The following is a 137,383-nucleotide window of genomic DNA, read 5'->3' on the forward strand; positions in this document are numbered from 1 at the left end:
CGCGCTCGGGCGCTGAAGGTAAATGGCCCAGGAAAGATGAAGCTTCCTCTCCAGCCGCTTGGATTGCTACTGAAGAAATAATCACGTCCCTGTGCCCGTGTTCCCCCCGCCCTCCCGGCTTTTTTTTTTTTTGTTTGGTTGTTTGTTTTTTTTTTTTTTTCCTGATCACTGTTGCAAAAGGAAAGTCATTGTGGAAATGAGCGCCCAGCCTGCAGAAATGATCGGCTGCAAAGAGCCTGCGGGGACCTGCACTTGGAGTGGGATTAATTTTCCCCTCCCCAAATTAATCCCCCCCCCCTCCCCAGCCCTTGTTCCTTGGACAGGGGCTGCCTGCTGCTGCAGCCCGGTGTGCAGCAGCCCGCTCACTGCTTTTGCCGTGGCTGGCAGCACGGGGGCAAGGAGCCTCTGAATTCTCCTCCGCCAATTCTCCTGGCACCAGCAGAGGCACCTCCAGCCTCGGCTCCTCATGGGGCGCAGCGATGCTTTGCATCCCTTCGCCTTACACCTGCTTGAGGCCGACAGCCTGGGCTGGTCAGGGGGTGGAAATCAGTCTGAATCCAGCCCCAAGGGGCACAGAGGGGCTCTCGGAGGACAGGGGGCTGCCCCGCTGCTTTGGGTGGGACTGCCCGAGGGTCTCCCAGCGGGTTGGCATCGACCACTGATACCGGGGAGGATGTGGAGGGGTGGGCGGCTGTGCCCTGCTGCTGCTCCTCCCAAGGAGAATAAATCCTGGGTGGCCCTGGGAAAGCAGTGGGTGGCGGACAGGGGGGCACCGAGCCCCCTGCCGTGTCTGCATCCCCACCAAGGGGACCTCGAGTTTGCCCCCCCTCCACGCTGACCTTTGCGCAGGACCCGTCTCATGGGGAGGGGGGTGCGGAGCAGCGGGGGGAAGGGGCTGGAAATGCAATTTATGATCCCGCCTGATAAGATCTTATAAAATTTCCCGGGCACACTCGAAATTACATTTCCATAGCTCAGGAGAAGTGATCTCCTCGCACGCCGATACCTGCCACTTTTATGGCTACATTTATTGCAATAATAAAGTGAAATGGTGAGGCAAGGGGGGGGGGGAACAGGCCAGGGGGGAGGCAGCTGGGCAGAATCGGGGGGCTGAGTCCCTGTGGGCCTGGGAGCCCTCTGCTTTGGGGGACATGGGGGATGCCGCCCCCTTTTTGCAGCCCCTTGAAGGGCCTCTCCCGCTGAAGAACCAGGGCAGCTCCGGGGGGGTCAGGCAGGGCAGGAGCCAGGGAAAATGAGGGAGAGCCACGAGGGGGCACTTGGGCATCCTGGCTGGGCCTCGCTGGCTCACCGGGGATGCTCAGATGACTGCCTCAGTTTCCCTGTGTGCCATCCGGACTGGCTGACCGCGCCCTTGTAACATGCCCCGGCGCCTTGTTTCCCCCCTCCTGATCCCTGGAAGCTTGTCCTGAGCCCCCGATGTTGTGTGGCCCCCCCTCTCCTTGTGCCCCCCAGTGCTGCCGTCCCCCCCCAGCACTGAACCCCTGCTGGGTGCCATCTCCATCGCCTCTGAGCCCCTCGGCACTGCAGCTCCGTCCCTCCCCGCCACCCTCTCGCCAGCTCCTTGGTGCGCGGCCGCCTGCGCCCCCCTCTCCCCCTTCCTGCTCCGTTTATCTCCTCATTTTCTCATTCATTCTCTTTTCTTCCTTGAGTCCAATGAGTCACACAAGCCCTGAATCCTTTGCCTTGTGCTGTCTCCTCCCTTCTATTATATATTTTCCTTTGCTCTTAACAGCACTTTTCTTTTCCACCCAGGGGGGGGAGGATGGGGGTGTACATTTTTCCCTTCTTCCCCCCCCCAGCCACATACCAGCTCCTGTCTCACCAAGAAGCCCTTAAAAATAATAAATAAATAAAACAGCAGCTGAGAAAAGAAAAGGCAGGAAACGAATGACAGGGAAAAGGAACCAAAACGAAAGAAAGAAGAAGAAGAGGAAAAAAAAAAAAAAAAGTCCTACTCGGGCTATGAAATATTTATTAGCCAGCGCGTGCCGAGCGCGTTAATAAAGCCGCAGCATTTGCATATGTGCTCCGTCTGTGAGCGGAGAGGTGTCTGCTTGGGGGCGAGCGGAGAGGTGGCGGTGGGAGGCAGCCCTCTCCCGGCCCTGCGAGGCATCGGGCACGCTGCCGGCCCCGCGGGGCGTCGGGCACCTTCGTCACCGGCTGCGGGGGTGAGGCCACCGCGGGCCACGTAGCAGGAGCTGGGCGCTGCCTCGCGGGTACCTGCAGCTGCAGCCAGGGCGGGTGGTGTCAGCAGTGGCTTTGGCTCTGGGAGCTGCTCTGGGCTCTTTCCCCAGCGGTGAGCCCACTGGCAAGCCCACCGGCCTTCCTGCTGCCTGTGGGTCCTGTGCCCTGTGCCTTCCCAGCCAGAAATGAGGCAGAGGCCGGGGTCTGGTGCGGCCATCAGCTGCATGCACTGAGCTCATGTCCAGGACAGCTTGTCTACCATTGCTTTTCTTTGCAGGCGTGTGCTGAGATGTCCCCCCCCAGCCTGCCCAGTGCCCTGCAGCCCTCACCGATGTCCCCTCCCCATGCACATCCTGCTCGGCTGCGCACCCCTGCAGCCCCCTGGCTCCCCTCACGCTGTCCCTGTGCCCTTGAGCTCTCACTGCTGGTGGAGCAGCAGCCTCCAGCAGAGGCTCCTTCTTCCTCAGCAGCAGGGACACAGAGCTGGGCTGGGTTTCAGCTTGCGGGTGCCCACACCACTGGCCCTAGCCCGGGGGTGCCAGCAGCAGGCTGACTCCTTGCGCTCACACCGAGGAGCTGCTGCTGCTGCACGTGGGTGCTCGTTGGCTGCCTTCTGCGCACCCACGAGGCTTGGGTGAGCCACGGCCGTGCTCTGGGGCACTCAGCGTGCAGCAACATGACCGCTCTCACCCTGGGGGGCACACAAACACACGCACCGAGGGGCGGTGGCTCACCAGCAAAGCACAGCCGCAGAGCCTTACTTCGTGTGTGCGTGTGTAACTGTGCACGTGTGCGCACAGAGATGCACCTAAGGGTGTGCAGGGCACGTGAAGCCATTCGTGCACACTCAGCAGGATGTGTGCACGCCAGCAGCCGCAGGCATTTGTTGCGCTCGTCTACACCCTCGGTGCAGGTGCGCGCTGGGATGTGCTGGCGCTGGGAGACATCTTGACGCACACCTGTTGGCACCCGCAGACGTGCGCAGCGCGCACAGACACGGGCACCCGCACGCCTCCTCTGCTCCCTCCCCACCCGCAGCTGCTGGGTGTGCGTTGCACGCCCCTGCACGCACAGGTGCATGCTCGGGTGCCTCTCTGCAGCCCGGCAGAGCCTGCCGTGGCACCGCGGCACCCTGCCACCGCATTAGCACCCGCGCAGCGCCCGCGAGATAAATGGGAGCTGTCAGAAGCACCTTGTTTGCTGCTAACCTTTGGAAATGCCACACCGCCCCAGGCTGCGCCGCGCGGGGGGGAGCGGGCCCGCAGGGATTGTCGCTCACCACCTCCAATTAATCTCTTTGCACTAACGAAGGCAGTAGGGTGACAGGGGGGAGACTGGCTTGACCCCGGGCCCACAGGGAGAGCTGGGGAGCCCGACCCACGGAGCAGTGCCTGCTCAGCTGACGCCCCTCCAAGACTGGGGTCAGGATGGCCGCAGGGCTGTCAGAGGGGTCCAGGACCACTGGGGTGGGAGCCTGTGCCTCAAGGTTGTACCGCATTTGACAGGGCCCCAATCTTGGGGTGCTGCTGCAGGGGCACTGGAGCTCATCCCCCCCCTGTCCCCAGCAGTCCCCCCTGCATTGATCTGCTCCCCTCCGCCAAGGTGACCGTGTGTCTCAGGGGAGCTGCTGACGGTGCTTGGCTTTGCCAGCAAATGGGATGTGAGCGGCCATCACGGCCGGCCCTGACAAGCCAAATTGATGCCGGCACCGAGAGCCTTCCCAGTCCCTCCGCAGCCGCCCCCAGCCCTTCCCGCATCCTTGCCCGGTTGCTTTTGCACATGTAAAACCTAACACGGGGGCCTGCAGACACGTGGCGAATGCACAGAAAAGTGCACAGGGAGCTCGGGAGCAGCAGCAGTGTGTAACGCTGTCGGAGGGTAACGAGCAGATGCAGTAGCACACGCGTGAATAACAGCGAAACCAAAGCGACCCCGGGCCACGTGCATGCGTGGCGTGCCGCAGCTGGGGCCGCCGCGGCGGGACGAGGCCCTTTCCCCTTCCCCCCCCCCGCCTACATCCATCCCAAAGGCTCATGTGCACGTGTGCGCATGCTGCACCCCACCACTAACAAGCAGAAACATTAATATTTAAAGCGAGGTGTGCGTGGGACCTGCCCTGAATGCTGACAGCACCGGCAGGGTGCAGAGGGGTGACCTTGGCTCCCCTCGGCCGCTGCTGTGGAAGATGCTCGCTATGGCCTGGCTCTACCACAACAGGCTCTGAGCCCCCCCCCCAGCCCACTTTGCCCCCCCGGCCAGGGGAGCTGCACCAGAGGGACTGCGGGCAGAAGGGGTCTGCGCTGCGCTTGTGCCGCAATCGATAGCCCTGGCTGCGTCGGCAGTGGCAGCCCTGCTCTGCTATTCCCTTTCATCCCTGGCTCCCCCAACATCCCAGGTTCCTGAGGAGGGAATGAGGGCTTGGGGGGGGATGGCAGCCTGGTCCCCACCTGGAGCAGCTGTGGGATGAGCTGGGGGGCCCAGAATTTCCCCACTGCATCCCATCACTTCCCTGTACCCAGCGCATCGCCATCACAACCCCTCTCATTGAGGAGGTGAATTGGAAAGGGAAACTGAGGCAGGGGGAGGAGGCCTTGGTGGAGAGAACCCAGGCATCCTGGCTCTCAGCTCTAAATGGAAGGGGAGTGCAGAGCTGAGAAACCTCCAGAAAGACTTGCGGGGCTTGGACGATGCGTGGCTACGTGCAGGCCCCCACGGGTGCAGCCCCCACACTGCCCCTGGCCCCCCTCTGAAGGTTCAGGTGGGTTTGGGGCCATACGTAAGGTGCTGCCCCCCACCCCTCCCTTCCAGTGCTCATTCCATGGTGACTGATTTTCTGCACAGCACAGGGAGGAGGCCACTGTCCCCACGGGGTGACACGGGGGCACCCAGGGCTGATGGATATGTGCTAGCAGGGAATTAACGGTGGGAGGGCAGCTGGGGTGGAGGGGAAGCGGGCCCCTGCTGGGGAGGCCATGCCCATCCCGAAATGGCTCTCTGCCAGCTGGAGGGGGCTGGGGGCTGCCCTTCTCCCCCCTCCCCCAGTTCCCTCTCCATCTCACGGTCCTGCCGTGCTCCCTCCCTCTCTCCCTGGCTGGTAACGGCACCCGGCTTTGAAGCTGCGTTGAAATATAGATAAGGGCGAACGCGGCAGCCGTGCTCAAAGAGAGATTGGAGAGGGAGCCAGGGGGATGGCCGGGCCAAGCGGGGGCCTGCGGGGATGCTCGGCGCAGCCTCACACCACAGTGCAACCCCTGTCCACCCGGGCTCAGACCTCGCAGACTCATCTCCTGCCCTGCCCACAGACCCAGGGCTCAGCGCCCCCCGCCCGGGGCTCCCCTCACCCAGCTCCCCACGCAGGGGCTCATCCGTCGGCCAGTCCTGTGCACTCCTGGCAGCGTGGCGCAGGCGAGACCCGGCACATCAGGGCAGATTTATGGGCTCAGCCCAGCATAAGCAGCAGGAAGGGGATCAGGCAGCGGAGCCAAGAGGTGGCAGTGCCCAGCCTGTGCCATCCTTCACGGTGGCCAGCTGAGACATGACCGCATGCACAGCCCCAGGTGGCTGCAGGGAGTGTGGGGACACCGGGGTTTGTCCCTCCCTGGTGGGGGCCCATGGGAGGTGCACACAAGGCATGCAGCAGTGCTGAGCCGTGCTGGTGGTGTTGCAGGACTGCGGTGCCAGGATGAGACCCCAGCAGCCTCCCCCTCACACACCTTAGCCCTTCCAGCTGGCGCTTCCACTCACTGTCCTCCTCCTCCTCCTCCCCACATCCCCTTCGGGAAACAGGTCACTGTCCAGATCAAAACCTGCCAGCACAGCCCAGCACCTGCCAGCTCGCAGCGACAGTGATTGACGAGGCCGGGGCGGCAGGAGCAGCGTTGTGTGCACCGGGAGCAGCTGGCAGGGCGCGAGGGGCACGCCAGGTGCCAAGCCAGGAGCAGCCAGCGTGAGGGACAGGAGGGAGGCAGGACGGGCTCAGATGAGAGGGATGTTCAGACACGGGAGATGCTCGGACATGGGAAATGCTCAGACATGGCACATTGGAGATGGGGGCCCAGGGTAAGGAGACGCCAGGTCGCTGCCTTGCTTTGCCATGGCAGGCGAGGTGCTGACCCTCCTCACCCTGCTGGGAGCCTGTGCCTGGGGCCCTGGTCCCATGGTGGTGCTGGTGCAGGGATGTTTTAGCTCTAGCTTTTGCTCCCCCCCTCCACTGCCCATCTTTTCTGCTTTAGATGCAGGTTCCCCCCCTGGCAGAATACAGAAAGTGCCCTCCCAGCAGGGCGAGGGGGACCTGCTTGTTCTTTACGTGTGCCCCTCTGCAAACAATGCACCCCACTCTTCATCTGTGTCAGCCCCGGTGCAATTATCCTGGAGGGCGGAGCAGCCACTGAGCAGCCTGGCGGGAGTCTCTGTAATTTCAGCTGCAGATCAGAGGCTCTGGGTAATGCAATTAGGCTTCCCTGGCAGGCGGTGCGGGGCTCCGCTGCCTCCCCCTCTCTGTGCATGCTGCTGCCCCTCATCCCCCTGTTTTAATAGGCTCAGATAAAGCGGGGCAGGCAATAACAAATTGCCCAGCGTCCTGCTTCTTCCCATCACAGGGAAATGGGTGATGCTGGGGAATCAGCCCTGGCTGCTTCTATGTGTCTGGTGAAGGCTGGTGCAGGGGGATGTGGGCAGTGTGAAGCCCTGTTTGGACCTGGACTTAGCTGGGGCATGGTGGACAGGAGGGGCCCTGGGAGCAGGATGGGTGCAGGAGGGATGCACGGTGCAGGAGGAGAGCACATTGTAGGAAGGATGCACGGTGCAGGAGGGATGCATGGTTCAGGAGGGCATCGTGCAGGAGGGATGCAGGGTGCAGGAGCGATGCATGGTGCACGAGGAGGGCACAGTGCAGGAGGGATGCACGTGTGGGGCCAGGTAGGAGGATGATGGAGGGGTGGCAGCACACAGTTGTGCAGCCTCTGCCCTCTTTCCCCAGACTGTGTGCGCTGAGGGCCACATCACCAAGACCCTCGGGTACCTGGAGCTGGGCACCTCTGGCCTCCTCAAGGATGTCCCCTATGGCACCCTAAAGCCCCCGATGCTCGACCCCGGGCGGCTGATGCCGGCTGAGCTCCCCCGGGGTGCCGGGCAGCCCCTCGGTGCAGCGCAGAGCCCCTGGGACTGGCAGAAGAATGGGACGGCCGGGGAGCTGCTGAGCCCCCGTGCCCGGCGCAAGCCCTCACTCAAGTCCAGCCGCACCAAGAAGATCTTCGGCTGGGGCGACTTCTACTTCAACATCAAGACGCTCAAGTTCAGCCTGCTGGTGACGGGGAAGATCGTGGACCACATCAACGGGACCTTCAGCGTCTATTTCCGCCACAACTCCTCCAGCCTGGGCAACGTCTCGGTCAGCATCGTGCCCCCCTCCAAGGCGGTGGGCTTCGAGGTACTGGTGCCGGCGCCCCCGCCGCCCCCTCGCCTGCCCCCCCAGCAGAGCACCCTGCCCGAGGGGCGCCCGGCCAAGGCCCTCAACTGCCACGTGGAGTACGAGAAGACCAACCGGGCGCGGAAGAACAAGCCCTGCCTCTACGACCCCTCCAAGGTGTGCTTCACCGAGCACACGCAGAGCCACGCCGCCTGGCTCTGCGCCAAGCCCTTCAAGGTCATCTGCATCTTCATCTCCTTCCTCAGCATCGACTACAAGCTGGTGCAGAAGGTCTGCCCCGACTCCAACTTCCAGCACGAGAAGCCCTACTTCGGCTGACGGCCGGGGAGCACCGAGGCGGGTGGGGAGGGGGCTCCTGCACCCCTCCTCCACCCCCCCCCCCACGGGAATCTGGGGGCTGCCTCCCCGCTGCCACCCCATTGTGGCCGGGCTCAGCCCCGCACGTGGGCTCTGTCCCGGCAGGTCCCGGGCTCGGTGCCCACGTCTGGGGGCAGCCGGGCTGTGTGTATGCGGTGACACCCCCCCGGGGGGGTCCCCGATTTGGGGGGGTGGGGGGGCAGCACCCCGAGACAGCCCCCGGAGCCCCGCCCGTCGGGAGCACCCTGCCAGCACCCGCAGTCCCCCGGGGGCCGTGGAGAGGGGGTTCGAGGGGGCGGGGGTCCCGGCCCGGCTCCGGAGGGGGCTTCTTGGGAATATTTTTTTTTTTTTAAAGAAAAATGAAAACGGAGAAAAAAAAATAAGAAAAAAAAATATATAAAAGTAAAATGACAAAAATAAAAAGGAAAAAAAAAAATGGAAAAGGCTCCGTGCGGCGTGCCGAGCGGCCGATGGGGGGGGGAAAGCCGGAGGGGTGGGGGGGGGGCTCCGGTCCCGGGACCACCCCCTCCCCCCCCCCCACGGTGGGAGGGGGCCCAGACCCCGGGTCCCGGCGTGCCCCGCGGTACCGGCAGCCCCGCGCCCCGCCCCCCCGGGAGGCGGGGCAGGGACCGGGGACGGCACCGGGACCCGGCCGGGACCCGCCTGCAGCCGGCCGCGATGTGGCCTCTGCGCCTGGGCACGGTGAGACGGGGGGGGGGGGGCACGGTCCCCTCGGGGTCTCGGTGCCCGCAGGGAGGTCCCGGTGCTCGGGGGGGGGGGCGGGGGGTCCTGATGGCCGGGCCCGGTGCTCGGGGGGGGCCCAGTACAGGTGGGGGGGGGCAGGTGTCGGTGTGTGGGGGGTCCCGGTGTCTGGGGGGGATGGGGGGCGATGTCGGGGGTGGGGCGGTGCCGGGGGGTGGGGGGGGGTTGTTCACGGTGCTCCCGGTTTCCGCAGGGCTCCCGGTGCCTGCGGGGGCTCCCGGTGCTCGGGGGGGGGTCCCGGTGCACGTGGAGGTCCCGATGCTCGGGGGGGTCCCGCTGCCCGCAGGGGAGTTGCGGTGCCCACGGAGGGGGGGGGGGCTCCCGGTGCTTGTGGGGGTCCCGCTGCCTGCAGGGGGTCCCGGTACGCCCCGCCCCCCCCCTCCGCCCCCCATTTTCCTCTCGTCCCTCTCAGCCGTGCCCTTTACCCCCCCACACTCCCCCTACTCCACCCCCCTGCCCCGTCCCCCCCCCCTCGCGACCTTCGCGTCCATCCCAAAGTCCCCGGTCGCGGTGCCGACCCCGGGGGCAGCCGCCGCCGCCGCCGGCCTTGGCCCCTGCCCGACGGGGCGGGACGGGGGCGGCTCCACGCTGTGCCCCGCGCCGGGGGGGGGGCCGCGGCCCGGCGGGTGATGCAATGGGGCGGCGGTGGTTACATCACCCGGCACCAGGACGGGGCCGCACACGTGCGTGGGGACCCCCCTGGGCATGAAGCCGTCGGTGGGGAACGGGGCTGGGGGTGCTCGGGGTCCCCCCCCCCCCCGAGCACACGTGCTGGGCTCCCCCAGGATCCGTGGGGCCCCCCCCGGCTGACCCTGTGGCTCTGCCGGTTGCTGTTGTGCACTGAGGGGTCCTGGGGTCCCGGTCCCCGGGGGCTGGGGGTCCATCTGTCCTAGCATCCATCTGTCCTGGTGGCCCCCCCCCATCCCACCAGGTGCCCACGTGTACGCACGTGCAGCTCCCCTGCATGCGCCCTCGTATACTCGCAGCAGGTTTTGCTGCTGTTGCTGCTGCTCCTTCACCAGAGCTGCTCAAGCTCTGGCTATGGGCTGGGGTAGCTCCGGGAGGGGGGGGTCCCACTTGCCCACACCCACCTTGCGGGGTGCCAGCGGGAGCCAGAGCACCGGGGTCCTGCTCCTCGTGCTGCTGCTCACAGCTCCGGGGGTGCTTTGGGGTATCGGGGCCTGGCAGCTGCCCATGAGGGGTGGCAACCTCTGAGCCCCCCCCCGTCCCACACAGGCTCTGCAGCGATGCGCCCAGCTGGGTGCTGGCAGCTGGCGAGCGCAGCATGGCACGGCCGCGGCAGCAGCCGTCGGGCACCTGCCTGGCTGGACGGGGCAGGAGAGCCTTGCCGAGAGCGACCCCGAGATGTGGTCCCTGGTCCAGAAGGAGAAGGATCGGCAGTGCCGAGGGCTGGAGCTCATCGCCTCTGAGGTGGAGTAGGGGGTCTGAGGCGGGATAGGGGGCGCTGGGAGCGGGGACGGCAGTGGTCCGTCTCCCATGAGCTGTGGCACCCCAACTCTGAGCCTCTTCGTCCCCAGAATTTCTGCAGCCGGGCAGCTCTCGAGGCCCTGGGCTCCTGCCTCAACAACAAGTACTCAGAGGGGTACCCAGGCAAGAGGTAAAGGGGAGTCACGGGCTCTGGGCTTGGCCAGGGGGTGCTGGCAGCTTCAGGGGTCCTCCTGCAGTCGGTATTCAGCTGCAGGAAGGGTCGCAGGGACCCCAGGGCCAGCAGGGGTGTACAGAAGGGAAGCTCTCCTCTCCCCCAAGGTCCCCAGTGGGGTTCGCAGATGGGGATACCCTATAACCACTTCCCTGTCCCCAGGTACTACGGGGGAGCTGAGGTGGTGGACCAAATCGAGCTGCTGTGCGAGCAGCGGGCTCTGGAGGCGTTTGACCTGGACCCTGCCCGCTGGGGCGTGAATGTTCAGCCCTACTCAGGGTCTCCGGCCAACTTTGCAGCCTACACAGCCCTGCTGCAGCCCCACGACCGCCTGATGGGGCTGGACCTGCCTGATGGGGGCCAGTAGGTGTCGGGGTGAGGCAGCTGGGAGTCTGCACCCCTTGGGGGGGTCCCAGCCTCAACCTGCACCTCTGCCTTCCCCCACAGCCTCACGCACGGGTACATGTCAGATGTCAAGAGGATCTCAGCCACGTCCATCTTCTTTGAGTCCATGCCCTACAAGCTCGATGTGAGTCAGGGGGTGGCTGGCTGAGCCCCAGCAGTGCCCCTGGGGTGCCCTAGCACCCCGCCATCCCCTGTCCCACTGCCCCCATGTGCTATGTCCTCATGTTGTGTGATGCTCTGCGGGCTCTCAGCCACGCCATGCTCAGAGCTGCAAGGGGAGGTGTGTGTCTGTCATCTCTCTGTCTGTCCATCCCTTGCAGCCAGCCACAGGGCTGATCGACTACGACCAGCTGGAGGTGACGGCGCGGCTCTTCCGTCCTCGCCTTGTCATCGCTGGCACCAGTGCGTACGCCCGCCTCATCGACTATGCTCGCATGAAGAAGGTGCGGGGAGGCGGTGCGGTGCCACGGGGACAGGAGCCCTCGCTGCCTGGGTGCAGGCGCACCGCGGGGATGGGGCCAGTCCCTGACTGCCACATCCCCAGGTGTGCGAGGAGGTGAAGGCGTACCTGCTGGCGGACATGGCACACATCAGCGGGTTGGTGGCTGCCAAGGCCATCCCGTCGCCCTTTGAGCACGCGGACCTGGTGACCAGCACCACGCACAAGACCCTGCGTGGCGCCAGGTGAGGCCGCATCCCACTGCCATTCCTTGGGAAGGCTCCAGCGCCCAGTGGGGGTGCAAAGCAGTTTGATTTTCATGCTCTGTCTGGGGGCAGCCCCCAGACCTGGGGCAGGAGGGAGGACACCCGGCAGGCCCAGAGCAGCGTGGTGATGGTGCTGGTGCTGCACTGGTGTAGAGGGGCCAGGCTGTGCTGGGAGGAGCAGTGCCATGCTTTCTTGCCCACAGGTCAGGCCTCATCTTCTATCGCAAGGGTGTGCGCTCGGTGGATAAGAAGACTGGCAAGGAGACACTCTATGATCTGGAGGACAGGATCAACTTCGCCGTCTTCCCCTCCCTGCAAGGGGGGCCTCACAACCACGCCATCGCTGCCGTAGCTGTGGCCCTCAAGCAGGTCTGCGGGGGGAGGATCCAGGGCTGGGCTGGGCTGTGCCAGGCCCCATGCTGATGGATGCGGTCTGTCCCCCCCCCAGGCCAGCTCTCCTGCGTTCCGCCAGTACTGCCAGCAGGTGCTGAAGAATGCCAAAGCCATGGCACAGGCGCTGCTGCAGCGCGGGTACACCCTGGTGTCAGGTAGTGCCTCCGTCCTGGCCGCGGGGAACAAGGGGAAGGGGGCTGAGGGTGCAGGGCAGGGCTCTGGAGGTAGCACAGAGGGAGCGGGGCTGCAGGGGAGAGGGGCTGTCACCACTCACCTTGTGTCCCTTGCTCCCCAGGTGGCACCGACAACCACCTGGTGCTGGTGGACCTGCGGCCCAAGGGCATCGATGGCGCCCGGGCTGAGCGGGTCCTGGAGCTCGTTTCCATCACGGCCAACAAGAACACGTGCCCGGGGGACAAGAGCGCGCTCACGCCGGGAGGGCTGCGCCTGGGTGAGGGACAGGCCTTGTTCTGGGAAGGAGATTCCTGCCCCCACCCAGCTCCTTCCCTGGGGAGGGGTCCCCAGGTTGTCGTCTCTCCAGGATGTCTCCCTTCCCCTTCACCCCTCTTTGAGGACCCCTTATGGGAAGGGGTCTGGGAGTACTTCAGGGACCTTAGGAACAGCTTGGTGGGTTTGGCTCCTGTTGGGTGTACCCCCTGGTGCAGCTCACAGCCCTGACGTGTCCGTGTCCCTAGGGGCCCCTGCGCTGACCTCCCGCCACTTCCGCGAGGAGGATTTCCAGAAAGTGGTGGGATTCATCGATGAAGGCATAGCGCTGGCCCTGGATGTCAAGAGCAAAACCAGTGAGTTAGCAGGGCCCTGGGCTGTGGCTGCGAGTGGGCACCTCTGTTTGGGGCAGGATGGGGCTGCTGTGCCCCCCCATGCCCCTCTCACCTGCTCCTCCCTCTCCCTTCTGCACCCAGGCAAGCTCCAGGAGTTCAAGACCTTTTTGCTGCAGGATGTGGAGACGCAGCAGCGCTTGGCAGAGCTGCGCCAGCGCGTGGAGACCTTTGCTCGTGCCTTCCCCATGCCTGGCTTCAGTGACCGCTGAGGGGGGGGGTTCTTGCCTCTCCTGCCAGGCCTGGACTCTGGGGCGAGGGGGAGCCAAACCCATCCCATGCATTCCCTGCTCTCCTTCGTCCCCACCAGCACCTCTGGGGCTGGGCACCTCCTCTCCCTGGGTGCCCCCCCATCTTGCTCAGTATTAGGGTATAGAGACCAACCAACCCCCGTGGGGTGGGACGGGACCAATCCTGGCTCCAGCCTCCTCCCTTCTGCCCGAGGAAGTCTTGCAATTTTCCATGGGGGGTATGCTAATAAAAGTGGGGGCAGAGCCTGCCTGCCTGGAGGTGTGTGGGCTGCGCTGAGCTGGGGCTGGAGACGGGGGGAGGACGCGGCCGATGGCATCCCCAGGCCCCCATCAGAACCAGACACGGTCCCAGTGCCCCCCAGTACCCCTCCCTGTGCCCCTCGTGCCACAGGGTGTGAGGACAGTGGCAGCACCCGCGGTCCTGGCATGGCTGGAGGTGGTGGAGCCTCGACAGCTCCCCTGCTGCCAGCCCTAGGCACGTCCCGCTCGTCGCTTCCTAAAATCCTGGCCTTTAATTCTCCTTCTTGGCCAAACCAAACAGCACCAGACAGGCCCCCCCTGCCCGTGGCAAAGGCCAGGCCGTGCCGTGTGGCACGTAGGCCCCGGGGCGGGGAACAGGCGCCTGCATGCAGTGCATCTGGTTGTGTTCGACTCCCCCCTCCAGCCCTCCTCTTTTTTCCTCCCCAGATCTGGCTTCCTGTGGCCTCCCCTGGGCCAGGACCCTCGCGGGGGAGCTCCGGGGGCACCCCTGGAGCGTGGGAGAGAGGAAGCGCGGCGCTGCGGGGTCAGGGCTGGGAACCGCGGCTTCCAGCGGGACGCAAGCCCCCGGCCCATGCAGGGCACGGGGTGTTGGGCTGCTCCTGTGTTGGTGGGCCTGGGAAGCCACGAGCCATCCTCCTCGCTCCCCTCAGCGATTTGTTTTATTACCGGTCTACGTGTTTGATGCAGATGGGGCTGGCGGGAGAGGTGGTGCAAGCAGCAGCTGCTGCAGGGCAGGCCGGGGGGGGGCCTGGAGTGAGGGGGCTTGGTGCAGGGGTCCAGCCTGGTGCTGGGGCTGTTGTGGAGCAGGGCAGCGGTGCTGGGGGGGGGGGCTGCAGAAGGTGCTGGGGGGGCTGGCACAAGGCAGCAGCTCAGAAGCTGGGCCGGTCCTTCTTGAGGCTCTTGTAGTCGGTGGAAACTGCCATGAACTGGAAAGGGGAGGGGTATGAGCAGGGGTGGGGGCATTCAAGGGCTTGTGCCCCCCTGCCTCCGTCCCAGGGTTGATTCTGTTCCCCCCTCTTCCCCAAGCACAGCGTGGTGCTGGTCCCTGAAAGGTGCCCATGCCCCCTCCCCAGAGAGCCAGGCCCCCCAGTTCACCCCAGTGCTCACTTTATACTGGTCCGTGGGGCCCAGCTTATTCCAGGGTTCAGGATTATTTTTTCGGTCCCAGCTGCAAGAAGCAATGGGGCTGTCAGCACCTGTAAGGGGAGGGGTAGGGCCCCACAGACACCCCCTCCCCATTTCACCCCCATAGGTGCCTCCAGCCCTATCTCCGTGCAGGGCTAATCCTGGACACCATCGTTGCATCTGCTGTGCCGGCGGGTCGGGGGCTCCGGCTGGCTTCTGACCAAGGAGGAAACGTTCTGTCCTGTCCCGGGGGGGTTGCAGAAGGCCAGCAGAGCCGTGGGATGGGACCCTGGAGAAAGCAGCTCCTGTCCTCTCCCTCCCTCCCTCCCCCTGCAATCCGCTGGTGTTGGCCAAGAGCAGAATTTTCCATCTCGGAAGATGCGTGTGCTGGGGCAGGGAGGGGGGAGCTGTGCTGTGATTGCAGACCCCTGGAGCTGTTTAGTGGCATTAATGTGCTAGGCGGGCTGCTGTTGTTTTATCCCCCCCCCTTGACAAACAGGCGCACACCCCTGCGCTTCCACCATCAAAGACAAGGTGCCTGGATCTGCTAATTGCTGAGCTAAGTACCCTGGGCAGCTGGCATCAAATTAAATCAATGAGCGTTTTACCCGGAGCAAACAAATATTAGATAGGCATTAGACAGCGTGGGGCTGCAGGGACCATGGGCCACTCAGTTATAAGGGGAAAAAAAAAAAAAAACGCCTTGCACGCTGCAGCGTGCCTGCCTTTCCCTATGCCAATCCATCCAGCCTCTGTTCCTCATCAATCTATCCTTACACCTCGTCTTCCTCCCCTTCGCCATTCGTCCTTGCACGGTTTTTTATCTGCCTAGCCACCCCTCCAACCTTGCGCCCCAGCCCTTCAGCAGCCAGCTGTCCCGCTGTTTTCACAGCCCTCTCTGGCCCTCTGTCAATCCATCCAGCCCCACGCCGGCTGTCTGGCTGTCCGTCTGTCCATCCATCAGTCGCACGCTGCTGTTATCTGCCTCGTCACTCCTGCGCCCACCCTGCTCTCTGCCCTTCCTCGGAGCGTGCCCGTCTCCCGCTCCCCTCCCTGCGTCCCCCAGATGCCGGTGCCATTCCTGGAGCTGCAGGGCTGGAGGGGGCCTTGAGGCACCCCCAAGCAGGGGCAGGGCAGGCAGTGCCTCGGCTTCCCTTGTCCCTTGGTGCTGCTGGTCTGTGCCCACCCCTCAGAGCCCCCCACAGAGGTTTTTGAGCAGGGGGGAGCACCTTGCAGACCCCAGCGCTGCGCTGGGTGCATGGTGCATGTGGGCTGCGTGCCAGCACCCCCATACCTGACGTCCGGGCTGTACAGGGCCAGCCTGAGCAAGTACAGCACAGCGCTGCCCAGTCCAACGCTGATGAAGCCAATGAGGGGAACGAGCTGCAGAGAGAGAGAGAAAAATGAAAAATACCCCAATAAAATGAATATTTATCAGGCCGACTGGAGAGTGAAAGGGAGAGCTGACACACTGGGAGATTTACAGGGGAAATATGGCAGAGCAATCCTGTAGCTGGGCTGCAGTACACAGTGTAGCTGTCAGCTTGAGTGACTGAATTAAAAGAGGGAGAGAAAAATCGGCTCATGTTGGAGAGGAATTGGGTTTAGAATGAGAAATCACTTCCCCACTGCCGGCCCGGCCCCATGCTCACTGGCATAGCTGAGGGTACCTGCACCTAGCTGGTGGTGCCCCCCAGGACATGGGGTCCATTTGGTCTGCAGGCAGAGTGTGGACCCCCACCCCAGCAAGCTACCCCCTCTCCGCAGGTCCAGCACCCAGTGTCCTCCTGTCCCATGTCCCTGCCAAGCACAGGACAGCTGGGGCTGCATCCCCTGCTGCTGCTGAGGTGCTGCATTCACTGCACTGTGCTGCTGGGTGCAAGGCAGGGCTCTGAGAAGCGGTAACAGCACGGGGGGGGGGGCACTCAGCTACCCCCTTGGTACTGCCTTGGCCACCATGGTGGGGGTCCCTGCGAGCAGTCCCCCCCCCAAGGCAGGGCTTTCATCTCACCACTGCAGGGTGAGCAGCTCCATCTCCTTGTCTCCACTCCCCCCTCCTCGCGCTGCCAATCCCCGGTGCCCAGGGGGACGCGGCCTCAATCGGAGCTGAGACGCAGCAGCTCTGACCTCCCCCAAATTGCTGTGGCCCCCGCGCCAGGGAAGACGGTCGGAGTGTAATGAACCTCCCGCCAACCTGTGCCCCTGGGAAGGCAAACACGGCCGGCGCCTCGCCGTGCCCATTAGTGGCAGCGCGGGAGCGGGGGCCGGTGGTGCACAGCGAGCGCCTCGCACTCAGCGCAGTTTGCATTGCCAGCACCTGAGCTCTTGGGTTATATCCGCAGTGCTGTTTGGCAGCTCGAGCTCTCAGCAAGTGTCTCCGAACCCCCACCCACCCACCCACTGTGTGGTGACTCAGTTTCCCCACCTGGATGAGGCTGGGGGGTTGGTGGGGGGGGGCTCCAAAACACAAAAAGCAGGATCCAGCTGAACCTCCCTGGGCTGTTCTCCACCAAGCACCCCCACAGGGAAGGTGTCTTGTGGGGAAGACACCTTGACATAAAATGTCTCCCACTCCCCACAGGCTCCTTCCCTGCCCCTCAGTCCTAGCTGGCCACCCCGCATCCTTCCCGATGCCCCTGCATGGCCCACACCCTGCTCTGCAGCGCCAAAGCCCAAGCCAAGCAGCACGCCGTGCTCTCGCCCGGCAGATGCCGGTGCCGATTCGGGAGGTTAGAGGCATCAGCAGATAATGATCTTTTGCGCTGTGTGCGGCCAGGTGCCAAGAGGATCTGGCAGTAGCCACTACCCAGCCGCGCCGGCTAATCAAGAAGAACTCCACAGCGCCGGGAATTGCAGTGTCTGTTGGAGGAGATTCGGGGCGATGGATCCGTCTCACCATCTGCTGCTGACACCTTCTGGGTAATTAATGCCTGGGAAGAATTAAAGGTAGGGGGAGCAGCGGGACCAGGCATGCGGCAGGCAAGGGGGCTACAGAGTTCTGGGAACAGCCTCCTCCATGCACACGGAAATAAATAAGACGTTACAAGTCTGACCTTAAGCATACAGAGCATTAAAATGCTGCTTGTGGGCATTTATCTGTGGGGCTGAGCTGCCCAGGAATGTTTGCCCCTTAACCCTAATGGTGGGAGCTGCAGATGGCCATGTCCAGGGTAAGGCACATGTGCCCCAGGACCTCAGGCACCCCCCAGCCCTGTCACAGCCACCACCCGCACCTCACCGTGAGCCTGTGGAGAGCCAGAGCCAGCACTGACAGAGCAGGGACCTGGCCCTCATCCCACCGCACTGGCTGCAAAAGCAGCGGGAAGGAGAAAGCAAATGTGTGCAGGTGCCAGGTGAGGCGAGGGCACTGGGCTGAGCAGCTCGTGCCAGGGGTTCATCACACCAGCCCCAGTGCCTGCGGCAAGTTCGCGTGCAAAGGCGAGCAGCCGGAGTGATGCCCGGTGGTGTGGGCAGTGTGCCCGTGGTACTTGTCCTGCCAGGGCTCCTGTACCTCACCAGCACCAGGCTCCTTGGGCTCGGCAAGGCCGTGGGTCACCGCCAGGCGGGTGGGCAGTGGGGGGCTCTGCTGCAAGGTGGGAGCCCTGATATACCTGCCCAGGTGGTCGCGTGTGAAGAACGACGTCTCAGAAACTGCCACAGCAACTTCTGCTGGCACCAGCCCTGCGGGACGGCTGCAGGTGCTTCAGGCACGGGCATCCAGGCCCACCGCCCCTCACACACGCTGCTCGGGGACCCTGCTGCGCCCCCTCAAGCCATGCACAAATCTCTGCTTGACAGCTGCAGGCACCGCAGTGGGGCATGAGCAGAAAAGCCCCAAATCCCTGTCCTGCAGCTGTGCTGCAAAGTTGGCACAAGAGCCCTGGCCCTTGCTGCACACCCGTGCTCTCGCAGCAGTTGCAGAATCACCCGGGCATCCTCCAGCATGGGAGAGGCCCCAGCCTCCCGCGCCTCCTGCCTGGCCGCCAGCCTCTTAGCACCGGAGCCGGCCTGGTGCTCAGCCACGGCTCATCATCCTTTCCAGCCTGGCAGCTCTGCCTCCCCACAAACCCAGCTGCCAAGCGCTTACGTGACTTTCAGCCCGGCACCAGCAGCTCATCAACCCTGCGCGGGTCACCAGCCCCTGGCAGGATGCAGGGAGGACACCGGGGACCCTCTGGCAGGGGCAAGAGCCCTGCCATGGGGGGGACCTTCCTGGCAGGGTGGGGACACACAACTGTGGTCCTCTTGGAGGATCTGGAAGGTTTTGGTGGCAGGGAATGGGGAAGGCTGGAAGGACAGGAGCTGGCACATCAAACCAGGATCAAAGTGGCTGTGTGGGGGCTGGCCAGCAGCATGCTGAGCTTCCATTCCCACCCCCTTCCAAAGACCCCCCCCCAGAGCAGGGAGCAGCTCCCTCTGTCCACCCATGCAACTGCCAGTGAGTGAGGCTGGATACAAATGCCTCCATGCGCACAAAGCCCAGCCCTGCTGCACCCCAACGGTGCTGGATGTGGGTGGCTCACGTGGGGGGCACGGGCAGGACCCCCCAGCACCTGCGGGGTGCTGCAGGAGCCAGGCGGGCCAAGTGCAAGGCGGCAGCAAGCGAGCGGGGGGGACAGCCCTGGGATGGCATGGGGAGGGCAGAGGGGGCTGAGAAGAGGCTTGGGGTGGAAGCGGAGCTGGAGGAGAGAGCAGTGGGTGGAGGAGGAATAAGGGATAAGGGGAGAAGGGTGAGGGTAGGTGCAGGGCACACATCCCAGGGGAGGGAAGGGAGAGATGGAGGGGTAATGGCGAAGGGGTCTGGGAGTGGGCGAGGGGCAGAAGGATGCAGGGAATCCGGCCAGAGGGGTGATGGGGGACTCACTCCGGGGTGCCTCTTGACGTGCCGGGAGAACATGGCTCCGAGCAGGGGGCCCTTCATGGCAAGGGAGCGGGGCCGGAGGTCTGGCTGTGGTGCGAGGCTCTGAGTGCTGGCCGAGGCTGGAGGAGGGCAGGACACACGGGGAGGCGTCTGCAGCAGGGCTGGGAGGGACGGGGCGGGACGGGGATCCCGGCCCAGGGGCAGCAAGCTGGAAGCGAGCAGCTGAGCATCCACTGAGGAGCCCCAGCCATGCTCTGCCCCTTCCAGCAACTCCTGTACTGAGCTGCCACCACTGGGTTAGCGACCAGCTGTGGGTCTGGGTTCTCCACAACACCCCCTAGATGCCCCCCCCCCAGCACTTGTGCCTCAGTTTCCCTGTCTGGATGAGGGGCCGGCCCCTCTCCTCCACACACAAAGCCCTCCCAGGTTGCTCGGCACCTTTCTGCTAGGGCGAAAGATGAGTTGTGTGATTTGTTATGACAACTTCTCCGATGTTTGCGGCCTCCCCTCAGCACCCCCCGCCACCGTCCCCTTTATGATAAATGACATAACACCCAATTTACATTTAGCAATGCAAATCTCCCTGGCAGTAACAGATGCTGCTGTGCATATGGAAACCAGCTATTTGTACCCATTGGCTCTTAACAAAAGACTGGGGAGATTGGCGGAGCAGGCAGCCCAGCGCAGCAGGCAGGGACGTCGCATCCATCCCCACAGCCGCTGGCCGCATCCTGCCCTGCAGCAGCCGAGCCCCATGGCTCCTCGGGGCACAGAGCACGTGGCAGTGTCCCTTCTGCATTTGATGGGCACGGGCTGATCCCTGATATGCACCCCCTTCTGCGGGGGGCCAGCACCCCCATATCGCCCCAGCCCAGTCTTGGCTGGTGCACGCACAGAGCTCTGCTGCCACCCCTCCACACAGCCCAGCTCCGCCACGTCCACTTCATCCTCACCTCCTTTCTCTCAGCAAAGTCTAAGAGGACAAAGGGGAGAAACTTCTCCGGAGCGTGTGGAAATAAATAAACAAGACCTGAATCGCAGCCAGCAGCGCCGTGTTGAGGCCTTTGTTGATATAATTAGAGTTTTGAAATGGGATTGATTAAGTGCCACTCCCCAAGACAGAGTGCATCCTGCCCTCGGCAGAGGAGCGCTTGCGTCCTTCGCTGCCTTCCTCTGCCAGCGACTGCTGCGGTGCAGGGACGGTGGCGTGGGGTGCGTGCGTGTGCAGGGTTGGGGCAGAGCTTTGCGGGAGCGTTTGTGATGGGGCACGTGCCCACATGTTGCAAGGGTGATCCCACAGGCACCGCCAGGATCCCCTTTGCAGGGGGGAGGCACTCAGCGGGGTGTCAAGCAGGCAGGTAGCAGCGTTAGGATGCCGGTGGGTCCTGGCCCCATCAGAGCCAGGCCTGCTCTGGAGCACCCCGCAAGCTCCGAGCTCCCTGCAGACAAGCCCAGGACTTCCCCTGGAGAAGCAGTGGGATTCCCTGCCTGCAAAGCCCAGCTGCCTCCATGCTCATTAATGATTATAATTAAGAGACCATTTAATTCTGTGCCGCACTTCCCTCTTCTGTGGTGATTAGAGCTCGTGCCCTGCTGCTCAGGCACTCTCCTGGGCACCGCAAACCCACCCCTGTGACAGCGGCCATCTCAAGGGGCTCAGCCCTGCCGAGTGCTGGGAGGATGCCAGCACGCCTCCCCCCCTTACCCCCCCCAGGAGGGAGACACCATCAATCCAAGCAGATAGAAACCTTTTGAGCTCTTCATGGCTACTTCTGCCTGGCACCACGCGGAGCGGAAGGGTCGGAGCTTTGAGGGGGGGGGGGGACCAAGCCCTCAAATACTTCCTCGAGAGACAAGAATTACAGCCCCCGACCTCAGCAAGCAGGCACACGCAGGGACACACACCTGCAGATGCAGAGCTGCACGGACGTGCTCTCACACCTACATGTGCACAGACCCCCCTCCCCAGCCTGTGCTGCTGCACGCACCCATCTGTGTGCACACGTTTGTGCACAGACACATGCACAACCCCTGCCCTGATCCCAACAGATGTGCATGGCCACAGGGACACTTACACACCTTTATGGGCAGGACGTAGGCTTGCACACGCACCAACACACAATCCCACGTGTGCCAGTGCAGTCCCAGACCCTATATAAGGGCCCTCCAGTATGGCCCAGTCAGGGTAAGCAGCTGACAGACAAACATGGTGGGGGGAGCGGGGGGAGCCGCCAGGCCTTGGTGCTGCTGCTCGCAGCTGCTGCGGCGGGTATTTTACAGCCACTCCAAAAATATTATTCAAGATGAAGGAGAATCACGGCTGCTGCGAGCGAGCGCAGGGCCGTCGCGGGGAATTTATCATCCCGAATTGGGTGCCCCCCCTGCAACGCCGCGGTGATGAAGTGCTTCATTAATGGGAGATGCTGCAGCTCGGGGCTGAACGTGCCTGCACCTGAGCGTGCTGTTTCCTCCAGCTCCCAGCCTTGGCACTCAGCCCCCGCTGTCCCCGCATGCCTCCCCCAGCACCCAGCCAGCTCCACACCCCCTCCCCACCCCACAGCCTCCTCACTGCCCCCTGGCCCCACACCTGGCCCCCATTTGTTGCTCCCCAGGCAGACACCCAGACCCTGCAAGGAGCAGACCCCAGACGTCCTGTGGGGGTGACACAGAGTTGCACCCCCTCCAAGAATAGAGTCATACCCCTCTGATAATTAGGCCTGTCCCCTTTTTAGGGGGCTGGATGGAGCCACATGGTGCTGCTCGTGCCAAAGCTGTAAATCTCCCTGGCTTTTGGCCGGGGCGCAATGGAAACCATCATAAAAAATTCATATCATCTAAAGCAAACAAACAATAAACAAACAGCCAATAATTAAATGGTGAATTAACGGGATATATTTCATAGCCCCACAGAGGCGTGCTGTAGGACAAGCCTCAGCACAGGCAGAAGGGGCTGGGTGCTGGGGGTCCCAGACCCTTGCAGGGAGAGGAGGTGGCCAGGGGGACAGGGACAGGAACAGGTTGAGGGGACTGGCAAGGGGGTGTTTTGGGGAGGGGGGGGGAAGGGGCTGAAGGAGCAGCTCCACAAAGGGCATCACCACCAGCACTGCTGAGACATGTCGCGATGGATTGCACAGACAGATAATGGTGGGGCAACCTCACCCCTTCCTCCCTGCCATGCTGGGATTGTCCCACATCTCCTCCTGTTGTGTGTGATGTCATGCCCATGCCGTGATGTCACTGATCGCTATGACATCATGCCCCCCCCCCTTTCTTGCTCCCCTACGTGCTTGCCCTGGCTGCAGCGTGCCTCTGAGCACGCCTGTCTGCCAGCACCCAGGGCTGGCACCGGTGCCATCCATCACCCAACACAGGCACACATCATTTATAGCTGGCACCTTCATTTACAGGGCTATTATCATCCTAATTCCCCCCATTAATCACAGGGCACTGCGTGATGAGCACCAGGAAAGCCGATTCCTGACCCACAACTGCTGCAGGATTGGGGGCACCACCCTCATAACTTGGGACCCCAAATCCCCCGAGATACTGCAAGTGACAACTGAGACAAACCCTCTCCTTGTCCCCAGAGATCCAGCCATGGGCCTGCAGGGTGCAGCTGGGGTGCTGAGGGGCATCCAGCACTGCAGGCAGGGGCTCCAGGATGGCAGCGGGCAGGTTGCCGCTTCCGTGGCTGCTGGAGGCGTTTCCTAGAACTGACCCTGCAATTAACCACCGCCTTGGCCTTGTCCTGCAACATCGATTTTTATTTTCTTTTCATTTATTTTTTTTTTTTTTTTTCCGTAATTCTCTGAAGAAAAGCCCTAGCCCAGAGCTGTGATTTCCAAAGCCTGTTTTATAAATAACTGGGGTCGCCAGCTGCCAATTGCTGTAACGCCGCCTTGATACAATTTAATAAGCATAATAGCCTCTTCCTTCATCGTGACAAAGACACTGGTGGGGACAGAGCTGTGCCCATCAGCGGTGCACGCGGCCGAAGTGTGCACGACCGTGCTGAGCGTGCCCGGCCGATGCACGGGGACACGCGTGTGCCCAACCCGAGATGCGGGACCGTGGCACGGGCACGACCCCAACCCCTGCACCCCTCAGGCGTGCGCCCCGGGGCCGCGTGCTCTTGCACGAGCAGCCCACGCGTGTCCGCGCCCCCGCTGCCCGCCGTGGGGCGTCCCGGGCCCGTCGGGAGTCCTGCGGCGCCCTCTCGTGGTGCACAGCTCCAAGGACCCGACCCTCCCCCCCCGGTCCCCCCTTTGGTCCCCCCCCAGCCCCACTGAGTGATGCCAGCGACGCCCAAATCAATTCCCATCCCCGCCAGGACACGGCACGAAGGCGACAAATCACGGCTGCTGCTCCGCAGCCCCAGCACCTCATTTTTCTTGTTGAACTCCATAATAAGAAATCAATGGCAGACGCTGTGCTCCTGATGCGTCTCTGCCGGGACGGGTGGCGTTGGGTTGTTGAAAACCCCCTTCCCCCCTCCCCCCCTAGTTCTCCGGTCCCCCTGCCAACCCCAAGATCTGGCGGGGCACAGAGTAGGCGCCCCGTTCTTTCCAGGACCCCCCCACCCTTGCCCTGGCTGCCTCAGGGCTCCTTGCACCCATGCGCCCTGGGTGCATTTGGTGCTGCGTGCAATGCACGGGGCTGAGCCAGCTCCTGCCAGCAGAGCAGAGCCCTGGGCAGTGCTTCGGGCAGGTGCACCCCATCCTGCTGCAGCCTTTAGGGCGCCTCTGGGTCCCTGAAATATCTTGGAGTGTGGGGGGGGCAAACCCCCACCTTCAGGGTCTGCCTGGCACACAGACACCCACCTGGATCCTCACCCATCCCCACATCTCCAGCCAGGCAGGTGGGAAGCACCCAGGCATCCTGTGGGTGTAAATCGGGGTGGTGGTGGTGCAGAACTGGGGGGGGCGGGAGACTCAGGGTGGGGGGGTGCAGAGCTGCTGTCACATGGCAGCTCCAGCAGCTGCAGAAGGGCCTGGGCTGGGGAGAGCCGCTCCAATTAGCTGTAATCGCGCTTCCCCGCGGTGCCTGACACCGAAAAACCTACATAATTACCAGCAGCGACAGGGAAGGCAGGACCAGGCGCTCGTGCTTAATTGAGTGTTTACAGCCCTGTGGATGGGCGGGGGGGTGGTGGTGGCAATAACAGCTCTATAGAAAAGCTGCACCCCCTCCCCAAACCAGCCATAGATGTCCGGGGAGGAGGGGGGGGCAGCTCTGTTCCTGCTCCCCTCCCCAGGGTGCCTCCGTCCCTGTCCCCCAGTAGCCCCCACCACTGCTGCAGAGCTCATGGTTGACTTGCAAATGTGGCTGCAGGAGATGGAGGTCTCGCTCCTGTCAGCCAGACTGAAATCCCGTGGGCCAGCAATGGGGTCACCACGACCAGACGTGCCCCAGCAGACAGGGACGGGGCAGGGGACGCAGCTGCCACGGGTCTGGGACAATCCCAGATTGACGGCCCTGCTTTGGGGGCTGGAAGGCGTGCGGCAGGCGGGGATGACCTGTGGAGCAGAGGCAGACACCAGCTCCCATCCTGCAGCTGCCTGGACGACGCCAGCCTGCCCACGCCGTGCCGCCCCCAGCCCCAGCAGACAAAGCTCCTGCCCAGCTGTTTTTGCCTGGTTAATTTTTCATGAGCGTGCTGATAATTCTGCTCATTGCGCTGCCACGGACCCCATACCAATGAGCCGCAGTGCTCCCCCAGGCCCGGCAGCGCCAGAATTGGGTACGGCTGGGACTGGAATTTGCTGACGGGGGCATGGCCTGGGCTCCCCCCGCTGTGCCCACTCCCTGCCAGACCGGGGGCTCCACGAGAACACTCTCCTGCACGGCAAGCACAGGGGCCACACGCATGCAGATGTGTAAGGAACCATGCACAGAAGTAGGTGTGCGAGGACTCACACGGAGCCATGCATGGCCATGTGTGCACGGGAGCATGCTGATATGAGTATGTGTGCGTGTACATCACACACCTGTCTGTCGTCCCCCCTGGGGTCTTGCAGCATCTCCCACCCTGGAGATGCAGGAACCGGCCCCTTCGTGCCCTTCGCACTCCTGCCGTTGCCTGAAACCAGGCGTGGGATGGGGCAGTGGGGTCAGACGAGCGCTGCTCTCCCTGTTCTGCAGCCAGGAACAGCCATGGGATGGGGGGGCGGGGGGGGGAATGCACCAACCCCCCCTGCACCCAGGAAGGGCGCGGGGTTGACCCCAGGCATCTGAGCCCTGTGCTGGGGTCTTGTGGGGCCAGGACAGGGGCGTGGGGCAGAGCCCCAGGGAGGGCACGGGGGCACGTGGGGGGCAGACAGCTTTCTACCATACCAAGCCCTGCCCTGCCTGTCCGTCTGCCACTTTCTGATGTGCCCAACTAGAATCACTAATTCCGATGAACCCAGGCTAGATTAATTTTAATTTCCCCATGCAAATCAGTGCTAATTAGGATGGATTTAGTTCACATCACAGGGGCTGTGGGGACGGAAGCTGCATACGGTCGTCGCTCCCCAGCTGGGCTTTGGGGTGTTTCAGCCTCATCTGAGGACTGGGGAGGACAGACCCCACGGTCTGGAGGTCAGGGCTGGGGGCAGCCGGGGGGGGCAGGTGCTGCTCTGAAATGCCAGGTCCCACTGATGGTGCTCAGCACCCCTACACCAGCCAGAATCCTTCTGCCAGCCCTCGTCAGGGACTTCCCCCAGCTGGAGGCAAATCTGTGCCCCCCTGCAACTCATCGCTGCCCTTGGTTAATGCCCAGGTGGATTTTACTGCGCCACTGAGGTCATGAGCAAAACTGATGGGGCAAACACGAGTTTGGGACCTCTGGATTGGGCCCACCAGGGGCTGTGAACAAGGAGCCGCCAGCTTGCATGACTCTGAGTTAGGCAGCAAAGTGGGGTGGCTGGGGGTCTCTGGGGACCCCCTCCTCACCAGCGTCCTATTCCATGCAGACCCAGAGCTCCTTGGCGGGCTGCGGGGCCTGCAGCAGGCATGAGCTGCTCCCAGCAGGACCAGATCTTCCCTGGACGCCTGGGGTCTGCTCTGCTGCAGGCAGTGGGGCAGGGGGCAGCGCATTGTCCCCTCCAGCTTGTTCAGATTCTTCCTGTGCCTTCTGCCTTGCCAAATATTTAACTAATTAACACTGTCTGCAGGCTCCTGTTTACGCAGCTTGTTGTTGAGCCGAGGAGGACTCCCGGATGCCTCAGAGCACAGAGGGTGCAAATTGCAGCCAGGACCATGGGCGTGAGGCTCAGCCTCCAGTCCTCTCACCTGGTCTCTCCCCACCTTGGAGAGCCCCCACACTGCCTGGAGCAGCCTGTGCCGGCACCCTGCGCACCCGGAGCAGGGATGGGGGAAGGCACCTCCCGGCTGTGTCCCACAGCCCTGGCTTTACTCCATCTCCCCCTCAGCAGGGCGTTCTCAGTCCTAGCAGCCTTTTTGCCAGACCCCAGGTGAGGAAAAGCAGTGCAAGTGGCCCCTCCATGGTTCCCTGTCTCCAGGGGGTGCAGCCTCACCCCCTGGGCTGGGGGAAAACAGCATCAGGATGCCCCAGTCCTATCAGCTCCAGCATGGTGGACATGGGTGGCAGAGTAGGAACTGGTGCTCCCAGTGGTGGGTGACTGGGGGCTTAGCTGGGGGGCACAGCATGGGGCAGAGGTGGGGGCTGAGGGGGGCAGCAGAATGAGCCCTGCCAGGGACCACCGTGCAAACACCCAAGCCGTCTAGGCAGGCTGAGGCCAGAGCGGCTGCGACAAACAGCCAGAGGCAGCGCCTGCCTCCTGCCCTCATTAAATCCCCCCTAACGAGCTCAGCACCAAGCCCTGGGGCCTGGCTGGACTCAGAGCCGGTCATTACTGCTGACAAGGAGCTGTCAGAGTGGAGCTGCGGCCCCCAACCTCCCCCCTGCACAGGAGCACAGCCAGGGGACACCCCAGGGCAGGGAGCACCCCAGAGCTGGAGACACCCCTCCCTTTAGAGACCAGCAGGGTCCCCACAGCCCTCAATGACACAGGTCCTGCGCGGGTCGGGGCACTCAGGTAGCAGAGGGCCTGGGGGGGGGAGGGGGGATGGTTCTGCCCCAACAGCACAGTTGGGCTTGGGGGACACCAGGAAAGGAGGGACAGGAGAAAACCCCAAGGAGAGGTGTTGGGCTGGGTGAGAGGCAGCAGGGTCTGGGCTCTGTCCCCAAGCAGAAGGGGGTTTTGGGCAGGAGAGCAAGGCTGTGGGGCAGGGCTGCTGCTCACCACTGGATTTTCCTCTCCATCCTCCTCTCCCTGGACTCGCTGGGAGTGGGGGAGATGCAGGCGGCTGCCTAGCGCAGCGCGCCCTGCTCGAATCTCACAGCGGAGCTGCTCCTTCCTGGGAGCACCCTGGCACAGATAAGGAGCCCGGGGTGATCCCTGGGGCACGTTTAATCTGGGACAGGACAGTTACTGGATAAATACCATAAATATGTAAATTGCATTTATGCTGATTTATGGCAGGGTGCGTGTGTGGCAGGTGGGGGGGGGGAGGGCAGGTGGGGAGGGGAGATGAGACAGTTTGGTTTAGTTTAATGCTTTTTTTTTTTCTGCTTTAGGATTGAGAACAATCCTCTGATCATCGCATCAGCCCAGCTGGAGGAGAAGGTTCAGGCAGAGCCACACAGGCGGGGGCCGCTGGGGGCCAGGCCTCCTGCATGGGGACAAGCAGTGGACAGGCTGTGGGGTGCCCACGCAGCCCTGGGACCCCCGCTTCCAGCTGTGCTGCCTGGGGCTTGCTGCCTGCAGGACTGTGCACTGGGGCCCCAACCCCTCCCTGCTGGTGCTGCTCTCCTGGGATGATGTATGGATCCAGCACGAGAGCAGCGGTACCTCAATTAATTTTGAGCCTTGCAAGGACTCCTGACCTTTTGTGAGACGTACAGAGAAATTGAGGTGATTAATCTAGCAGGTCAGGGTGGCTCCTCCACTCTGACATTCCCCACGTGACACATGAGGTGGGGTGGGGAGCAGACCCCCTTCGTATAACCCAGCTGCAGAGGGTTTAGCAGTGGGACACTGGCTGTCCCCCCACCAGCAGAGTCACTGCCCCTGTGTGTCACAGCTGGGTCACAACCAGGCTGCAAGCTAATGGGGAGCACGAGCACACCCTGACCTTGTGCCTTGCAGCCACAGTGTGTTACGAGCACGCAGACCGGTGTGTGCAGCCAGTGGGTGAGCATGGCATGCATGGTCACCTGGCAGCGTCCATCCCTCCCACGCAGGATGGCCGTGGCACTCAGCCCCTTTCCCCATTAGGTGCCAACAGCCCCCCAGCCCTCCCCTCCTCTGCCTGCATCGCTCTTGCCAGGGACCTGCACCCCTGGGCCCGGAGCGGCTGCAGGGAGCACCTGGACAGCCAGGATGCACATGTGGTGCTGGGGGGGGAATCACCTTTTAATTTCATATTAACTGCTGATCAATCCAATTAGATCCTGCATGTAATGAAGGCCATCTGCTTGGGAGGTGGGGCCCCAGCTCTGCCTCCCCACCCCAAAACGTGTGCAGCCTCCCGGGAAGTCCATGGCTGCTGGCAGGGAAGGGGCCTGGGGGTAGGTTGGGGGGGCAATGAAAAGGGTTTTACCCAATTTTCCAGATGACTCTAATTAAGTTGTTCTCTTCAGCTGTTAAATTAGCTGGAGCCCTACCCCTTCCCTGGGTGGCTCCCCCCTTCTCCTCCCTACTTCCCAGATGCAGCAAATCAGCTTCCAGCCCTCCTCAGCACCCCCCTGCGGGGCCCTGCAAATAAATAAATAGACAGTCCCAGTAAAATTAACCATATGAGAAGCTGCAAATGAGGTGGAAAATTTTAATGGTTCCGCATTTAAAAGCTGCCTGGCAGAGAGGAGATGAGCAGGGAGGAAACAGTCCTGGAGGCTATGTGCTGCCCCCAGGCATGCTGTGGTGTGTGGCACCCCGCACCCCCCCTCCCTTTTCATCGTTCCCTTCTGCCTATGGGCCTCCAGTATACCCAGTACACCTCCCAGCTGGCTCCTGAGACACTCGTACTGGGGGACAGGGTGTCTGTGCCCGATACCAACCTGGTCCCAGCCTGCTGGGTAACAAGGAACAAATGCCCCTGGGGCTGGGGGCTGTCACCCCCTCCTGGGGGTCCAACGCTGAGCTCTGGGGTGCAGGAACTGAGGGACGGCGGTGCCTTGCTTTGGGGCTGCTTCCAGCAGTGGTGGTGAAGCTGCAGGCAGTGAGGGCCCTGCTGCGTGACCTGGGACCCCTGCAGACATAGGAGTGGGGGGCAGCGGTGGGGTCTTGGGGAGCCCCTTGGGGGGCAGCAAGGAGGCTGCTTTGCCCTTGGACCCTTGCATGAACGCTCCCCGCAGCACTGGGCTGGGGCTACTTCGCGAGACACCACGAGGGGGCACCACTGCAGCTGAGCTTTTTTGCATAGATTTGCATACATTTGCATCATATGCATGGAGGAACATCGTGCAGCAGCAGCGCCCCCCCTCAGCCCAGAGGCAAGGCCGGGGCAGCTGCATGGGGCCCGCTGAGGCTGGTGCTGGGAGCCCTGCCAAGGGGCCCCAGTGGCCCTGTCCCCATCCCCGTCCCCATGGGTACTGTGACCTCGGTGGGCCCTGCCCCAGTCCTCGCAGTGGACCCCCGAGTGCTGCCTCCGCAAGGGGCCGAGGCTGCGGGGGCCTGGATGGAGCCCCCCTGTCCGCTGTCCTGGGCGGGCACCTGTTCCTGGCTCGGTGCTCGCCCCATGGTTCCAAGGACTTGACCCGTCCCTGGCACTGTCACCTGTCACCCACGGCCCCTATTCGGGCCCCGCTGGGCCCACTGCCAGCACTCGGCCCCAGCCCTGTGCAGGCCGGGGGAACATGGGGCCCCTGCCGAGGCTGGGCCAGCTCAGTGCACACGTGGAGCACCCTTGGGTGCCAGGGTTCCACCAGAGGAGCTGGGGGCAGAGGGGGCCTGTGTGGGCGAGGCCTGGGGGAGGCTGGGCCGAAGCTCCAGGCACACATGCGAGGCAGGAACGTGCCGCACAGAGTGTCACGCATGGGCCACGCAGGAAAGCATCACTGCAGCCCCTTCCGCAGCAGCACTGTGGTGACCCCCCCCTCTCAAGGACGTTCAAAGCGGGGAGGGCTCAGGAGCAGACATGTATTGCCAAAACACAGAATTACACAGTCCAGAGCACTGGGACAGAACCCCACTGACACCCCCAAGTCATCCACCACCCAAGGCACAGGAGCTGGGTGGCATCCAAGCAGCCCCCTCCTCACACCCAGGGTCTCTGCAGGCACCAAAAGCCCCAGAGGGGAACAGCCCCAGAGTGGCACCTCCCGTGCCCCTGGCCTGCCCGGTCCTGGTGGAGACGGTCCCCACCGAAGGCCCCATCACCACAGGCATCAGGGACAGGGTGCCAGCCATCCCTGCCTGGCTCCGCAGCTCCCTGCAGCCAGGGTCCATCCGTCCCCCCAGCTGGGGGGCCCCGGGATGCTGCCCTGCTCAGATCTCCTGCAGGAAGTCCACGGGGAAGAGCCCCACTTTGCGGCCGGTGTAGACTTTTACGTAACCGTTCACCTCCTCACCTTTCTGCACCACGATCTGGGGGGGAAAGGGGTGTGGGTGAGGTGCATGGGCCCTGGTCAGCAGGGGAAGGGGGTGACCCCCAGGAAGAGGGGGACAACAGAGAGGGTCCAGTACAGGGTGCTGGGGGAGACAGACATCGAGGGAGGGGGGCAGTTAATGAAAGGGGGCTGGGGCAGAGATGGGGGGCTCAAAAAGCACTGGTTGTGACCACCTGGTCCTGCCTCACCTGATCCTTCTTGAGCGTGATCTGCCCAATTTCCCGGTTGCCCACGAAGGAGCGAGTCACCTTGTGCACCCGCTCGCCAGCCCGCACCCGGATGATGAAGTTCGGGGGGAAGTAGCCAATTTTTTCACCAATCTTCCCCTGAAAGAAGTCCATGGATGGATGTCAGGCAGGGGTTGGAGTCAATCTATAAGACCCCCAGATACCCTCAACCTGCAGATTGTGCGTTGATTAAAACACAGCAAATTTAGGGGGCTGTGCCCTTGGAGTGCAATTTGCACCTCCAGTCGAGCTCTCCCTTTTCTTTAAGCTCTGCATGTCTTCTCTCTGTGTCTGCAGGATATCAGCCTTACCCGCCACCACTCCTCATTGGAGTCATCAACCACCGTGATCTTCTCCCCTGGCCTGCAAAGGGAAGGAAGGGCTTGGTGTGAGGGGGGCTGGGACCACTCTGCTATGGGAGAAAAGGAAAATTGCTCTTCCCGTGGCACAGACTCTTAGGGCTCCATGTGGAGGATGCACACAGCTCACGGACTCATGGACAGGTCCTGTACGTGAGCAGCTCAGCCTCAAGTCTGGGGTGCAATAAATCAGCGGAACCATAAAAGACAAACACCAGCAACCTTAGAAATGAGGCTTGTGCCCAAAACCTGGGAGCTGGGAGAGCTGGCTCAGTGAGAGCCAGGGCTCCCCCTCGATGCTTTACCCATAGGGGCAGAAAATCCACAAAACCTACACCAGAGCCAGCATGGCTGTAAATTCTGCCCTCATTAAGTGGCTGAACCCTCTGGGTTCCGAGAACCTCACTGTTGAGGTGATGGCATCTCCCCCTCCCCACTGGACAGCCCTTCCCCCCATCACCCCCGTGCCCACCGTGTGGCTGCGAACTCACGGGAAATCCAGGTCATCTTTCTCCAAGGCTTTGAAGCGATAAAGCGCCACAAAATAGTGAGACTGTAGATAGCCACCACGCATCCCCGGCTGGGGCTTCTTGTTCTTGGAGAGCAAGAAAGGGGGGTTCAGGGCTACAGGGAGACTGGGCACAGCCCCAGGGAGCCCAGCAGGGAGGGCTCAGAGCCTTTGGGGTGTAGGGTGAGGATGATGCATACCTTATCATCTGTCGTGCTCTTCTCAGCCTTCTTGTCCCCTTCAGAAGTGCCTGGAAATGGGAGGGGAGTGGTGGTGGTGACATTTCTCCTGCTGCTGCCACCCCACCCATGGCACCAGCCTCGTCTCCAGGACCTCTTATGCTCAGGAGATCCAAGACCTGAACTGGAGACCCCCTGTCTGCAGGGCAGATCCCACCCTGGGGGGGCCCCTTCTGTACAGTCCTCCCCGCAGCTCCTTCCCTGTCCCATGCACTCACCGCCCTCCGTTTTGCCCCCTTCTGGTTTTGTGGCCTCGGGTTCCTCATCCATCATCGCAGCCAAAGGCTGCAAGGCAGAGAGCAGTCAGTGGGCAGGGAGCTCCGGGTGGCACTGGGGCACAGGCTGCGGGGCCAGGACCCTCGTGCCTTTGGGGTGACAGCTCAGCCCTGCACTCACATTTTTCTTATCATCCTGCCCTTTCTTGCGCTCCTTGTTGGCCATAATGACGCCTGTCCGGAGGGTCTCGAACACAGGGTCACTCCTGTTGGCTGCTGCTGGGGCACAGACACTGTGAGAGGGGTTTGGCCACGGGATGTGAGGAGAGGGGGACAGCCCCGGCATGGGGACGCTACTTACAGAGCATCTCCTTGACGCAGGCGTACTGCTGGTCACTGTACAGGGGTGAGCTGTACGCCCGGCGAAACCCTGGGGGCTAGGAGTGGTAGGGGGGTCAGAGCATCGCCACCACCCAGACCCATGAGGGCTCGGCGGTGGACGTGGTGCCTGGAGGTAGCTCAGGGTGCTGGGCAACCCCTCAGAACCAGGAGGGCAGGGGGGTGATGGGGTGACGGCACCCGGGCTATGGCTGCAGGGACCCAGCCGCTCGCTCCCCACTGTGGTGCTGGGGTTTTCCCTGCGGGGAGGCGCCGTGAGCCCAGGGCTGGGGGGAGCACTCACGATTTTACCGAAGCAGCGTTGCATCTCCACGTAGGACTGGCAGTGGTGGTGGATGTTCGTTTTGCAGTTCTTGCACCTCAGGCCGAACTTGTTGTTGACTGGCCGTGGGGGGGTGGCAGGGGGGAAAGGAGAGGCAACGTGACACTGCAGCTGTGGGAACGGCTGGGCTCGGGCCCTCGCCAGCCTTGGCCCCCAGCCCTCGCCCTGCCCGCGGCCCCCAGCCCGAGCACCCGTGGGACTCACGGACGATCATGCGGGCACAAACGTCACAGAACTTGGGCTTTTTGAAGTAATGATCCTTGAACTTGTGGGGTTTGTCATTGACAAGTTTCTGGGGCTCAGGAGGGGGCTCAGGCTCCTCCTCCTCTTCCTCCTCTTCCTCCTCCTCGTAGATGTAGTAGATGGGTCCCCCTGAGGGGCTGACAAGCTCCCCGTTGGGCTGCGGATCTGGCGCCACCTCCTCCTTGGGTTTTCGCTGGAAAAGTTGCTTCAGCTTCTGTAGCTGCTGGGACAGGAGAGGATGCATCGTGCACTGTGGGTGCAGCGGCGAGGAAGGCAGGCAGAAAAGCTGGTGCCCGGCTCTCTGCTCCCATGCTCTGACCTAGAGACCCCTTCTTCCCCCCTAGGTGGGGGTAAATCCAGGCACCTTGGGGCAGAAATGCTGGGAGGATGGGGTCCTTCTCCCAGCCCAGTGAGGTCCCCACAAAAGGAGCAGCTGTGAGTCCGTGGGGATGCAGCGCTCCAAACTGGCAAATGGCCATCTAGAGCCCCACTTGCCTTGGGGCCTGGTAGGCATTCCTGATCCCACAAAGGGTCCTGCATTCCCAAGCCCACAAAGGCTCCTGCAGCTGCTGCAGGGACTGTGCTAGGAAGCTGGCTTCCCCCCACCTGCCCAAGCTGTCCTGCAGGTACCCACTTACCCGGCTCTTGGGTTTCCCACCTGAAGCGGGTGAAGCTGGCGGCTCTGGCACTTCCTTCTCTGTCATACTACCGGGGAAAACAGAGACACGGTGTTGGCTAGGGCTGGCCCCACTGCAGGTCCCTGGAGGGAGCAGGAACAGCCAGACCTTGCTGGATGGGGAGCATCCCCCAAGGCAGTGTCGTCTCCTGCCACCCTGCCTGCCCCAGGAAGGGGCCACCTTTGCTGGGGACAAGTCCCAGGGCCCAGCACCTCCAGGGGCCCTGCTGCAGAGACTGGAGAGCAGCAGGCGCTGCTCCCAGCCCAGCGCACGCAGCACTGCTGCTCGCAGGCTCAGAGACACGGTCCCAAGTGCTGTGAGCCAGACCCTGGGCTACCTGCATGCGTCACCTCTGCCCAGACATCTCCATCTCACAATTAAACTGCAAACGGTGCCACTCTTGGCCCCCTGTGACAGGCGTGCATGTTTCACTGTCCGACATCATGGCACAGCCCCGCTTTCTCCTCCCCAGAAGCCCAGTGCTACCAAGGGGATGGGATCTCTCCTGCATCCCCCCAAAACATTCCTGATTCCATCTCTGACAGCCAGCCCACCATCTGCACAGCCCCTCCACCCAGACATCACCATGTTTGGTGCTACCTAACCCCGGGCTCCCACATACCCCCATGGAAACCCCCCAGGATGACCATTAAGGAAACAGCGATGGGGGCTGGGGAGTCCTGGGGCAAGGGGTGCTGCTGGAGCCAAGGGGCCCCGGGGCCTTGCAGTGACGTGTGTGGGGTGGGGGAGGGCTTGGGGGGGGTCAGTGGCCACGAGGAAGGGGAGCTGTGCACTTACGCCGTGTTCGGAGCTCACGTCCCGCGACGAAAAACCCTGCAAGGGGTGGCCGGTGTCAGAGCCTTTGCTGGCTGCGGAGCCCCCAGCCCAATGTGCTGGGTGCGCAGGGAGGGGGGCAGCCGCCCCAGTCCCGTGGAGAGCGGGAGTGACAGGCCAGAGGGGAGCCGACAGCTGAGCGCTGGCGGAGGCTGACGCCGAGAAATTGGAGCCCATGCGCGAGCCGGGAGGGGAGCGGGGTGGAGGAGCCGCTGGCTATTTGCGTTGGTGGGTTGCTGGGCGTCACAGCGGCCCACCCACCCCCTGGCACGGGGCAGCCACAGAGCCAGGGCACGTCAAGTACTCCACCAGCCCCACTGCCTCTTTTGTTGCTGCATTCAATGCCCCTGCAGCTGGGAGAGGGAAAGGAAAGCGGGGCAGCAGTGGGTACCGGGCTCTGGTGGCTGCCCCGGGCAGCAAACCTTGCTGGTCTGCTCTCCGCTGGGACAGAAACGTGCACAGGGAACCCACTGCTGCCTGTGCTGGGTTCTGTGGTCCTGGAGCTGAACCCCAGTGCCAGAGGTCCTGGACCTCTGTCCCCGAGAGGCTGTGGGTGGCCCTGGAGCAGGGGTTGGAGCCCAGCCCTTCCAGGTAGCTTTTACCTCTCCACCTGCTTGTGAAGGTAGTGTCCAAGTGTGGCAAGAGGCTCCAGCTGCTGCGTGCAGTGCCATGGTGAGGTTGGTACCAGCCCAACTCCTGTACATGCAGGGCAGGAGGGTTGCATCTAGCAGCTCAAGGGCTGCTCCCATTTAATCCTGGTGCCCCCTGGCAGGGAATACAGCCGGGGACACCCCAAATGCCATCCCACACAGCTGCGTGGGGCCCAGCTGCTGGGAAAAGAGGCTATGAACATCCGAAAGGGGGACCCAGACCCAGGTCAAAGGGTGCAGTGCTCCTTTCCCAGTCTCAGCTCCCAGCCTTGGCAAGGCCACAAGCCCTTGCACACACCAAGCACCAAGCATGGGGCAGGACCGGGGCAGGAACACACCCTCCTGAAAGCCAGGGAGCTCATTCTGCTCTCTGGTTGTCATCTTACCTCAAAGAAGCAAACAGAAAACCCCTAGCACTGGTACTGACAGAGAATGGTAAAACAGCGTTAAAGTGATGGACAAGTTTTCTTTTTATATTTAAAAACAACCTCCCCCCAAACAAAAACAAAAATACCCCCCAAAATAATAACCAGATTAAATAAAATGTGCAGTGAACATACCAATCAACACCTGTATGTGCAGTTCAACACAGTGCTTAACAAAACAATATACACAGGGTAAGGTGGGTGGGCATGGGCGTCACTCCAAAAAAAAAAAAAATCAATTTCTTGTCTCTTAATTAAGTCCATATAAATATATCCAGGAAGGAGGGCGAGAAGAAGGGAGGGCAGAAAGGAGGAGAGAAGGCAGAGGGAAGTGCCTGCAGTCCAGTGTGCTCTGTGCCCATGCATGAGCCCTACTGTGAGCTGGCACGTTCCAGCACTCGCAAGTCGTAGTTCTTTTTGGCCACACGCAGCTTGAAGCGGCTGAGGGAGTTGTTGAGGCGGAGGGAGGCATTCTGGGCAGCCAGCGGGCTGGGGAACACGGCCACGATGGTGTATAAGGCAGCAAGGTCAGTGTGTCTGCTGTTCTCTGGAGTCCCGTTGCTGTCCCCGCCAACCCCATCTCCGCGACGCCCCTGAGTCTCTTTGAGCCACTGGATTTTGGCACCAGCCATCGCAAGCTGGGTAAAGAGCTTGTCAGCCTCTGTCCGTGTGATGCCCTCAGGCAGGTCCGTCACCTCCAGCACTCGGCCCAGCACTGCGATGGAAAGACAAGCACATGTCAGCAGCTGCGGTTCTAGGGTGGCAACAGCACGGAGGGATCTGATGCCTCACCAGCTCTGGGGTTGGAGCGGTCGGTCTCTACCTCGCCCATGAAAGCAGAGCTTTGCTAAGCTGCCCCCACAACAGAAATGTATTTTTTGAAGCCAGTCACTTCTTCCCCCTCAAGCCGCCCCTACCAGCCTGGTCCCTGCAATGCCCCATCCTGACCCTTGCTAGTCCCCTGGAGTCAGCTCCAAGAGGAGACTGCTACTTCCCAGGGCTCCAGCAACACCAAGTCCTCCTCGCTTCCTTTGTCTGGGCTTGGCTTTTCAGTTAGGGCTTTCCCAGGTGTCCTGCCCCACCTTCCCACCCTCTGCCCTGGCAGGGAGGACAGGCTGCACCCGCAGACAGATGGCTGTTGCACCTTGACATATGCAGACCCTGAACATGACTTTGCCCATTGTGCTTCCCCCACAGGGAGCAGGATCCCCTTGTGTACCCAGGCCAGCGTCGTGCCAAACTCTCTGCCTCTGTCCTGTGGTACCCAAACACTTCTGCTGCCTCCTGGCTCCAGCCCTGGCTTTTGGGCTTAGCGGAGGGCTGGCTGAATGGATTCTTTGCTAATATTAACATGGCATGTAATGAACATGCCAGCTGCAGGGAGGGGGGACAGCTCTCCAGGCAAGCTGCTCTTAAAGGGCCCCCTGCAACCGGCTGTGCTTGCTGGTGACGAGGAGGGGATGTAGGGGACACATCTGGAGCCTCCAGAGAGCCCGTGCAAACTGCCTGCCCTACAGGCCAGGCTCACACCCAGCCAGCAAGGCTTGCACAACTGGGGGGAGAAGCCAGACTCCTTCTGGCTTGACACAAGCAATTGGGGACTCCTGGGAGGGAAACAGGAGGGAAATGGTCCTTCCCTCCACTCCTGGAAGATCCCAAAGCTCTTCACAGAGATGAGGGCTTTGCAGCTCCTGGCCCCACTGGGAAACTGGCACATTAGAGGGAAGGGGTGCTTGGGAGGATAATGGTGGGAACAAGGTATCAGAGGTCTGGGCAGTTGCTGTCTGCTGACAGAGGAAAAAACCCTGAGTTCTGCCTGCCAGCCCCACCTGCTCCATCATTTCAACCCTCATGGGGGCCATCAATAGGGCCCAGGTGACCTGGTGCTCATTCCTGCCTTTCAAATAGTTTTTCCCCTCTCTTCCGCAAAAGCTTTGATCGGTGTAGGCAGCGTTCACTGCAACCTGAGCAACCCTTGTCCCCTCACCTCCCTCTGGACACAGATGAGAGGGACTGAGCATCCCCACATGCCCCAGTCAGGCCTCACATGGGCTGTGGGGTGTGCGTGGGGAGGTGGTGGGGGCAGGAACTGGTCTGTGGGATGCTTGTGTGGGCAGAGGGGGCATCTGGGATCTCTGCCAATGCCACCTACACCCCGTGCAGGAGGGACCAGGCAGAGGGCAAAAGGGGAATTGCTCAAGGAAGGTCACTTGCCTACATCACTTGTCCCAAGGTCAGTGGATGCTGACTTGAGGGCGTGCCTCTTGCTCCGGTTTCCATGTTTCATTCCAGTCTGTCCCTTAAAGAATAAAAACAGCAGCACGTCACCCGAGGAGAAATGGTGGCCTCACAGTGCATCCCAGGGCAGCGGGTGGGCAAGACCAAATGTGACTAGGGGGAATGGAGACACCTGGGTGAAACCTGCACCACTGGCACCTTTGTAGTGGCACTGTGCTTCTGAGGTTAGAGGAGACCAGGACACAGCCTTGGTTCCAGGACACTCCCAAGGACCTGGGGCTGACAATGCTTCTAGGCAAAGCCAGGGACAAGGTGAAATTCTAAGCCCAGTGTGGTCTGTGGGGGGGGTCTTGCTCTGCTCCCACAGCAGTGAAAAGGATGGATGGGGGTCAGCCCCCGTTTTACCTGGTGTGTATTGTAGTTGGGCTGGTTGTGGAGCAGTGGTGGGGGACAGATAGACAAATTATACTGCAGCGGCTGGCCCAGCAACGAGTAACGCCCATCACCTACAAAATTTGAAGCAAATATTGGTAGGTGTCTAAAGAAATCACAGGAAGGACCCACCCCTGTGCTGTTCCCACTCTTTTCCCTTACCTTGTGCTGGACCCATGGGCCGGGGGAACTGTGTGAGGACTGGGAGGGAGCTCAGCCCCGTGCAGACGCTGTTGAGGTTGGTGACAGGAGACGGCGTCGGGGACTGCGTGGGCGACGTGATGGGGCTGTTCAGCTGGGTGCTGGCCTGCGGGAGGGAGAGGGTCAGACACTCCCAGTGCTTGTGACCAGTCCCGATCCTGTCTCACCACCGTGGGATGAGCCCACCCCCTTCTCCCAGCCCACGCACACAGCATGGATGCCGGCGTCCTCTTTCTCCCACCAGGCTGCTCCCAAAAGATGAGCCGCCTTCCTCCCAGTCCTCTCAATACCTGAGCACTGGTGTCTGGGTTGTACAGGTCTCCTGGCTTCTGCCCCCGCTGGTCCAGGCTGTAGTACTTACAGTGGCTCCACTGCACCACAGGGGCGTTCTGGGGGGGCTGGGGGCCATTGGGTACATTCAGCTGCATCACAACCACGCCAGGGCCTGATGGAGACACCCCTGGGGAGAGAGGACAGCAGCAGTATTGCCCAGGCTCTGCACACTGCTGCTGCTCGCTGTGGAAGAAGAGGCAGCAACTGCAGCCTTGCACTCTTCCCAATAACACCTCTGCCTCACTCTCTCCTTCACCATTCCTGCCTGCCCAGGTGGATGAAGAGGGGCCCTACTAGAACCCTGCCAAGATCTCTGATATCATGCCTTACATCAGAGAGATGACTTTTTATCCAGGAAAAATGCAAGAAGAGGGGACGAGCCGAAGACAACTTGTGTGACCTCTCTGAGCATCACAACACAACCCCAGGCAAAGGATCTGACCCCAGAGCTGGGCGCAGAGCCCAAGTGTTCTGGTTCCAGCTCCAGCTCTTGCAGTAATTCACCAGGCCCCACCTCACACCCCTGCAGCTGGGACAGGATGCAGGGATCCAGCTCTGTCACCCCATGAGCTGCCCCGGTGACACTAAGCCCTGCTGCCAGCAGAGGGAGTCTGCAGCCCACAGCAACTCGCTATGGCTCCTACCCTACCTGCTAAGGTTTGGGGACACCAGGCACAGGCCAGCGTCAGCCTGTGAAGCCAAATCACTTTGCCACATCCTGAGGACTCACAGTGAGCCATGGGACGGGTAGCAGTAAGAGAGACTGGTCTATGAACTGGCAGCCCCTACACCCCTTTTGCCCCTGAAACCTGATCCAACCCAGGCAGAATTGATGCCAACCCTGACTGGGGACCCCTCTTACCTGAATACTGCTGCTGCATCTGTGGGGGGCTGCAGGGCGAGGGGGACTGTGGCATCTGGTACTGTTCAGAGCCGGGCGGCTGAAGGAACCCCACCGAAGGGCTGTGAAGCAGAAAGTGCTCTGAGAAGCTGCAGAGGATGGGGAAGAACCAGCAGGACTGTATGCAGAAGCAGCCCCCTCAGTACATGAGAAGCTGGAAAGACAGCTGCCTCTGGGGGAGCAGCACTGCATCCTGCAGGGCAGCTGTGCCCAGGAACCACTGGCTAGGGGACTTAGCACAGGGCAAGCTGAAGAGACATTTATGGTGCCCTACCACCTCCCCTAGCTGCAGGAGTACGACGTGGGACCCTTTTGGCAGCAGGGTCTCCCTCCCCATGGCAGGCCAGAGATACAGAAGCTCTACCTGGTGCCATTCTGCTGGGCAGTTGGGATGACGCTGTAGTAGATGGGTACACCCCCAGCCTGAAGCCCCCCCTGAACGGACTGGCTGGCCGGTACGAGCACTGGCTGCTGGAAGGGCTGCTGGACCACACTCTGGGACTCGTTGGCCACGGGAACCTGTGCAGGGAGGAGAGAAGCAGCTGTCTGGAATGTAGCAGGGAGAATTGACCCCAAAGAGACGCCAGTGAGGTCCATACAAGGTACAAGAGATACCAGGCAGTTGTCTACTGCTGTCCGGAGCAATCTTGCCCAGGAAAGGGCAGCCCCTCTCAGCTCTTCTTGGAACGCAGTGGCTAAGGGAGCGGCACGCAGTCCTTCTCAAGAGCTGCCCTACACTGGTTCAAATGTGAACATGTCCCCCACCCTAGCTGGCAAACACGCATGATCTTCTCAAGACGAACATGCCTGACTTTGGCTCCGTCCCTCATGCACAGGAACAGGGCGCTGCAAGGCCTGCAGAGCTGAGGTCCCCTCCCCAGCAGCCCCTCACTGAAAAGCAACCGATGCCTACCTGGTATGAAGGCAGTGGAGTGTACTGGACCATCAGACCTTGCATCTGGCTCCCCATACTGTTCCTCTGGCTGCTGAGGAGGCTCGGGGGCTGTGCCTGCTGCACTCCCATCATATTCTGCATCTGGCCCCCCATACTGTTCCTCTGGCTGTTGAGGAGCCCCCCGGGGGGCTGTGCCTGCTGCACTCCCATTACACCTTGGTATGTTTGCTGCTGGTTGGACATCATTGGCTGTAAACCTGTCAGAAGAACATTTAAATGGAGCAGTTTTGCAGCTGGCCAAGGTAGGCAGCCTGTGACTTGGCGTATGAGAGGTGAAATCCTGCTTCGGCCCCTTCTCTTACTAAACAGTGAGAAAAGGGCTTCCCTCCTGGAAGATGTTAAAAGAGCTGAAGGAAGCTCCTGGCAGCACCCTGCAGCACCTCAGTGTAGGCTACGTGCTGAGAGGGAGAGAAAAGAAAGCCCCTGCAGCCAGGCCAAGTTTCAGCTTTGCTTTGCACTGTCAAGAGGCACTCTCTAGCCAGCAAATCCAGCAAAGAGTGGCAGAAGAGCACCTTAGGACAAGGAAGAGTGCCGGAACCCAGACAGTGCAAGGGAGATCCTTAAGAGCCAAGGGAGTGCCAGGGAAGGGAAACATGCTGCTCCCTCCCCCCTTCCATCCCCATCCCTTACCAGGTTGCTGGGTTTGCTGGGGGAGCTGCTGCGTGCGCTGGGAGCTGTAGGCCACTGGGTGACTGAGAGATCGGTATTGCTGGCTGGAGTTTGGGTACTGCCCAGGAGGGTAGTAAGAAACCTGAATCTATCAAAAAAAAAAACACAACCAAAAACAAACAAACAAACAAAAAAAACCAACATGGTGATGAGAACATAAGAAGAAGTGGGACCAAGAAAGCTGGACCCTCAGGACCAGTTTTCTCTCTCACCTGGCCTGACTTCTGCTGAAAAAAATACCAACCAGGGCTTTGGCTCTGGCCAGATGATGGCTCCTCAGGGAACTGCAGCCCCTGCCCGCTCCTCCCAAGCCTGCACTTCCAAGCTTTTCCCAGCAGTGCAAGAGCACAGTAGGCACAATTCTCACCATAGCTCAGGGGAACAATCCTAGAGCCATAATGTCCTGCGAGACCCCAAAGAGAGCTTAGAGGTGTCAGTCCTGAATCTGGTCACTGTCCCTCCCCCAGTCTGAGCCAGAAATGGACAGAGGACTCCCCAGGCAAGTGCCTTGTGAGCTCAGAGTGACAAGGGGGCAGAAATCATACTGAGCCTAGCAAGGGAGCATGTGGCCAAGTGCTTTGACCCCTCTGTATCGATCCAACACAAAGAAGCAGCAGAAAAAGAGGGGGCCCGCTCCCAGGAAACCATTTATTCTCTTGCCTGTTCCCCAGCAGCCCCTTGCCTGACAGATTTGTGCTGAGGGGCACGTCCCCTCCGGGTTCGCATGTCTCCTTACTTGCTGGGGAGGCTGCATGTAGCCCTGGGGCTGCAGCACCTGCTGCGTGGGGGCCGTGTGCCCTGAGGCGGAGTAGTTGGAGGTGGGAATGGGCTGCCCAGGAGTCGCCATGATGAACCCAGTCTGCTGCGGGTGCTGGGAGATGAGGGATGACTGGAACATAGCAGAGGAAGGATCCGGTGCTTCTGTAGAGCCCTGCCGGCTGAGGCTGATCTGCCCAAAGGGGTTGCTGAGTTCGTCAGCCTGCATTGGGGATAAGCGGGAAGGATGGAGGAGGACAGCATGTAGGACGACAGCAAGTAGGACATGGCTCTACCAAGTAGGTGGCAGACGCCTTCTCCCAACTCTGTGTGCAGGGACTCTCCCAGGAAAAATCCCCAGAACTGAGCCACAGACCACGAGCGTACTGCAGGACAGGGACAGGGGTATGTGGGCTGCTGGGGAGCCCAGAAGCTCAGCAGACACTGGTGCCATACATGGCCCCACACAGGCAGGAGTGGCCCCAGCCCAGATGCTGTGTCTGCAGGGCACACCATGCCACAGAGAACGCGTCATTCCCAACAAGACAACACAGGGGCTGACCATGAACTGCAGGGCAGCAGCGGCCCCTGGACCCCAGTGCTGGGCACAAGCAGCTCTTCCCAGTGGAACTCTGGGCTTGGCACTTACTCTTCCCCAGCCTCTTTCTAAGACCAGACACTCCAGCAGTGCCCGGCACTGGTGGGTCCCACAGCCTCTGGCATCCCACTGCAGCGCAGGGCCTCCCTGAATCCCAAACCCACTGGGTGCAGTGTCTGTGACATACCTGATTAGCAAAAGCTCATACAACACAAACACAGCACACGAGTACAACAGAGGCAGTGCAGAAGAGGAAATGGGATTTATACCAGGTTGTACTGCTGGGGTGGAGAGACTGGCAAGAGGACTTGGGGGCAGGAGCTTGGAGAATACTGAACAGGCTGCAGCGCTGGGACCGGCTGAGACCAGCAGAGAAGGGAGCAGAGGAGAGAGATTTGGGTTGGAGAAGGTAGGGGGGATGGGGAGGAAGGATAGGAGGAAGGAGAGAAAGAAGGAACAACAAGGTTAGTCAACTGAGCCAATTGCCAACACACAGAAGTGGGCATTGCAGAGGGTTGGAAAGCACGGAGAGCAGAATGGGAGAGCATTCATCTCTCTGTGAAGACACACAGCCTGGCCAGTTGCTTTGTGGAAGCTGTGACAGCTGACTGTGTTCACAAAGCAGGTCTTGCCTGGCATGAACATGACATGAGTTTACAAAGGTCAGCTACGGCCAACAGCAGCAGGAGAGTCATTTCCCCCCAGCACAACCTTTGTGCCTCTCCCACTCCACTGCCCACTTATGTATGGCACTGACTGCCAGCTTTCTCTGCCGTGCTTCTTGGCCTCCCTTACCAGTACCCCTGTGCTTCACTCTTGCCTTCTGCAGGGGCCCCTCTCACCGTATTGCTGGGAGGACCTGCTGATGCCTGTTCACGATGTGCTTTGGGCAATGGACCTGGGATGGTCAGCACTGGGCTGTTTTTTTGAGCATCTGATTTGCCCTTTGGTGAAACAGAAGGTGCGTGCACATGGAGAACAGTGCATCTGCACGCTTTTCACCAACAGTGAAATAAACAAAAAAAACGTGTTTCCAGGAGCTAAACAATTAAGAGAACAGCCAAACAGCGGAAGACAGAAAAAAATGGCCCAGCAAGATGGAGTGGTCCTGCACAAGTTCCAGAAAACCACTGTGTGTTCAAATCACCCACTCAGGGCACTGCTCTGCTAGCTTTAGCACTGGACTCTGGCTACACCTCAGGGAGTCACTTTATCTATAGAACTGAGATGTTGCCTTTGAGTTTCAGTATTGTCTGCAAACAGATCCACATCCCTGGAGTCGGTCTAAGGGCCCAAGAACTACAGCCTCTCTCCATCCTCACTCAGTTGGCAGATGACAGCAAAGGACATGGAGAAAAACAGATCTGTTAGCATCATCTGCAGTTAAAGGTACTTGAAGAGGCTTGCTTCCTCACACCAAATCCCACTGAAAACATTTGTACTTTACTGTACGCACCACTCTAAGCATGAGGGATCCTTTCTGGTGCATCATTTATAAAACTCACAGGCAGGTTGAGGTCCAGCACCTCAACTGGGGCACTGAGGACACTTCCCACACATATTACCCAGCTCTGCACCTATTCAGCACAAGGCAGCTTTGCTATCCCAATGTGCCAGCTCTTGTGCTGTGGTTTCTTACAGCCTTCGGAACTAAGTATGTAAGGATGACAGCCACAACTGCTTTCTCTAGGGTTCCATCTTCATAAATAGCCCCACAAGGCACTGGAACATCACTTGGGTTTAACCTGGGGAGGGTCTGGAGAATACACCCAGGCCCAGGCCCAGGTCTGCCTCTCTGCAGGACATCAGGTGGCTAGCCATGGGGTCTCAGCACTGAGGAGCTCAAACCCAGCTGCAGTTTGTGCCATTCCCTACTAGGAGAGCAGCCAGTCCCGGAGTGCAACTCTGCCGCTCACCAAAGGGCTACAGATGCCTTGCTAGGAGGGCTGTTGGCAAGTTGAGATGTCATGCATCATTTTCAGACACAGCAAGGCTCCCTGAACTTCCCCTACTCTGCCTCCAGCTCAGAGGGGCTGTTGCTCCCTAACAGGGAGCAAGTGTGAGTGCTCCCAAACCCCGCTGGGCAAATATGAGTCCAGAGCATCCTGGGTATGTATCGGCTCTGCTGGTAGTGGCGTGCCTAAGGAGTCCACTGAGCCCTGGGTACGGTGCAGCAACTCACCTGCGATATCATGTGGTTGCTCATGGCTGGCTGCTGCTGGGGTGCTGGTGGTAGTCCTTGTGGCTGCGGTGGTGGCTGTTGGGGTGGTGGCGGTTGAGACTGCTGGGATGTGCAGGGAAGGAGGCCACGGCTGGGCTGTGAAGAAGGGGGTTGGCTGCATGCTTCAGGGGCACCTAGTACCAGACCTTGAACAGAGAAAGGCACAGCAGGGTTGGTACCTATGAGAGAGAAGTCACGATTCATTGCCTGGGGTAGGGGTAGGAAGTGGAGGGGGGGATGGATCCTGGCACTCCCTCCTGTACTGCATCCAGATCGCGTTGGCTGCTGTGCAAAAGGGAGCTTCCTTCTAAAAAGAACAGGGTGAGCGGGCTGCAGGCTAAGTCACTAGTTTGCCTCACAGCAAACCAAGGTATTTTGAACCTTGGGGGATCCTCAGGTGTCCTCTTCCCTGACCCCAACCTAGCACCCTCACTGCACAGGGACAGCCTGTGACCCCACTCCTCACAGATCTTCCCCTCTACACCCTTCACTATCTTCATAACCCTCCTTTGGACACTCTCTAAGAGTTTTCAGTCTTTTTTATATGAAACTGCACACAGTACTCAAGATAAGGCTGCATCAGTGCAGAGCAGAGTGGGACAATCCCCTCCTTTGGCCAGCTTGCAGTGCTGAGCTTGAGGCACCCCAGCCCCTTTGGCTGCCTGGGCACACTGTTGACTTGTATTCAACTGGATGTCTACCACAACCCCCAGATCCCTTTCTGCAGGGCTGCCCTCCAGCCTCTTGCCCCCAGTCTGTACATGCAGCCAGGGTTGCCCTGTCCCAGGTGCAGAATCTGGCACTGGCTCTTGTTAAAACTCATGCTGTTGGTAACTCGCCAGCCCTCTAATTTGTCAAGATCTCTCTGCAAGACCTCTCTCTACCCCTGAGGAAGTCAACAGCTCCTCCCAACTTAGTGTCATATGCATACTTACTTTGTATGCCTTCAAGTCCTGCATCCAAGTAATTTAAGAAAACATTAAAGAGAACTGGCCCTAAAATGGAGCCCCAGGGAACTCCACTAGTGACTGTCTGCCAGCCTGACATAATTCCATTTGCTGATACTCTTTGAACCTGACTGTCAGCCAACTGTACACCCAACGTATTATATTATATTTATATAATATATTTAATTATTATATATTTTATATAATATATTTAGATAATATATTTATATATATTAATATTATATATTAAATATATTATATTTATCTAGTTGTATGCTGGACATTTTGTCCGGAAGGATGTCCTGTTTTGTCTGTGAAGAAGACTCTAGAAATGCCATGGGACTTCTACTGGGAAGAGAAACCTGGCTGGTAGCAGCAGTGCCTGACTGGTAGAAATGAGAGGTTACTAAATGAGGGAGCTGCTGGACATACTCATTTCAACTCAGTGGCATAGACTAGTCTGTGGAAAGAAGCTAGAGAGCTGTTCTCAGTCACAGCTCAGTTCTGCAGCCAGGCAAGGCCCCTGCTTGGATGCTAATGTGCTGTTGAGATTTGTCCAAGTGCTCACCCAGTGCAGAGGGGATCGAAGGAATCCATTAAATGGCGATACAGACCTAGCATGTGCACACCCTTTGAGCAAAGGAAAGGGGGGTGGCAGCGGTGTTTGAAAGCAATTCCTTCCCTTGGTAGGAAAAATTGTTAGGAAGGATCGTGACACACGCTGCAAGGCACCCAGCTGGGAAGTGCTCTCCTCACTGTTTCAGTGTTACTTCCAGAAATAAAAGGTCTTTGAAACTACTGCTCGAAGCCCTGTAGCTGTTACTTAACTAATTCTGCCTCTGATCTACTGCATTTCAACAGCTAATCTTCAGGCATTCTGCTAAGGAAGCCTGTATCATCAGCCACATGGGGCGAAGAAGGAAACATTTTGCTCACAGTTGCCCAGGGGCTGAATGCTGACATGGGAAAAGAGCCCCAAAGCCTGAGGCACATCCTCCTGCACAGAACAAACACAGAGGATATGGTGTTTTTTTTTTTTTCTTTCTAGTGAAAATTCAGCTCCCCCCTCCCCGGGCATTTCTAATCACTCGCCATTATATTAAGCCTGAAGAGCAATTGGCTTCTGTTCTCAAGGGAGACCTGGAAGAAAAATATAGAAAGAGTGAAAACCCAGATCTTTTTCTGCTTTGCTTTGCACGTGGCTGGGACAAATCTTCAAATAACTGCTCCCATCAGCTGATGAATCAGTCTTGGAGGTGGTTGCAATAATCAGAGTAAGCACAGCCCTGAGCACAATGGAAACAGAGTCCCAGGAGATGATGTAGCTACCTTCAAACTGCAAGATGAATGTCTGGCTTTCAAAGCCAGCCTGGGTGCTAGAACAGCAGCCTGGCTGCCTTTTAGATCCACCCCTTTATTTGGACAGATTCTTATGAAACAGTCTCATCACCCACAAGCACCAATTTGCTTCCTCTCCCCATAAAATGCTGGACAGCTCTCAAGCATTTGGGGACCCGTTGCCTACCAGTGAGAATGGAGGAAAGCAGACAGTGAGACAGCACTGGGTTCTGCTCACTGATATTGCACAGCAAGTGTAACCAGCTACCTTGCTTATCACCAGATCATTCAAATGAGAGCAAAGACCTGTGAGGCCTCTGCCACAAGTGACCTTCACAAGCAGTTAGTTGTAAATACAGGACTCTGCTCCCCACTGTCAGTGCCAAGAGCACTGCACGTCCTCTCAAGGAGCTGTTGCCAGTTACAGGTTACTGGTGAAGTCCCACCACACCATTCTCCACACGGGCTGTGCTTTGTGCTATCTGGATGGAAAAGAACTGATCTGAAGCAGGCAAAGAGACTTCTGACCTTAACTCCCTTTGGTGTTCCTGAAACCTTGAGCTGTATTCAAGAGCTCTTCAAGAGCTGCAGGCCCAGCACCCTGCTGTTATGTTTGCTCTCAGGAGCAGGGTGAATCATTTTGGGGGAACATTGTAGGCAGATACCACTGAACACAGCCTTTACATGATGAGACTGTATGTCTGATGAGACAAGCTAATTGGTAATGCCATTCCCTGGACCTCCTTTGCTGGAAAGCAAGGAAAAGTGCCAGATGGTTCATCCTGAGTAAGTCTTACGGCTGTGAGGGATTGTGGGGAGGAGAAAGAAATGGGAACATAACTTGCAGCTCAGCAGGGGAGAGAAAATAACAGAAGATTGGTAGCTTGAGTCCCAGGGCGTGGGACTGCATAACTTTTGCTTTGGATAACTCTGCTAAAGGGAAGTAAGTAATCTAACAGTGAGTATTGAAAAAGCAGAGGGTAAGCCAATTGGCATATCCCTGCCTGGGTACCAAACATGTTCAGATGATGTCAACCATGTCCCATTTTAACCAGTCACTGACCACAATAGCATCATGAGCCCCATCCATCCAACCCATGTCTGCTAGGTGCCCTTTGGCAGCAGGCAGACGGGGGAACCAATCCAGTACCTGCCCGGGATGTTCTGCTGGCAGTGCTGCCTTTGGTACTCCCGATGCTGTCCCCCCGCGTCAGGATGGAGATGCCACTGAAGCTGCTGGCTTTGGTGACGGGCGGTCGCAGGTTGCGGATGGAACCATCTGAGTCTGTGCTGCTCCACGGCCGAGGCTCCAGCGACTTTATCTCGCTCTCTGTGCTGCTCTGGCGGCTGCCTGAGGCCCGGTTCAAACTGTCCCGGTTGCTCCTGCAGAGACCAGCAGAGTTAGACAACACCTCCAGCGGAAAGGGGCAGGAGCAGGACCCACCGGTGCTGCATCCTAGCTCTCACACCAGGGTGGTGACCCCAGCCAGCAGCTGGCTCTGTGAGACAGCACACGGGCACCGCGTACAGAAATCTGACAGCAAACAAACAGCCTGTCTTGGGCATGCACCGTGAGGACCCAGACACTGCTGATCTTCCTTGGTGTGTGCTGAGAGCTGGCTGCTGCCTCTTTTTCCTAACCAGATGCCAGCGAGAGTCAGAGCATGATCCCTTGCTAAAGCCCTCCTTGTCTCAGAACAGAGAGCTTTACAGAGGCCTCGAGACAAGGATGATCTTGCAAGACCACTTTCTGCATTTCTGCACCAGTCCTTGTAAGGCTCCCTGCCCAGCTGGAACATGCCAGGATATCACTGGACTCAGGGCTGCACTCCCAGGGATCAGCCCCCCCTTAGTTCCCAGCCAGGTCTGGCCAGAACAGGATTTATGGAGCATCAGCAAAGCACTCTGAACAGCGAGCCTGGTTTACCAGCCCAGCTAAGGGATATATGCATGGGTTCCTGAGCCTCCACTGAGGAGGAATGGTGAGGAAGGCAACACTGGAAGAGACGCTCATGTAAAGCCGCACACTGAGCCGGGCAGCAGCTCCAAGCGACTGTGGAAAGAAAAAGACAAGCTGGGAAGAAACTTCTAAGGTGATGTCCTGGGCTGCTGGGAATGTGTGAGAACAAAAGAGAATACCTGGCCTGGCAAAGCAACCAGTGCAATGTTTATATCACTAAACAGGTGAAGGAATTGGACTATGCAGCTTCACAGCCCAAATCACAGGTGACCTAACAAGCATCACAGTTAAGCTTGGACTCTCTTCAACCTAAACCCTGAAGGCTGCTTCTGAGGATGTTCAGAGAGGTTTGGGGGGAGAAGGGGCATGTCATGGCTGACTTCTGAAACCCAGAACCCTCTCAAGTTGATTGCTGCTAACCTAGTTGCATAGTGATTCTGCTTTTTCTATGTCTGAATGCTCTTCAGACTCTAGGCACACTACCATACCCTTGCTCTCTGAGAGCACTGCTCTGGCAGCTTCACCCATGCCTTTCTTTCCAAAAGCCTTATTACAGCCTGTTTCCAAGTTTGTCCACCAGCAGAGAGCTCTCTGCAATCAGATCTGTGGTTCAGAAGTGTTAATACAGGACTTACAAGCAAGTGAAAGGCAGCTGTATTTACTCTGAACGCTGGGCTTTGAGGGAGGTAAGCGTCTGCAGTTCGACAAGACACCAGCTCCAAGCATCACCACTGACGGAACCCCAATCTCTTCAAGAGCGTGGTCTGTCTCTGTCATCTCAAAATGAGCCTGAGGCCCACACAGGCTCCCTCTCCCCACCAGAGGAACCACAAGGAAAGTAAGTTAATCAGTCTCTGTAGAGACTGGGCACAACAGACAGGAAAGCTCTTAGCAGAGCCCTGACTGCAGCTTGGCTTCTCCTACAGCTGCAATCACATCAGCAATTGTTGTTCCGCCACTTGCTGGGTGCCTTTTTCTACAGCCCCATGTCTGATCTGAAAACGGTGTCCTGCCTTCAGCACTACCGCCACCAGCAGGCTCCAGCACAGCATCCCTGTAACTGTGCTGAGGACACTTCATTTTCCACTATAGCATTCCTCCAAAGGCAGCCAGAGACACAGGAAGGCTGAGAGAAGCAAAGCTGTTCCTTGCTTATATCCTTTTGTCCTGTTTGCGGACATGCTTCATCTCCAGAGCTCTGACTATTAAACAAGAGGGCAGTGGGCACGAGGGTCTCTCCATTTTCATTCTATTCTTTTATCCATGTAGCATCGACAGCCTCCACTGCCAGGCGGAGGGCTGTGCAAAGTGGCTCTTCAGGCTAAGTCCATCCTTCCAGCCTTCTCAGCCACAGAAAAACTACTTAATAGGGAAATGCTGCTCAAACATGTTCCCATTGCCCTCTGCAACATGCTCCGGTTGAAATGGATGCCTGAGATGCTTCACTGCCACCATTAAGTCATCCAGCTGTTATGATCAGGGGACTGAGGACAACTCCACCGTATCTGGTTGCTGACCCTGTCACAAGGGCAGGAGCTCTTCTACACCTCTGGGAAACAAGAGGCAGAATAGTTTGAAAACTATTGAAATCCTCTGGCTTTCCCCTTCCTTCCTGCCATTCCCACCTTGCACTGCTCCATTTTAATTGATCAATTGGCAAAAAAGGACTTGGAAATTGATGTTGCAAAAAATACAACTTCAATAACTTCACAAGCAGCCGTGCATGGAGCAAACTTGCTCAGCAGGACAACGTACAAAATAAATCACAGAGATACCAAAAAATCTGCCTCCGTTTGTGAGAACTAGAAGAAAAGCCTTCTTTGGAGATTCTGTCGGTTAACATCAGAGAAAAGCATCATTATAGAGTCATGCAGTCCTCCACAGAGAAAGCCAGAGATACAGAAGGTGTCTGCTAAATAGTACTAACCTGCTGTCAGTGAGATATCCATTCTGGCCAGTCTGGAAGCACGGAAAAGACATGGAGATGGGAAGGAAAGAAAAGGGAGACTTAATAACTTCGAAAGCAACAAACCCAGGCAATTTCAAAGCAAAGAGGAGCAAAGCACTAACGGTATGGGACTCAGACACAATTTGTGTTGTGCACTAGTTGCGTGGTCACCCAGGAGTCTTGCTGAGCCTTCTGCACCTCAGATCCCATTTGGCTGTCCATCCAGGCCAACTAGAAGCCTTTCCCAATACCTGTGACCCTGAGATCTCTCAGGATTTTCCAAATCTGAGTCCTCAAATCTCTACCTCATTGCTCAAAGGCAGTGCTGATGGTTGCTTTGTCAGTGGAACAATCAAGGAAGGCCAGACATACAAGTGTCCTTACTTGCAGGCAGTTATCAGAGCCATGAAAAACAGTCAGAGGACTCAGCCCAGTCCACCTTGTGAGAGCCAGCCCTGCCTCTGCGAGTCAGATGCAAAACTCTGGCTCTGCCCATGAACACGGAGAAAAGGTACGTATATAACCACCCAGTGTCGTGTCAATATGGGACAGCACCTGCTCTACTCCAGGACTATCAGCAGAGCTGCTTACTAGCGTGTCTGGGTGGCTTTGAGTCTATCTACAAGACAACTCTGTGACTACCATCAGCTTGAGAGTATAGCTGAAACCTGATGACTTGAGGAGGGACTCAGCACAGTGGCTGCTTGAACATCCTCCTTGGCCTGGCACATGGCAATTCCCTTTAGGACAAAGGAAAGAATCGTCCCCCAGAAACTCAGAGCAGCAGGCAAGGAGCTGGACTTTAAACTTGACCCACAGCAGATCAGTACTTGGAATTGTCCCACATCCATGCATTTGCCACTTGGCACAGCACAGAGAGCTGCCTCCAGCTGGCAGACAGCACTCAGCATAGCAGGTGGAGCACAGCAGCTTCTCTGAGCCAGATGTGAGTGAGGAACACAGCTCTGCCTTAGAGGAATTCGACAAAGGGACCAGACTTCTCAAGCAAACAATAACCAAGCTGGACATTTTGTAAGAAGAAAATTCAGCATGCTCTCTATATTCATCCTATAAAGGCACAGAGCCCTGCCAGACACTCTAGGGCCAGCACTGCTTGCTCAAGAAATTGAAGCAGCAGTACTGGAGAGAAGCTGGGATAGAAGGCTGCTGCTCCTGTTAGGTTCATTGATTGACTTGTTAGTCATTCCAGAAATGCCACTGCTTTATCTTATAATCTTGCTGGACAGCAAGGAGCAAACCTGCCTCCTCTGTCAGTCCCCACACACTTCCACTGCCAGGTGAAACAGGCAATTTAGGGAAGGAGCAGACTGGGGAGTGCAGGTGTGGTTCCTCTTTCTCAGTGTCCTAGGTATCTTTGTTAGGAGCTGGAATTCACTGGTAGGTACCAGGAACAGTGTGAAATTTGTAGAAAAGGCAATGCTGAGATCTGACCTCTTAGAATATTCAAGGACACCTTCTGATACAAAGTTCCAGGAAGGTACCTGGCAAGTGAGTCATCCATGCTTACCTCTCGTGCAAATATCCGCTCCCTGACCCGCTGATACTCTTCCTCTCGCTCTTCTATAGATTTGCTCCTTCTCCCATCCTGCAAGGGGAGTCTGATCTGAAGGGACAAACACAGCTCAGCGGGTCAGCAGTTGCCAATGGCAGCAGAGGGTGTAGTCAGCTGCTGATACTTCTACATAGCAGTGTAAGTGGATGTGGATTGTGGAGTACGTGCATGATGCCTGGATGCAATGACACAGCCCTTGCCTTTGAACATACCTCCTGGACACCTATGTCTAGGGATGAACGTCCTGGAAGACTCAGTGCACTCCACCTCCTGTATCACAACAACCTTCCTCCTGATGCAGAGGACTGGCAGTGCTGCTGAGCGCAAAAACTAGAACGTTTCACTTTGCTGATGGTTTCCTTCCAGCAGCACTGCGAGGTCCTGATGACTTCACAGCTTAACTTGCTGCAAGCCCCAGTGAGAGATGGGAAAGACACTTGGCAATGCTCAGCTCTGGGACTTTTCCAAGGAAACCTTAGCAAAGGCTTTCACCTTAAAGTCTGGCCCAGCCACCAGTCAATATTCAGGATATAGAAAGGTACCCCGCATAGAACCCCCACAAATTCTTTGTTTTTCTACAGGATTTTGTTAAGTTTTCAGAATATATCTAGATGCTGTTGTTTGTGTAGGGTTCTGCTGCTGTTTGGGTAGGGAAGCTTCTATCAAAGGTTTCTGCAGGACACCCAAGAGGAGTTTACAGTCATCCTCATCTTAGAAAAGTCTAATCTGACTTTCACAAAGTGTGCAGGTAACTCATTGCCATCTCTTACCTGATTATCATCTCGGTCCATGCTGGTATCATCTCGTTTTAGGATAAACCTCTGCGGGAACTCTGCATTCTTCTCATCTTTGATGTGCTCAGAGAACCTCTGCTCAGGGCTGCAGGAAGAACCAGCTCTTATTAGAAGGGTGAAAATGAGTGTAGAACTGTCTCCATAAAACCACTGCCTTGTAGGGACCGGGGAACAGATGTTTGTTGTGTTAAATCTCCTCTGTCTAACAGCAATGAGAGCCCCTAACCCTTCTCTGGGAACTAAAGAGAGCTGGAAAGTGCTTGCAGATACATACACTGGGGACTGGAAGTGCAGGATTCTTTGGGCCCTTCCAGAGAAGGAACAAGCCCTTCTTATGGAGGCATTAAATGTGGTGCAAAATTCATTCTGCTCTGGACCATGCCAGGGCTCTTGTAGCAAATGGAAGGGCAAGGGCAAGGGCAAGGAGTGCTAGCCCACTTGTCCTCTCTCCCTCCCCCTTACATGCGTGTGTTACTCGTCTTGTTGATAATGACCGCCTTCCCGGTTTGGTCAACGTTATGGTCCATGCCGAAGTAGGCAGCTACCCGGTGCAGCAGCATCCTGTGGTATGAGGTCATCTGAGGAAACTTCTTAAACTGATTGCTGAGAACAGGGAAGAAAGCATTACAATTTAGAAGGCTTTGAAACAGACAATGATAATCAGACACCAAAACAGAGAGGGAAAGGAGAGGCCACAGAGGCCTTGAGCAGATCCCAGATCAGATCACACCACCCATTTGAAGCAGTCAGCACTCAAGCACTGCTTCTTACACTGAGCATCAATGTGGGCTTACAGCTCTCTGCCAGACAGAACTGGGCTGATTCAAGGTCTCAAGCTGAACAGGCCATTTCTGAAACCAGATCATCTTTTGCAAAAATGCACATGCTTATTTCTAAGCAGAAACAGGAGCCAGAATTAGTATGTACAGTGACTTTTCTGATCCTATTAGACAAAGAATTCTGCAAGCCCTGCTGCAGACACCTATTCTATTGTAGCTTGAATATTATGTTCAGTTTTGGACCCCTCAGCAAAAGAAAAATACTGAGTTACTCAAGTATGTGCAGAGAACAACAACAAAGCTGGTGCAGGGACTAGAAAATAAGATTTACAAGGACTGACTGAGGGAACTGAAGGTGTTTAGTCTGGAGAAGAGGAGGCTGAGAGAAGACCTTATTGCTCTCTACAACCACCTGAAAGAAGGTTGCAGCGAGGAGGGTATTGGTCTCTTTTCTAAGGTGACAAGTGATAGGATGCGAGGAAACAGTCTTGAGTTGCACCAGGGAAGGTTCAGATTGGATATTAAGAAGAATTTCTTCATGGAGAGAGTCATCAAGCATTGGAATGGGCTGTCCAGGGAAGTGGTGGAGACTTCCTTCTTGGGGGCATTTAAGAGGTGTGTGGATAGGGCAGTAAGGGACATGATTAGTGATGGGACTCGACAGGTCTGTCTGATGGTTGGACTTGGTATCTCAAAGATCTTTTGCAACTTAGATGACTCCATGATTCTATTCTATTCCACATTCACAGGCAAGGGAAGGTGGAAGATGTCTGAGAGAACAGTGTGTCCAAAAGACAGACTCTTCTGGGTGACCAAGCTCCTAAACTGCAAGTTACAAACCTCTTTTGCTTAACACAAACTTGAAGATCACTTACTTGTTATCACTAATAAATTCCAGAATCTCCTGTTCTAACTTTAGCAGCATCATTCTATCCCTGTCAAAAAAAGAAAAAGGAAAAAGTCACCTTTAGAGATAGTGAAGCACAGCTTCCTCTGCGTGGTACCCGCCAGGAGCAATCAACAGTATTAACTGAGCTTTACACATCCTCCACAGCAATGAACTAAAAAGCTCTGTATTTTTGCCTATATAGTAAATTAATTGCCAGATTTTTTTTCCAGTTTAGAGTTCTTGTTTTCATAATAATTTTTTTGTGCTTGGCTTTTGGTAATACCAAATCTCTGCTCTGCTGGAAGCTCCAGTGGTAGAGACTCCAGCTTTGCTATTCTTATGCCAGCATTCAGCTTCATGATGTTTATTACTGACATGGGAGCAGTTCCTTTGCAGGCTAATATTTGGCAGTCATTTTTGTAAACGGTTTTAAGGCAATCCAGATTACTTCCTGCTTGCATTCAAACAAATTCCTCTTCCTCTTTCTCTGTCTCCATAATATATGGGCACGTTTTGATTGACTGCAGTACATGAAGTTGCAGTTGTGTTTTTTGTTTCCACACTGCTCCAGCAAGACTCTCTGAATACCAAAAAGTAAAACACACTTTCAAGTACTTTCCATAGTCGCTGCTTCCCTCTCCTCCCAAGATACATGCAGACATACACACAAACATCATGAGTTTAGGGTCAATTAGAGAAGCATTGGTCACCAGGTACTCCCTCCCTTCATTCCATCAGCAAGTTCTTTTACTGACTAGGGACCTACCTCGGGTTTTTTTTCAGTGTATTTACTAAAAATTCATGTAAATCTATTCCAGTGGAGTCTGTATATTCCTGGCTGGAATCTGAAACAACAATAGCAGCAGAACAAATTAACAAAACACTGCAATAGAAGAATAGGTTGAAGGGAAGAGGTACGTGTCTCAGCAATGACTCACTACATGCATGAGGATGATGTCCCCACACGGCTGCTGCAGGAAATTCAGCCTCATTACCAGCACTGACCATTCACAGCAGGCAGTGAGGAAGAAAGGCCCATCCTGTTACCGCACTGATTGGGTTGAGACCTGCATCACCTTGGCTAAAGTCCAGCTTCTAGCACAGAATCTGAACGCGACCTTGAGGTCAAGTCTCTTGATCTGAGAAATGGGGACTGCATTCCTTGCCTCTGTGGGCAGCAGGAGGACCAGAAAGCTATGTACAGGGCACTACGAGCACAAGACCCCATAAGGAGGATGCCAAAGAGATGGAGAACACAGTTCACAAAGGGAAACCTTGCCCCTGAAGCCTGTTCAGAGCACATTCCAACCACTCAGAGCACATTGAGGGATAGTCCAGACAGTTACAGGAGGCCCCTGCAAGTGTAATATATCGTGCTTTTGTAGAAATAAGCAACTTCCGCACCTTTGATTCTGCAAGCTACTTAACTGAAGAGCCCCGCTGGCCCGGTTCTTCCCCTTTCCTCACACCCTTTTTAATTTTAGAAGTAACTGCAGAAAAAAACAGTAAATCAGTAACTGTATCTGCACTGGTGCAGGCACGCCCTCTGTGCAAAGATTTAAGGTGCAATTTGCTCAACAGATCAAATGTGCATCTTTTAGCCATTTCTGTGCCCCAAAATCAAACACACAGGATCATACAGCACAAACTTAGCTCACCTCCTTGCAACCTCACATCTTGGCACCGGTGGCAGGTTTTCAGAAAAGCAAAACTAAACTGAAACCAGGAGCCTATGCAGTGGCTCTTCCTAGTTTTGCACCTGCACATCTAAAAAGCCACCACACCACTCTAAAAGCACAGGAAGCCTGCAAGTCTGTTGGGGCACATGACAATCCAGAGAAACCCTTGCCCTCCCTCACCATGCTTTGCTCCAGAAAGGATGTGATAAAGATGACACATTCCTGTACAGTCATCAGCAGAGATAACCCCTCTGCTTCCAGCAACTGCACCCCTGGCCAGCAGAATCCCCAAAGTGGGTAAGACCAGACTCGCTCTGTCCATAAAAGCACCTGACCTCGAGACAGCATTTTCCTTGGTGCCTTGTCTTTATTCTTGTCTTTTTCTTCTTTCTCAGCCCCATCTTTCGTGGACTTTTCCTCTTCCTTGTCAGAAGGGCAGCTAACGTGCAACTGAATGATGTCCTGGAACAGAACAAACCAGGCTGGTCTGAGTCACTTGGACCCTCCCTGGAATCACTGCCATGGTTAGAGATGTTGGCAGCTGAGAAAGGCATTAGGGAAAGGCAGGAGTTTCAGGTAGCAGATCCAAGGTATTTCATAATTATCCCAGTTCTGAGAGCAGACAAAGCAGTCTCTCTCTCCCCATCCTCCTCCCAATGAGAAGCTTTCAGCAGGATCTGATGGGACTCAACAGTATTTCCCACTGCTGAAAACCTGCCTTTCCTGGATCAGCTCAGGATCTAAGTCTCGTGCTTCTCTGCTCGAGGCTGATAAAACTATTACACTTTGATTACCCGAGGTGAGTTAGGTCTTGCACCATTACAAGGGATTCCTTGTAAGACAAGGATTGTGACTGTATGCATACAAGCAGTGCTCATGAGCACGACCGCTTCCTTCAAAACCTGGGAACTCGTGGGAACTTATTGGCGCTCAGAGGTACAAGCACAGTGTAAGACATCACCTCCAGCATGAAGGGGATTTTCTCGTCTTCTACAATCCAGTTTGTCTGAGTTTAGGCCTACCTGGGACTCCAGCAGGCCATCTACAAAGGGGCTAGATGATTCTTCACATACAGCCAAACTTCTGACCAGCTTAAGCTTTGAATTAGACTGGAAAAGGAAAAGAAAGAGTGCAGTTAAGACATCTAAGTCAGAAAGCACACTTAAAAGTTCATGCTGCTGCATTACAAAGCCACTCCTGCAGTCAGTGTTGATTAAACTGCTGAAAAGGAGGAGTACTAAACCAGGTCTTTGCAACAAATAGGAACATGCGCATGCTTGGAGCCCTAGAGTGAACCAGTTATTTTGTTCCTTTGGTCTGTGATTAGGATTTGAACCAAGCAACTTATAGGTGGGAAAGCCTTAATTCATGCATTCGTTGGCCTCTTCAGCCAGAGCAATCCTAGCTCCTCCCCTCCTTGCCAGATAAGAATCAAAACCATTCAGAAAGGATACAGCTGAAACCAACTATCTTCTTTTCTAAGATGTGAAGTGAGAATTGTTACTGTTCTTAATTACAAGGCTGTCATCCCATTTACATCTTGCCTGTCTGACCTGATGCCTTTGGTTATTTTGGGTAATATAGTAGTGCTTTGAGAAAAAGTTTAAAATTAAACCTGCACTTTCTGGACTGTTGGCAAGCTGACTCACTTGGGTGACAAACGGGAAAAAACATTATCGTTCAGTCACATGGGAATCCAGGCAGGATTGGCAATATGGGGTGCCTGAGGTGCACAGACACATTCTGCCTTATGCATGGAAAGGGCAGGAATTGGAATCGCAGCCTGTTTGTGTGCTGCACAGTGTCCTGGCTTCTAAGACCAAACAGAACCACTAGAATACTTTTTCTGCACACCCTGTAGGTCATAAAAGCAGCACATTGTTTTCATACATTACCTTGATTAAAACCAGACATATCCATTACTACAAATTTAACCGGTCTCCCCTCTCTCCCGTGCCTCAGTGCATAACATGTCTTCATTTGGGTTTGAATTTTGGGAAAGAGGGGGAAAAAAAAGGAGAAAGAGGAAAAAGAGAGACCTTCACCCTCCCAATCACAGTTTTAAAATCAAGCCCTGAACAACCTCATAGCTGACCCTGTTTTGTTTTGGAGGTTGCTCTAAATGAATCCTAGCTGGACTAGATGGATGCCTGAATTATGCTGTGTTTTATAATTGCCAGTTCTGGAAAATTCACAGCCACTTTTGGTAACCTGGCTCAGTAGTTACTGTTGAATTCAAATTTTGCAAATAAAAACAGAGGTTAACACTAGGAAAGTTAAAGAATACAAAGAACCCAATGGCTGCATTTTACCCTCAGATTTTGCCTTAAAAAACATTCTAGAACAATGGTGTCCTGGTGCTTGTTACTAGCAGAAATTTCAGATATGCTAACTTGCATATGGCATCATTGTAAGAGCAAATGCAGTATTCCCTGAAGAAACAGGGCTCTAGGTGAAACCAGACAGTTACACTTTAACTCTTTTTTTAACAAGAGGGTGTAACAGGCAAGTGTGCTGCCCTGTCCCTCCGATGAAATCTCCAGATTTCCTTTCTGGCATTTCAGAGTCTGAGGAGGGCACCAGTGTGGTTGTTAGGATCAGCAAATAGTTCCTCCATGGGCAAGTGTGTGTTAAAGAGGAACATTCATGCTCCAGTGGGTGGAAAGGCACCATCCTGAACCATGCTGATTAAAATACACATGCTGTGTGTTGATTACGGAGACAGAGAAGACTTGAGAGAACTGTTTTAGGGCTGTGATCGTGGCTTGGCTCAGAATGGACAGAGCAAGAAAGGGATGGCAGCATATCCCATACCTTGGCTCTTTTTCTGGCATGTCCGTGACTTGATGTCCGCCTCTGTAGAGAAAGAACAGAGAAGGCAAGAAGCTTAATATGAATGTAGACAGAAAAGGTATTTGTTGTTTGAGGCAGCACAACACTGAGCGTGTAAAATGACTCTGAAGAAAATCTCTACCCGGCAGCAGTGAAAGGTTGGGCAAACGGGAAGACCTGGAGAGCTGAGCTGTCCCGTCAGCCTCCAGGTGAGCAAAACCTGCTTAAGAAACTTCACGTGGATCAGCCCCACGTGGATCTGTTACTGGAAGAACCAGCACAACAGAATGATCACAGGACACGCGTGTGAAGGTGCACAACGCAATTCTAAGTGGAAAAATTAGGAGTCTTCTACCAGTCCTGAGACGGGAAGGAGACTTTAGCATGGTGGATCATGATGGAGATGCTGCTGCTCTGATTCAGATGGAGTCATTGGTTATTGCTGCCTTCTAAGGAACCTTTCCCCACTACCACAAAGCGACCAAAGTCGGCTCCTTCTGAGCCTCACTGGCGCCTGCCCAAGCAGTAGCTGACCAAACCCGGCAGCAGCCACCACCTTTAAATGCAGAAGCATTCAGCAGGTTGAGGAGAGTGGGCATTTCTTCAAGCTCCACGCTAAGCTGAAAGAACACGTGACAGGACAGCAAAGCAGCAGGGAAGAGTGCCAGCACTCTCCAAATAATGCCTGCACATTTTTTTTTCCCCCTTGCTGAAATGAAACCCCAAAACATTCATTTCCTTTTTGGGCATTTTTTAGCAGCAGCAAAGCAATGGCCAAGCAGCATTCCCGAAACTGAGCTCTCACTGGGATGCCTCCATTTCACATTAAGTCATTAAATCATCTTTAGGTCAAAGAAAGGAGGTTATAGACAAGGGGCTGGAATCTGGGGACTGAGTACAGTGCCCTCAGGAGCACACCGGTCTCATTTTCTCCCTGGCTCCAAGAACATTTAGATTATTCCATCCAAAGCAGAACGGATTCAGTCAAAGAGAGCAGCCTGTGAAATACACTGTCTGTACAGCGTGGTATCGCCTTGGGACATGGTAGTAGAGGCTCAGGCCCCGTTCAGAAGGGGTGGAAACTGGCTCGTGTTTGCCCCTAAAGGGGTCGCAGCTCCGCAAGCTGTCAGAGATCGCCCCTGGTCTGCATGCTTACCTGAGATTCCTTACGCACGCTGATCTCCTCCCCATCCTTCTCCACCTCCTCCTTGCTCAGTGACCTGGATACACATTTGGTTTTGTTCACAGATTCCTCGACCACTTTTTTTTCAGACTCCTTCATTATTTCCAGAGACTCCTGCGTTGTGTTGCTATTTGACATCTTCAGAGCCCTACAACGTAGCAGTGGGCACCTGCCAGAAGAGGTGACAGAATGGGTAGAAGGGGGTCAGGTGGTGGAAAGGTTTCCATCATAGCGCTAACTCTTGCACATACAGGTTGTAACTTTCTTGTAACTCATCTGGTGTACTCCAAACCGAGCATCCTAACGACAGCCCCCCCCCCACTCATCCCCTGGGAGGCAGCCCCTGCTTCGAGGAGACCTTGCAGGAGCTCCACTATATTTCCCAAGACTCTGAAGACATCAGCAGGGCTGAGCAAAGACCCTGAGATATGCAGAGGTCACTACCCTGCCCTTTAAGTTCTTTGATGTGAGGGAGAGGCTAAGGGTAGAGCTCCTGCTAACAAACACACAGAAGCAGAGAATCCAGAAGGTGAAATAAACTCAAGCAACAGGAGGATGGGTGCTCTGTCCCGGGACAAGCAACAACAACAACAAATTGGCATTCTTTTTTCCAAATCCCAGCCCAGTCCGTCTTGCAATTGGTCACATCTTCAGTGAGAAAACAGGCTTGTACCAAAGACATAACTCTGGTTCTTCCTGGGAAACAAAGTGACACCTGATGCCTTCTGCCTATGGTTAGCTACTTCAGTCAAAGTGGAAGCCAACGTTAAGAGGAAAACATAATGCTTCCTTACGAAGTTATGGTTAATTGCATCCCTTTGATTAGCAGGAATGCAGCCAGCCCCTGCAAGGAGTGAGCAGAAGCAGATGAGGCAGGTGCCCCTGCCTGATGGCAGCGTTATCAGGAGGAATGGACACGACACATACCCGCTCCTCACATCAACTCCAGCACCGAGAACCACGCTTGTGGAGACGGTGACAGCGCAGGGCCCAGTGCCCGTGGGGTGACAGATGAAGGGGCTGGGAAAGGGAAAGATGAAGGCAGGCCCCCTGAGACAGGACTCCAGAAAGGAAAGTAGAAGCCTGAATTTCAGAGAGGCTCGAACAAAAGGCCTGAGCACTGGAGAACACAGCTGATGTTTATCAACTTGTTTTATTAATTGCTTTGGCAGAACAAGGCTGAAAGAGCATCAGATTTCACAAAGATTTATTAACTCTTGGCTCCGCATGGGAACTCCTAATATTCATTAACTAATTCAACCTCACTCCCTTTTAATTTGTGAGAATGCTGAACATAAAATGTGTTTTACTTTTAGAGCAGCTACTGGAATAATTTCCAGTTCCAGCCACTGAAAGCTGGAGTGCAAGCAACTGCTTACAGCTCATGGATTCCTAGGGTGATTGGAAACCAACTCCTTGAGGCATCTGGGGTAGATGTTGTCATGGATGACACCACCGCATGTCACAGGCAAACCCGCCTGGCAGAAACCACAGCATCGTCCAGAGAGAGCGCCTGGGAATCCTCGGCCCTGGATCCCGTGCTTGATCTAAGCGAGGAGATGGGACAGGACACGGAGAAATGGAGGAAGCCGTAGGCGCCTGAGCCTTCTTTCACACCTACCATCTCCAATGTCAGGCTTATGATGAGCTAAAGGCTCATAGCCGCCTCATAGCTGCTCCAGCAGTAAGACTCGCTGCTGTCAGCTCAGAGTCGCAGGTGGGAGAACGGGGAAAGGAAAAAGTTACTTAACCCAAGGCTGTGATGAGTCGGCAGCACCTTCAGAGTGTGTGGGAAGAAACCCTGGTGACCCCAAAAGATGGATGGAAAAGGGTGCAGAGAAAGCAAGGAATGCCGCAGGGCTGAAGCTGATGAGGTTGCACTGTCTGCTTTATGGACAGGGCTCGTGCATTTCAAGGCAGACACCGAACTGCAGGAGGCTGACTGGGGAGACCACGGGCACGATTACAGCAAGGGGACACATCCCCACCCTGTAATAAAACGAGCTATTTCTCACTAGCCTGGAAATTCACGTGCACCCATTTCAGAGCAGAATGCTGATGAGAAGCACACCATTAATTCCACAAGCAACTTTCTATGTCAAACATCTGAAAGTGCTGAGGACACCAGCGGCCAGACAGCTCCCTCTTCACCTGCGTGACACGAGTAAGCACAAATAACTGGGCAAGACTCCCGTGCTCGCTGCGGCGCTGAGCCAGGCTGCTTCAGCCCCGTGTCGCATCGCTACCTGAAGTGCCCAATTCAAGCTGAAGCCTCCTGACAGAAACCAGCAGCCACCCATGGCTGGTGCAGAAAAGAAACCGTAGCAACAGGCTGCTGATTTTAGTCCGGCACAGGCCCCGCTGCAGGTTCTTGTGCTGCATGGATCATTTGTTGCTCCCTGCCCCTTCCTGGCACGGCCCCGCGGCACACGGTATGGCACCACCGCCGATCCTGTTAGCAGACGTTCCTGGAGCAACCCTTCAGGAAGGGGCTTCCCTCTAGAGTCACTCTGTCCTCCTCTAGCTGCGAGGGTCTGCTCTTTGCGTCGAGCATGGCCAGGAGAAACCGCCAGCATCTGCAGCAAGCAGAGCGTGAGGACAGGGAGCCCCTGCCTGAGGGCACTGCTCTCTGCTGCCATGCCTCTGACAGAAACCGGGGTAGAAGAGGAAAAGGAGTGCTTGCTTGACGGGCATGTCAGGCTCCTCGTGCAGGGCAAAACGGAGGATTGCTACCCTGGACTTTTGGAGAGCCAACTTTGACCTCTTCCAGGACCTACTTGGGGGTATCTCATGGGCTAGGTTGCTAGAAGGCAAGGGTGCATGTGAGAGCTGGGCTACATTTAAACAGCACTTCTTCCATGCTCAGGATCGGTGCATCCCTAAGAGTAGGAAATTGGGGAAGGGAGGCAGGAAACCTGCATGGATGAGCAAGGAGCTCATAGACAAGATCAAAAGGAAAGGGAAAGTCTATTAAATGTGGAAAAAGGGCCTGTCCTCTTGGGAGGAGTATAGGAATGTTGTCAGGGCCTGCAGGGACGCGACAAGGGAGGCTAAAGCCCGCCTAGAGATGAAGCTTGCAAAAGAGAGAAAGGATGATACAAAGATTTTTTTTTTAAGCATGTAAACAGTAAAAGGAAGACTAGGGATAATGTGGGTCCCCTGCTGAATGAGGGGGGTGTCCAGGTAATGGGGGTTGCCGAGAAGGTGAAGATACTGAATGCCTTCATTGCTTTGGTCTTTGCTTCAAAGATTTCCTCCCAGGACTCCTGGACCCTGGAGTTCCCCTCTGTTTGAGGGAGTGGTTCAGAAGCAACTGAGTGGGATCAACGCGCACAAATCCATGGGTCCCGATGGGATGCATCCATGTGTGCTGAGGGAGCTGGTGGAGGTGATGGCCAAACCGTTCTCTATCATCTTTGAATGCTCTTGGAGAACGGGAGAGATGCCTGAAGACTGGAGGATAGCCAATGTCACTCCGGTCTTCAAGAAGGGCAAGAAGGAGGATCCGGGAAACTACAGGCCAGTCAGTCTCACCTCTGTCCCTGGAAAGCTTGCTCTGGATGCCATCTCCAAGCAATTGGAAGAGAAGAAGGTTAGGAGGAGTAGTCAACATGGATTCACCAAGGGGAAATCAACCAACCTTGTTGCCTTCTATGATAGCATCACCAGCTGGGTAGATGAGGGGAGAGCAGTGGATGCTGCTAGCAAAGCTGAGAAAGTGTGGGATAGAGGAGTGGACAGTAAGGTGGGTTGAGAACTGGCTGACTGGCCAAGCTCAGAGGGTGGTGATCGGCGGCGCAGAGTCTGGCTGGAGATCTGTGACTAGCAGTGTTCCCAGGGGTGGGTGCTGGGTCCAGTCTTGTTCAACATCTTCATCGACGACCTTGATGAGGGAATAGTGTCCACCCTCAGCAAATATGCCAATGACACAAAGCTGGGAGGAGTGGCTGACACACCAGAAGGCTGTGCTGCCATTCACTGAGACCTGGACCAGCTGGAGAGAAGGGCAGGGAGAACCCAAATGACGTTTAATAAGTGCAAGTGTAGAGTCCTGCACCTGGGAAGGAACACCCACATGTATCAGTACAGGCTGGGGGATGACCTGCTGGAGAGCAGCTCTGTGGAGAAGGTCCTGGGGGTCTTGGTGGACGACAGGTTGGCCATACTGTGCCCATACTGAGTGCTGTGTCCAGCTCCGGGCTCCCTGGTACAAAAAAGACAGCGATCTCCTGGAAAGAGTCCAGCGGAGGGCCACAAAGATGATACGGGGCCTGGAGCATCTTCCCTATGAGGAAAGGCTGAGAGACCTGGGTCTGTTCAGCCTGGAGAAGAGAAGACTGAGAGGGGATCTTAATAATGTTTATAAATATGTGAAGTGTGGGAGACAGAGGAATTTGGCCAACCTCTTTTCAGAGGTCTGTGGGGACAGGACAAGAGGCAATGGCCACAAAATGGAGCACAGGCAGTTCCGCACCAACATGCGAAAGAACTTCTTCATGGTGAGGTGATGGAGCACTGGAACAGGCTGCCCAGGGAGGTTGTGGAGTCTCCTTCTCTGGAGATATTCAAGACCAATCTGGATGCCTACCTGGGCAGCCTGCTGTAGGGAACCTGCTTTGGCAGGGGGGTTGGACCCGATGACCTCTTGAGGTCCCTTCCAACCCCTACAATTCTGTGATTCCGTAATTTCTACCCCCACATCAGGCACCTCAGAAGGCGCTCAGAATTCAAGCAGGGCAATGGGATCTTTTCTCATCATACTGCAATGCAACTTCAGCATCACAAGGGAAAAAATCATCAGTTTTCCTCACCCCAAAAGAAGACTTGGAGACACTGAATAGATATTTGTACACTGCCCCCTCCCGAGAAACCTTCTGTCCCTGACAGCAGCGCTCCAAAAATTCAAGGAAGAGGTGTTGCGTGCTGCTAGTGCTTCTCAATTGCAATGCCTGCAAGAAGAGGTTTCCTTTCTGTGTGAATGAATCAGCCCTGCTCCCCCAGGACAACCGTGGGATGCAGCGAGGGGGCGGCAGACACGAGCTGCAGTGACAGACAGCAGCTTGCAGGGGAAGGGGAAGTTCAGAGGGCTTGGTGGGGTGGGCGGGACAGAGCCAAGCTTCGCCAGGGAGATGAAAAGATTACGTAGATGCAGCATCAGGGAAGCCACAAAATCTGGGTCAGAGCAGAGACCAACAGAGCCACAGAAAGCGAGGGAGCTGCCGCTGGGTTTTGCTTGGGGTCTGGCGGCTGGCAGAGCCAGCAGGTGAGTTGCGGTGCCGAGCACCACGTGCCAAGGCCAGTCCGAGGGCAGCGATGAGGGATTTCCATCCTCACCTCCACCCTGAAAGGGGAATGCTGAACTCTACTTCCACTGCCTCCTGGCTACGTGCAGCCTGCAGCTGCCAAGCCGTGACAACGCAAGCAGCAGCTGGTCCTGGTTAGGCAGGAATGGAAGCAAGAGACTTCTGCATTTATGGTGGAATGGGTCCAGAAGCAGTGCTGATGAAGGTCAGAAAGCCTACAGCCAGCTAACCCTCTTCCTGGCCTTGCTTCTCTGAGCACAGACGTTGCTGCGAGCTAAATGAGAGTGTAAAGGCGGCATACGGCTGCTTGACTGCAGTCCGGCACTGCAGGACAGAGGCACCCAAGGGAGCTTCTCCCGCTCCACAAGAGGGTTAAGCTACCTCTGGTCTTGGAAAAAAGGAAAATAAGCAAGAGCGAGCCCCACTCTCTCAGTTCCTGCCCAACCCACGGGCGCAGGGTCAAGCCTGCATGCTTACAGGCTTCGCCACGTGCTTCAGAGATGAGAGGTTTGACTCATATCCCCCCACCTCTTCCCTGGGGGGGGGGGGGGAGGTTCATCTTTGTTTTCTGAGGCTCATTCCATAGGGAATAGGGAGTCTTAGGGAATAGGTCCAGCCCAAGCCATCTCCACAGGCCATATGAACGCGACACGGAGCTCCCACGCTGGGGAAGGAAGGTTTCTCGCTGCCAGCAAGAAACCCCGACGCAGCCCCCAGAGGCTCAGCTCTCCCCGTCCTTGCGCTGGTTCTAAACACGAAGGCAGCACGCTTAGAAACAAACCAGATCCAATCGCAATGCTGAGCAGAGCTGAAGCGCTCCGAGGACTCAGAAATAAACACCCTGAGGCTGGTGACTCACTGGTGGGCACGACAGTCCCCGCCAGCGCGGATGGATGGCCCGAGTCATTCTCAGCCCCGGGGAGCTGGGCAGGAAAGGCTGGGCATGAAGAGCTAGCCAAGGTGCTGCTGGAAACCGAAGGCAGAGAACCTGGGGGAAGGGGGGGGGAGCAAAGACACTGTTCTAGCACCCACCCCGGGCTCGCTGAGCCCCGACCAGCACCGAGAACCTCCCGGAGGGTAAACTGAGGCGGCTCAGCCGAGGCCGCTCTCCTGCTGGGCTCGCTCATTGGCTCCAGGTCACCCAATGAGAAGCGCGGCTCCGTGGCAACCAGCGCTGTCACCAAGAGCAACCAGCCAGCGCCAGGGGTGAGCCAGGGCCCCCCAGCGCAGCGGCTGCCCTAGGAGGGGGCTGCGCCTTCAGGGCATTGAATCCCCCCCCCCAGCCTCTGTCCTCCTCCTTCCCTGGGCAGCCAGGGAAGTTTCCGTAGCATCGAGGTGTGCTCCTGGCTGCGGCAGGAGGTTGTTAGGAGGAAAAAAAAAAAAAAAAAGGCTTTGCTAGCAGGACCCGCAAAGGCTGTGCAGCTGCTGAAACATCACCTGCCAGGGCTGCTCGGCCAAACCAAAGCCCCCAGCTTTTTCTTTTTATTGGTGAAGGGGAATGCCCAGCAGCCCCCCAAGAGGCTGGAGCCTCAGTTCAAAAACAAAATGGTGAAGGGGCTTTCACCTCCCCCCCCTCACAAGGAAGGGCTGTGGTGAGGAGACTTGCTTTGGGAGAAGGTCCCAAAGCCTTAACCAGGAACAAGCAGAAGCTGTGACCACCTCAGCTGAGGGAGCAGCTGCTCCAGAGCTTTCTCCACTAGCTGCGGCGTGGGGCTTCAGTCTTCACCCCCTTACAGCTCCCCCTAAAACAAAGCAAGATGCACACACCGAAATGCAGGAGGGCCAGCTGTATTTGGCTGCACAGCACACAGGCTCCCTGTGCTTAGTCACCGCTTCAAGTCTTAATCTCCACCCCCACATTACATCAAAGAGGTGAAACTGTGATGCAGATGGAAGGTTTGGACTTCAGGTGGAAAGTAGGCGGGGGAGGAAATAGCCTCATGTGAACCAGGAGGCAGGAAATGCAGGTGAGACAAAACCCTCTAGGTTATTCTGCAGGATATCAGCACGTTCCAACTAACTCCAAGCTGGGTTAGAAGATGCCAGCTGAGGGGCCTTCAACCCCAGACCAGGAGAAAACTTGGCTGCTGAGCAAACGCCTGCAGCAGCTTAATGCACTGTGGGCCCTCCTGGCTCTTCTGGTGGCAGGAGAACCCAGCTGCTAGAGGAGAATTGTCCCGTGGGGACCTGTGCCCGCACCTCTGCAGGTCTGTGGTAGTCAAGGCTGTCCCATGGACCAGAGCCCTGGGAAGAGGCCAGAGTTTGCTTAAGCCCCACATCACTTCTAAGGCCTTGGAAGGGCCACTCACCAGCCTCCACCATTATCACCAGGGCAGCACTTCCCAGGTATGTGGTATGTGCGTGGATTGCGTTACACAGAATAATTCAGACCACCAGAGATAACTCCAGGAAAATAAAGTTAGCTTGTTACCTCCCTAGATCAATACAAACACTAACATCAGGACAGGTGTCAGCCTGCTATTCCTGTCATCTGAGTGTGACACAGCTGTTGGCAGGGCTGCCAAAATACTCTTCCTGCAATATACAGGCATCCGATGTGCTTGAACAAGATCTGCTCTGGCACCTGAGTGCTGCAGCCCTTGGGACTGGGCAGGGCAGACACCTACCCCACCGCACTCAGGAGCTGCTACTGAAATGCTTCCTTCCTATAGATGCAATGGAGTAGTTTTCACTGAAAAGGAGTATTTCAGCAGAAGACTGAACAAAACCCACCACTTAAACAAAAGCACGAGGCAGGCCAGCAGCAGTGAAGACAGCGCACAGCAGAGGCAATTGCCTGCCATGCAGCTGAGCTCCAGGCAGGAAGAGGGCTCCACCACACAACTTCTGCCGCTACCAACAATTAGGGGAAAAAAAAGCCAGTTTGACTGAAGGCCCGTCTGCTTTTCATCTCACAATCTCCACAGGAAGAACAGCACCAGGGGCTGAGACTGAAAGTTCATCGGATCATTTAAGGGGAGCACCGCAGTGCCCTGGGCAGGCAGCACACGGAAGGAAGGCAGAGTCCTGGGAGCGGAAGAGAGGTTCTCTCTTCCCCGTGAGGGAAGGAAACAGAAGATACTATTGAGCTGTGTTCTGAAACATGAATAAGCCCAGCCACCTACCCAATGCCCCCCCACACTCCACAGGGGACTCTGCGGTTTTTAATCTGGCACCTGCCACATTGAGATCCGGCTCCTTGTGGAACGAAAAACTCAAGGTTGAACACTTTGCGCTTGTCTCAGGAAAGAATAATTAAATGCAGAACAATCTGCTTCTTCCCCCTGCAGATTCCAGATGTTCTCACTCAAGACAGGTCTTTGCTTCATACCCCGAATGGCCACACTTTGCTGCGTGCAACTGGAATTGCGTTTCAGTGGCAAAGAAGAGGTAACTACCATTTGTAGCTTTGAGCTCCTTCAGGAGGGGAGAAGAGGGACCCAGTGTGTCCGGCCACACCAGGCGCAAAGCTCGGAAACACCCAGGTCACATGAACCAGCACGGAGGGGAGAAATATCAGTTCATTAACAGATTCTCTTCATTTGCCAAGAATACAAAGGTGGCAAAGCCTACTGCCCCACCCAGTCAGCTGAGGGATGAGGGGGCTCACAGCCAAAGAAAAGCAGCAGGGAAGGATTCTCCTCCTCCCCCCCCACCCCACCCATAAACCAAAACTGCTGATGGGGTGCAGGAGCAGCAGGAAGAGTTGTCACGCACTTGATGGGTAACTCCAACGTAGAGCTGAGGGAGGCATTCAGAGAATCCAGCTCGATTACCTGCAATATTCAGGCCCTTTCTTTTCACTCCCAAAGCAGCCTATATGCTACACAAGATGAGAGCTCCACTCTAATTTCTGCTGTAAAAAGCTGATGACACAAAGATGGCAATCAATGGATTCATGCACTCTGCAGACATCCTGGGGAAGATAATTCAGTTCAGAGCTGAAGCCAGAGGCTGTAAAGATCCCCAGATCACCCACAAAGCCTCCCCCTACCCTGACTGTGCTTACTGCTCAACTTTTTTGCTTTAAAAAGGAAACATGCACCAAAAAATGGTGGTGTTGGGGAGGGATCTCATGAAGATGCAACCAGGCAATCGAGACAAGTTTTCAGACCCTCAAGAGCCCTAGATGGAAATGCCAGACTCCATCACCAAACCGGTACATTCCTGGCTGCTCTACAGCACTTTGGGGTGCAAAAATTTCTTAAGCACTTGAACTCAATGGGTAAAATTTGCTTACACTTAATTTGCAGGTGTGGAAGAGGTGACGCAGAGAATTCCTGCTGCAGTTCTTAGATGCCCATATCCCTAGGGGGCATCATCCCATGACAGGTTGGACAGAGGAGAAAGGAACCTACTGCACAAACACCTTGGGAGAGTTTGCAAAGAAATGAATTCAAGTGATACTGAAGAAAGTGGGGGGTTTAAACAGTCTCAGAGGCTTAAAAGTTGTCTTAGCCCAAAGTTGACAGCAATGGCAGCCATCTTCAATCTTTCTGCTCTCCCCTCTGTTAGTCTAAGGAAATACTGTTTATTTAATGAGTAAAAAAGAAACAAACAAAAACAAACAAAAAAAAAGAAAACAACAGTGATGCTATTCTTCTTTTCCTTTTCAGTTTATTTTGGGAGCTGCAGTGAAGCCATGTGAGAACCCTCTCACCCCTTTGTTTATAAAATCTGGGGGAGAAAAAAAAAGCCGATAGTTAAAAGAGTGAAAGGACCACAGAAGCCATCAATATAAACATTTCTTGAGAAGGCAGGGATTAAATTCAATCCAAATGTACATTTACAGTGCTGGAAATGTTTGTGGGCTCGCCGAGGGTCCCTAGGCAGGATGGTGAGAAAAAGACAAGAAATCTGAGACGAGAATCCCCTGTCAGAGAGTTCCCTTCTCCATTTCACACCGGTCTTCCCTTCCCCATCACGAGCTATTCCTGTATTCATCCAAAGACCAGGGAACTGCTCCCATGACGTCAAAGCAGTTTCCCAGCAACAATTAATGAGGGCTGTCCACCACAGGGGTTTCCTGAAAAGCTAGCAAGGAATTATCCACCTACTTTCTACAGCGTCAAGATGCAACAGGACAGCAGAGAACAGGAATTTCTGTTAACCCTGCCGGGGCTCAGAAGCAGGACTCTGGCTCAGTTCCCACTGCCACACGTCACAAATCTTTTGGAGAGCCCCTGATGGAATTCCTGCCAAACACACGCTCGCGGTGAGCTATCACATCAGGCAGGCAACGCATGCAGCTGCAGGAGGTGGCACCCAGGCTCAGGAGAGATGTGTGACGTGAGAAAGAAACCCCTTACCCTCTTGCCTGCACACTCCTCACGTGCCTTGCCCGTGCCAATCAGAAGCAGAAGCCTAAACATTAGGAAGCTGGCTGAGAGCAAGGTATTCCCCCGTGCAGCTTGCCATCCTCGAGCTGACCTGGGCTGGCAAAGCAGATCCTCGAACTTTACAACCAGACCTCAATCATTCCAGCTCCTCGCAAGCCTCCTTGGAAGGAGGGTTTCTCTCACTCTCCTTTCGGTTTTCAAGGCTGATGCTCCTGCTTATTAGCATGCAGGTAGAGGATCCTGAGGCATCTGAGACACTCAACAGCCAACAGGTATGGAGCAAATACAGACGCTGTGGCTGCTTTCCATGTTAGACCCAAATTGATATGATCATCAGTCAAGGGCGGGGAATGATGTTACAAGTCGACACCGTGTTTTGGCTGCCAGCTGTGAGAGTTGGACTTGACAGCGAAGCAGGAGTCTGAAGGGCAGGTGAGGTATTCACCTTCCCACTTACCTACGCCCAAGCCTTCAGCAAAAGGAACTCAAGTGTTGCTGCTGCTTGCAGGTCCTCAAGCTACAGGTGATGCTTCCAATTATTAAAAAAAAAAAAAAAAAAAAAAAAAAAAAAAGCATTTTCAAGAGATGAAGGGAAATGAAACAGGTCCAATGCACCAAAATAAAGATCTTGCAGTACTGTAACTGGCTAACACACCACAACCAAGAAAACCAGTTCCTAGCACTAAATATCAGACAAAGGACACATTTCTAGTCTTTTGTTTCTTAAGCAAGACTGCATGATGAGCATGTGTGAGAAGGAGGTAAATGGAATCCAAACTCCTGATTCCACTAAAGCCAAATCCAATTTATTGAGAGGTTTTCAAATAAAAGATGGGGTTAATATCTACATGTGAATACAGATACAGCATATGTAGTCCCACAGAACACTAAATTGCATGAACTAAGCTAAAAATTTTATGTGGCACATAGCCAATTAACAAGTAGTCCACTTGTGTTATCAACTAGCCAGCTTCAAGCAGGTAAAGCCTTTAAAATACAACCTGGCAGAACAGCAGGGAATATTTTGTCTGTGTAAAATGACCAGAAACTACCCAGGAGCAAGCTGCATAACCACCAAGCCGAGACTCAGGGAGTACCCATGAGACCGTCACGGGGAACTCCTTAATGACATGGAAGAGTACAGTGTGCTTATCAGGGATTCCCCCATCTCCTGGAGGTGCCTTCTCAGCATCACAAGAAGAGGAAGGAGAAAGCTCAGCGTATGTTAGCAAGTCCTGAATGGCTCAGAGAGCCACATACTCATTTTAGTACAGCATCTTTTTAAATTAACCCCATCAAACAGCAGAAATGCAGTCACTTACCAGAGATGAATGATGTCAGGTCCCCATCCCTGAAACGCCTGCATTTATACCTATGCTGTATTTTGCACGGTGGGGGTGAGGGGAGAGGAAAAGAAAAGTCTCTGGTCAATCTTTCTCAAGCCCAAAATAATTGGAGACCTTAATTCCAAAAATAAACTCACCCTGGTGGTTCTGTACTCTCAGCAGGTCATCTATTTCCTAATCTCGATGGAGACTTCATTGCCACAACCCATTTGAGAGGAATTTTGCCAAGGTAATTTTGCTTCTTAGAAGACCCCGCCAGCTCTCACCCCTGAATGAAATGCTAGCAAATCTTTGCTGCTGCTACAGCAAGCTAATTGCTCTGACAAGCAGCTCTGAAGCAAAGCAGAGCCCAGCTGTTCAGAGGGATGTCATAAAGAGCTCTGCCAATAGCCACATGCACACCCCCCTCCTGCTCTCATTCAAATACTTCAATGGAACTGCCTCCGCAAAGCCCTGAGAAGGCTTTAAAGACACAGCAGCCTTGTTCTGCCAGGCACCGGAGCAACACAAATGTACGTGCAGGAGCAGAGAAGGGATAGCACAGTAAGCCTAACCATCTTCCAGCAGGATTCAAGTGCACCGATGACACTTTGGGGAACCCCTGACACATACCGAGGTAGGTTACAGGCGGCCTTGATTCACTGCTACCGTTGGTGCCATGAACATTTCCGAGGGGTCAGCTTTTTTAATGCCTCCATTTCAATGCAGTTATTCTTTCTTGCTCGTTTAGTCAGTATTTAATCGCTAATAAGACAGGAAATGGGAAATGCAAATGACCCTAGAGAGGTTTTAAACGACTTGCTTAAACTTTCCCCAGAAAGGGGTTTTCCATCCCAGACCCGAAGACCGTGCAGACATGCAGGCTGCAGTCAGGTCCCCTCACCACGGATCACAGCTTGCTCTCAAGCACCCGGGGCAGCTCAGCAGGGACAGGGACAGTCCCTGCAACACCCTGACCCTCACCAGGCTGCCGAGTCACCTCTTGGGTTATGGAGACCTGACTACAGCTCTAAACACCGGTCTAGCAGCAGTCGCCCACCTCAAGCTCTCCTCCTTCATGTCAGTGGTTCCCACCCCAGGCGAGGTGCAGCCAGGGCTGGAGGGAACATGCTCCTGCAGGACCTCGCCAACTTCACGTGTGACCAGGTCAGGCAGCAGCTGGCCTCAAGGAGCCTCCTCACTCAGGAGCAGAGCGAGGAGCAGCAGGGCTCACCTGGCAGCCGTCTGCAGACAAAGGAGGTGAAGATCAGCCCCAGGCTCAAGGAGGTAGACAGACTCAAGTGAGACAGCTACAAGGTGGTCGGGAGGCAGTTGGAACTGACAGCTTCCATTAAAAGCAGAACCAGCCATGAAGGAGCGTAGTGCTCTGCTCGTAAACCCTCTTCAGGACTTGTCTCTACCGCTTTTTCCTAAGTTAATACAGTTTCTTCTAAATGATGCCCCGCCACAGGCAAAAAAAAAACAAAAACAACAGTCCAATGCTTTTTAAAAAAGAATAGTAACAGACAGCAGAAACCCAACACATTTCAGCTCCATGGTAAACTAAGTTTCTAGCCTGCACAGCACCTAAATTTCAGTGTATACATGAGATTGTCTTCGTCGTTTCAAAGCCTCCTGAGCCAAGCCTGCCATGCCTGGGCACAGAGCAGATGCCTTCTTCGCGCTGAAGCTACTGTGATGCTGCCTGCAGGCAGCAGCTCCCTGCCCACAGCAATACTGACACTCTGAGAGGTGTCCTCATGGCTAACAACAGAAGAGAAAGCAATGAGAGAGAGGCAAGACAAAGAGGAGGTAATGAGAAAACAGTCACTTGTGATGCTCTGTTTTCAAGAGAACAGCCACAATTACTCGGTCCCTGCATTGGCAAAACACAAAGGCTTCATAGATATTATGAGATCTCCCCATCAGGTGTGAAACAAAGAACTGAAGTTGATGCCTTCTGTTCCTGGCCACTTCAAGATTTCTCTTCTCCCAGCTCTGATCTTTTAAAATGAAGGCATCCGTCCAAGGAAACAAAACAACAGCGATCTCCCAAGCTCTTTGGGAAATACCCATTGCTGTCTGAGCTGTGCAAGCTTGCAGGACGAGGGCCGTCAGCTGAGCTCATGGGCTCTGCTAGGAGTGCAACTCCTCGGCCTGCTGCACAGCCAGCACTGAGAGGTAGCGCGTGGCCGTCTCTGCACCCGCTCCATGACTGCTCGGCAGAAGCCAGGCTGGATGTTCCCATCTCCCTGGCAGAAAGCCTGTGCTTGGAGGGACTCTGCAGCACCTGAACCCAGCAAAGCTGTAAGACTTGGAGATCAGACGAGCAACTTGACATCAGGGGATTTTCCCCACGTTTAACTTGTCTATTTTGGGGTTGTTTCTTCCTGTCTCCCAGCACTCAACCAATCCCCTGCAGTTTCAGACCTGAAGTCCATAGCCCTAAAAAAGCTCCAGCAGCTACTCTGCAAATGAAGAAGCAACAGAGGAACACAGGTCTGCAAGCAGTGCTCCAGCATGCCTGCAGGGATCCAGCAGGCCAAGGATCTTGGCTCCACAGAGAGAACCTTACAATCTCCACTGAACCTCGTGAAAGCAAACCAAAAGCTCTATTTTGCTAAGGCACGTTTATGGTCTGATGCATACTGACTCAGGGTTGTTAAGGACAGGCAGGTGCCCTCTGCTCTGGAAGTCTGCAGTCGCAAGATCAGTACTGTAAAAGGAGGCAGCTTTAGATGCTGTTCTTTCCTATCAGGTCTTCCGATGCTGTTCTTCCCACCTACCAGCTCTTCCTATTTTCCAAATACCCCAGCCTCCTGCTTCAACCCTGTTGTCAGCTCTTAACAGCACTGTTAAAGCAGCATGAAAAGAAGCTCTATAATCTGAGTCTGAAAACCTGGTCTCTAGCACTTAGAGGCCTGGCAGATGGCTAAGCAAGAACAGATTCCAGAGCAAGAAAAGCCTTCCAGCTCTAGGACACAAGCACCTGCCCCAGACAGCAGACACAGCCTCCTGGGGGCTCAGCCAGCCCTTCCAGAAATCACAGCCCGTTATTAATGTGGGTTGGCAGCATTTTGCCTTCAAGAAGCAAGCATGTGAGAGGATTTCCTAAGCTGTATCTCTCTCCTCAGATGGGGAGACAGCATATCCTGGGTGGGAGGATGAGGAGAAGGAAGTGTGAGTCAGCCTCACCAGCAGCCTCGGCTGCCGCAGACTGGATAAAGCCCTACTGAGACTTTGCTGCCTTCTGCCTTCCGCACCTGAGAGTCGTTTGCTCAGGTACCGTGTGTGCATGCAGCAAAACTAGGTCAGGGAAAGCGGGGCACAGAAAAGATGCCGCAGCTCTGGGTGTTGCCTGTGCTTGCAGCTTGCAGGGAAGCTGCTTATGCCGAACGCGGTAACGTCGCGGAGCAAACGCCAGCAACACGAGCACAGAACAACAGCTCGACACGTTACCTCCCTCTCTGGCAGACATGTACCAAGTGAGCCTACGCTCCACTTTTCCCAGGCCAGCTTCTGCTGAGAGAAGACTCGTCAATTAGGTAGCGGATATAATCTCATCACGAGGTAGGGAGGGGGGAAAAAACACCTCCAGACTTGTGACACGGAACCGGTGGGATGGCATCGCTGCAAACCCACAGCAGCGGCCCTGGACAGGGCTCCCCCCTGTGACAGACATGCTCCAGGCAGCATCGGGAACTGACAGCAGCTGCAAGGGGAGAAGAGCATCGCCGATGGCCTGGGCGCATCGTGTACCCACCTGGACCAGAACACCCCTTCCCGGAGAGGGGGAGCAGCGCTGCGTGGCGGTGGAGGAGGAAGGCAGTGCTTGGGAGGCTGGAGGGCTGCATCACGGACTGCTCTTCGGGCTGGAACTGACCTCGGTCGCTGCAGCAGGCTGCAAGAGGAGAGGTTTCCAGACCTGGGTGCCTAACATGAACCAAGTGCTGCCGGGTACACACCAAGTATCTGAGCTAGGGGACCAGCTCGAGCCGGCAGACAACACCAACAACTGCACGTGACAAGGAAAAAAAAAATCTTCCATGAGTCCTCCAGGCCACGGGGTTGCCTTTTTCTTTTCTTTTTTTTTTTCTTTTTTTTTAAATGCAGGAGCATGCATGCAGCAAAAAAGATTTCTTGGTGTTTGGAGCCAGGAAGTGGGAAGGATGAGAACTGCAGCGCATTGCTGATAGCAGCTACCTCCTCTAACACGCCCCAAGAAAATAGCTCCATGGGCAGCCAGAAGCAGAGCCACAGAAAAATTGAAAGTGGAGGCCAGCAGAATCCCTGCAGCTGGGACTAAAGGATGGATGTGCTGCTCTTAGCCTTTTTCAGGGGGCTCATGAACAGAAGGGAAACAGAACAGCCAGAATTCCTAACTGAAGTCCGACAACCAGCACATATTTCTTATAGGGCCCAAGGTTTCTACAGAAGAGACCACAATAAGGGAGTGAGTGGTAGAGTGAAAAAAAATAAAGAATGCCCTGCAGAGCAGAGGAGAGGCCACCCTCCAAATTCCCCTTAAGTCAGAATCATGAGCGGTTGACACTTCTGAGAGGGGCAGGGAAACCCAGGCTTTTAGGAACTTCGAATGGCTTCTGTACCAAATGGGAAACAAATCCAAATTGGGGCCAACGAATAAGGATCCAAGAGGTAAGGCCTGCCCTATCCTCAGCTCACCCCACTGCTGGAAACCCACTTCCCTCCAGGTGCTGCACAAACACCAGCAGGCAGAGTAAAGGCACACACCACTCTTACACACCCAGGACCCTAAAGCAGTGCAAGGACAGGGTGGAGCTCCTGAAGGTACAATAAACAATAAGGAACATTTGGAGAGGCTTTCTTGGCCTAGGAGAAGAATTCAGAAAATAGACTGTATGTAGATAGTAGATCGTCCCCTGCCTAACTGCTTCTAGAAACGTGCTCCAGACATGTGAGGTCCAAGGTCCAGGGCTCTGGAGGCAGGGAGGGAGGCCAGGAAGGCAGCAGCAGTGTGGCTCTTTCCTCCAACAAGATCCTTCCCTCCTGTCGCCTGTGTTCAAGGAGGGCATCCTCCTCCTCCCCAGCTCCATTTGGAAGAAAGTTCAGAAGCAGCAGGTATGGAAAGCAGCTAAACCCATCGGCTCTGATGGACAAAAAGTCAAAGGGGTATCAGAGATGGAGGAAGGGGGAGAAAAATGATAGCAGGAGAAAATACCAATGCTGAGAGACCCTCAAGGAAAGTCAGAGGAAGGGAAGAGTTCAGTTTAGTGAGTAGCTGGAAAAATCCTTCCGAGATGAAACATCCTGCCCTCCAGCTCCTCTTAAAGTCGGTACTGCCATCTCTGCTGGAAAAGGGTCCCTGTACCATGCATGGCAGAGAAAACAGAAGTCTTAAATTAAAAAACAAAAACCACAATTTTCCCTAAGAAAAAAAGTAATAATAAAAAATCCACCCCATCACCAAGCAGCTTTAAGCCAGCCTCAGCCATGCCCAGTCTCTGATGCTGTTTTCTCCTCTGCCCTTGTGTGCCCAGAGGAGTTTTCTTCCCAGGCTGAAGCCAGTCTCCAGGCATTAAAAAGGAAAATTGTTATATGATTTTATTTTTTATGTTTTTAAAAAAGGGACCTTCCATTCAAATCCGGCTCAGCTGAGGATGTGTTATCATGGCAACCATCCCCTCCCTGTCTACCCCAGCGAGGAGAGCATTAAGCACACAGCTCTGAACGATCCTGCGCTAGCACACGGACTGCAGCCAAGCCCCACTACCCCGCACAGCCCCTCCAAGCCGAGGCCAGTGTGATTTGACATGAACCAGATCTGTCAATGGCCCAAGACAGACACGTGGGCAATCATGAGCAGTGGAAAAGACGTAGCACACTCCATTCAGCTCCAAACACTGATAAATAATTCAGGAAGAGAAATGCCGCAATACAGAGCAGAGCACGGTTTAAAAATAGAACATGTGCTGATGCCAGAGGAACGGAGGGAGAGAAAAGCAGAGAGGTGGCATGAACTAAAGCCTGCGTGGCAACAAGCCGGGGGCTGGCGGGCGCTGCAGCCCCCTAGCTCAATACGCTGATCCCAGCAGATGTTTATTTGCTCACCCTTTCAATTAGGAATCCCAAACTATTATTCACATGGCAACAGCAAGCAGGGCTACCCCTTCTGGATCGCAGCCCTGCAGCGATGCACGTACCCAAGAAAAAGAGAAAAAGCCTTCACGCTGGAAAGCCCGCGGCGAGGACAGGACTGAGGCGTGCCTGGCGGACACCAGCGATGCTCAGCTTTATGCGGTCCGGCGCTCTCTGTGGGGTGCAGGTAGATGCTGGAGGCTTTTCTCTAGGCAGCCAGTCTCCTAAATTCAGCCGCCTTGCGTTCAGATGCTTCCACTCATCCTACGTACCATCCATCACTAGCCAACTGTCCCATGTTTGACGCACTTTTTTGTGACACACTGTGCAGCATCACCACCACCGCCACCCTTTTAGGGTGGAAGAGCTCAAGAAGCCCCTACCTTGTCTCCAAACTCCACCTTCCTTCCCGCACTGGTAACCGCGCAGTAAAACGCCCCTTTGCGCTGACTTAGCGCATTCACCTGTCCCAGCACATCTGCAATTTAGGTGCCACCTGCACTTTCCTTTTTCACAACAGAAGCAATTTAAGTCATACCAGAAACATCATTATCAGATTAAAGAATTTCCCCTTCCAGCTGCAGACCCAAACACATTTCATTTACTGTCAGCTATGAAGAAGCTTTGGTCACAGACAGGGTCCCTTTATCCCGCTTTGCCACAGGCAGCTCTCCAGAAAAGAGGGGCCACTCCAGGCTCTGCAGAACCTGTGAAATACTCTGACAGATGGCTGCTTTTTTCTCTCCTCAGAGTTTCAAAAAATAACACCAAAAAGACACCCATCTCTCCCTGCCTCCTCACGAAGGCGAACATCATCGGTTTCCCAAGTATTTATAAAGCAGGAAGCTGCCATTAACAAGAAAAAGCAGATTTTTATAGGGAAAAATAATATGCTATCATGTACAGCTAATTCAAAACCTAATAAATCTGTAGGCAGAAGCAGCTTACTGTAAATATTTCAGTTCTTCCCCCCCCCCCCCCCCGAATATCCAAAAAAATTGAAAGCATAAAAAATGAGTGAAAAAAAAAAGTTAAAAGGCCACTGTGAGGAAGTTCAGAGACAGACCCAGATGACTACTTGTAAAAAACCTCAGTCTTAAACAGGAAGTTATAAACAAACGGCCCCTTAGGTTCAAGCAAAGATCTCCCAAATTGTATTTTGCCCTGAATTTGAGCTGAAGTGAACAAAGCCATATTGCTCAGCCTTAATCAATGGAGCACTGCAACACAGAGTTCACCTGCTTCTCTGAAATGCAATATTCATGGAAATCCTGCCTAAAACTAAGCACGCTGCCTTCCCGGCCCCTTCACCTTACCACAAGTTCCACAATCACGTTTCTCTTGAGCCATAAAGCTGGAAAGGGGCTTTAAGGGGAGGGAAACAGCCACGAGCTCATCACAGCTGAAGAATTATTGAATCATTAACATTGGAAATCAAGATCATCTTTAAGATCATCTGGTCCAACCATAACCCTGCTGCTACCAACATCACCCACTAAACCACATCCCCAAGCACCACCTCCAACTTTTCCATGAACACCCCCAGGGACGGTGACACCACTGCCTCCCTGGGCAGCCCGTTCCAACTCCTGACTGCTCTTTCTGAGCAGAAACATCTCCTGATTTCTAACCTAAACCTCCCCTGGCACAACTTGAGGCCCTTCCCTCATGTCCTATTGATGTTTACCTGCAAGAAGAGGCTGAACCCCAGCTCCCCACACCTTCCTCACGGGTAGTGGTAGAGAGCAATGAGGTCTCCCCTGAGCCTCCTCTTCTCCAGACTAAACAACCCCAGTTCCCTCGGCTGTTCCTCATAGAATGGCTCGGGTTGGAAGGGGCCTCATGCATCACACAGTTTCAGCCCCCCTGCCATAGACAGGGATGTCACCCTCTAGATCAGGTTGCCCAAGGCCTCATCTAACCTGGCCTTGAACGCCTCCAGGGATGGGGCATCCACCATTTCTTCCAGCACCTCACCACCTCTGAATGACAAATTTCCTCCTAACCCCTAAACTCCCCCCTTTTAATCCAAAACCCTTCCCCCTTATCCCATCAGTATCTACCTGAGTAAAGAGTCCTCCTTCATCCTTTTTATAAGACCCCTAAGAGCTGGGATCTCCTTCAGCAGGCCACTGAAGCGCCCCTACTCTTGACAAAATCACACATCGCCACTTCCAGCAGGCAGGCCCCAGCGACCCGCATTCACGAGGCAAACCCACTGCTGGCATGTTGGGTCTGACATCAAACCAAACTCCCTGCCCCACCTCAGTCAGAGAGGAGGCTTTCATAACCCTATTCCATGATTTTCCTGGGTTATTTTTAGCCACCAACGCTGCTGTGGGGTTTCTTTCTGCAGCATACCACCACACAATTCCTTGAGGAGTTGTTGCAAAGTGCTCCCTCCCCAAAATCACTGTGTTTTACTAGACTATGGGATCCAGGCCCAAAATTATTATAGAAAGTAAGAGCAACAGACCGTGGCCTACCAAGGGCATGGGAGTTTAAATAGGTTTAAATTCTGGGAAGTTCGTAACTCTGGCAGATGCCAGGCCTAGAGCAAAGGCTCCTCTTCTAAGCAGGAAACCAATCTGAGGGGACACAAGCATGCAACTCGAGAGTGGAAGCTGCAAATCCCTTCTCATCGTGCAGCCGATCCCCTTCCCCATGAGGATGACCATGGCTTCCTAAAGCAGGCAGACGGAGGAGATGCTTTTCTAGCAGAGCTTCTCCTCCCGAACCGCTCCCCAAAAATATATTTAGAATTTGGTAACTGTCCAGTCTACAGCTTTGTGCCTGTCGTTAAAGTGTGAATCTCACATGTAACTTTGAGGTTATATTTTAAATTAAGGATATGTTTGATGGAGAAAATAAAATAAAAGCAGGCAGTAATCATTCTTCAAAGTGAGTTCAGAAGAAGCCTCATGTTATCCTATTTTTCTACATAAGTAATGAAGCAAGTATTGTATCACATCAATAGCAGCAATGGGCATTTCCCAGGCAGCCACAAAACTCAAAAGCCACGTCCTCAAAAGCACATGAAACTGGAGCCAAGAAAAATAAGCTCAGTCAATTAAAAAACAACAAAAAAAAAAACAAACACCACACACACACAAAAGCACCAAACAAAAGAAAACAAAAAACAAAGAACAGCAAAACAGCAGAACAGCATTTTCACCTTCAGCAGAGCCAGGTACCCTGCTCACTTCAACAGGAGCCGCAGGGCTGTGCCCTGCAGTTCCAGCAGGATGAATCTTAAAGATTCCCAGGTTTGAGCTCTCTGTCCACAACCAGCAGGGTTGTGAGATGTTGTTCTTTGCTGGGCCAAGCCGAAAGGCTTTGCAACACCTCCCAGCCACAAGCCATAAGGCTTGCCAAGATCAACTCGATCATAACTTGCTGTTATCAGAATGCTTTTGAGGGAGGGAGGGTAGTTAAAGCTTACACAATTATGCCAACAGTATTTGCGTTCGTATCATATTTGTCCGACTCACATTTGAACACACTGGATCCAGTGAAGGTACTCTGACAGAACAGTTAAAACCTCAAAAAAAGCCTTCTGATAGCTGACCAGCTAGAGAGAGCCTATTAATGCTCCCACTAGTGGCCAGACAGACTCATGAGATCAATCCCTAGCACAGAATCCCTCCGCACAACACCGATCGTTAAGGAGCCAGGCTGACCAGTTCTGCTGCTGACCAAACAGTTCATTTGTTCTTACAATTATGTTGGCACAACCCCGAACACAGAGTCAGCGATAGGTCAAAGGTTTCATTTTCGGAGCAGCTCTAAGAAGAGCTCCTACCACAAGCAGCAGCTGTATCAGATGAAGCCCATTTGTACCAATATGAGCACAGCATCAGGCGAGAGTGCGGAGTTGCTTTCACTCTACCAGCAGAGCAAAGCCAGACTGCTCAGGCTGCTAAAAGCCCGCACAAACATTGCGGCTGAAAGCTGATATATCTGCCACTTTCCCAGATTCAGGGAGCTACGTGCTGGGGAGGCTACCTCCAAAAGGTGCCCAATGCCCAGGGCTTCACATACGCCCAGAGAGCCTGCTACTGTCAGCCCCGTGCCCCTGCTCAAAGGAGCCCAAACCATCTCAGTCCCGGGTCCAAACCTGACACGGGGGAACAACACAGCTCGGAGCAGACACTCAGCTTTTGAGCTTCTGTAATTTTAAAGGTGGAAAGAAGCTTTACGGTTTGAACAACCTCACCCAGCTGCAGGCACAGGATCTAGACCACCCCTCTGCATTTTCCCCATGTTCTAGATCTTCATTCTGCTTCCTTCCTTTCTTTCCTAGTGAGAAGCCACGACAGGAGGAGTGGGCTCCGAAGCACCTGCTTGTCTTGGTTTGGCCATGGGGAAACAGACAGGGCAGGATCCTATTTTCTAATAGGCAGCATACCTGAAGCTTCCCCAAAGAGGTCAGTCTCTGAGATACAGGGAACACCTTCCATAATAAAGCAGTTCTTGTGTCTAAACTCAGCTCAGAAGAAATTAGTTTCTCAAAGAAAAGGATGTCAAAGCAATATAAGAATTTTATAACTTCATTAAAAAAATATATAAGAGAGCTGGCATAAAGAGTAGGCTGCATCTGCCCACACTCAATAATCATCACAGAAATTCACTGGGAGGCAGCAGTGACTCAGTCTGCACTACACAAAGACAGCTTGTGCTCGCAATACATAATGAAACTGGGCTTTATAGACGACCATAAATCTGCATGCGCCCCATTGACAACACACATGCAAGGGAATCCCAGCACTGACAGACATGGGCTTGGAATTATCAGCCCTTCCTCTTGCTGCTACCCTAATAGATGATCTCAAAGCTTTCCCCCACCTCCTCCCACACTAGGAGATGGATTTCATAGAATCACAGAATGGCTCGTGTTGGAAAGGACCTCAAAGATTATCTTATTCCAGCCCCCTCGCCATGGGCAGAGATGCCACCCTCTAGATCAGGTTGCCCAGGGCCTCATCTAACCTGTCCTTGAACACCTCCAGGGATGGGGCACCCACAACCTCTCTGGGCAACCTGTTCCAGCGTCTCACCACCTCTGAGTGAAGAGTTTCCTCGGAACCTCTGATCTAAATCTCCCCTCATTTAGTTCAAAACTATTCCCCCTTGTCCTGTCAATATCTGACTGAGAGCAAAGAGTTGCTCTCCATCGTTTTGATGAGCCTCCTTTAAGTACTGAAAGGTTGCAATGAGGTCCCCCAGAGCCTTCTCTTCCGGAAGCTGAACACCCCCAGCTCTCTCAGCCTTTCTTTACAGGAGAGGTGCTCCACCCCCAGATCATTTTTGTGGCCCTCCTCTGGGCCCGCTCTAATAGCCCCACATCCTTCTTGTGCTGGGGGCTCCAGACCTGGGTACAGCACTCCAAATGAGGCCTCCAAGAGCAGAGTAGAGGGGGACAATCAACTCCTTCCCCTGCTGGCCACCCCTCTCTTGATGCAGCCCAGGATGCAGTTGGCCTTCTGGGCTGCAAGCATGCATGGCCAGCTCATATGGAGCTTTTCATCCATCAGAACCCCCAAGTCCTTCTCTGCAGGGCTGCTCTTACTGAGTTCTTCACCCAGTCTATCCACATATCCAGGATTGCCCCTAGATTTCCCCTAGAGAAGTGCTGTGTTGCAGCCACTGCTCATGCCACCAGGAGGCCACGCGCAGCTGTACCCACACAGCCAACAAGCCCTGGTACTCTGACTCCTGCTTCCTTTCTAAACAGCAGCCATAGTTCCCCTTTTTACAAAGGGACAATAATAATCCAAACAGTAAGAAGACAGACAAAAAGCTGAAGTGCCCAAGTCAAAACACACGGAGAGCCTTGCACGCTAGCAGCCCATTGAGATCGCCCAGGTCTGACAGCAGCATGGCTCCACACCTGCTTTTTGGACGGGAGGGTCCAAGCTGCAAAACTCCTGTGATATGATGCAGAAGGAAGACATGACATCGAGTCCGAGTGATCAGTACAACCTCTCGCCTGAAACCAAGCTGTTGGACAGCTGGCACTGGGAACAGACATGTACATTGTTCTGCTTGTGTGTTGAATTTCGATTGAATAAAACCAGTTGGGCAGCAGATGAGAGCTTCTATGAGGCTACCTCCCTCCTCTACTACTTGGGGAGACTGCATATTGTCTACCTGGATACTCGCTGAAGTCCCCAGAGATCTGTTTTGCCACAGCTCTACTTGGGCTAAATTTAGCAGAATAATGGAAGTTGTTGGGAGGTACACAATTGATTTAGGTATCTGCACTTTAATGCTGCCAGGCAGCTCGTCCCTGCATGACCCCAAAGTATCCGGAAAGAAAGGACATCCCAGTAAACATCAGGACACGCACTGGACTATCAGTGGATCTAGGAGCTGATGATCCACATTACAAGACCGCCAGGAGCTTGAATTGGCCAAGTCTCTACAATGGTGCCAAAGCAGGCGTGGAACACAACACTGTTTGGATGTTGTAATAATCCATTGCTACGTTATGGAACAACGCTGAGCAGCAACATCTCTTTTGCCAGCACTTTTGCTTGTTAAACAAGTCAAAAGTATTTTGAATGCCTTATGACTGCTGAACGTAAGAGTGGTAGTAAGTCTCTGCTGCTTGTTGTCCATAGTCACCGTGCTTGGTCCTCAGAGCTGGGGTACCTCAGCAGAGATACAAAGCAAAACTTCTTTGATACCAGAAGGTACAGAGTGGCATTAATTACCTCTAATTCACAACCCACAGGTAAGCCAGAGAGCTAGCCTTCAGTTGTTGATAAAAAAAAAAAAATCATTGCAAACACCCTTTCTACCTTATCTGAAGTACTGGAAAGGATCAGCTCAAATGAACATCTACACTGATGTAAACCAGGCAAAACTAGCTGCTTCCTGGGGACAGAGACTATCCAAACACCAACTCTTTGTACTCCATTGCAGAGAGGAAAGGAACCTACAAATTAGAGCAGCTCTAAACTTCCTCCCACAGCCCGACCTCCAGCAACAGTGCAGACACGGCTCTGCCAGCTGGAGGTGCTGCACCCACCCGTGAGGTCCATCAAAACCAGTGACACCCAACACAGGGCACCCAGATATCCAGGGCTGTCAGCACCTCTGCAAGAAAGAAACTATGGTAGGCCACCAAAAATACAGAGCATCAAAATAAGCGTATCGCTCTAAAAGAGCCTATTTCACTCACATTAGCTTCCAGAAATGTACACTTCAAAAAAACTGCAACAGGCACGTGGAAAAGCTACCAGCAAATGCAGCCATTCGGTCATATCTGGCCCCAGGAAGAGGAAGCCGTGATAACAGCTCACTCAGGCACAGGTGGTGATCGAAGAGCAGGACTCTGGGCTCTTCTCAAGTACAGTCGCTTCAGTGCCATGCTACGAGCTCCTGAACAGTATGGCAGCACCACTCACTCACCTCATCTCCCAGGGCAACTGCTGTTCCTAAGGAACTGGAATCCTCAGGCGAAAGAAACCAGGAGAAGGACAGCATGTTATTATTAGATCGGTATCGACATAAGCTGGAAACAGAATCCAAACCCCAAACTAACCATTCTACCTATTCGAAACTTCAGCCTCAGTTAGCAAGCCGCAAGCACAGCATCAGCTGAAGCACCCCTCTCACTCGCCATGGACCCAGGAGCATCAATCATCACTGCCACTTATTTCTCTGACCTCTCCAACTCTTTAAGATATGCTACCCTTTAAGATGCACTACCAAAACACGTAATTAAAGAAAAAAAAAAAAAAAAAAACGAAAACAAAAAAGATCCAGACCAAAGGTAAGAGTCATTTGGGTTACAGCACTTACTTCCTCCCAGGATTACACTTCCCTGCCAGGGCTATGTCAACAGCAAAGAGACACAGATGCCTTCTGCCTTTTATTAGGTTTAGGGGCTGAAAAACAAGTTGTAAGTTCTGACCCTGCAGCTGCCTCTTCTCAAAAAAGAAAAAAATAAATCAAGTGCTTCAATTAGCATTGATATAGTTGAAGCTTACCATTAAGTGATACATAATGAGGTGAAATACACTGTGTATGTGAATATATACTAGCAAACATCTGTGCTGGGACTACCTTGATGCATTCTTCACACTTTTCACACGACTCTTTGCATGACAGATTCACACTTCTCAAACAACCCATTTCGGCATGAAAGCATTCTCTGTTCCCCCACCTGATTCTACACAGGAATTACGCCATGACAAAATGACTTGGAGTTAACATTTCTCCAGCACACTAATTCCTTTCTTTATCTGTCACCATCTACCACAGAAAGAAAGACAAGAAATAAAATTTAAAGTAGATAGATGGGAATGCTGGAACACAGCAGGTGAAATCCAAGCTCCACTTTAATCAGAGAAAGCTTTGGCTCATACATCGCCTTTACAAATAACTGGAGAGCAGGGTAGTGTAGCTGAAGACAACAGAAAAATGTTTAAGCACTGAACGGAAGGTAAGTCTGGAACCAATCCTTCAGGTTATTATTACTATTTCATTAAGTGGGTGATTTATACACCTTCCCCCTGAAAACAGAGCTTTAGAATAGAAACACTGACACAATCTTAAATTTAGCAACACAAATGGCATCACTACTATAAGGGGAACTTGATGCATCTGCACTCTGACAAGAGGATAGGATATCAGGGGCAGAACAAGAGGCGCTGCAGAATGCCTGGAGGAAGGGGTTTAGGGATCTGGTGTGGGCACGCCGCCCTGCTCTGCTCCTCAGGCATCCCTCAACAAGTGAGCCTGCCTGTCCCCTGACCAACTCCTGGCCGTTCTCCTTCCCCTCTAATTCAGTTGACCCCTCTATTCTATCCAAGCTTTTTTCAAGGCTTGTTGGAGACAACCTGAGACAACTACAACTGGGACAGGCAGAAGCGATGAGTACTCCTTCAGCTGCTATGAGACCGAGCGATGCTGCTGCCCCTTTCTCCTGGCACTGCCTCCTCCAAGCTGTGGCAGAATCCCAGATCCTTACGCAAGCGTTTCCCAGCCACAGAGGAAGTGACTGCACGTCATTTTGTAAGTTCTCTGAGACTTCGCTTGCTTTCTGTATAAATCCACGTTACTTTAGGAAGTGTTAGTTTACTCACAGCCCTCGGCTTTTGCATGTCTTGTTTTAGTTGAGTAAAGTCACGTGAGTTGAACTCAACAGGTGACATAACGCCTGATGTTAGCCACATCAGCGCAGTTTCAGACACGTGCAGTGCCCCCCTCCAAGCCTCGTTTGCTGGGTCTAGACCCTCCTCATCACACAAGCCCCAAAACCACACAAAACACTATGCTGTTCAAACCAGCTGCATCACGTTTCTAGTTTGGTGCGGCACAGTGCAGTCAAAATACCCTGGGACTGCTCTCGGCCACAAGACGACCTCGAAAACTTAAGCCCAATGTAAACAACTGTAAACCACTCACCTAGCAGTGAGTCTGCAGGAAGCCTGGAGCAACTGTTTGAGAAATGCAGTACTTGCACCAAGAATGGATTAACTTTAATTGTCAGCATAGCATATAGTCCTGCACTCCACAGAGCAGGCTGCTGAAAAAACCCCTAGGTAATGCTGGGCCCAGAAAATCTGAGCTCACTTAATGAAAGCACCACGCCTGGGTAAATCAGATTGTGGCTGAGACCCCAAGAGACCCCTCCAAATGAGGATATGGACAGACTGGCTTCCTCTGCCACCTCATCAAGAGACGATCCACAGGTATGTAATTCTACAGCTGCAGCTCACAGATGTGAGAGGACACAGGCTGCTGCAAGATGCATTACGTCCTGGCAAGCAGCACCTGCTTCTTCTAGCCCAACATCTAGTACCCTGGGGGACCGCAGATCTTGCCCCAAAACAGCAAGCCACGATGAAGATGCCTAGTGAGAAATCAAAGGAAATGAGTTCCTTTAATTTCACTCCACCGAACATCCTACCAACCTAGAGACCTGACGCTCACAGGTCAGGCAGCCGAATCTAAATGCAGCACTCGACTAACTCCATCTCTGGATGGAGAGAAGCCTAGTTACAGCTACACCACAGAATATAGCTTCTCAGTTTTGGTCTGAGGAAGGTGTGAGCAATCAAGGCCATTAAGATTCACCAAAGATGAAGACGGTGCTACAAACCGAAGTCTGATATTGTTAAATCACTCCAGGTTTCATCACGCTCGTGCTATGCGGGTAGCTCGAACTGGCCCTCAGGAACCACTGGGGCAAAACTGCAAAGCCTGATGGCTAGGGGGTCAGTTGGCTCCAGATCCTACTCACCTCCAGGGCACCAGTCCCCAGTCAGTCCCCACTCCTGAGCAGGGGGAGAGATCAGAGAACGGACCATATCCAAGTGATGTTTCTCCTTCACAACTGGCATGAGTTGAGTTGGGAGTCTTAATCCAGCTCCTCAAAAGCCAGGTGGCTGTCTCCAGCAAAGCATCATCACTGCAAGCAACCTGTTGAGATCCATCCTCACTTGTGCAATCCCTGGAGTCTGAAGTAATGGTTTACTATCCAGTGAAGCTGCCATCAAACATCACACTGTGCCAGCTTGGTGGACAGAGAAAAAAATAATCAGTCTGATGTCTTTCCTCATCATCCAGACTGTCAAAAATACCCTCATATTTGTAAATATACACATACACACATACTGGAATAAGCTTCCGAAGTTTCTGTGTACATAGAATCCATCCTTATATTCCAAAGAAACAGGAATGAACAGGAGGAAATCTTTAGAAATAAATGTTTAATAGCGCACTGAAAATACAAAGAGCTGTGGATGGGAGAAGCGAGACCCTAAGAGAACATCTGTTGGGGAAAAAAATTCAGCAAGCCAACTGCAAACTACTGAATTGTCATTCAGTAAGGCAGGAAGATTACTACAGGTATCCTTGGTACGGTTTAATGGAGAATTTCTAGCTTGAATTCAAGGAGAAGGACACAGAGGTTATGCCAGTCAGCCTTAACAGCCTACAGGAATCAAACAGGACAGAAGAACGGAGCGTAAGGAATTGGAACTACCTGAAGCTACTACAGGGAACCAGACCCCCAGGTCTCAAAGGGAGATGGAGAACAGGTCGAAGCAAGAGATGAGGTGAGATTCTCAGCAAGTACCAGTGAGAGAAAACCAAACTGAGACCAGCCACACATGGAATTTCTTTGCATGCTGTCAGCGGGAAAAGGAACACCAAGACAGAGACTTGGAATCAGCAAGGGCACAGCATTTTGATCTGTACACGGGCAGGCGTTTGCTTTTGACGAGCAGATGAGGTGCTACAACACACTCCCATTGCTCCTCATGCAGATAGAAGAAAATAATTCTTGCACAGGGCAATGGCACGGGATATCTGTGGACTATGTCCTGCTCTCCTCTCGAGTATCTTCTTTGTAACACCAGCCAGTGTCACCAGCACAGCTGGCAGGTAAGGGCAGCTCTGCTGCTGGTATTCCCCAGGTTTTGAAGCAGCGGCCACAGAACTCTGCCAAAGGGTTTCCCTCCCTTTTGCTACCGTTAGGATATAGTTCTTCAGCCTATCCTTTGTTTGGTGATAAACAGACACCAAAGCTTGGCAATGTTTCCAGCTCCCCAAGCACGTTATCTTCCTTTACCAACACTTCTTTTCAGTACCCTTCTCCCGCTTTTTAAACTTTGACTTTGCTCCAAAACTGAAGACAGACAGGAATCTGCATCTACTCAGCAACACGTGCAGGATTAAGGCTAGCTTTGTGTTTCCAGCTCCCGTCATGTCTGAATCCTCTTCAGCTGTGGTTCAGATTCTAATGGATCACTTTGAACAAACAGAGGCTGCAAAAGCAGCAGAAGCAATAATAAACTCAGGGTTTCTTTCTATTCACAATTCCAGCCGCATCCTTGAGCTCTAGGGAAAATAAAGCCTTATCCTGGACAGTTGGAAGCTCTGCACTTGAGCAGCTTCTGCCAGAGGCTGGCTCCGTGTTCCTGACACTGGAGCTCATTACCTTACAAACCCTACTACTAAGGCACATCTACTTAAGATATCAGCATAAATGATTAGAATTTTTCCCCCCCCCCCCAGACCTCTTTTGACAGCACTGAAGCCTCATAAAAGACAGAAAAGTATACAGAGAGCAGGCAGGGCAGAAGCAGTTGAGCTCAGGCCAGTTCAGATTCTCCGCAGCCTAACAGCTGGTCAGTAACAGAGCGATCCATAATAAAAGTGAAGCAGAAACCCATTAGGGCTTGCAGACCTCCCTCAATAAACCAGTCATCAACTGGCTAGAGCCTTGCCTATCGACAAGGTGTTGGCACAGGTTGGATTCTCTTCTGAAAGGCACACACCCTTCCTGGGGCTTCTGAAAGAGATGTTATCAAGCCCCTTATAAAACCAGAGACCAGTGCAGCAGCATAGACCCAGGCTCAGCTTCTTAAAACAAGAAGAGAGAGGCCAGAAAGAACAATAACTGGAAAAGGTTGCCATCAATTGAAGATATAATACAGAATGTGAGGAACGGGATGAAAAAGCGGTTCACAAAATGGGGGACAGAAGAGAGGTAGCAACCCCCCCGTCACATCCATTTCCACAGCACACGAGGAGCTCGGGGGGACCCCGCTCCAAACAGCTGAAGGGGCCCCCCGGGAACAACAGCAACTTACCTGGGAGCCTCGGCGCCAGAACAGCGCCCGGCCCCGACACCCGGCCACAAGCACCAAGCTCCAACGCTTCCCAGCCAAAAGCACGGCGAGGATTTACGCCCGCCGCACGACAGAGAACACGGGGCCACAGAAATCCCCCCGAGCACCCCCCTCAGCACCCCCGGAGCCCCCCGGCTCCCCGTGGCCCTACCCTGGCGGCGGGGGGGGGGGGGGGGTTTCCAGGGCCGCGTGTCCAGGCGAAGGCTCCGCCGCTGCGGGCCCGGGTCCCCTCCCCGCGCTCCCGGGGCACCCGCGGCCATGGCGGCGCCGGGCCCCGCTCACCTGTTGCTGCTCCGCCTCAACGGGGCGCGGGGCCGGGCAGAGCCGGTGCTCCGCCGCCTGCTCCCGGTGGCGGGGACCCGGCAGGGACCGGGAGTGCGCCGCCGGGGCTCGCCCTGGAGGCCGGAGACACGCGGCCGGGCCGGTCCCGGGGGCAGCGAGCGGGTAAGCGGCCCGGCGCCCCGACGGCTCCCAGCCCGGTCTCGGTGCCGGTGTCGGCCCCGGCCCCGCTCCCTGCCTCGCTCCGTTCCCAGCCCCTGCCCCGGTCTCGCTCCCGGTTCCGTTCCCGGCCTCCCGCCTCCCCCCGTCCACCCCGCACTCACCGGGCCGGGCCGGGCCCTGCGCCGCCGGGCCGGGGCCGGGGCCGGGGCCGGGGCCGCTGCCGCCGCCTCCGCCGCCACCCCGGGGCCGGGCCTGGGCCAGCGCGGGCCGCCCGGGCGGGGCGGCGGAGCGGGAGGGGGGCGCGGGGCGAGCGGCGCGGGGGAGGCGGGGAGGGACCGGAACGGGAAGGGAGGGGGAGGGGCGGGCGGAGGGGAGGAGGGAGGGGAGGGGCAGGGCAGGGCAGGGGAGGGAAGGGAAGGGAAGGAGGGCGGGCCCCAGGCGCGCTGCGTCACCGCTCCGTGCGTATTACGTCACCGCGACGCGCCCGCCGGGCCGCCGTTGTCATGGCAACCGGGGGACGGAGGCGCCCCCTGGTGCGGGGGAGGCCTGGAGGGGGCGGGGCCCCAGATGAGGAGAGGGCGGGGTTCGGAGCGGGGGGTGGGGCTGCGCTTCCGGACTCCGCCCCCTAGCGCCCGTAGGCCCCGCCCCCCTTCGGGCTGGGGGCGGGCCCCACGCGAGGGCAGACCCCTCCCCCCCCCCCCCGGTGTACCCGGGGGTCTCCGCGCTGCCCAGAGCCCCCCTGGCTGCCCAGGACCCCCCCTTCAGCTGCCCAGGCGTCCCCCTCCTCTGTCCACAGCCCCCCCTGGCTGCCCAGCGAGAGCTCCCCGCAGCTTCCCAGGAGCCCCCCCCACTGCTCAGGGTCCCCCCGGCTGCCCACGACCCCCCCCCCAGCTGCCCAAGAGCCCCCCCCTCGTCTGCCCTGAGCCACCCCCGCCCCCGTCCAGGGATGCCCCCTGGCTGCCCAGGATCTCCCCCAGATTCCGTGAGCACCCCCCCGCTGCCCCCCCCCCAGCTGCCCAGCAGCCCCACACCACGGGGATCTCCCCCATCTGCCCTCAGCATCCGTGGAGACCCCCACTCACAGGTGGGCTGCCACAGCTTCGGGACTCCCTCAGCAGTACCCCAGGGCACCGGCCCGGTGCCCCCCATTCACAGCTCCAAACCCCAGCTCCAAGTGGGCACCGGTGCCCCGGGTGCATGGGCGAGCACCCACTGCTCGAGTCCACCTTAACCCTGGGGAGAGCAGCACCCGCGGCTGCCCCGTGCCCAGGAAAGGCTCCTGTGGGATCACAGGGGCGTTTATCTTGCCCGGGATCAGCCAATATTTGCGGTCACATCGGGAAAACAAGCCCTTCCTGCCGGCTGCAGCACCACTGCCCTACCGCCGCTCTCCCGGCACCAGCTCTGCTGTCCCGGTTTGACTTGGGTTTATCGGGACGGTTTGAGGAACCTGGTGTGCTGGGACCCCCGAATTGTCAGCTGCCGGCACCGGGGATGACGGCCACTGTGGCTTTCCTGCTCCTGAGCCTTCTGAGGATGGCAGCCGCCAAGGGAGTGTGGTGCCCAGCCTGCGGGCTGGCGGCCCTGGCCCCCGCCACGCAGCGGGACATCCTCATCGCGCTGGCGAAGCAGAGCATCCTCTCCAAGCTCCGCTTGCCGGACAGGCCCAACATCACCCAGCCCACGTCCCGGGGGGCCCTGCTGACCGCTCTGCGCAGGATGCGGGTGCAGCGCACCGACGCGCCCGTCGCCCCAGGGGTGCTCCATGCCGGCAGCGTCCCTCACCCACCCCCTGTGCCGGGTGTGCAGCACTACGAGATCCTGAGCTTTGCCGAGTCAGGTGTGTGCAGAACCCCCGGACCCTGTGGGCGTGGTGGGACGGGACCCCACGGGTGGGGGGCATGGTGGGATGCGGGGAAGGTGCTGAGAGTTTTTTTTTCCTGGGCACAGGTACCTTGAGAGCCCCGCACAGGGGCACTGAGCGCCTGCAGGCACTAAGGGGCTGGCACCGGGACGCTCCATGGACAGAACCTTTGCACCCACGTCCCCAGCTTGCCCTGAGCAGCCACCCCTCACCACGGGAGGGGAAGCACCGTGGAGACCCCGGGGCCCCTCTCAGTGATTTGTGGGGGCAAGGGGATGGGTGGGAGCAAGGACAGGCTGCGGGGTCTCGTTAAGTTGTCCGTTTCTCTTGGACCTTCCCCGCTTGTGCTAGAGGTGGGTGGGTCAGGTAGCCAGGTTAATCAAAGTGTGATTTCAGGCCCCGGTTCCCCAGAAGTTCATCATCCGTGGAGTCAATTCCAAAGCCCATCTGCTCCCTGCAGTGTTTTTCCTAACCAAAGTGGTGGGCTGCCACGTGGCGCTCTGGAATCGGCTGCCTTCCTGGGTAGAGAGAGCTCCACAAAACATGCTCAGGGGTCCTTTACAGGCATCACTGGAAAAGCGGGGTCCTGTACCCCCACTCCCAGGCAAATGCAGCCTTTGGAAAGAGGCAGAATAGGCCCTGCACCCTGCAGACCATCCTCCCAAGCTGTCACTGCCCAGACCAAGCTGCTGTTCAGTGAGGTGCTGGGGGGAACACGCACCCCTTGCAGGCCTTTGTGTGTTTTGCATGGCTGCTGTGGGATATTGGGGGCTTGCTTTGTCCTTGAATACCTCTGGGAACAATGCTCCTCCATGGCACATTGTGTTCCTGCACATGAGGGCAATGTGGAGATGTCTCCCAGCTCAGCAGAACATCTGCTGGAAACGAAGGAGCAGGCATGAGCCACGGGTCCAACCTCTTGCCCTGCTGTGCTGTGCCAGACCGCAGAGGAGGGCATTCATCGCTCCCCCTCCTTTGTGAGGAAGCCTGGCAACCCCAAAATGCTGCTGCTGCTGAGTGGGACGTGCAGGAGCCAGTGGTGGTTCCAGCCATGGAAAGTAGAGGTGGTGCCGGCGGTGCGAGTTGGCGTGACCGCCTTAAATCCAGGGCTGGTTTACACAGCCAGATAACCTTCTCCAAAACTCTCAGCAGCTTCCCTGACAAGGGGGATCTCGGGGCAGAGAAGGTGGAGCCAGGCCAGGTTGCTGCATTAAGCACCAGGCCCAGGTGCTGCTACTTCAGAGCAGCGGCAGAAGGAGAAGCAGAGCAGTGCTGGAAAGTGAGGGCCCCTTGACACCCCCCATGTCCTGCTTCCCACTCCCTGGTTTAGACGTGCTTCCCATCTGCTCTGCTTTGGTGCTCCCAGGCTGGGAGACCCTCCTCCCCGCCACCTCCTGACTCTGCTTTTGGTCCTGTGCGCAGGGTCCTCTACTTCCCGCAGAACTCTCCTGCATTTCCACTTCACCCAGGAGCTGGGTGAGGGCACCGAGATCCTGCAAGCCAACCTCTACCTGTTCTGGGCATCCCCTGGCCCTGGGACGCACCAGGTCACGGTGAAGCTTTTGCAGCCAGACCTGACGGGGCTGAACATGACCATGGTCAGCAAGACGTTGCTGGAGGTGCAGAGGGCTGGCTGGGCCACGCTGGATGTGGGCCAAGCTGTCCAGAGCCTCTTCAGCCAAGGGAGCAGGAGGCTGACGGTGGAGCTGGAAATGGTTGAGGACTCCGGGCCTCCCCTTCTGGCTGGCCACAGCGATTCCCACTGGCCGTTTGTGGCAGCCCAGGCCCGGGACAGGACGCCCCATCGGGTCCAGCGACGCGGCATTGACTGCAGCGGGGACTCGCGGATGTGCTGCCGCAAGGAATTCTTCGTGGACTTCAAGGAGATCGGCTGGGAGGACTGGATCATCCAGCCAGAGGGATATCACATGAACTACTGTGCAGGGCTCTGCCCTTTGCACATGGCTGGGATCCCTGGCCTTGCTGCCTCCTTCCACACAGCCGTCCTCAACCTCATCAAAGCCAACAACGCAGATGCAGCCGTGGACTCCTGCTGCGTGCCCACACAGCGTCGCCCCCTCTCCCTGCTCTACTATGACCGGGACAGCAACATCGTCAAGACTGACATCCCCGACATGATCGTTGATGCCTGCGGCTGTACCTAACCTGCCACCGGAGGAGGCCTGGGGGCAAGATGGGTGCTGTGCGGGACTCCTCCTCCTCCCAGCTCCTCCTTGGCAGCGCAAGAGCTGGAGAGCTGCTGCCAGGCGTGAGCCCTGCCAAGGCATTTTCTCCTCCCGAGGCTGAAGCATCAGGGCGGTGCTGAATCTGCAAGTCCTCTCTGCCCTGGCCTCCTGCACACCTCTTTCCCCTTTCAGATCTGCCCACGGATTCCTCTCAACCCCTGTGCCATGGCCTCTCAGCCCCGCTCCTGCTGGAATCCAGACCTTCCTGCCCAACTCCCTTGCTGAGCACCCTGATCTGGGGTGGCTCAGGGCAGCCCAGCCTCCCCACCACTGCTCCCCCAACCCAGGCCATGTTGTGGTGCTGCAACTTGAACGTGCGGTCCTCTGGTCATGGGCATCAGCCAGGCCACCTCCTGCTACTGGGGGAGCTGAGGAGCTGAGAATAAGCTGGGAGCCGGCGAGGTGAGAGAGGAGAGAGATGCTGCAGAGCCCCATGCAGCAGCTGGACGTGAGGTTGTTAGGGGTGAGGGAGGGGGAACTGGTGCTATTGGGAGGAAAGTGTCAATAAATGACTCCCAGCCATAGCGTGTGCATGTCCATGGGTGCACGTGCCTGTGCCCTGCCATCAGCCAGCTCATCTTCCCTCTGCCCCCAGGCCGCAAGTTGATGGATATGCCCTAGTGCAGACAGACCCACGATGGCACAAAACCAACCCATGCTGCCATGCACAGTCCCCTTCTGAACACCTGCCTGGCCATAAAAGCCAGGCAGTGGGGCTGGGCACCTGCTGCTGGGACTCGCCATGCCCAGAGGCTGTAATCCTGCTGGCCCCCACAGCTCTCAGGCTCCCTTGGCTGCCTTTCCTGGGGAGTGCAGAATCCCTGTCCTATCTCAACCAGATCCAGAGCACGGGGTGGGACCCCAGCTATGGGGTGTTTGTGATTCCCACCAGGGAAGGCACCATTTGGCCAAATGTCCCATTCCACCAAAACCATCTGCATTTGGCCATTATTGTCCCAAATCAGGATGAAACGGAGCAACACTTCTCTCTTAAAGTGCATGGAGACGGCCAGAGCCACGATGCCCATGAAGCCCAGGCTTGCCTACAGCCCCACACCAGTTCCCTTCCCGGGAGCAGCCTCTTGGCACACCTCTGGCCTCTGGCCTCATGGCTGCCCGCCCTGCCCCGTGCCAACCTGGCTGGCAGCGCCGTGGGACACGTTGGTGCCGTGAGAGCCGGGGGCAAAGGGCGGCTTTGACACATTGGCCCCGTTATGTAATCTTGCGTTCGGGTTTCTCCACTGCTCCACACGTGTCCCCTGTGTGCGAGGGCCGAGAGGACAGGGAGAGGGTGCTGCAGTGGGAGAGGGCAGCTCGTGGGGGCAGACCCCGGGGAGGTGTGCGCAGCCAGCTGGGACAGAGCAGAGCCACCACAGCCCTGTGATCAGCCACACAGGCATGGACCCCACCACCCCAGCAGCTGGAGACAACCGAACCGAGGGGGAAGAGGAGCAGTGGAGGGAGGGGGGACCAGGCTGAGGTGGTCAGGGCTGTGAGTGGCCCTGTCTGGAGCCAGAGTTGGGTTGCAGGCTGTTTCAGAGCACCCGTGGTGCTGCAAGCAGAGATGGAACAGACACGAGCAGGAAACAGTGCTTGCCTGTGGGACTCACATCCTCTCACTGAGCTGCTGGGGCAGGGACCCGCATCTCCCCATCAGGTCGCAGGAGCATGGTTCCCAGGCCCCAGTGTCTCCGGGGTACAGCCCTGAAGGGTTCTTGCTGACCCAGCTGCTGCACGGGCAGGGTGGAAGACTCGGGGATCAATACTGTCTGGGACCCAAGGCCAGTTGCGCAAACCCAAAGAGGATTTGATGTTTGTTTTTTTGTTTTCTGATTTTTTTTTTTCCCTCCTTTTTCAATGCCTCTTTTCACTGCCTGTATTTATTTAACAAACAGCTTTTCTGGGGCCAGTGCTGAGCTCTCTAGGCTGCAGCAGGCTGGGGCAGAAAGGGGCTGAGCTGCAGGGCAGGAGATGTTGGCTGCAGTCCTGTGGCCCTGCAGCTGCCTGGGCTCAGAGATGCATGAACCAAAGACCCTCGGCCAAGCTCTGAGGTACCACGAACCTTTTGTGAGGTTGGGGTGCTCTTGGTTCCCCTCCTTGACCCAGCAACATACTCCCCATGGGGCTCAGAGCAGAGAGGACTGGCATGCATTGCCACGCAGTAGCCCCCTCTCCAGCTCAGCTCCTGTTCCCCAGCTCTGCCCTTTGCTGGGCTGCACGTGTGCTTTGGACACGGCAGGTGGGGTCTGCCTGCCAGCCCTGTGGGACTGCTGCCTACCCCCTGGGTCCAAAAGTTGTCCCCGTGCCAACTCCTGCTACTGGGGTGCGGTGCCCCATGGTGACGGTGGGGTCCTGCTGGTTGGGGGGACCTGGGTAACCCCTGGCAGCTCCCCTGAGAGGGTCCCTGGCACCCGAGGCCCTTCTCTGCCCCTGACAGTTTGAGCCCAGGGCAGAATGCATTGTCCTAGGGGTTTGCCAGCCACCTGACCACATTTTCCCCAACCTCTTCAAGTCAGAGGTTCCCCAGCTGAGCAGGGCTTGGGGCCTGCACCCCATGCTCTCCTTCCCATGCATGCAGGCTGCCCCCCTCTCTGGGCACACAGTATGGCCAGGTGCAGCCCACGGCCCTGTCCCCATGTGAGGGTGACCAAGGCTGGGGGATCCCCCAGTGGCAGCACCATAGGGTGAGCTCTCCCTGCAGCTGGGGGGTGGCAGAGGACAGAAGTCCCCATCCCTGTCTCTCTCTGCAGCCAGGCCCCAGTGCACACGAGGATCCCCCCACCCACCCCTGAGGCCGGTGGTCCTGGCAGCACCCGTGTGTTTAAAGCCACTGACTGGGCCTCACCACAGCCCCAATATTTTGCAAGTCTATTCCTCCTCTGCAAAAGAAACCTTGGTATGAGCATGGTCGCAGAGTAGCGTCCAGCCAGGGAGCAGAACAGAAACCCCAAGGGCAGCAGGGTGAAGCTTCCCAGGCTGGTAGGGGAGACGAGGGGCACGAGGGGGACGCTCACACTGCCAGGGCCCCTCGCCCCATGGTCCGACACTGAGCTCCTGCCGGGGCTCCCGTCCACAGGTGGGTCTTTGGAGGAGGTATCTTCAGCAGGCAAGCCCAGGTGCCTCGAGGCCTTGCTGTGCCCGTCCTGCTGCTTCCTGGGGGCACAAACCCAGCAGGAGCCCCTTCCCTGCAGCCCCCCCCCCCCCCAAGGCTGGCCCAGCACCGCAAAGGCCGTGCAGCCAGCCTCGACCCAGCATGGGCGCTGTGCCCTTGGGCTGTGCCAAGCCCTGTGCAGAGGTGCCGTCCCCCCGGGTCTCCGCTCTGCTGAGGGGATGCGCGGCTGCGGCCGGTGGCTCCTGCAAGGAGCCTTTGCCAGTATCAACAGACCCTGAAGCAAAGGGCCAGGCGCGCCACGCCAGCTGGGTGTCTCTTGGCAGCGCCCGGCTCCCAGGGGAGGGGTGGGAATTCCTGAAAGCCTCCGGCGTTGCCTTGAAAAAGTTTAATCTTTAATTTGCCGTCTCACACGGGCACTTGCCAGCCCGCGGCGCTGGCTCGGAGGCACCGGGGGAGCCTCGAGCCTCGCCGGGGCCTCTCGGGCGCTGTTCGGGCCCGCGCCGAGCCCCCGGGAGCCCCCGGGAGTCCCCGGGAGCCCCTTCCCCCGCGACCGGACCCCGGCCGCCGCCGGGAGGCGCCCGCGGGCCGCGAGAGGCTAGGCCGTTACCGGGGGTCCGGGTCAGGTCCCTCCCGCTCGCCCCTCGGCCCCGGGGGGGGACCCGGCAGTGAGGGAACGGGGGCCGCCGAGCCCCGGCCCCAGGCCCTGGTGTTGCTGGACCCGGCTCTTCCCGGCCCCGCTGGCAGGGCCGCAGCCCTGGGGTGCCAGTCTGGTGCAGGCCCTCAAGCCTGGGGCACTGTCATACAATCATTAAGGTCATTAAGGTTGGAAAAGGCCTCCCAGATCATCTGGTCCAACCGTCCCCCTACCACCGATATCACCCACTAAACCGTGTCCCCAAGCACCGGCTCCAACCTTTCCTTAAACACTCCCAGGGATGGTGACGCCACCACCTCCCTGGGCAGCCTGTTCCAAAGTGTGACTGCTCTTTCTGAGAAGAAATGTCTCCTAATTCCTAACCTAAACCTCCCTTGGCGCAAGTTGAGGCTGTCCCCCTGCCCTTTTCCAGCAGATGCCTTTGGAACCCCTTTCAAGACTCGCTGCGATGCCTTGAGCCACCAGCCCTGCTGGTGCTGCCCCGAGCCCCCAGCCTGGGCACTGGCTTGCAGCCTGTGGGGAGAAAGCTTCTCTGTGATGAAGCCACGGTCCCAGACCCACGGTCCTGGCTCGATTTGGCAATTCCTTGGCCGGGATCAGTGGGCAGAGCCATGCAGAAACAGGCACAACTACAGGAGCCATGTTCAGGCACCTGTGCGTGAGCTCCTGGGGGTGTCCCTGCCTACTGCAGCCATTTGGCACCTGTAGGTCAGGTTGGCAGGTGCCACCCTTGCCCCACCGGACACGAGGTCAGAGGCCCAGAAGCCATGTGTGCAGTGAGTGCTGGGCCCGGGGGGACCTGGGCAGGTATTTTGGTCAGGCTGGTCCCTTGTCTTTGCTTTCTGGGAACTGCTTAATCAACAACACACTTACGCAATGGGTGCAAGAACCGCTCACAGCTCTGTGCTGACCCCTGGCCTAGATCTGGCAGTCCAGAGTGTAGGAGGGGGCACGTGGCTGCAGTGCGAGGGATCGGGGCAGATTGGATGCTCTTGCTAAACTAGAGGGAAATGGGTGCTTATGGGGGCAGCTGCATGGTGTCGTCTAGTCCTGAAGGATCCTGGTAGGTTCAAAGGGATTCATCCCTTTGGGGACATCTTGCTCCCCAGCCTGGAAAGGAAGGTGGGTTAGAAAGCAATTCACTCTCTTTGCCCAACTCTTTTCCTCCCCTGTTCCATGCTGTGCCACAGCCCTGACTGTGGCTCTGTGGATCTGGCAGGGAAGGAGGAATTCAGGAAGGCATTGTGCCTCAGTTTCCCTTTCCTGTGTATGTGAAGAAGTGGTGTGGTGGCTGGGAGGTGGTGGTGACACAGAGGCTTCAATGATCCCCTGGTCTGTGGCCACCTGCCTAGTACCTGAGCCAGTGTCTCCCAGTGGGACAGTGGGGATGTCTGCATGTGGGGACTGTCAGACACAGCGTCCCAGTTCCCACCATGAGCTGAAGGCAGCAGCAGCCTGACCCTGCAGGGAATTAAACCTGTCCTGACAGCCCCAAAGGAAATGCTCCACTTCCAGCAAGGTACATGAGGTGCACGTGAGAGCGTGTCCATGAACTGAGCGTGTGCCCTAGCATGTGGGAGGCAGACTGAGCGCATGTGTGCAAGGGAGCATGCAGCTGGCTATGTACTGCAGAGCAACCTGTGTAAGCGAGTGCGTGCAACAAAGCAGGCATGGTTGTGGGCATATGCATGTGTGCAGACAGGGGAACTTGCTGACGTGTGCTTTGTGTGCAAGCAGGAGTGACAGCATCACATGTATGAGAGTCTGTGCTTCACCAGTGCACTTGTGTCAGAGCCTGGATGGAAGCAGCACACACACAGCCCTGCTGGTACCCAGGCAGTGCTGGCTGCCTGCTGCCTGTGGCCATGGCTCACAGCCCCTGTGGGAGCCGTGCTCCCAGGCCACGCTGTGCCCACTCTTTCCTCCCTGTTGACATTCCTGGGCTATTCTGGGAGCTGCCAGCAGGCTCAGCCAGCTGAGAACTTTGCCCCTTGCACTGTGGTTGCATCATCTCCGGTGGGTGCTTTTTCCCAGACAGCCCACTCTGTTTACACGTCACCTCTGTGCTTGGCCAGAGGCAGGGGCTCTGTGTGGTCAAGACCTTGGAGTCAGTGCTGCATGGCACAGTGGGTGCAGGACATGGCTGAAGGCCTGGCTGGGTTTCAGGTTCCCAGTGCACCCTGTGGGTTCCCTGCTCTGGCAGAAGGGTGCTGGGCTCTCTTGCTGCCCCTGCAACATCTCACCTTGAACCAGTTTTGAGTGGTTTCTACAAGACTGTGCCCTGCACTCAGGCTGTGCACCCTGCTCAGAGCACAGCACCTGGGGCTTGGAATCTGAAGACCATTGTCATGTTGCTGTGACACTCTCTGCCACCTCGTTTAGCTGCAGTACATACAGACATCCATTTAGATTTGTGGGGAGGGGGGTTGCACATCATGCATCTGCCCTGCCCTGCGGCTGGCTCTGCCCACTCTGTCCTGGGGTGAGTCTGAAGAAAAGAAGGGGTTGTGTCTTGCAGTAGACTAGATGATCTTCAGAGGTCCCTTCCAACCTCAGACATTCTGTGAAAAGGCTGAGACCCCCCCGACCCCAGCTCATCACATGGTGAGGATGCAAAAGCCCAGAGATGTGAGCAGTGCCCAGGAGCTGCAGGAGTTGTTCTGGGCACCGTGCAGGGTGCTCGGTCAGCAATGAACCACCCTGGCCCTGCTGGGGTGGCTGCAGGGTGTGTGGGGAACAATGCCCAGGGCGTGGGGACAGGTCTGTGGGCTCTGGGAGCAGGCAGGTGGCGCTGGGATCAGTCCTGCAGAAACACCACTCCTCCACCTGGGCAGGATTCACCCCAGCCCTCACTTGCAGATTTTGGGCCATGCAGAGGAGCTCAGCACCCTGGACCCCTGGGGGGGGGGGGGGGCTGGCCGGATCCCTTGGCACCCCGGGCAGACAGTGGGGTGAGCTGCAGGCGTGCAGATCCAAAGTTCCTATAGGGTGTGCAACCCCCTTGTGCACACTCAAGACCCCCGTGCACACCCCCCTCTGCGTGCAGCCACTCGTGTCTGGCCCCCGCGGTACCCTCCGCGGGTCGGGGGCTGGAGCCGCCCCCCCCGGGAGCCCCGCAGCCGACCCGGGAACCCCTCTCGACGGGACGAGACGGGACGGGACGGGCGTCCCGGTGCTCTCGAAGCCCCTTCCCTTACACCACAAGGCATCGTCCCCCCCTTACCCCTTCCGCGGGGGGGGGCTAATCCCGGTAATCCCCCGCCCCGGCCGCAGCCCGACGGGACGGGCAGGTGAGCCGGCCAATGGCGGGGGGACACCGGGCCCGCCCCCGGCTGCAGGTGCCCAAAGCGGGCGGGCGGCTCCGCACCACTCGTGGTCCCGTCCCGTCCCATCCCGGTCCCGGTCCCGGTCCCGGTCCCATCGGTGCCGATGGCTACGCGGGGCGCGGGTCCGTGGCTGCTGCTGGCGGCGGTGCTGTGCGCGGCGGCGGAGCCCCGGTGCCCGTCGTGCGGTGCCGGTGCGGAGCGGCGGCTGCTGGAGGAGGCGGCCAAGCGGCAGCTCCTGGAGAAGCTGCGGCTCCGGGAACGGCCGAGGCTCGCCCACGCCGTGCCCCGAGCCGCTGTGGCCCGCGCCGTGCGGCGCCTGCAAGCGGCCGGTGCTCGCCGGGGCCCCGACGCCGAGGAGCGGGGCTACGAGATCATCAGCTTCGCCGAGCCAGGTGGGTGCCAGGGCTCTCCGGGGAACCGTAGCGATCCCCGGGGGGTTCAGCCCAGCCGCCGAGGAGCAGGCATCCCGGCTGGGCTGCGCCCGGTGGCGGGCCGCGGAAGGTCCCCGGGTCGGCGCAACCCCCAGGGGCACGGAGCCCCCAGTCCTGGGGCTGGTCCCTGTCTGGGGGAGCCCCGGGAGGGTGCGCAGCCTGCGACCCTCGGGGGGCTGCGGAGCCGCTGCTGGCCACCCACTTGCGGCGAGATGGGGGTCCCAGAGCCAATGGGAACGGGATTGTTCCTTCGGGCACCTGCTGTGTGCCGGAGGGCTCCCGGAGCTGCTGGTGATGCGTTGGCTGCTCAGGTCCTTGTGCCTGTAGTGCTGCAGTGCCTGGCCCCTTCCTGACGACCAGGGGCAGCCCAGGGTGCCCAGGTAGTGGGACTGGGGGCACTGCAGGGACCCTCCAGCCTTGCCCTGTGTGGCAAAGGAAGGACCAGGTGAGAGCAGGTCCCTGTTGCCTCCTTCTGTGTCCTTTCTGCCAGGCAGGGTGGGACAGTCCCTCATTGCACACACACACATGCAGCCTTTCCACGCAGCATCCCCAGGGAAGGGAGGGATAGACCCTGTGTGGAGGAAAGGAGTTTTATAGGTCTTCCCCAAAAAGAAGCCAGAAGATCAGCCCTAATGATGCTGCTGCAGCCTCACCTGCCCCAGCATTCTCCTTCAGCATTCACCTTCTTTCTCCTCTCTCCCTTCAGAGCCCACGTCTCCCTCTGGCATGGGGCTGCAGTTCCAGTTCACTCACACACAGGACCAGGACGTTCACATCCTGCAAGCTCAACTTTGGCTCTACCTGCAAGTTCCCCGAGACTTGGTAGCCAACCTTACCCTGAGCATCTTCCTGGCTGGTGGGGATGGTGACACGGTGGGGGGAAATCGCATGTTGCTGAGTGAGCGTCGACTGAGCGCCAAAGGCAGCGGCTGGCGCACCTTCTCCCTCATGCCTGCCCTGCGGAGTTTCTTTAGGGGAGAACGCAGGACCCTGCGGCTGGAACTGGAAAGCCGTGGGGACAGGGGTGATGTGGTGGCCACAGTCAATGCCACCCATTCCCACCAGCCCTTCTTGGTGGCCGAGGCAAAGGTGCGGGAGCCGGGACACCGTGTGGCCAAGCGCAGCCTCCGCTGCAGCCAGAATTCCAACCTCTGCTGCCGCAAAGACTACTACGTGGATTTCCGCGACATTGGTTGGAACGACTGGATCATTAAGCCTGAGGGCTACCAGATAAACTACTGTGTAGGTCAGTGCCCTCTGCACGTGGCAGGCAGCCCTGGGATGGCATCTTCCTTCCATACAGCCGTCTTCAACCTCGTCAAAGCTAACAACATCCAGGCATCGGGGCACTCCTGCTGTGTGCCCACGCGACGCCGGCCTCTCTCTGTCCTCTACTTTGATCGCAATAGCAACATCGTTAAGACTGACATTCCTGACATGATTGTTGATGCCTGTGGCTGTAGCTAGGGCTAGGGGAGCACTTCTGGGTTCCCCCTCCTCCAGGACTGTCTTTCTGGTGGGGACTGCGTGGAGAGAAGCTCCCTCGGGCTGCAGGCTGACTGCCGTGCAATGGGGAGCATGGTGTGGGATGGGGAATGGGTCTGTTCCCTCAAAGCAGAGAAACTTGGGGGGACAAGAGGCAGTCCTGCTTTTTTCCCCCACTATAGCAAATCTTGCATCAAATCTGTGCTATTGTTGGGGACAGGGGAGTGAGGCACAATTAAGAGGCCGGAAAGCGGAGGATGAAGGGTATGGCTTTGCGAAGGACCCCAAAACCACAACGGAAAGATGCAGTCCTCTGCTCCCAGAAGGATGTGCAGCTGTGAAGGATGGCCTTGCTTCCTGGCCAGGTCCCATGCACTTCCCCCCTCATTCCCCTGGGCTTTGAACTTTTCTTCCCTGCTGCCCACCCCACCACTCAGGTTTCTTCCAGCCCTGTGCCTCCTTACAGGGAGGTCTGAGTCAGACTTTGCCTTTAAGGCTGTATTCAAGGTGCAGGTTTTTTTTTTGTTGTTGTTTTTTTTTTGTACCTCTAGTTTTGCAGCTATTACTACTTTATCATAGAGGTTTCTGCAGCAATTGGGACGCCCTGGTGCTCTGTCCTGTCTACCCACATCTCTATTGAAGATCCTACTCTGCCTTTGTCTTCCTGGTGCTCATGTATGCAATGCACCTATGTGCTCTGTGCTTTTAATTTATTTCAGTACTTTGGTGCAGCTTTCCCAAATAAATGGGTGGAAACACAATGTCCAGGCTCTGACTGCTTTCTCCTGGCACCACCAGGGTGAGGGAAATGATCCTATTTGGCCAGAAGGTCCAACCCCTGGCCCTGGGCTTGCTCAGCCCTGCTCTGGCTCTGGCTGGGAGCATGTTGGGTGCTGGGGGTGCTGGAGCAGTGCATGGGCTGTAAAATGCTGCAACTGGGGGAAGCACCACTGTGTTGGGAGGCAAGTGGGCCTTTGTTGCTTCTGGGGCTCCCTGAGTGCTATGGGGTGTTGGACACAGACTGTGAGCAGGGCTGTGCAGGGGGCTCTTCCCCCATGAGTGCCTGTGGCAGATGAGAGCAGGGCAGGGGCTGGGAACCATATAGCATCTCACTGTGGGGACTAAAGGAGGGTGGCCTGTAGTGTGAGCATCACAGGAACAATTTCCCAGCAGAGTAGGTAGAGTTGAGGGGCCATACCCCCCCCCCCCAAAAAAAAAAAAAAAAGCTGTTTTCCACGCAGATCAAACCTGGGAGACGCTCAACGTAGCACAAGTCTGGGAGGATGACCTCAGATGGCAAGCCACAGCCTCCCCCCCCCAAAATCCTGTGACCCCACTGCAAATACCAGAAACCCAGACCCTAATCACTTCTCACTGACCCCCTGCAATTGCACCCAGCCCAGTTCCCTCTTGTAGCCACCCTAAATGCTAGCCAGTGACCCTGCTCTCAACCCATAGTAGCCAGTCACAGGGGCTGGTGATGCACAAGCTGGTGGCTGATGGGAGGTCTCCTGTGCAATTCGGGATGGGGGGGGTCCTGGAGTGGAAGGCAGCGCCCCCTGCTCATCCCCCCAGGATCTCACATGGCTAGCCTGGGTCCTTGTTGTGCAAGCACCTGCTCAAAGCTCAGTTTGGGGCTGTTTTATCTGGGAACAAACCCACTTGATCTCCCAGGTTGGCCCTGTGCTGTGCCCTGCAAGTGGACAAAGGGCAGCTTTCATCAGCCAGCTGCAGTGGGCAGCCCCCAGGCTGTGGGGCAGCATGGCCATGGCCAACGCTCCTCAAAATATCCTCACCCGTGGGAAAGAGCTGACAACCCCTGCAGGATGCTTCAACCCTGCAGGCTCTCCAACAGCCCCAGTGGGCTTGCTGCTCACAAGGTGGTGCCCCTCAGTATTGTCTGTGCTTCCCCAAGAGCACATGCTGCCATACAGAGGCCAGGAGAAGCAGATGTGGGCTCCAGGTAAGCGCACGGGGACACACGTGAAGATTTTGAGGTCTCCCTTCTCCCTCCTTGTACCAGTGCTATGGCTTTAGCTAGCACAGTTGATGGGGGATGCTGTCCCGCAGGGATGCCAGGTATCCGGTTTTGCTTTGCCAGCAGCACAGTGCCCTCCTCGCAGCCCTGAACGCATGCATCCCTTGGGGGGTGTGTGTGTGGATGCTGACTCACTGACACACTGACACGCTGACCCGCCAGCCCAGAGGCAAGGTGCTGAGCTGGCTGCAGGGGTACCATTAAGTCTTTAATCCTGCTGATCATCTGGCCCTGCTCTGAGCCGCTTTAACTTTCCTAAGCAGGAGGCCGAGATTAACTGTGGGGTGGGGGACATGGCAGGGTTGAGATCTGGTGGCCGAGAGCTGCAGGGGGGATCCAGGTACCCACCCCTTCCACCAAGAGGGCTCAGCACTGGTGTCAAAACTGACCTGGGCTTGTGTGGCCACACGAGTCACCCCTGGGGAAGGGGTGGGTGGCTTTGGGCAAGTCCTGAGGAGGAAGGATGTGTAGGGCCATGGAAGTGTGGGCGGGCAGGGCTGGCCCCATGCGGTGCCCAGGCCAGGGTAGGTCTTTCCTGACAGCTTAGCCAGGGTCACTCAGCTCAGAAGCAAAGCTGCTGAGCGGCTTACGCATATTACAAAACTGGCAGGCAGGCAACGCCTCTCACCTGCACCCACCACCTTGGCCCTATCTCAGGGCTGCTGCTCTGGGACTCAATGCTCCACAGCAGTCCAAGGGCACCTGAGGACCCAGATGGTGCCAGGGGGCTGAGGGGCAAGAGCAGTGTACAGGCACTGCCACCTTCCCTTCATGCTGGGACCTCCCTGGGCCACCACTGCTCACCCCTCACTGGGCTGGTGGCAGTGGGCAGGAAAAGGTCTGGGGCCATGTGTGGACAGTGGAGAGGGAAACTGATGCAAGGAGTGGTCTTTTATGAGCATGGCTGGGAAATGATGTGTCTCCTGAAGTCTCTCTTTCATGCTGTCCTCTCCATGTTGTTCCTCTGCTCTGGGGGTCCCATGCAGTCAGCGCAGAGAGCATCTTCCAGAGCTGTGGCCACATGTTGTGCCGGAAAGCTGCTCCTGTGACATGCTGGATACCAGTGCGTGATGACATGCGGGGGCACTGGGAGGACGTGCTAATGCCAAGGAACACAGAGTGCCCACAGTTGGGGTAATCCTGCTAAGAGGCTCTGAGGTCAGTCTGGGAGCATGGCAGAGCTCCCGTCACCTTCGAGGCTTGCACTGGACATGGGCAGCATTGTCCTGGAGAGTGGGACAGAGCTGGCTGCAGCTGGGGACAGCTGAGACCCAGTGCAGAGTAGGAGTGAGCATGTGCCCACCCTACGACATGCCTAGGTCTCATTTCAGGAGACTGAGTACATGCGGGTGCTCTGAGCATGCCGTCCTCCCTGCAGGATGCCTTGGGCCTGGAGCTCCTGAATGGGCTCTCCAGGCAGGGGCTCCACAGCTTTGCACCTTCACAGCAGGACTAGGGGAAACGGGGCAGGGGCAGAGCTGCAGGAGGGAGCAGGGACCCCAGGCACAAGCATGTCTGGGGGGTGGGAGGGATCAACCTGTGTCCCCCCCTGTGCCCTGCTGGCATTTACACACGCTGTCACGTTCTGGCTGGGAGCAGGTGGGCAAAGGCCACTTTCCCTGAAATAGCCTCTTGCACCTAGGGTCAGCGTTGAATCACTGTGGCAACCCGCCGGCACAGTGGGGACTGACCTTCGGTGTAAAAACAAATAGCAAGGGAAAGCAGTGCTGCCAGGTGAGAAATTCACTTCCGTCTCATTGCCCCCACCCCTCTGCAACCCCAGCAGCCCCTGGGTCCTGTTTCTAGCTCTCACTCAAGCACCCTCATCCCCTCCTCAGTGCAGGCACCACCGCTGTGCAACGCTTCCCTGGTGTGCGTCCGGACCTGGCTACATGCAGACCCCATGTGCTGGATGAGGCTGAGCTGGGCTGCGCTGTGCTGGGGAAGGGGCCAGCTGCACAGACCTCTTTTGGGACATGGGAGCCATCTGAGGTAGGGGGCAGAATGTTTCGCAACCCCCCGAGCTGCAACAGCCCCGACTCTCTGCTTGCCTCTTTTGCTCTGTGGTGTGAGACTTGACTTTGCCCCTGCAAGGATGTACAGCCATGATGGTGACTGGGGGGTGTATGCAAATGAAAATCACCAACTGGGCACCATCAAGGTGATCTCTGCCCCCACCAGTGTATGTCACCCCTCCACCACTGGTACCCCAGGAACAGTCAATGCAGTGGGAAAACTTCTGGGTGACGACTAGGAGGCTCAACTGCAGGCACTGGTGCTGCCTGAACTGCTGGGATGGGGCAGCCAGGCTATGGGCCATGCAACCAGGTGGCCAGGGAAGCTTCTGGGCTGGGAGAAGGCTGGGTGAGCCACAGACGTTGTGGCCAGATGAGGGGGGGAGACATCATGGCAGCCCTGGGGGGATTGCTGGCCGCCTTGGCAGCTCCCAGGATGGGGAGGCAGGCAGATTTCCAGGTGGGAATGAGGGGTGTATTCTCTGAAGCAGCTGAACAGTGCCCACTGCAAAGGCTGGAGGGATGAAAGAGGTCATGGAGCATCGTTGCTGGAGGTAAGGTGATGCCAGGATGCAGCCTGCACCCAGCATCTCTGGGTCTTTGGGCAGAGACATAGGGCACTGCAACCCCTGGGAGGCCTGGGGAGAAAGGCTGGGTTTCCAGCTCTGCCCAGCTGCTCCCCCACAGTGGGACCCTGGTGGGAAGGGTAATGCGGGGGCTCCACAGGCCAGGAGTGCCCCAGCTGCAGCCTCAAAAAATGGGCAAAGGCGGACGAGGCTCCTCGGCTGGAGGAAGAGCCCCCGCCCCGCTGCCCCACTCGTTGGACTCCTTGCACCTCCACGTAGGGGCCAGAGGAGCCCCCAGCCCCCCGTACTCCGCAGCCCCGTGATGGTCCGGGAACGTAGCCCCCTTCCCTCGAGAGGGCCACCTCTCGAAATGCCACCAGGGGTCGCTGCCCCGCGCCCCCCCCGCCCCAGGTGCTGAGGCGGGAGTGGTCTGTGCACCCCCTCGGCATGCCCGGGGGATGCCCAGCTGCAGTGGCTCGGGCGGTCCCTGACTGCGGCTCTGCCGTGCCCAGCCGTGCCACCTCCCCGGCCACAGCGGTGACCCCAGAGGACGCAGGGTCACACGTGCTGCTTCCCTGCTCAGCCTCATGCCCTGCGGTGTCCCTGCCACAGGCCTCTGCCAGACCACTGCAGCCCTCCAGACTGCACAGGACACGGAGACTGCCAAGCGCAGTCCCAGCGGTTCCCCCCAAAACCACGAAGCAATTCGGGGCGTCCCCGGCAGCAGAGGAGCTTGCTGCAGTCACAGCTGCCTTTTGGCCTGCTGAGGCTCCCCTGGGGTGGATGGGGCTGCTCCTGTGGGGCTGCAGCTCCGGTGCTGGGGATGGCAGCGTCCGCGCGGCTGCTGCTGCACCCATGCTCTGTCTGGAGCCCAGCAGTGCCTGGGCGAGGTGCAATGCTGAGCCCTCGCTGTCCTGCTGGAAGGTGTCAGTTTGAGGTGTCACCCTTCTGTCTGCTCCCTTCCTTGGAGGGTGGACCTCTCCGGGCCGGGCTGATAGGTGTTGGCACCCTGGTGTGCCGCCTCACCAGGTCCAGGTTGGGCGTTAGGCATGTTGGCTGCTGGTGCTGCGTCCTGCATGTGCATGTGCTCTGTGTGCAGGTGTGTGCTGTGCGTGCAAGCGTGTATTTATACATGCAAAAGCATGGGGGTGTGCTTCTGTGCACAAGGGTGTCCATGCACGTGACCCTCTGCTTGTCCCCAGTGTGCACATACCAAAGTGCCTGCACAGATGCGTGCAGGCTGCACTTCTGTAGAATCATTGAATAATTAAGGTTGGAAAAGCCCTCCAAGATCATCTGGTCCAACCATCCCCCTACCACCAATGTTACCCACTAAACCATGTCCCTAAGCACCACCTCCAACTTTTCCGTGAACACCCCCAGAGACAGTGACTCCACCGCCTCCCCAGGCAACCCATTCCAACGCCTGACTGCTCTTTCTGAGAAGAAATGTCTCCTAATTTCCAACCTAGACCTCCCCTGGTGCAACTTGAGGCGCACATGAAGGCATGTGGGTGCACATGCCCTGTGTGTGTGAGCCATGTGTGTGCTCAGCCACACATGCACACTTGCAACTGTGAGTTTGCATTGGCGCATGTGTGTGTGCATGAACTCGTGTGTGCATGGACTCCTGTGCATTGCTGCACGTGCACGCCACCGCATGTACACGCCTGCAACTGTGTGTTTGCATTGGTACGTGTGTGTGTGTGCACCAACTGGTGTGCACAGACTCATGTGCACACAAACTTGTGTGTGCACAAACTTGTGTGTGCATGGATTTGTGTGAGCACAGACTTGTTTGTGCACAGATTCGTGTGTGCATGGACTCGTGTGCACGGACTCGTGTGCATGCAGGGTACCGGCTTCATGGGGTGCATGGCCGTGCGCGCGCAGGGCCGCCCTGCGAGGCTGTGCTCCTGCGGGGCGCGCCGGGGCCTCGCGCGTGTGCAAGCCCCGTGGCGGGCGCGCGTGCCCCGCGTGCGCGCGTGTGCACGATCCAGCCCGGGTTTTCGGAGTGGCTGGGACCGGCGGCACTCCCGGCCGGGGTCTCCGTCCCGAGCGGGCTCGGCGCCGCCGCCGCCCGACTTGGCGGAGCGGCTCCCCGGCGCCCCGCGACTTTTACCGGGACGCGCCGCCCCCGCGGGGCTCCGGCAACTTGCTCCGGCCGCCCGGGGAGGAGCGGGAGCGCGGCCGGGGAAGTGCTGGGGAAAGAAGGGGGTAGGGGCCGCCCCGTCCCGTCCCGAGCCCGGGACGCCCCTGGATGTGCCGCTGCTCGCCGGCCCCGAGCCGCAGCCGGGAGAAGGGGGAGCGTGGACCGGCGGGGGCCGCTCGGAGGTAGGAGCCGCCGGGGCCGTCGGGGGTGCTGGGGCCGTGGGCTCGGTTCGCTGGAGGTGCCGCGGGACCGGACGGCGCCGGATCCCCCGGGGGACCCCCGCCGGGCTTCCCGCACGGGGCATGGGGGGCGAGCCGGGGGGTCGCACCGTGCTGGGAAGCGGCCGGGGCCGAGCCGGGCCGTGCGGTACCGTGCGGCCAGCGGAGCTCCCCGGCCTCGCCGTGCTCCCGAACACGTCCAGGGGAGCTTGCACCCGCTCCCACGCCCTCACGGCCCCACCAGGCTTCATGCACCGGCTGGGAGGGCCCGCTCTGCCTGGCCACCCAAGCTCTGGGTGGCCTGAGGAAGGGGATGCAGGGTTCCCGCAGCCCTGTCTGTGGGTGCTCTGCTGCTGCCCGGTCGAGGGTGTTGGGCTGGGAGCAGCGGCCGGGTGGAAGTTTCTGCCCCAGCCCGAGTGACGCAGCAGCTGCGGGAAGGTTCCAGGACGCGCAGGAACCACGAGCAGGGCCACCCGCATCGCTGCTGAGAGCTCCCAGCCAGCCAGAGCCTTCTTGCCCCGGGTGTGGTGGTATAAGTGGGGGGTTCCTGCAGACACCTTTTGGGCCTCTGCAGCCCTGGCATGGCAAGGAAGGAGTTGGCTGGCCTGGCCCACTCAGCGCAGAGTGTTCTGGGCGCTCTGGGCAAGGCTCCAAGGGGAGAATTGTCTGGTGCTGAGCCAAGGGGGCGCAGGGGCTCCCCTGGCAGCCTGCCGGGCTGTGTGGGCAGCATCTTGCTGGGGTGAGGCCTGGGGACACTTAAGGAGCCTCCCAGAACCTGCAGCAGAACACCCAGGCCCCGGCACACTTGGCCTTCTGAGCCCTTGTCCCGCAGACCCTGAAGCATCGCTTTTGCCCTCCCTGTGTGGCCCACAGAAGTGACCAAAGAAGTGTCATGTGCCCAGGGAAATCCCTCTGGTTCTGCAGGGAGGGCAGAGCTGCTTTTTCACATCACTTGTGGAGCACCTGGGGTCCTTGTCTGTGCACATTCTTAATGTCCGTCAGTCCTCCTGCGCAGGGACTGCTGGTGGCTTCGGTACTCAGAGAGACGGGACTGGGGGCAGGTGTGTTGGGTGAGGGACCTCAGCCCCAAGTCCCCCTGCAGCTAAGGACAGGCCTGAGCTCCGGCGGGTGGTTCCAGGCATCTCTGGTGCCTCACTGGTTGCCAGCCCTTTTGCCCCCCTGCTAAAGGCTCCGGGACCACTGGGTTCAGGCGTCGGCTCCGTGTCAAACCCTGGCTGGGATCAGGAGTCCAGGGCTGGCAGAGGAAGCTGCCCAGGGCTGGACATGGTGCAGAGGAGCGGGAGGGAACCAGCCTCCTCGCCTGCGTGAGAGGCACCTGAGCAGGACATTGTAAGACTTGATCAGCCCAGCCTGCAGCTGAGTGTGAGCTAGCTGAACGTGTTTGGGCATAGGGCCACCTTTCTGGGGTTTAAACAGAATTCCCTGCAAGGCTGCCCACGTTTCTCCAAGCCCTCGGTGAGCCAGGGGCTCAGGGATGCTGAAGGCAGAGGAAATGTTTCTCCAGAGAACTGTGTTGTGGTGCCCTGGGTCAGGCCCTGCACACACAGATGAGGTCCAGATGGTCCCTAAGCAGAATGGGGGGGACTCAGCACGACAGCGACAGTCTGATGGTTGCACCTCTCCTACGAGGATGGAGAGGCAGGCGGCTGGGCCTGAGTGGGACTGGATGTCTGGGGCGTTTGCAATGCCATGTTTGGAGTCTGGAAAACTAGAAGATATTCCAGCCACAGCCAGGATCCTGTGCCCAGTTGTGGGGGCCCCTCAGAAGCAGCTGGACGCCCAGACACCAGAGTTATCCCCCACCCCGCTTTGTGCCCAAACCTGAGCTGATGGATGCAGCTTCCTGAGGGAGGAGAGCACAGGGTTTTGGTGCAGGGGCAGACTGGAGGGGGAAGGGAGAAGGGAGCAGACGGAAGTTTCTCCTTTGGAAACTCAGACCTGGGAAAACTTTTCCCTGTACAGCTCAGTCTGCTGTCTCCAGCCGAGGCAGGGGCTGCTTCTGTGGTGGACAGGGGATGATGGCAAAGGCACCTACTGTCCTTTCTGTGCTGTTGTGGGTGTCTGAAGCTGGTTTATTGATGCGTGTGTCCCTGCGTTACGCTAGCTGGGTTGGCCCATGCCCTCCCTTGAGCCTTTTCCAGTGCACATAGCATCGATGTCATTCATCAAGGCAAGGGGGTCAGCTGGAGGTTCAGACCCTGGGAAGGATCCACACCAGATCTCCTTGTGCCTGGCAGGACCCACCAGCTCTGGAGCTACTGAGGATCCTAGCACCTCTGAAGAGGTGCCACATCCCTAGCAGGACCCCTTGCACACCCTCGTGCGTGTGCCAGCCCAGCTCCCACTGTGTGCACCGTGCTCTTGAGCTCCCAGCAATGCTCACAAGTGGGCTCCGGAGGCCCTCAGGGCATTTGCTTGTCTCCATCTCCCTGGTTGCTCTGCGGGGAGGGTTGTGTCTCCCCTCCCCGTACCAGGGTCTTTTCTGTCAAAAAGGTGAGCAGAAAATCAGGAGCAGGTTTGGAGTAGAAGGCCACCAGACCCCCGTGGCTGGTGTAGTTGGAGGGGGGGCAGTGAGCTGTGTTTGGCAGTACTGGAGCTGGCTGAGATCTCCCCGGAGCAGGGAAGTTTCTGTCTGGGGGTGTGAGTCAGCGTGGACACCTTGTGACGTGTGTTGTCGCGTCGGTGCAGCCCGGGAGGGGGGTGTTGAGCTCAGGCTCGGAGGGGATTTGCAGTTCACTTCTGGAGAGTGCGGAGAGTGGGTGGGTGGGTGGGCGGGAGCCATGAGGGCCCTTCCCGTGCAAAGGAGGGATGCTGTCAGGGACACACTACGTCTCGGAACACCAGCCGCAAGGCTGGGGTGGCTGGCCAGCTCGTGTTCCCTGGCCAATGCGATTCTCCCCACCACTTCAGTGTGCTGTACAAGCGTGTACAGCCTTGCACATCCATGCACCTGTACATGTAGGCGCCCTCGTATGTACACATGCTCACATATGCATGCGGACATATGTGCACCTATACACACATTCCCACACGTGATGTGACTTTCACTAAAGGGTATTTGTGTTGATTTCTTGCCTTCCTTCTACAGTGGGCCTGTCCTTGTCTATCTCTACTGACATACTGGAAGAGGGAATCCTCTAATGCCCAGTAGTTGGTGAGAATGAGAGTTCCTGCACCCAGAGCATTCCCTGCAGCATGTATGAATCTGTGTGTCTGCATGCACACCTACGGATGCATGTATCAAGGGGCCTATTTGTGTATGTATATACCTGTACATGTGTGCACATTTATCTGCCTGGTCAGTCTCTTGTATCCCTGGGACTGGAGTCTCTTTGTCTGTATGCCTCAGTTTCTCTTGATATCTTCTGGTGTTTATCAAACCCAGTGATGTGAGAACTACCAAGGATGCACTGGGTGGGTTCTTGGTAAGGACTGAGAAAAATCCCATCCTACAGAAATCCTTACAGGAACACGGCAACTGTACCCCTCCTGTCCCCTGTCCTTATGGCACATCAGAACCCTTCAGAAGCTGCAGAATAACAAGGCGAACAGCTGATAAAATAGCTGCCACAGATTGGGAACAAGCAGCAAAAACACAGAGTCAGGTTTCAGCTTTGCTGCATCCGGGTCTGAGGCTGGTGTGTGTGTGTGTGCTTCCAGATGTAGTGCAAGCACACATCCATTTCCCACCCCTTCTTGAATTCTTGCCCCTGATCTTGGGGCAAGAAAGCAAAGCCCTGTCTGGTGGCAGAGAGCATGGCTCTGAGCTGTGGGGTTGCCATGGGCAGAGTGGGGCTCTGCTCAAGGAATGGGAAGAGCAGGGGTCTGCGCCACTCACCTCCAACAGTGGCAGATACGTTGGGAGAGACAAACATGCCCCAGCTTTTGGGTATGGCAGGAGGACCCCTCCCCCCCCCCCCCCCCCAGCAGGGGTCTCCTGCTCCAAAGAAGGAGTAACTTCTGCTTCTTAAATGCCCAAGTGCTGAGCTTACCTTACGCCACCGCTCAGCAAGCAGCTTACAGCTTAAAGGGCACTACTGATGTGTATTTAATGCTTTAATGACTGCTGAAGATGTCCTGGACATCCTCCTGTCCCATTCTGAGGAATCCTGCAGGATGGAACTGTTGGGATGGGAACAAGCTCGATGTGAACTTCACTGGCTGCAGTAGGAGAACAGATGACAGCGTGTCTGAGTGCCTGCCATGTCCTACCTTACCTCCCTTGGGAAGGCAAGGTTTCCCCTATTCTAGGTGTGTCCCTTAGTGTAATGCACAAGCGTTGTGGGCTGTGGGGTGATGCCCTGATGCTATGGGAAGGAGTTGTGCCTGGCAGGGTCTCTTACAGCTATGACTCAGAGCTGGGCTTTTATGGGTCCCACATGTTCAATTTTGCTGTTTCCCTCCAGCACTGGGAAGGGAAGAGGGAAGTATAAAAATTCCTTATAGCAGCTGCTGCCATGTCTACACCCTCCTTACCCTCACCCCAAAACCTTGGCCCCACCCAGACCCCAGCCCAATGAAGGCAGGGGCCAGGGAAGTGGCTTTATGGGAGCAATTTGCAGGGGTAGTGTGCACTGGGGGCCAAAGCAAACAACATACGAGCCCATGACAATTGCCTGCCTGCCCCAGGACCACCTATCAAGCGTCACTGCTCCTGCCCAGCTTGCTGTGGCTTCCTGACTTGCTCGGCTTGTGGTTGAGGGCCGGTAGCCCCTGTGTTACCGGGGAATGCAGAGCTCAGAGCTCCCACCTGCAGCCTTCCTCTGCTGCCTGCCTGTACCCTGGGATACACCAGAGACTGGGCAGCCAGGGCTGTACCCCAGCTGGCCTCTCCTCCCAGAGCACACATGTGTTAGCATGTGTTAATGTGTCTGGAGGCACGTCGGAGCATGATCAGGAATGGGTGTGGATGCATGTAGGAGTGAGGGGCTGGATTTTTTGCTCCCCCCCCCTTGCCCCCTGCACCCCCCGCTGAGACATGGCGTACGGGTGGTGGTGTACTGTGGCTTGCATAAGGCTGTGCTGCTGGAGGGATGGGTGGGCTGGGGAGGGATCTCTGGCCCTTTCTGGAAGTGGTGCAAAGGGCAGAGAAGAATTTTGGCATGGGTTGGGGAGTGGGGATGTGTTATGTTTTCTGAAGGCTAGAGAGGGAAGGAGGGAGAAATGAGCAGAGGATGTCCCACGTCTGTCCTGGCACAGATGTCTCTGCCCCTTTCCCTCCACACATACATAGCCTTTCCCCAGAGCTGGTTCCTTCTCTGCCTCATCTTCTCCAGGCAAAGGACCACCTTGGAATGAGCTTGGCAGCCCACACCAGCATGGGATCGCGACCCTGCATCGTCCCCTTTCAGACCCCCTGAACCTGAAGCAATGTGCTTTGTGGCAGCTGCGGTCCTGGGCAGATTAGCTGCCCCTTGCAGGGGTGTCTGGGCTCTCCCTAAAGGCCTGGCCTAACCGCGGGGTCGGATGCAGAGTAAGGCAGCTGAGCGGGAGGTCTGCACGTCAGTTTTGCTGGAGACAGAGATGAGAAAGCATGTGGGGCCAGGGCATGCAGCTCCCCCAGTGCAGACAAGCCTGGCCCCAGTTCAGTCCCAGAGCAGGGAAAGGGGGCTTCTCCCAGAAGGGAATTTCGCCCCTTTTGCCCCACTGTCGATGGCATTTGCCCATTCTCAGCAGCACAGTGGCACATGGAAAGGCTGTATGGCATGGAGGAGATGCAGTAGCTGGGGAGGAGTGTGTTAACCTTGCCAGATGCTGCCCTGGGAGGCATCTGGGACATGTCCCCTTGGTCCTGGACTGTCGCTGGCATGAGGGAGTGTTGGTTCCCTGGCAGCCCTCTCTCTCCCAGCCTTGCTGCTGGCTTGTGTGTGCTGCAGCTCAGCCTGGCCCTCTGCTGCGTTCCCCTTCTGTGTCTGCAGAACTGCTCCGGTGGTGGCTCCATGTGAACTGCTGCCCCAGCGTGGGAGGGCAGATCTTAGGGCAGATCAATGTTTTTCATGAAACCCTCTAGGGTTAAACCAATTGGGCATGTGGCTGACCTTGAGGTCACAAGACAGTGGAGAGGAGGGCTGCAGTGTGCAGACAAGGGCTCTGTGCCCACCCTGTCCCAGGGCTGGAGCCAACCTCGGCAGGGTGGGATGTCTACCCCCTCTCCTGGGTGGTGCAGCGGTGATCTGGGGCATCTCCATGCCTGAGGCCCTGCTGCTCTGCTGGAACCCTCTGTCTGCCTCTCTCTGCTCTGGCCCTCCCTTGTTCTCTCACACAGTGAAAGTTTGGGGTGACTGGGCCTGCAAACACATGGCAGCTCCCCTTCAGTAGCTGAGTGGTAGCTCAGCTCAGTAGCGTTGTGGCTCCCAACATGCGTGCATGTGTGGACAGACATGCACAAGCACGCGTGCAAATGTGCGTGCAAACACATACATGTATGAGTGCTTGCACACAAGCACCTCCCTCAACCATACACAGAAACAAAAATCCCTCCCCACATGTGCAAACGCAGATGGCCAAACCTGTGTGTTCATACAGGCAGACACACTTACAGGAGCACAGATGCCCCCACTCATACACACACAGAGCCCTCCCCCAGGCCCCCCACGCTGGGGGCTGTGCTGGGAGGGTTGATGGATTGTGCCACACACAGCTCAGCGCTGCGCTGCTGGTCTATCGGCTGGGATCTCGGCTGCATGGGCTAATCCAGCCCTGACATCACATTCCTCCACAGTGGGACTCCGGGGCTGTTAACCCTGCCAGGGCTGGGCCTGGGACAGGAGATGCTGGGGTCAGTGCTGAGGCGCAGAGGGATGCCCACCACCCTCGTGTGCTGGGTCGGGTGGGAGCCCCCCGCTGTGGCGAGTGGTGCAGGCTGGGCACCTTTTGAGCCTTGGCGCCCTGCGAGGTGAGAGCTAGGGGGGTTTGCCCTGCTGTGGGGCTATGGTGGGACACACAACCCTCCTCCTCCTCCTCTTCCTCCCCTCCTCTTGCCGCCAGGTTTCCTAAGGGTGTGTGGTTGCCCTGCCTGTCTCTCCCTCCTTCTCCTGAGTCTGCGTCTGCTCCACCACCCATAGGTGCAGGCATCCCAACTGTCATCCTGCGGTGCAAGCTCACCACGTCTCCCCTCCCTCTCTGCTTATTCCCCCTTCTCTGTATCCTTCCCACCCCCATTCCCCAGTGTCCTCAGCAAACTGGAGCCAGATGACAGATATCAGACGTGTTTGCAGGAAATAAAGAGGGGGGGTGGGTGGTGGTGGCCAGTCCGACCCCCTCCTGCGCGGCGTTTCTGCATCTGGAGCCAGCCTTGCTTCAACTGCTCCTGCTGCTGGCTGTGCTCCTTGTTTTCTTGGCAGAGAGGAGGAGGAATGTGTTTCAGTTTGAGTTTCTTGGCAGGAGGAGACCGAGGGAAGATTCCCCTCAATCCCGGCTGCGCCTGGCTCTCAAATTTATGCCCATAGGCTGCAACTTGGGTGGGCCGTGGCGGTGTGCGGCAGGCGGGGGAGGCGAGTGCGGTGGTGGGGGAGCCGCAGACCGGCGCCTATTGGCTCCCCGCGCCCCCGGCCCCCTCCAGCTTCCCCAGCTTGGGGGCCACCAGGACGCAGGGAGCCCCTGCAGACGGGCTGTGGGGAGCATCCTGCAGCTGGGACCCACAGGCCCCGAGCACTTTCTCCCTTGCGTACCTCCCCCTGTCCCATGCTGGTGCTTAGCCGGGTGAACGTGGGGGATTGGAGAGAGCTGTGCCGCTGCCGTTGTGCCTGCCTGGCATCCGCCTGCCTTAGGTTGCCCCCAGTGGGGAGACCCCAGCCCTTGCCAGGCAGGGTCTGCTCTCCAAAGCCCTCCCTGTTGTCCAGGCTCAGGAAGGAGAGGCTGTCTTGGCATGGCAGGACCATGAGCCTCCTTCTGTACTTAGGGAATGGGGGTGATAGGGACCAGAACCCCACCGAGCCGCTCCTAGTTCTGCATGGTGGGTGCTGCAGGGGAGTAGAGAGGATGGTGCACTTGACCTGGTAGCTATGGGGTGGGAGCAATGTGGCTTGTGCTGCTTGCCTGCATGTTCCCCATGTGTGGCGGTATGCTTTGTATGCATGTGCTCTGTGTGCCCACATGTTCTGCGCATGCTTATGCAAACCTGTGCACACACGTGTGTTGTCTGTGTGTGCTATATGTGTGCATATGCAGCTTTGTGTGTGTTCCATTGGACATGTGTTCTCTAGGTCTGTGTGTGCATAAGTATGTGCGCACTGTGTATTGCTCAGATGCTGTGCGCATGGAGTTTGTGTGGCAGTCGCTCTGCACATGTGCGTACATATGTGTGTGTGTGTGCACGTGTGTGCATGCAGGTGCAGGGCTCTAGCTGGTGCTGGGCTTGGCAGGGGCTGGCACAGCAGGGTACAGCAGGCTGGACAAGGCTGACAGCGCACAAGGTAGATACTATATCACAGAGGCTATGGGTGAATTAACTGCTTTCCTGGAAGCAGTAGATGCTCCACAGATAGTGCCCCATCCTGCCAGGACTCAGGAAGGGAGGAGCACTATAGGTCACGTCAGGCTGCATCCCCAGCCCAGGTGAGTGGGGAGGGGGCTGTAGGCTCATGGCCCAGGGCAGAGCCCACCATTCCATTGCTGCTGCAGCAGGTGGCTGTGCCCATCTGGACAGCCATAGCCCTTCTCCACTTTGGGCTGGAGTGACTGCATATAATTACTGTGCTATACGGTGGCAACCTGCCTGTTCTCATACAGAGCAAGGAGCTGGTGGGGTAAGACTATGGATCTGGGGCAACCTGGGGTAGCCCAGATGATGGTTCTTGGGAGGTGGAGGCAGGAAATATTGGCACCAGACCCACATCAGTTCCCAGCTCCACACAGGGGCTGGCTTGAGGAGGTCTCTTGAGCCCCCACTGCTCTAAATTGTACCAGAAGGAGGCAAAGTGGTCCCCAGCACTTCAGCTTGTCTCCCCGGCCACAGGAGCTCCCAGAGGTGCCAGGAGGGATCCAGGACAGTTGTATCCCGTATGAGACCCGAGTGTTCTTCCATGCAGGCAGAAGTCCAGAGACAAAAGTAGCACAGGTCTGCACGTGTATGTATGTGTATATACTTATATGCATATGTATTTGCAGTTATGTGTGAACACACTCATGTGTGCAGGTATCATGTGTGTAAGCATACATACTATGTCTGCACATGCTTGTGTATCTGCATGTATGAGAATGAGTGTGTATGTGCTCTTGTGTGCTCATGGCTACATGTATCTGTGTATATATGTGGATGAATGCGTGTGCATACCTGCACGTGAGCCTCTATGGATACATGTAAATGTGTGTTTGTGCACCTGTGACTATCTGTGTGCATGCACAAAGTGCTGGGGGCATCTGGGAGTCAAATTTTAATGAGGGACCTGTGAGCCCTCCCTTTGTTTAATGCTGTGGCTGGGGTAGGGGCAGCATTGGGGGTGTCCCCTAGAGCTAATCCCCCAGTCTTTGCTGCAAGGCCTGGGTCCAGCAGGCAGGTAAGAGGCCCTCCCTCTTTCCCCCTCACCGTCCTTTCCTACTCATCTCTTTCCCTTTCCTGCCCCCAGCACCACCACCACCTTCCTGGGTACTCCCGCCCCCTATGCCTGCCCCGCTGCTCCTCCCCCCCCTCCATTCTTCCTGGCTGACACTCTCACAAAGCCCCGAGACAAGCTTTCAAAGGGGCAACTCATGCGGAAGAATTGCTGCCCCCCTCACCCCCCGCATGCTCCAAATGCAACCCAGCACTTTCCCAGCAGGGTGAGGGGCTCCCACTCCCCCAGACCCCTTGTTTGGGGCAATTCCCTTGGTCTCTCAAAGGGGAAGGCTGAGGATGCAGGAAGCGTTGTTCCTGGTGCCACCCACGAGTGCCTCTTCCTTCCAGAGCTTCTGTCCTTCATGCAAGCCCACGGGGGTCTTGGGGCAGGACGGGGACCATGGTTAGGGATGGAGCTTTGGGCTGGGATCAGGGTGTAGAGGCCGAGGCCACGGGTGGAGGTCTGACTGCGGGCAGGGCCAGGTGGGGAGGCAGGTGGAAATGAGACCTGGGCACCAGGCAGGGACCCACAAGCAGGGATGCAATAGTGGGCTGGGCTGAGCCCTGTAGGCAGGGGTGGGATACGTGGGTGGGACAGGGCAGGGTTTTGACCTGCAGGCAGGGTGTGGACCTGCTGGCAAGGCAGGGCTGGGTGTAACTTACAGATATGGCAGGGACCCATGAGCAGGGAAGAGCAGGATGCCAGCTCGGGTCCTTTGGCCAAGAATGGCTTTACCCGTCTGTGCCTTAGTTTCCTGTTTTGGCAGCTAGGGCTTGCAATTTTTACATCTATATGCAAGTTTGGCTGTGGATGTTTGTGCAGGTGTCTGGGTGCACAGACGTGTATTTCATCCCTTTTGCAATGGACACTGTGCAGGCCTTGGGACACTTGCTCGGACAGGTTGCTCTTCGTACAGCATCAAGCATGAGGCCACCTTGCTAATTCAGTAACTGGGAATCCTTGTGATGTGGGATGACCACAGGGCACCCTGTGGCAATATCACTGCTTGTGCCGAGCTGTCAAGGGTGGCCTTGTACTGGCCAATGCACTGATTCTGTCAAGACAGTCTAAGAGAATTGGTGTTGTTCAGCCTGGAGAAGGCTTTGAGGAGGCCTTATAGCGGCCTTCCAGTACATAAAGGGGGATACAGAAAAGCTGGGGAGGGACCCCTTTATTGTGGAATGTAGTGATAAGACGAGGTAATGGCTTTAATTTAAAAGGGCAGCACCCCCAGGCCCCAGGACATCCTTTTGCCTTGGGCTGGGTACACAGGTCTGTGTCAGGACCTGGTGAAGTGGTGGGATAGCAGTGGCTAGCACTGATTGCTGTGCACCCCAGGCAGGTGGGTGCGGGGCCATGACAGGGAGACTTCAGCCCGTGGGCAGGTTGCAGGTGGCCGTGGGCTGGGGGGAGACAGGAGCATGGGCCTCGGGAGGCTACAGCCATGGCAGGGTGTGGCTGGTGGTCCTACTGCCATGGCTGTGCGGCACGACAGCATCCCCTGCCAGGCACAAGTCTGCTCCAGCTGCCACACGGAGCCCACCAGGGTGCAGGCTGCGGGGCACTTGGAGGTGCAGGGCTTGTGGTTAGGGGGCCATCTGCCCACCGTTGTCCTCCTCAGGCCCTGACCGGCGCCGGCCCCTCGGTGAGGACCAGATGTGCTCCTGAGCCTGGCCAGGCCCCATTGCGACATGTTCAACCCTGTCAACTCCCCAACCAACGGCTACGCTGAGCGCTGCTGCCTGCACCCACTCCACGGACTGGCCACGGGTGCCCCAGGGCCGCAAGGTCGGTTGCAGCTCCCTCATCCTGGCCAGTGGCTGGGCCTGGGCAGTGCCTGGCATGAGCACGAGGGGCACCTGCCTTCAGTTTCAGTCTTTGGGTTCAGGGACACTCCAGGGATTTCCTTTTCCCCTTGTGCCCTCCACCCTAATATGTCTTCCTGTCTGTCTTATCCTTTCGACCAGGACTTGATTTCCCCTTATGCCACCAGTCAAACCTCATGAGTGGTCACCATGGCTATGGGCTGGTGCCAGGAACCGAGCACCCAGGTGGTGGTGATGGTAAGTTTCTCATCTAGGGGGGTGTGGGACAGGTAGAGTAGTTTAACAATGAGTTTACCAGGAGTGAAGATGTGTGTGCTGAAAGGCTCAGACAGTGTTGGGGGCAGTGATTACAGAGGAAGAGGCTGCTGGGGCTTAATGTACCTTTCCTGGAACAGTGGCACCTGTGTGAACAGGAAAATTTGTGATGGCTCGTACAGGGGCAGGTGTTGACCAAGGGGATCAGGTGCTTTTCTTCGGGTGGTATTGGTTGTAGAAGGGAGTAGGTGTGTGTCAAGGGTTTCAGGTACCCCCTAGGAACATTGATGTGCTAGGTAGGGAGGGGGGATACTTTTGTGCTTTGTCGCAATCTAGAGCCAGCAACACTCAGGGGACTCCTCCAGTCTCCAAAGAACCGTGCTTGTGTCCTTGGGGGTGACTTCAGCCTTCTAGGACCCATGCTAAGAGGATTGCCCCCCACTCTCTGCTGCCGTCCCAGGCTCATGGTTCTCAACAACCCGCGGTGCAGGCAAGCTGGGCAAGAAGCGGACACTGTCCATCTCACCCCTGTCAGACTCTAGTGTTGACCTGCAGATGGTAATCCGCACCTCACCCAACTCCCTCGTTGCGTTCATCAACTCCCGTTGTGCCTCCACCAGCAGCTCCTATGGCCACCTCTCCATCAGCACCATCAGGTGGGCACCAGAGTTAACCCTGTTGGCATGCACACAGCCTCTCAGTATGGGAGCCTGAATGCTGATGCCCAGTTTGGGGAGTCCATGGGACCAGGGCCAAAGAAGGTGGGAACAGTTAGCCCAGAGTGGGAGGGCAAGGGGAACTGGTGGGATAGTGCAGGACTGGCTGGGAGTGCAGACACCTTGGATCCTTGTCTCAAAAGGACTAAATTTCCCTCCTCTGCTGGTGTCATCTGCTCATCATCTTGCTTTTTGCAGTCCATCACTGGGGTACCAGAGTCCACCAGGGCAACCAAAGGGCCAAGGGCACCTGTTCAGCCACACCCCGCCCCTACCACCATGTGCCTCCCACGAACACCTGTCCACCCGCCCAGGGCTCCTGCACCATGCGCCAACTCGTGGGACCCTCAAACACTGCCAGGTAAGTGGTCCCCAGGGGATGCCATGCATCCTGTGTAAGAGGTAGCCAGTGGGCATCCCAGTGCTGACTGCTTTCCAATTTCCCCCATCATGGTAGCAGCTAAAGTTGGAGAGGAGCCTGAGTAGTCCTCTGACAGCCAAACACCCAGAGGAGAGATCCGAAGGTGACATCTCCAGCCCAGCCTCCATAGGCACCCAGGTACTCCCCAGGCCTTGGGAACCCCCTACCTCCCAAGGGGTCTACACTCTTCCTCCATGCCACTCCCAGTAACAGTGAACACAGAGAGTCATATCTGGGAGTGCTCACCTGGCTCTGTACCCCCAGGACCCCTTGTTGGGGATGCTTGACGTGCGGGAAGATCTGGAGAAAGAGGATGGGAAACCTGAGTCCGAGACTGTCTATGAAACCAATTGCTACTGGGATGGCTGTGCCAAAGAATTTGACACTCAGGAGCAGCTGGTGCATGTGAGTTAGGTCCTGCCTGGGCATCTCCTGTCCCAGAATCTGTGCCTAGGCTACTGGCTGCTGTCACACTTTATCAACCCATCACTCCTTCTCAGACTGTCCTATGCTGGGACAGCCCTCGCCCCCCAGCCCCCACCACCTCAAGAACTCACCACACAAGTGAGTGGTGGAAGTTGCTTCTAGGGAGGGAGGGAGATGCAGCCTCCTCTTCCCTGTGGCAAGTTTTTCATGGTCCTCCCATACCCTAGGGTAAACAACCGGTCTGGCCTTCCTCACTCCTGGGTTAGCTCTTCTGAACTACTAGTGCATCCAGACTTCCTCCTTTGCTCTCCGTGTCTCCCTCCAGACAGTCCAAATCTCCTGTATCACCCTTCTCACCATCTTGACCCCTATGTCTTGTCTTGGTCCTCCCAAAATAGCCCCCATCTCCAGTATCCCCTACCTCCTTCAGACAGCATCTGACCATTCTGTATTCCTGTAGTGTCTTGAGTCTCCACCAGCCACCCCAGTCCCTCTATATCACATTTCTCTCATGATACTCTCTTAAGATATCTGTATCCCCCTGACCCTTCATGCCCTCCCCAGCACCCCTAGTGATTCCCTTCTCTCCCCAGCACATCAACAACGAGCATATCCATGGGGAGAAGAAAGAGTTTGTATGCCACTGGGCAGCATGTTCCCGGGAGCAGAGGCCCTTCAAGGCTCAGTACATGTTGGTGGTACACATGCGACGTCACACAGGCGAGAAACCTCACAAATGCACGGTGAGATGGAATGGGCCTTTGCAAAGCCTGGGCTAAGCTGTGGTGCCTTGCATCAGGCAAAGCTCAGGGCAGGGTGCAGGCTGCCCTGAGTTGGTATATGGTATTGAGGGGGATATGTGGTGGGGAAGGGAAAATGAGGTGGGATGGACAAGGTGGTCAGGAGCATGGTAGTACGTGATAGAATATGTTTCATGTGTGGCAGGCCAGAGCCCCTGTGATCAATGGCATGGCACAGATGCACATGAGATAAAGGGGTATTTAGCAGGTTGGGTACACCATGGGTAAGTGGCTGGTGCATAGTGAGGTGGCCTGACATAGGCCAGAAGGGTAAAGGGCTGTGCAGTGGCCTCAGGACATACACCTGCAGGAGTGCAGGTGTGTTATGTGTGGGAGGTGTGGTAAGTGTCTGGCAGGTGTGCTGTGGGCATGGAGTATGGGGGTGACGTGGTACTGGGTCTGTTGAAGGTGTGTGGCATGTTTTACTCTGCTTGCCTGCACAGTTCGAGGGCTGCAACAAAGCCTACTCACGCCTGGAAAACCTCAAGACACACCTGCGCTCACACACGGGTGAGAAACCTTATGTGTGTGAACACGAGGGCTGTAACAAGGCCTTCTCCAATGCTTCTGACCGAGCCAAACATCAAAACCGCACCCACTCCAACGAGGTACATAGCCATTTGTGGCTCTTTGCACCCCTTGGGGCTCCCCATGTGCCACCCTATTAGTCTTGTACCTTGCATCCCTGTTTTTTTTTTTTTTTTCTCTGTGCCCCAACTCCCTCCTTGCCTGCTCTAATAAAGTATGCACCCCCTGTTCCCTTCCTACCTCACTTGCACTCCCACCAGGGTCCCTCTACCCTTGCCCTACTTCTGTGGAGCACTGTCCTTGTATCTTTCCTCAGAGCTTCTTATGACCCCTTCCAAGGTTCTCCTGTAACACCTGACATGCCCCCCTCCAAGGAGATTCAACTTCTTTGACAAATTCCCACCCTCTCTTCCTTCAGCTCTCAGGTCTACTGGAGGGACTGGGAGGAGTCTCTGGTTTATAGAATTAGAATATAATAGAATAGAACAGAACAGAACAGAATAGTTCAGTGGGAAGGGACCTACAGAGGTGCTCTAGTCCAACTGAGTTAACACCCTTCCTCCACCATGCCTACCTTTCTTCTCTGATAGAAGCCCTATGTGTGCAAAATCCCGGGCTGCACCAAGCGCTACACAGACCCCAGTTCCCTGCGCAAACATGTGAAGACGGTGCACGGCCCTGATGCCCATGTCACTAAGAAGCACCGAGGTGATATGGTGCCAGGCCGTGTACTGCCAGCTCCCAGTGGCCCCCCAGACGTGAAGCAGGAGAGAGATACAAATGGCCCCACTGAGGCCCGGAAGGATGACAGCAAGCTCTTGGTGCCTGACTTGGCCTCGGTAAGGAGCTGGGGATGTGGTGACGGAGGGAGGCCTGGCCAGCACTGTTGGAGGAGTCAGTTTGCATGGTAGGGAAGACATCTCCAGATCTGGCAGGGTGGGGGTTTCCAATCTGCATTAAGTTTGTAGTGGATATCTGACTCCCCTTTTTCCTTGGTTAATATTGTGGGTCCCCCCCAGAAGCCGCAGCCCAGCCCAGGTGGGCAGTCATCATGCAGCAGTGACCACTCACCTCTCGGCAGCACCACCAACAACGACAGTGGGGTGGAGATGACGGGCAATGCAGGCGGAAGCTACGAGGATCTGTCCACATTGGAGGATGTGGTGCCTGGTGAGACCATGGGCACCTCAGGGCTCATGGCCCTCCACAAGCTAGAGAATCTTCGCATTGACAAACTGAAGCAGATGAGGAAACCATCAGCTACCAAGGGCCTGAATTTGCCAGTCATCTCAGGAGCTGGTGAGACTGGGGTTCCCTCCCACCTGGATGTGGGGCCAGCCCTGCGGGCACTGTGTTGAGGGAGGTCTGGTTTGCAGCCAGAGAGGTGGTGGACCCTCACGTCTGGGGCTCTGCCCCATCCTTTACCCTTCTTTACTGCTACCATTTGAATCTACTTCCCATCCTAGCAGGCACTAAGCATGGAAGAGGCCATATCCTAGTACTGGAGATGGCTGCCTGTTCCTCTTCTGGGTTCCCCGCTCTAACTCCTCCTCTTCTCTTTTCAGGCCTGCCTGGGGAGGTGTCTGGGATCTCTGTGCCACCACCAGCTGCCTCGCACCGCCGCATCACAGAGCTGTCAGTATCAGAGATGGGCATGCCGCTGAACGAGCGCCGGAGCAGTGCCACCAGTACTGTAAGCTCAGCCTACACCGTCAGCCGGCGCTCTTCTGTGGCGTCCCCATATCTGGCTGGACCATGTCTGGGTGGTGAGACAGGGACAATGCCTGGTGGGGCATGCCTGGCAAATGGCTATGACCCCATCTCTCCAGATGAGTCACGACGCTCCAGCGATGCCAGTCACTGTGGAGGGTTGCCAGGCGTGGGCAGCCTCACGCCAGCCCAGCGCTATCGTCTCAAAGCCAAATATGCTGCAGCCACAGGTGCCCCCCCGCCAACCCCGCTGCCCAGCATGGAGCGGGTGGGCATGGGTGGCCACAGCAGCTTACCTGGGGACTACCTCAAGCCAGCAATGCCCCCCTTCCTCATGAATGGTTTGCTGAGAAAGCATGGTTCCAATGACTACCCTGGCTATGCAGGCAGCATTCACCCTCACCTGGTGCCTGGGAATGGTGTGCGGCGGGCCAGTGACCCTGCCCGGACAGCAGCCAACCCTCATGCTGTACCCAAGGTGCATCGTTTTAAGAGCATGGGTAACGTGAATGTGTCAGGGGCAGGCAGAGCTGTCCTGCAGCCCTTGGGTGGTTCTGATGCTAACCTTCAGCGCTATGTCTTCTCTCCACACCCACCCAGCATCAGTGAAAATGTCTTCCTGGAGAGTGTAAGCATTGAGGGCCCTGGCCCAGGCACAGAGTCTGGCTTGCTAGAAATGGATGAGTATTCGAACTACCTGGAGGAAAGCTTCCTATGCCAGGGGACAGGTGTGGAGCTCCAGTGTGAAGGCCTGTATGGCAGTGCTCACCGGACCATGGGGGGTATGCAACTGAACCCAGGTGGGCATGGGGATATGGAGGAGGGATTGCTTCAGTCTGAGTTCTCCCTCCCTCAGTGCCAGATGAACCAGCATTTTTCGAGCATGCGTGCTGGCAGTGGGACCGTGTCAGCTCCTTGGGAGGAACCTCACCAAGGCAATCTGGAGATGAGTTCCGGGCAGCCAAGTGTGAGTGCCTCTGCTACTGCCATGTCTGGGGCACACTGTCACCATCAAAGTACTCAGTACCCACTACCCAGTTCTTGTGTGCAGCAACCCAAACTTGTGAGCTCGTGTCAGGACAGTGGATTTTCTGAGGGGCACCGGCTTAACCGACTGCAGATCAAATCGGAGCAGTGTTACTCATCACCTGCCCCACCACTTGGTCCCTGCCAGAACGTCAAGCCTACTGCGCCCATACAGCCTCCTGTGTCATTTGGCCAAGCCATGAATGCAGTATCCAGTGGTTATCGGTCTGAGGAACGGGCACCTGTCAGCTACATGGGCATGTTGAGCCCGGGGGGTAGAAGAGCCCACACCCCCACCTTGCAGGCCAAAGAAGTGATGGTCCGTAGCTATGTGCAGGCCCAGCAGGCTCTGATGTGGGGTGAACAGTTACCCTCCAAGGGAGGGGAGGCTGGCATGGGGGTGGGCAGTGAACCTGGGCAGTACCATGCCATGCAAGCACCACTGTACCTCAGCCCCAAATACTCTGGTTACCAAGCCAAACCAGATCACCTGCAGGGTCTGGCAGAGACCCACCACCTCATAAACCCCCAGTGCTTCAACCCTGAGATGGTGCCACACCCACCTGGTGGCCCTAAACCACCAGGTCACCAAAACAGCCTCAACTATGTAAGTAATCTGGCTGAGCCAAATCACTCCTATGAGGGAGTGGAAGCCAGCTCCCGGCGAGTGCTTCGCTTGCCCCCTGTCCGCCCCACACCTGAAGGGCCCAACAATACCCTGCTATATTACCCAGGCCAGGACACACACCTGCAGGTGGGCAAAGGTGGGCATAAGCTGCTGGATCAAACAGCAGCAAGCTGCGGGGGTCCTGGGCATTATGGTGGGAGTTCAGAAAGCCTCAAAGGTAGCTCATATTACTACCTAGATTCAGGGGAGCAGGTGTCCAACAGCCTGGACTCGCTGGACCTGGAGAACACGCACCTTGACTTTGCTGCCATTGTGGAGGATTCAGAGACACCTGCACTGCTGCCTGGATCCCCAAGCCCTGCTGGTGGCCTCCTGCTTCCGTCATCTGGTAGTGCCAACATGGCTGTGGGTGACATGAGCTCTATGTTGAGCACTCTGGCAGGGGAGAGCCATTTCCTCAACTCCCTGTCCTAACTAGGAGGTACCAATCGTCAGGTGGGCATGTCTGCAACAAGGGGGCCCAAACTTCATTTGGGTAGAGGCATGGAATCCGTCCAGTGCCTCAGGTTTATGACTGGGGGTTAGGGTGGGGAAGTAGGGAGAAACACCCCTCCAGTCTTTCCCTTGTCAGGTCTGTGGGTGTAAGGCACAGGGGAGGGATGTTGCTGGGTCCCAGACACAGCTGCAACCCTGATCATGTCAGTCACCTCTGGAGTTGGGGAACTGTTTTTACTGAGTCCTTCTATTTCAGTTCCACCTTTCTCTGCATCTGCTGGCCCTCTGGATAAAGTGGTCCTGCGCAGTCATAACATTGAAACCAAAGAGTTCCATGCTCCCCATCCCTGCAGGCAGCCCCCCTCCATATGTTCCCATTGCCCCCTTATATCCCTATTTTTTTGTGACTCCCCCTCTACCCCCTCTTGCTTGGCAAGTTCCCCTCCCTCCCCTCGTCCCCCCCCTTCTCCTGTCTTGCTCAAAGATGGGAGAAGGGGCAGGCAATTCATCATAAGGATGGGGCGTATGTGTGTGTATGTGGGGGGGAGGGGGATGGGCTCAGGATGCCTGGTGCTGCCTGTGCCACTCTGTACATAGTGTGCATATGTGTATGTCTTTGTCTCCCCTGTGGGTATTATCCCATTTTTTCTTTTGTTTGAAAAACAGCAGTTCCCTCTGTCCCCATTAAACCCTTTCTCAGGGGAGCGTGAGATGTGTGCCTCTTTATCCCTGCAGTCAGGCTCCAAGCTTGACCCATGTGCTAGGTGCTTTACAGCTCTCTCCGGCACCCCTTTCCCTCTGCTGGGACCACAACCAATTTGTACCAAGCCCTGTAGAAGCCTTTTGGAGTGGGGTTCCAGCCATAGTGTGTGCTGCACAGGCCACCCACACAGCAGTTCTCACTGCAGGGTTGCGGGAAGGAAAGGGCAGTGCTGCTCTAAGTTACACACCTGTTGGCATCGTGCAAAATCACCAGCAGAAGCACACCAAGACCCACACACACTGAGATACAAGATATGGCTTAGTGCTTCTGGGGCTATGCCTGGATCTCTGAGGGTTTTCCTTCATACCATCCTTGAATGTATGGGGGGTGGGGTGGGAAGGAAGGGGGGGAAGGCATCTCCAGGCTCTTCCATAGACACTGGGGGGCTACCTTGACACCTCTAGTGCTGCTGTGAGCTGTGGGACTCTTTACAGGGTCTCTGGGACTGTCTGAATGCATAGCGTCTCTGTGTGGCCTTTAGATGTCTCTAAACTGCCATGTGTTTTCCAGCATTATTTCTGAGTGCTGTGCTTTTTCTGCAACCTGTCTGGGCTCCTGGGGGCTCTTCCTAAGGCCCCGTAAAGCACACACAGTGTCTTCAGGGCAGCACTGGGCTTTTCAAACCTATAAACGGGGTGGTTTAGGCCATCCTAGTGTCTCTGGGGCTGTTCCAAGGTTGTTAGCACACCACTTGGGCTGTTCTCCAGGTCTCTGGATGTCTTTGAACTGCTGGAGCTGCTTGAGGTGTGCTGGAGCTTTCTTCACAGAATCACAGAATCACAGAATTTTCTAGGTTGGAAGAGACCTCAAGGTCATCGAGTCCAACCTCCAACCTAACGCTAACAGCCCTCCACTAAACCATATCCCTAAGCTCTACATCTAAGCGTCTTTTGAAGACTTCCAGGGATGGTGACTCCACCACTTCCCTGGGCAGCCTGTTCCAGTGCCAGTTCTTAGTTATCCCAAGTCTGCCACAAATTTTCCAGGCCTCTGGCACCTCGAAGCCATGCTCAAGAGTTTATTTCCTGGGCCTGTTCTTAGATTGACTGGAGCTCTTTCAGAGTTTGAAGGCATCCTGTCAGAGTTATGGGAGCTGTCTGTGAGTTTCCAGGGGCTATGGGGTCTTTACAGCTATTGTAGATCCTCAGGGGCTATGGGCTCCAGTTCCTTATGAATGTAGGAGCTTCCTCTGGGGTCATCTGCTGGGCACTGGTGAGGGTACACCTGTGATACCATGTCAAGATCCGGACTCCACGGTACAAGCAAGACATGGGTATACCTGGAAGGAGTTCAATGAACATGGGGCCAAAGCGGCTTATGACAGGGTCAGACCCTTTGTGAAAAGGGGCTTCACTAAGGGAAGCGTGGGGGGCTGTCATGCAAGTAAGTAACAAGTAATTAATTTTGAATCTATTCAGATTGGATATTAAGAGAAGGTTCTTCACTGAGAGAGTGGCTGTTCGAGCACTAGAGCAGCCTCCCCGGAGAAGTGGTCACAGCACCAAGCCTGCCGGACTTTCAGCACGGTTTTAACAAAAGTCTCATATACGCAGTTTGATTTTTGGGTGGTCCTTGTTGGAGCCTTGAGGGTGGTGGCTCTGAGCTCGCCTCTGCCGCCTGGTGACCGAAAGGCATTCCTGCGACGCCGGCGGAGGCCCAACAGAACAGCTACGCGAGGTTCACTGCTGCCTCCCGGTGGCCGCGAGGGGACATTGCAGTGCCACCGCACAGGCTCAGGGTTAGAGGTAAGGGTTATGTGTTAGCATTGGTAGGGTTAGGGTTACGGGGCACTGGAATGAGTCTAAAGTAGCACAGAGAGCACTGGAGAGTCCTCAAGGCCTTCAGGGAGCACTGGACTACTTTGGGAGTCTCTGGGAGGCCTCCTAGAACTGCAAGGCTTTCAGGGGGAGCTAGAGCGCACTAAGAATCCAAGGGAGGCATCTGGTATTAACTGGGAGGCCTTTGGGACATCCAGAGGACACTGGAGAGCCATGCAAAGTCTCTAGCTGGTAGTAGGGGAGTATCACAGAGCCCTGGGAGGCCTACAGCATTGCAGAACTCTATGAGGCACCCAAAGGACACTAGGTTACAGTAAGCCACCCTGGGAGGCCTCCAGGGTGCCATACGAGTCCCCTAGGTGTCCAAGAGAGCACTGGGGGAAATGGGAGGCCTCTAGAATGCCCTGGGAGGCTTCTAGGCGGTGCTAGGACACATTATAAAGTCCTGTGAGATCCCCAAGGGGTGCTAGACTACACTGGAAGGGCCTGGGTGCACTGGGAGGCCTCTAGTTCTCTCTAGAGCGTATTGGGAGTCTGGGAAGCCTGCTATTGCATTAGAGACAACTGGGGATCATAGGAGGCCTCTAGTGTGCACCAGGAAAATTTTAGGGCACCTTAGAATACACTGGAGGGAACTGTGGGATGTCCAGGAGGGACTATAGCACAGTAACTGTCTCTGGGAGGACTCCAGTTCTAACTAGGAGGACTCTAGAGTCTGCTGTGGTGATGTTGATTTGTGGAAGAACTCTATAACTGAAAGCAAATAAGTTATAAAGTAGGTATGTGTTTTATTTCAGTGCCAGCTGTGTGCGGGATAGTTCCCAAAGGCATGCACACCTTAACACGGCAACTTGCTTTGGTTATATGCAGTAAAAAGTTAACATATGCATGAAGTTTCCCAATATGCCTATACATATTCATAACATATCCCCGCTTTGTATTAAAATTAGCTCCAAGAAGACATTTCCATGAACTCCTCCCATCTGTGCGTGCACAGTGCCTTCTGGTGGTGGTCGTTGAGGATTGTTGGGATGAAGTCTGCTAACTCCTCTTCATCACCAGTAGTTGACCCTCTGCCTTTGTACAGACTCAGCTGCTCCTTGGCTCTTGTCCAAACCACAAGGTTGGTCTCAGCTGGTTTTTGAGACAGGTTCCCCATTTTTGTCAGGAAACATCTTCTGTGAGGGGCCCCGAGACTCCTTGTTTTGGTTAATTTGCACAGTAGTTAGCAAAGACACTCAGCAATATCTATTTTAAAGCGATTAAGCAAGCCCCCATTCTTTCATTCCTGGCTTTAATAATTATGAAAGCGACTGGGAGTGCACTGGAGGCCCTGGGAGGACTCTAGAGTGCACCGTGAGTCTTCTATGGGACACTGGAACACACTGTAGAGCCCCATGAGTTCTCCAGGAGGCACTGGAGAACGCAGGATTGCCCTGAGAGGTTTCCTGGGGGTGTTAAGACTCCACTGGAGTGGAGGCCCTAGAAATCTTCAGGGTGCAATGGGAGGCCTATAGTGCTCTCTACAGTGCAGCGGGAAGCCTTCAAAAGTCTGCAGGGGGTACTAGAGAGTACTGGGAACCCTGGGAGGCATGTAGAGTTCCCTGGGAAAACACTAGGGGATACTAGAGCACACTTGAGCAACTTTTCAGGCCTCCAGGGGTCTTAGAGTACAATGGAGAGATCTACAAGGTCTCCAGAGGGCCTTAGGGCAGACTAAGTAGGATGTGGGAGCATTCCAATGGGTGCACAACTCTACTGGGAGACCCTGGGAGATTCTATAGGGCACTGTGAGAGGCTTCTAGTGCTCTCTGGAGTACAGGATGCTATCTAGGGCATCCAAGGGGAGAGCAAACATCCCTGTGAGTCTTCTAGCAGATAATACAGCACATGGGGTGGGGTGGCAGAAGAACTCTAGAGTAGGCCTTTTTGGCCTCCTCCTCCTACTCCTCCTGTTTGGCCTTTAGGGTGAGAGAGGATGCTCCTAGGAAACCCTAGAGTGGACTGGAGTGCCTTGGAAGGCCTCCAGGTCATCCTAGAGGACACTGGGGGTCACTGGGAGACTTTCGGGGGAGCTAGAGGGCACTCGCCCCTGGTAGACCTGCAGAAGATCTAGAGTACAGCAGAGGACCATGGGAGGCCTCCAGTGTGCCTGAGAGTGCACTAGAGAGCTTCCGAGGCCTCCAGAGGCCGCAGGATTCCAGGAAGTGTTACAGGGAGGCCTCTAGGGTGCAAGAGTAGGTTCCTAGGGCACCCGAGAGTGCACTGGAGTGACCTGGGATGACTCTATGGCATCCTAGAAGGCACTGGGAGTCACTAGGAGGTTTTCACGGGCATTTAAAAGGTACTGGGTGGCCCTGGTATATGTCTGGAGGATCAAGAGTGCAGCAAAGAACCATGGGTGGCCTCCAGCATGCCTGAGAGTGCACTAGAGAACCCTGTGAGTATTCTAGAAAGCAGAAGATAGAAGGAAGAGTCCCTCTGTGGACTCTAGGGTGCAAAAGTAGGTTCGTAGGGTACCCGAGATTGCACTGGAGAACCGTGAGAGGCTTCTAGAACATCCTAGAGGACACAGGGTGACACTGGAATGCTTTCAGGGGGAAGCTGGAGGGCACTGGGAGGCCTTGGTAGAATTGCTGAGTATCTCATGTACAACGAAGAAATATGGGAGGCCTACAGTTTGCCTGGAAGTACACTAGAGAGTAATGTGGCCTCCAGATGCCAGTAGATTCAAGTAAGAGTCCCTAACAAACCTAACACTAATACTAACCCTAACCTGAATTAGGACCCTGACAAAATAGGTATGTTGCCAGCTTCTCCCATCAAAAAGTGCTCCGAATGGAAACCTTTGGGTAGACCTGAACTCCCTTGCGGGGCCTTTATACAACCCCACACACAACAGGACTGTACTTTTTTTTTTTTTTTTTTTTTTTGTTTTGTTTTGTTTTGTTTTGTTTTGTTTCACTCAAAACACTAACAACCCTAACCCTCATATGACCCTAACCCTAACCCTAACCCTAACCCTAACTCTAACCCTAAGCCTAAACCTAACCCTAACACTGAAACCTAACCCTAAACCCTAACCCTACCCCTACCCCTAACCTTAACCCTAAACCTACCCCTAACCCTAATACTAACCCTAAACATAACCCTAAACCTAACCCTAACCGTAACAGCCCCTAACACTAACCCTAAAACTAACATTAATTCTAACCCTAATACTAACCCCTAATCCTAACCCTACACATAACCCCTAACTCTAACCCCAGCACTAACTCTAACCCTAATCCTAACAGTAACCTAACAGTAATCCTAACCCTAACAACGAAGCTAACCCCAAGCCTAAACCTAAGCCTAAATCTAACCCTAAACAGAACCCCAACCCTACCCATAATCCTAATACTAATCCTAACCCTAACCCAAACCCTACCCCTAACCCTAAACCTAACCCTGAAAGCTAACACTAACCCTAACAGTAACCCTTATCCATAACCCTAGCACTAACCCTAACTCTTAACCCTACCCCTACCCCTAACCCTAATTACGAAGCTAACCCTAAGCCTAGCCCTATCCCCAACCCTAAGCCTAAAACCTACTCCCAACCGTAAGCCTAAAAACTAAGCCTAAAACCTAAGCCTAAAACCTAACCCCAACCCTAACCCCAGCCCTAACCCAACCCTAACCCAACTCTAAACCCAAACCTAACATGAACGCTAAACCTAACACCAAGAGAGCTAGGAGAGAAAAAGCAGAGTCCTGTTCTGTGTGGGGTTGCATAAAGGTTCCCAAAGAGAGTTCAGGTCTACACTCTCCAAACACTAAAAACCCTAAACAAAACTCTAATTATGACCCTAACAGAACATGTACGTCACCAATTTCTTCCATCAAAAAGTGCTCCACATAGAAGACTTTGAGTAGACCTGAACTCCCTTTGGAAGCCTTTCCGCAACCCCCCACACAAAAGGAAACTGATCTCCACCT

At 56.4% G+C, this 137,383-nt stretch overlaps 8 protein-coding genes across 9 annotated transcripts; 5 read left to right on the forward strand and 3 right to left on the reverse strand.

Annotated features, from left to right (window-relative positions):
* The first annotated feature begins 7,104 nt into the window (after positions 1-7,104).
* Positions 7,105-7,951, forward strand: NXPH4 (neurexophilin 4). Its single transcript, XM_032204730.1, has 2 exons — positions 7,105-7,122; positions 7,184-7,951. The coding sequence occupies exons 1-2, from the start codon at positions 7,105-7,107 to the stop codon at positions 7,949-7,951; spliced, it is 786 nt and encodes a 261-aa protein (XP_032060621.1).
* A 672-nt stretch (positions 7,952-8,623) lies between these two features.
* On the forward strand, positions 8,624-13,333 carry SHMT2 (serine hydroxymethyltransferase 2). Its single transcript, XM_032204783.1, has 12 exons — positions 8,624-8,692; positions 9,989-10,183; positions 10,291-10,370; positions 10,575-10,775; positions 10,860-10,941; positions 11,138-11,260; positions 11,362-11,501; positions 11,726-11,891; positions 11,971-12,070; positions 12,211-12,366; positions 12,611-12,718; positions 12,839-13,333. Exons 1-12 carry the CDS (start codon positions 8,669-8,671, stop codon positions 12,964-12,966), a joined length of 1,503 nt encoding a protein of 500 aa, XP_032060674.1. The 5' UTR covers positions 8,624-8,668; the 3' UTR covers positions 12,967-13,333.
* A 449-nt stretch (positions 13,334-13,782) lies between these two features.
* NDUFA4L2 (NDUFA4 mitochondrial complex associated like 2) lies at positions 13,783-19,350 on the reverse strand. Its single transcript, XM_032204826.1, has 4 exons — positions 19,256-19,350; positions 15,686-15,774; positions 14,374-14,434; positions 13,783-14,192 (listed from the first exon to the last, which is right to left on the reverse strand). Exons 1-4 carry the CDS (start codon positions 19,310-19,312, stop codon positions 14,136-14,138), a joined length of 264 nt encoding a protein of 87 aa, XP_032060717.1. The 5' UTR covers positions 19,313-19,350; the 3' UTR covers positions 13,783-14,135.
* An 11,394-nt stretch (positions 19,351-30,744) lies between these two features.
* STAC3 (SH3 and cysteine rich domain 3) lies at positions 30,745-34,082 on the reverse strand. The gene is made up of 11 exons (XM_032204891.1): positions 34,017-34,082; positions 33,340-33,598; positions 33,097-33,194; positions 32,776-32,851; positions 32,596-32,690; positions 32,418-32,484; positions 32,161-32,210; positions 31,944-32,047; positions 31,405-31,456; positions 31,055-31,192; positions 30,745-30,843 (listed from the first exon to the last, which is right to left on the reverse strand). The coding sequence occupies exons 1-11, from the start codon at positions 34,080-34,082 to the stop codon at positions 30,745-30,747; spliced, it is 1,104 nt and encodes a 367-aa protein (XP_032060782.1).
* Positions 34,083-36,037: 1,955 nt separating this feature from the next.
* Positions 36,038-89,703, reverse strand: R3HDM2 (R3H domain containing 2). Of its 2 annotated transcripts, XM_032204827.1 has the most exons (24): positions 89,530-89,703; positions 61,164-61,359; positions 59,990-60,031; positions 58,198-58,284; positions 57,511-57,637; positions 56,263-56,341; positions 55,483-55,542; positions 54,291-54,431; positions 53,805-53,913; positions 52,990-53,085; positions 51,441-51,472; positions 48,704-48,936; positions 45,230-45,414; positions 43,317-43,406; positions 42,430-42,672; positions 41,655-41,781; positions 40,983-41,221; positions 40,434-40,588; positions 40,031-40,131; positions 39,126-39,295; positions 38,797-38,941; positions 38,608-38,708; positions 38,179-38,263; positions 36,038-36,679 (listed from the first exon to the last, which is right to left on the reverse strand). In XM_032204827.1, exons 2-24 carry the CDS (start codon positions 61,326-61,328, stop codon positions 36,336-36,338), a joined length of 3,156 nt encoding a protein of 1,051 aa, XP_032060718.1. In that variant the 5' UTR covers positions 61,329-61,359; positions 89,530-89,703; the 3' UTR covers positions 36,038-36,335. The 2 variants fall into 2 exon arrangements, with proteins under 2 accessions (XP_032060718.1, XP_032060719.1); XM_032204828.1 differs by lacking the exon at positions 43,317-43,406.
* Positions 89,704-93,859: 4,156 nt separating this feature from the next.
* On the forward strand, positions 93,860-96,394 carry LOC116499991 (inhibin beta C chain-like). The gene is made up of 2 exons (XM_032204872.1): positions 93,860-94,205; positions 95,652-96,394. Exons 1-2 carry the CDS (start codon positions 93,860-93,862, stop codon positions 96,392-96,394), a joined length of 1,089 nt encoding a protein of 362 aa, XP_032060763.1.
* Positions 96,395-103,671: 7,277 nt separating this feature from the next.
* Positions 103,672-105,466, forward strand: LOC116499997 (inhibin beta E chain-like). Its single transcript, XM_032204885.1, has 2 exons — positions 103,672-103,960; positions 104,706-105,466. Exons 1-2 carry the CDS (start codon positions 103,672-103,674, stop codon positions 105,464-105,466), a joined length of 1,050 nt encoding a protein of 349 aa, XP_032060776.1.
* Positions 105,467-123,721: 18,255 nt separating this feature from the next.
* On the forward strand, positions 123,722-131,310 carry GLI1 (GLI family zinc finger 1). The gene is made up of 11 exons (XM_032204678.1): positions 123,722-123,818; positions 123,998-124,093; positions 124,572-124,767; positions 125,026-125,188; positions 125,285-125,386; positions 125,513-125,653; positions 126,268-126,417; positions 126,918-127,082; positions 127,593-127,841; positions 128,022-128,301; positions 128,568-131,310. Exons 1-11 carry the CDS (start codon positions 123,722-123,724, stop codon positions 130,838-130,840), a joined length of 3,912 nt encoding a protein of 1,303 aa, XP_032060569.1. The 3' UTR covers positions 130,841-131,310.
* The last annotated feature ends 6,073 nt before the right edge of the window (positions 131,311-137,383 follow it).

The sequence above is a fragment of the Aythya fuligula genome, chromosome 29, assembly GCF_009819795.1.
Source record: "Aythya fuligula isolate bAytFul2 chromosome 29, bAytFul2.pri, whole genome shotgun sequence".
NCBI classification, from domain to species: domain Eukaryota; kingdom Metazoa; phylum Chordata; class Aves; order Anseriformes; family Anatidae; genus Aythya; species Aythya fuligula.

Excerpts from the sequence above, each read along its gene's own strand:
- SHMT2 (XM_032204783.1), top strand. The coding sequence starts at position 8,669 with ATGTGGCCTCTGCGCCTGGGCACG. Across the intron at positions 8,693-9,988 it reads GGCCTCTGCGCCTGGGCACG|GCTCTGCAGCGATGCGCCCA; the intron begins GTGAGACGGGGG and ends CGTCCCACACAG. Across the intron at positions 10,776-10,859 it reads GACCTGCCTGATGGGGGCCA|CCTCACGCACGGGTACATGT; the intron begins GTAGGTGTCGGG and ends CTTCCCCCACAG.
- NDUFA4L2 (XM_032204826.1), bottom strand. The coding sequence starts at position 19,312 with ATGAAGGGCCCCCTGCTCGGAGCCATGTTCTCCCGGCACGTCAAGAGG. Across the intron at positions 14,435-15,685 it reads CTGTACAGCCCGGACGTCAG|CTGGGACCGAAAAAATAATC; the intron begins GTATGGGGGTGC and ends TGCTTCTTGCAG. Across the intron at positions 14,193-14,373 it reads GCCCCACGGACCAGTATAAA|TTCATGGCAGTTTCCACCGA; the intron begins GTGAGCACTGGG and ends TCCCCTTTCCAG.
- STAC3 (XM_032204891.1), bottom strand. The coding sequence starts at position 34,082 with ATGACAGAGAAGGAAGTGCCAGAGCCGCCAGCTTCACCCGCTTCAGGT. Across the intron at positions 33,195-33,339 it reads TTGTGCCCGCATGATCGTCC|TCAACAACAAGTTCGGCCTG; the intron begins GTGAGTCCCACG and ends CCCCACGGCCAG. Across the intron at positions 30,844-31,054 it reads TCACGCTCAAGAAGGATCAG|ATCGTGGTGCAGAAAGGTGA; the intron begins GTGAGGCAGGAC and ends TTTCCCCCCCAG.
- R3HDM2 (XM_032204827.1), bottom strand. The coding sequence starts at position 61,328 with ATGTCAAATAGCAACACAACGCAGGAGTCTCTGGAAATAATGAAGGAG. Across the intron at positions 55,543-56,262 it reads ACACTGAAAAAAAACCCGAG|GGATAGAATGATGCTGCTAA; the intron begins GTAGGTCCCTAG and ends TTTTTTTGACAG. Across the intron at positions 38,264-38,607 it reads CCAACTACAATACACACCAG|GGACAGACTGGAATGAAACA; the intron begins GTAAAACGGGGG and ends TTATTCTTTAAG.
- LOC116499991 (XM_032204872.1), top strand. The coding sequence starts at position 93,860 with ATGACGGCCACTGTGGCTTTCCTGCTCCTGAGCCTTCTGAGGATGGCA. Across the intron at positions 94,206-95,651 it reads CCTGAGCTTTGCCGAGTCAG|GGTCCTCTACTTCCCGCAGA; the intron begins GTGTGTGCAGAA and ends TCCTGTGCGCAG.
- LOC116499997 (XM_032204885.1), top strand. The coding sequence starts at position 103,672 with ATGGCTACGCGGGGCGCGGGTCCGTGGCTGCTGCTGGCGGCGGTGCTG. Across the intron at positions 103,961-104,705 it reads CATCAGCTTCGCCGAGCCAG|AGCCCACGTCTCCCTCTGGC; the intron begins GTGGGTGCCAGG and ends CTCTCCCTTCAG.
- GLI1 (XM_032204678.1), top strand. The coding sequence starts at position 123,722 with ATGTTCAACCCTGTCAACTCCCCAACCAACGGCTACGCTGAGCGCTGC. Across the intron at positions 125,387-125,512 it reads CAGCCTCCATAGGCACCCAG|GACCCCTTGTTGGGGATGCT; the intron begins GTACTCCCCAGG and ends CTGTACCCCCAG. Across the intron at positions 127,083-127,592 it reads ACCGCACCCACTCCAACGAG|AAGCCCTATGTGTGCAAAAT; the intron begins GTACATAGCCAT and ends CTTCTCTGATAG.